Source organism: Salvelinus namaycush, chromosome 1 (assembly GCF_016432855.1).
Source record: "Salvelinus namaycush isolate Seneca chromosome 1, SaNama_1.0, whole genome shotgun sequence".
Lineage (NCBI taxonomy): Eukaryota > Metazoa > Chordata > Actinopteri > Salmoniformes > Salmonidae > Salvelinus > Salvelinus namaycush.
The window spans coordinates 52,929,080-53,034,944 of NC_052307.1; the positions used below are offsets into that span (position 1 = coordinate 52,929,080).

The 105,865-nt window shown below is 42.6% G+C and overlaps 3 protein-coding genes and 1 non-coding gene across 4 annotated transcripts; 1 reads left to right on the plus strand and 3 right to left on the minus strand.

Moving 5' to 3' along the window:
• Positions 1–825: 825 nt before the first annotated feature.
• On the minus strand, positions 826–29,006 carry LOC120045469 (DNA damage-binding protein 1). Its single transcript, XM_038990363.1, has 26 exons — positions 28,856–29,006; positions 27,694–27,842; positions 27,045–27,161; positions 26,664–26,885; positions 26,226–26,340; positions 25,885–25,982; positions 25,536–25,694; positions 22,146–22,229; positions 21,594–21,813; positions 18,962–19,037; positions 14,784–14,892; positions 12,504–12,682; positions 10,402–10,562; positions 9,424–9,531; positions 8,403–8,610; positions 8,009–8,104; positions 7,691–7,802; positions 7,095–7,218; positions 6,753–6,917; positions 6,155–6,249; positions 5,327–5,497; positions 4,784–4,893; positions 3,956–4,125; positions 2,979–3,081; positions 1,621–1,744; positions 826–1,395 (listed from the first exon to the last, which is right to left on the minus strand). The coding sequence occupies exons 1-26, from the start codon at positions 28,914–28,916 to the stop codon at positions 1,312–1,314; spliced, it is 3,420 nt and encodes a 1,139-aa protein (XP_038846291.1). The 5' UTR covers positions 28,917–29,006; the 3' UTR covers positions 826–1,311.
• On the minus strand, positions 5,704–5,839 carry LOC120057366. The gene has a single exon (XR_005477911.1). It is a non-coding gene; the product is annotated as a small nucleolar RNA SNORA5 (small nucleolar RNA).
• Positions 29,007–33,820: 4,814 nt separating the features above from the next.
• Positions 33,821–37,189, minus strand: LOC120052081 (transmembrane protein 138-like). Its single transcript, XM_038998939.1, has 4 exons — positions 37,062–37,189; positions 36,674–36,845; positions 34,308–34,383; positions 33,821–33,939 (listed from the first exon to the last, which is right to left on the minus strand). Exons 1-4 carry the CDS (start codon positions 37,187–37,189, stop codon positions 33,821–33,823), a joined length of 495 nt encoding a protein of 164 aa, XP_038854867.1.
• Positions 37,190–53,519: 16,330 nt separating this feature from the next.
• LOC120055768 (CD151 antigen-like) lies at positions 53,520–92,520 on the plus strand. Its single transcript, XM_039003722.1, has 8 exons — positions 53,520–53,730; positions 61,332–61,428; positions 71,106–71,297; positions 88,457–88,531; positions 89,435–89,539; positions 89,910–90,068; positions 91,527–91,613; positions 91,741–92,520. Exons 2-8 carry the CDS (start codon positions 61,333–61,335, stop codon positions 91,798–91,800), a joined length of 774 nt encoding a protein of 257 aa, XP_038859650.1. The 5' UTR covers positions 53,520–53,730; position 61,332; the 3' UTR covers positions 91,801–92,520.
• The last annotated feature ends 13,345 nt before the right edge of the window (positions 92,521–105,865 follow it).

Here is a 105,865-nt window from a genome sequence, read left to right on the forward strand (position 1 = left end):
ATGTGGTCCAGTTTCCTCTCGTGTCGGTAGTAGTGCTTCTCTGTTCTATAGCATCAGTTGGTTGAAGCAAGTTCAGTTGGCTGCTGGCAGCTTGGCACCACCGTCTTTGCAGATGTCATTCCAGCAAGGGTCTAGCCTACATCAGGGACCATATGGATCAAGCATCTCAGAGTAGGAGTGCTGATTTAGGGTTAGTTTTATTTTCTACCACATAAAAATATGCTATATTAAATACGGGCACAGGGCTATTCAATTCCAGTCTTTTCCCTGGCAGTTAATTGATTGACCAGTTCCCCCACCCGGTAGCCCAGGAACTCTGTCTGCAGATAACTGTCATAATAATAATTATAGCTAAGTACTTCTCATAGCCCGAGCACAGCTTATTAATGGTTCCGTTGGAACCCTGAGGTCTCCGCACACCACAATATGCACCTTAACTACAAATACGGTCTTTGCTAATAAATCTTTCACCCCTTTCTTATGCCTTGAAACAAACGTGTCCCCATAGTTAAAACTGAGTTAAGAGAAGAGTTAAACTCTAGACCATGCAAAAGTTATAGTACATTAAGTCACTGAAAGGGATTCATTTTTACATTTGTAATTTAGCAGATGCTCTTATCCAGAGCGACTTACAGTAGTGAATGCATACATTTAATAGAATGTAATTGTTGAAATATATATTTCTTTTGAAATTACACTGTGGTGTAAGACTTGACATGCTTTGAAACCCTAAAGCCAACTGAATTTAATGAATATCATCACTCAGTGGAAAGATAAGAGACCTCTGTGCACCATTCATGAAACACAAAGACCCAAACGCAGAGGTACACAGTACTAAAGCAACCTTTATTTGGAGAAACGGCAGACAAAACAGCTAATGTATCATTTTCCACCCATCCCCTCCTTCTCTTTTACTCATGTTCTCTCCAGACTTCAATCATTCCTACTTTAGTGGATCCCTTCCAAATCCACAAGTCATCTCTCCCCGTCCTTGCACTGCAGTGATCTGGCCACCCCCCTCCTCCTCCCTCTCTTCCATAACTTATGGCTTTCTGACCAGTCCCTTTGCTCGTCATCTTCGTTATGGTCGACAGCCCATTTTGTTTATCCAAGTACCTGTGAAGTATTGATGTGGCCCATCTGGGATCAGATAAAAAAAAAAAATCTATGTGTCAACTCATTTGAAGTCTGGAGGACAGTCATGCAAACACCTTTTTATTTATTTATAAGTATTTACAGAGCCCTAGCCACCCCTCCCCCGGTTCCCTCCCTCCACCCCCTCCGTAATGGCCGGGGTCTGGGTGGGAGGGGCTAGTGGATCCTTGTCAGCTCCTCCACAATCTTTATGACCTCGTCCACGGTGGCCTCGCGCTTCATGCCGCTGCCGTCGTCAATCTGAAACGCAGAAGGGGGTGTTATGTCAGCTCACTGTTCCAGCAGTTTGGATTGGCCCGCACAGCTATGGGACACATGTAGCTGAGAGGTACCTTTATTAAGTGTCACTGCAGTACAAAAAGTGTGAGCAAGCGAGTGGGTGTAAGAGAGCGAGTGAATGAGTGTGTGTATCGGTGTGAGAGCATGTATGCATGTGCTTCAGAGAGCGTGCATGTGTGTTGGTACCTGTAGCGTGCTGACCACCTCCTGCATCTTGGCGCGGCCCAGGTCCAGGAAGCTCTCGATGAGGTCCCCGTCGATGAAGCCCGTGGCCTGCTCAGTCTTACGCTCTGTATGGAAGGACCTCCAGGTGCCACCAAGTCAAGGAAGACAAATAACACACACCTACACACATACCCCTACAGCAAAGTCACTCCTCTTACAGGGAACTCTGTCCTTTTGAGGACCGGAAGCTGCATTTACTCATAGAATGTTCACTAAAATATGAGCACATGCACTGCTATCGAGATCAGATGAGTTCAGGGTGGTATGGCCACAAGCTTTTTTTTTTATACCCCATTTTCTCTCCAAATTACGATCTCTGGCTCATCGCTGCAACTCCCCAATGAGCTCGGGAGAAGCGAATGTTGAGCCATGCGTCCTCCAAAACATGACCTGCCTGGCTGCGCCACTTATCACACTGTTCGCTTAAACCGTAAGTCAGCTGCACCAATGGGTCGGAGGAAATGCCGTTCGACTGATGACCGAAGTCCGCTTGCATGTGCCGGCCCTGCCACAAGGAGTCACTAGAGCGCGACGAGCCATGGAAAGCCCCCCGGCCAAACACCCCCCCCTACCGCAGACGTCTGAGCCAATTGCGCCAACGGCTTCCGGTCACGGCCGGCTGTGACACAGCCTGGGATCGAACCTTTTGACCACTGCGCCACTCAGGACTGCCTGGTATTGTGACGCAATACTTTCCATGGCAATGTAGATTCAATTTATGTTAACCAATGTGGAATGTATTTTTTGTAATGTCAGTTGAATCAGCAAATCACAGCACATAGATGGGTAGACTTCCTGCTTTGCGCCTCGCAATGGACCCAAATCCACCCATTATGCCATCATTGACTTGTATTGGGACACCCGTTCTAGTCATTCTATTTTTATGGCAGCACATGCAGTCAGGAGTGGAGGAGGTTATTACAGTGACCGCGGTCATTTGGCTGGCCAATTACCGTTATCCAAAATTCCACGACCGTCACAACCGTATTGATTCTTCCCTGTGACTCCCCCTGTACTCAACCACCGTCCCATCTTATATGGGTGACAGGCAGTCGTGTCACATACACACGACTACGTGTCAACTTCAGGTCGTCGCTTCATTCACACGACATGGTAAAACAAAGCGTCATTCATTCATATACGGGCTAGGCATGTTATGACAATCATTACCCTTCTCACAGTCACATCAAGGTAGTACCAAGTTTTTCTACCCGTGACAGTGATGCTCACCAGTTCTGAAAAGGCACTTTCAATGTGATACACAAGGGGCAGGTTGTCATCTGCGTGAACCCCCCCCCCACACCAAAAGGAAAGGATATAAGCTGTGCTCGATCTTGCCCACGCTCTTGATGACCTTGTTGAGTCGGTTCTGCAGGTCCAGCAGCAGGCTGTACCAGCCCTCGGACAGAGAGGTCACAAGACCTAGAAATATAAGACAGATGGCTTGTCATTTATGGGAGAAAAGAGAACCGAAATGGATGAGGTATGCAGAGCCGTATGCTCGCCACTCATACCTAGTGAAGGAGAAAAGATGAAAGCTGAGAGGGAATTTGAGTGTGGCTTGTCTGACTGAGGGAAGGTGAAACAACTTTCTCTCTCCAATTTGTGCCTACCGAACATGATGTCCACGAACACAAATGTGTTGTGCAGCTTTTTGCAGGGGACTAACACATTTTCACTTCTTTAAAAAGAGCCTGTATATATTTTTGCTTCATTGCTCATTAGCAGTCAACCGGGAATGACCAGAGGTGCTTACTCAGAAAGGGCTTTCAGCAGAATTGTGAAGGTGCCTCAGTGAAATATTCGTCATTGCAGAATTCACTGAACACTCAAAGCATCATTCCCCTTTCTTTATTAACACAGCTATGAAAGAAATGGAGAAAGGAACGTGACTGATTTCGGACAGTCACTTGGAAATGACTTTCATCCCCTCTCCACTGCTCCCCACCTCTCATCCTTAAAATGGGTGCTTATGTAGTTGAGGAAAATCTGTAGAGCAGACTGCTACACTAACAGTACATAGCCTAAAAAAAGACACGAGGGCATTCGGGACCTTGAAACCAGCATCAGTACTGGCTCAGTAGGCACCAGAAAAACAACATTTTGAAACCCAAGTGCTGCTACAGAAACATGTCCAACAAGAACACAGATCTCTCTCTTGCGGTCAAAATGTTTTGTGCTGCCGCATGCTCTATGACCCTGGTGTGTATTCATTACAGCAAACAAACCTCCCTGTTTCGTCTCATTTTGGTTTCTAGTGAATACACCCATGGCGTGTGGCAGTGGGGGCCATTACCGATCATGCCGTTGACGGTGCCAAAGAGCACGGAGCCCTGCGTGGGGGTGGAGCTCTCGCCCAGGTTCTGCAGCACCAGTGACCCATGGGAGAAGACATTGACAAACTCCCCCAGGTGGAACACGCCCACCTCCTGCAGGTGTTGTCGCTCCTCGTCTGTAGTGGCCGCGCTGCCAAGGGAGAGAGAGAGGGAGAGAGCTCAACTTCTATTTTGGTTCAAATTATTTAATGCTTTGGCAATGTGTACCCATTTATTTAGTTCTAAATAAAGCTACATTTCAGAGATGGCCCAAAAAGTTTATTTTTTTATTCTAATCGTTGTACCCATTTATTTATACATTTCTGCTTTGGAAATGTGTACCCATTTATTGCACACCAATAAAGTAGCATTGCATTTATTATAATTGAGAGAAAGTGGCAGGGATAAAGCGAACGATACAGAGGCAGGCAGAAAAAGATAAATGGGAAAAGCAATAGATGTAGATGACTGGTAATGAGTAAGAAAAAACAAGCGCGTGAGGGAAGAGTTAGTGAGAAGTAAGAAAGGTACAGTGATAGAACGCAAATTTGATGACTGAAAACAAAAGAGCACAGGAGGAAGGACGAGAAGAGAGAAACGGTGGCATCAACAAACATCTGAGAGAAAGACAAAGGTCGATGGAATTCAGTGATCATGAATGATTAAGTCGACGGCTTATGGAGGACGGCGGTCAGAGTGTGAGGACATATCTAGGCCGGGCTCCATCTCATTTAGTCCTTCAGCGATTCTATGCATACTATTTATTTGGAGGTGAGAGGATTCTAGAAAGAGGTCAGATTCCACCTCACCTGTCTTTTTGACAAACAAAGAGGTTGAAGGCATTCTCCGCCCCCAGGAAGTTGTCATCGTCCAGGATCTCCACAGCACTCATCCAGTTGGGATTGAAGTCACGGGCGATCTGAGAAGAGTGACAGGGGAAAAGCAGGTGTATCACCAGCGGCTCAATTCCATTCAATAAACGTTATTAAGCCAACAGGTGCAATTATTGATAAACAATGGTTCCAACTCATCACTCATGTTTTTATTCATTGCAAGTGTTTGGTGTTGAATCATCCTCGATATAGCCCATGAGAAATGGGCTACAAGTGCGACAAAATAAAAGCATTCAAATCTATATTTTGGAGAATGCTGTATTCCAAGGGTGAAAAAACGATGAAAAAACCTGTATATGGGCAAAACCAAAACAAATCGTCATTTAGACCTTATAAGTCTGTACCCAGTCTGTTACAATTCTACACCCTCCTAATTGAAGTGTGGCACTGAGCAAATCCCCTATCCTCTTAGTGGAGAATTGGAACACTGGCAGGGCCTTTCTTAGCATAATTCCTTACCTCCTCAAAGTTGCCCTCCATGGGTTTATAGGCCAGCAGCAGTACAGACCTCATCAGGTCTCCCACCAGGATGAAGTCTCCTTTGGTCTTTAGGTAGAGTGCCATGATGTTGTTGTAGTGGTTACACTCGGTTCTCAGCTCCTTCTCAGCGGTCCACTCGTACAGACGCACCTGGGGCGGGCGCACATTGATGATGCGTTGATATTGACATACACAATTGTTGAGGAGCTTTGGAGTAACAAGGACTCGAAAGCACCAAGGTTGTTTTTGTAGGAGACATGTATATCGCGCAATTACAAGAAATACACCCGTCAATGTTCCGTCCGATTCCAACGTTCCATTTGAAAGAATACTACTGGATAAACTTAAATCAACTAAATTCTCTGTAGTTCAAGTTTATCCCTAACACTCATTCCGTATGGTTGAGAGTCCGATAACTACAGTTTCACTGTGGCAGCCATTATGGCCAGTACGGTCCATTGTAGAGGAAGCACTGAATTTGACAAGGCAGCAACAAAGTTTTCTTTTAAACAAATTTTTAAGTCAGGATTGAGAAATAAAACTTAGCCTGCGGAATGTCTCCTTTCATTTTCTTATTTTTTATGCCAAGTACCATGGGGCGAACTTTACCGTGGGGCGAAAGTAACCGACGCACTTAAATCAAATATTCCCTTAGTGATGCATTAATGGCAATGAGAGACAAAGTGAAAGTTTTAATTTAAGTGGATGTAAAAATGTCCCTCCATGTGAATATCTACAACTATAGCTTGTAAAATAGGAGCTGGCTTTAAAAAAAAATCTACTTTTCAAACCATCAAAAGTACTCACTGTGCTGTTGATGCTGGCCAGTAGTTTGCCATTGAACTCCACCATGGAGTAGACGGCTCCCTTCACCTCCTTCTCTGCAACCGTCTGCAGCTTACCTACACAGAAGAAGAGAAATAACACAGTCTGGGTCAGGGCTGGTGTTACAGTAGCCTGAAATCCAAACTGTTTCGTTTAACCATTTGTTTCACTGTGAAAGAATGGTGAAACTGAGCTTAAATGGTTTAGATTCCAGGCAATTCTTTTAAACAAATGGTGAATTGCAGCACACCAGTTTGGTTTTCAGGCTAGTGCTATAGCTCTCTGATACAGTATTCACAGCATCTGTTCACTCGGAGTCATTCATCTTCACGACAGATGATTATCGATAGGAAGGTGCTATCAGGCACTAAAGGGAGGAAGAGGCATTGAAAGGTGAGCGAGAAAGAGAAAAAAAGATGGGGGGGAAGAAAGAGAGACTGTAGAAGAAAGTGTGAGAAAGAGTGCGAGCAAAAAAACAGGAGGATATGAAAGAGGGGGGTGAGAGAACAACAGGAGAAGAATGATGGGAAAGAGTGAGCGAGAACAATGAGAATGGAAGAAAGAAAACATTTGTCCTAACCGTCAGTGTAGTGGAAGACGATTATGCGGCCTTGCTTGGGCTCCGCCTCCTCTGGGTAGACCATCGCTGTGCCAACGATAAAGTAGACCGCGGGGTCCCTGCCCAGGCGGCAGGACACCATGCTGAGGGCGTACTCACTCTGGAGGAACTGGTGGGCGTGGAGCACTGTGAGGATGAACACGTGAAAATCACGGTATTGAGGACAAATCACCACAAAAAGGTAAGATTTTTGTGTACTCCTCAAGAGTACAACCATCAGCTTACCAATCACCAGATCACATTAATTCACTTCAAATTGACAAATAGTCTCTTTAATCAAGACGGTTTTAAGGGGGAACTTACCTTCGAAGGTGTGTTGGTCGACCACCAGGAGGCTGTGCACCTCCACCTCCTCCCCGAAGGAGGTCTCGTGTGGGGAGGTGCTGCTGGGGAACAGCTTACTGGAGCTCACACTGCTAGACAGAGCCTGGGGAGAGGTAGGGAGAGGGGGAGATATGAAAACACAGACTATGAACCACCACAAGGCTAGGGGAAAAGTGTTCTTGTAAATAATATATTTTTTCTCCTTTCTATTTTTAGTCATTATGTGCAATAAACCTAGACTAAACCAAGCAATGTGCATCACTAGCATTCAAGGCATTTCCCCAACAAAAAACATAATTGAACTAAAACTGCTAAATAAAATATAGTAACTCTAGATGCTGATGCTCATATAGAGTGAAGTTTACAGATATTTCCAGACTGTTCTTTCACAAAACACACAGTTGCACTTAAGTCACGATGCATCATGAAAACCGTTGAATACGGGAAACAAGGCTCAGGGCCCATATTCAAAAGGTCTTGATCAGCCCTCCTATTCTGAGAATATTTATGAATACGCGCACAGAATAGGAGATCTTGGCAGCGGTACAGTGAAATACCAGATGGTGTGAAGCTACCTGAGTGCTAGCGCTGGGGCGCACCGCTGCAGTGGTCCCACTGGCGTCCTGCATCTCCACGCGGCTGGACAGCACCCCGAAACACTGAGACACTTCCTGGTAACAGATTCTCCTGAGAGAGGGAGGGAGCGAGAAGGGAGAATAAAGTGGAGAGATTGAAGAGGGGAGTGAGAGAGTGAGAAAGAGGAAAGAGTAAAAAGAAACAAATTAAATGTAAATAAATAAATGTGTCGGTCTTGATTTACCTGAGGGTAAATCCATTGGATAGATATACTTCTACTCTGTTTAACTATTTCTACTGGTGTTGTTCCCTCTTACCTGGGAGACTCGTAGAGTGGAACCGTGCGAATGTGGAGCTTCTGGATCTCGTCGATGGTCCCGATGGTGAGAGTGCTGTTGTTGGCCAGAGCCAGACTGTCAAAGACACAGAAACACAGGTTACAACCACACCCCAACAACAGATAAGTTGCATATTATTTCTAGCTTTGTAATCATTCATGTTCTTTCTTTAGAGTCCTTGAATGAGAAAAATAAACAACAGACTTCTTAGTCTCCTCTCCACCACTTGCACTAGTCTGAAAACAGAGGACAGGTGACAGGGGAAAAAAAGGTTTCCGTTTAAACCTGTAGAATTTGTCTCACATCAGTCTAAATGGAGAAGACCTGCTAAGGATGCCACTTTGGATTATTGAGCCGCGCGTGACTGACTAACCTGTCGGGGTAGCCCTCGGAGTTGAGCGGACACATGTAGTTGACCTCCTTGAGGTTGACATTGGAGAAGACCAGCTTGTGGTTGGAGGAGTAGATGACGGTGGGCCGGTCGGAGCAGGCAAACACGTTGGAGGTGGACAGGGAGCGGAAGGTCCTCAGCACCGTGGGCTGGGTGCCCAAAGTCACCTTCTTACGCTCGCTCAGCACGCCTGTTGGCAACACAACAGGGTCAAGGCCAACAGTTTAACAATAAGTTTGCCAACCTGCCAGGATAAAGTGCACTTTCAATTCAGTCTATTCAGGAGATAAGCGGCAATTCCAATCCAAAACCTTTTCCATTTTCAATATACACCGAGTGTCAATAACATTAGGAACACCTGCTCTTTCCATGACATACACTGACCAGGTGAATCCCTTATTAATGTCACCTGTTAAATCCACTTCAATCAGCGTACATGAAGGGGATTGAGTATTAGTGCCATTCAGACGGTGAATGGGACCGACAAAATTTCAGTGCCTTTGAATGGGGTATGGTAGTAGATGCCAGGCACACCGGTTTGAGTGTGTCAAGAACAGAAACACTGCCAGGTTTTTCACACTCAACAGTTTCCCGTGTGTATCACGAAAGGACATCCAGCCAACTTGACACAACTGTGGGAAGCATTGGAATCAACCTGGGCCAGCATCCCTGTGGAACGCTTTCCACACCTTGTAGTCCCGACCAATTGAGGCTGTTCTGAGGGCATAAGGGGCTGCAACTCAATATTAGGAAGGTGTTCCTCATGTTTTGTACACTCATTGTATTTCCAATGAAGAGTTTGACATTTTCAATACATTTTGAGAATTCTGAAACAGAATCGAACTGCAGCTGTTAAGACAATGAACAGGCCCATTTGACATATCTGAACCCAATTTGTTCTATCAATAAATGACATGATGGTGCAGTTAACCGTCTGGAATGTTTCTTCAAATGTGACTCAATCAAAAGGCAACAGCAGTATGTGTTGCTCCAGCCGCCTGACCTGTAGTCAGGTCCAGGCCGAAGTAGAAGAGCGCTCCGTCTCCCAGGGCACACAGCAGGTAGTATCCGCCCTCGAACGTCGTCATCAGGATGGAGCGAGGGATAATTTCTGTGCACACACACACACACACACAGACACGTCAAATGTGTGAAAAGCAGCAGAATTCCACTGTCAAAACAACTCTAGTATTCATCCTGAGGGGCAATTAAGAAAAGTATTGACAGCTAGGTCACACAACATCTTCCACATGGTTGTGCAACATTGCAAATGGATCTAGGATGTGTGGAACCAGCAATAGAGTGCTTCTGTCCCTTAGGATTCCCTCCCCTTTCATGGACAAGTTACACAGGCTTTGAATAGGAGGGGTTTATAAAACACATCCAAAAATGATAACAGGAGGACACAAAGAGAATGTCCAATACAGAGAAAAAAGGGAATGTGTGCCGATTTTTTTGCAGCTCCCAATCATGATATTTTTTTATAAAATGTTGATTTTACAGAAGCTTTATTAAAAGAACACATTGGGAGCAACAAAACAGAGGGCGGACATTAGGGATGGGCATTTGAAAGTATGTCTATGTTCGAGTACACTGGAAAATAAATTTGCATACTCGAGTACTCGCATGTTAGCGTGAAATGGGGGCTGCGATAACAGTTTCTCCAATTACTGTTTGTTCTGATACTTAACTAAAAACTAAACTAATATTTTCACTGACAGACTCCAAACAAACACTTTGTCAGTGCTTATATACAATTTACCTGCTAAATAGTTGCATTTATACAAATTTTGTCGATTAAGTCACACAAAACCGTATACAAAACCTTGAACCGAGTACTCGTGGCCATCCCCAGCGGAAATTAGCTTTTTCTCAAAGTAACAGACTTACCTAGCTACACAAAGGTTCAAATCAGTTGCTTCATCTATCCATCCCACCTGCACTATCCCTTTAGTACACTCGAATCTCCATCCCCTCTCACCTCCTCCGAGCATCTCCTTGTGCAGGGCGGTGAAGCAGGGCAGCTTGAGGACCCGTGCCGATATGTCCGTCCACAGGCCCACGGCGCAGAGGGGCGACTCTCCGCCCTCCCCCAGGGGCGTGATGTCTAGGCAGGCCACCTCATGCTCCATCTCCACCGTGCTGAGGGGGGACAGACAGAACAGCATGGGATTGGATAAATGTTTAATTAAATTATATATATAAAAAATATATATTTTAAATACTAAAAACTATAGTACACATTTTATTTTTACTCCTAATATGAACAACTTAACAGACGCACAAAAACAATGACTACACCTCACCTAACCAGACTGGCATGCTCACACCCCCATCCCATTATTGTTTGCCACAGAGCCTTAAATTCTCCCAATTTGTTTTTCCTCGGGCGCCTATGCCATTTCAATAAGAAATCATTGGATCTTTCCATTGTGTTAATGATGACGGATTGATTGATTTACACGTTTTTAGTATAGGTTCTCTCAAGAAGAGTGATGAAGAGAATCCTCCATGTCACTACACCCCCATATGGGATTGGATTTATGAAGTGCATTTAAAAGGTGCTCAAAGCACTTTACATTGTGTAGCCAAGATTTACTTAATTGATATTTGTTTTGCCCCAGTGGGTGTATGTGTTGGTACAGCCCACTCTCAAAAAGGCACAGCTTTTGCTACAGCTCAGCATCAACAGTCACTTAAACAGTGTTTACTGAACCAGACCACATTAGTAGAGCGTTCCATGGAGAGCAGTGTAAGACAAGCTCAGGCATGGTGATGGCCTGTAAAGCTGACTCCAACTGGGTTTAAAGTGGTGTGTGTGTATGTGTACATACAGTACATTTGGTATTCAGACCCCTTCATTTTTCCCACATTATGCTACATTACAACCTTATTCTAAAATGGATCAAATGGTTTGTTTCCCATCAATCAATCTACAAATAATACCCTATAATGACAAAGCAAAAACAGGTTTTTAGAAAATGTTGGCAAATGTATAATGTAAAATAATTTAAAAAACGGAAATATCACATTTACATAAGTATTCAGACCCTTTACTCAGGACTTTGTGGAAGCACCTTTGGCAGGGATTACAGCCTAGAGTCTTCTTGGGTATGACACCACAAGCTTGGCACACCTGTATTTGGGGAGTTTCTCCCATTCTTCTCAGCAGATCCTCTCAAGCCCTGTCAAGTTGGGTGGGGAGCGTCGCGGCACAGCTATTTTCAGGTCTCTCCAGAGATGTTCGATCTGGTTCAAGTCTGGGCTCTGGCAAGGCCACTCAAGGACATTGAGACTTGTCCCGAAGCCACTCCTGTGTTGTCTTGGCTGTGCGCTTAGGATCGTTGTCCTGTTGGAAGGTGAACCTTCGCCCCAGCCTAAGGTCCTGAGCACTCTGGAGCAGGTTTTAATCAAGGATCTCTGTACTTTTCTCCGTTCATCTTTCCCCTCGATCCTGACTAGCCTCCCAGTCCCTGCCGCTGACAAAAATCCCCACAGCATGATGCTGCCATGTGTGAATGTTCCTGATTGGCCATGTTACAGTTGACTTAAATCCACTTAAATCTATGGCAAGACCTGAACATTTTTGTCTAGCAACGATCAACAACCAATCTGACAGAGATTGAATAATTTAGAAAATATTAAAATGTTTCTCAATCCAGGCATGCAAAGCTCTTAGAGACTTACCCAGACAAACTCACAGCTGTAATCATTGGCAAAGGTGCTTCTACAAACTATTGACTCAGGGGTGTGAATTACTTTTACTTACAGTTCATTTTCAATACATTTTCAAAAAGAATATACAAAAATGTTTTTACTGTCATTATGGGGTATTGTGTGTAGATCAATTTACACACAATATCCCATAAATTATATCAATTTTAAATTCAGGCTGTAACAAAATGTGGAATAAGTCAAGTGGTATGAATACTTTCTGAAGGAACTGTGTTCGTCATTTCTTCTGTTGATTTAACTTTTATTCATACTTAAAGCTACAATTCAGTTGGCCTGGGGCTCACCGAGTCTCAGGTGGTGTTTAACAACACTGTAAATATAGTTGAACTGGATTTGAGTTGTGTGTACCTGATCTGTTTGAGTTCCCCAGAGAGGATCTGGAGATAGTAGAGGGCGCGGCCCACGGCCAGCACCACCTGGGAGGAGTTACATGCGGCCACGCTGATGTTCCGGCCCTGCGGCTCCTTCCACTCAGACACCAGGGCCTTGCTGTCCTGCATTACCAGACGCACACCGCCCGACGTGATCTGAATCACACACACACAGTACATAAATATATTGGCACCTTCGCACGATTCACTATTTTAAAACTTTTAGTGTTCACATGTGTACTTGTTTGATTTACAACTGCAAATAAAAAACAATAATAAAGATTCAAAATTCAATTTAATTTGGTTTAAGGCAAGTGATTCTTGTTTATGTGCAATTTATCTCACCTGTGGTAAGTGTCAGGTGCCCACAGGGTAAAAATTAAAATCAGTTTTGCAGAGAATTTTTTTTATATTCTGCTCCATTGAAAAAGTGCAAGGGTGTGTGTGGCACTGGTGTGTGTGTGTGTGTGTGTGTGTGCGCGTGTGTGTGGCAGATGCACATGATGGAGCAGTGACTGTCTGATGAGGAACAGGCTTACCGTAGTGAGCTAGGTTATAGGCCTACACCACGGCCTGGATAGAAGCAGTCTACAGTCTTCAGAACTGAATAACAATTGCTTTATTTGCCTCAAAATAATAGAATAAAATGTATTTTTTCATATCTCTCAAAGCTGTGATTGAGAATAGCGGAGGCTGTAGACTTTCATTCTTGTCATTTTTGAAAGCCACTAACTTTAGGACAACACCTTCGTAGGCTTGAATATTTGGGAAATAAGCTACTGTTCATAACTAACCACATCTTAAAGCTATTACGATTGGCCTAGTAGGAGGATAACCAAATGGCCAATAACCTTTCAACCTCCCATGGAGGGATTTTTACAGCCAGCATGGATCCCCAAATCCAGAAGTGCAAAGCTGATAGACATACCCAAGATTACTTACCGTAATTGCTGGACTATAAGCCGCTACTTTTTTCCCACGCTATGAACCTCGTGGTTTATACAATGACGCGGCTAATTTATGATTTTTTTTTTTTCCACAAGATTCATGCCGCCAAAAAACTGAGCTTCGTCACATAATGTGACGTAAATCGAGCGCGCTCAAACTTCCCATCACTTTGATTACGGTAGTCATTTTGTCACCCTCATCATGGCAAAGACACGGAGAAATGCATATGATGCAGCTTTCAAGTTGAAGGTGATCGATCTGGCTGTTGGAAAAGGAAATAGAGCTGCTGCACGGGAGCTTGGCCTTAATGAGTTGATGATAAGACGTTGGAAACAGCAGCGTGAGGAACTGTGCAAAAAGACAACAAACGCTTTCAGAGAAGAAAAGCAGATGGCCCGAACTAGAAAATGAGCTTGAAGACTGGGGCAACACACAGAGAGCAGACGGCCGAGGTGTTTCAACTGTGCAGATCCGACTGAAAGCCAAAACAATCGCCACCGCAATGAAGTTTGACTTTCTTGGTAGGCTACTGTTTACTGCTATTTTTTAAATTTTTGTCACAAGCCGTGTTTCGTTAAAGCCTATTTATTTTTGTTACAAGCCGTGTTTCGTTTAAAAGCCTATTTATTTTTGTTACAAACCGTGTTTCGTTTAAAGGCTGTGTAAAGTTCATTTGTTTCAATGTACCGGTAGGCACTTGCGGCTTATAGACATGTGCGGTTTATTTATGTACAAAATACATATTTTAAAAAAATTCAGTGGGTACGGCTTATATTCAGGTGCGCTTAATAGTCCAGCAATTACGGTAAATCTTTAAATCGCCAACAAAGGTGCTTCTACGAAGTAATGACTCAGGAGGGTGAATACTTACAGAAATATCTCATTTACATATTTAATTTGCCCCAAAAATGTAAGATATGTTTTCACTGTCATTATGGTGCATTGCCTATAGCTGGTTGAGAAAAACAATCAATTTTGAATTCAGGATGTAACAACAAAATGTGGAATAAGTCCAGGGGTATAAATATTTTCTGAAGGCACTGTATATGTATTGTGATTCAATACTGTGATTTTATTGCGATTCGATGTTCCAAACATATTGCTCACCATATATCTGCCGCAGAGGGATAAGAGAGCCATGAGAAACATTTGAATCAGTCATGGAAATAAATTAGTTTCGGTGTAGGTACAGCCAATTAGTGCAAAAAATATTGCAATAGTCAAAACTATACCATATATCGTCAAAAATAATATCTTAATATGTAACTATAGATTCTCTCATCACTAGTGTGTGCACGTTTGTGTATACCTGGATGAGCTGCTGGTGGGCAACGTTGCCACAGTAGAAGGTCTGCAGGTTGTCCACAAAGCCAGGCAGCTCAGTCTCCTCCACCTCTTCCCCGCTTAGCATCAGCACCCTGAGGACACACACAAACACGGAACAACTTGTATACTGAACAAAAATATAAAACGCAACATGTAAAAAGTGTTGGCACCATGTTTCATGAGGTGAAATAAAAGATCCCAGAAATATTTAATATGCACAAAAAGCTTATTTTTCCCAAATGTGCACAAATTTGTAACGTTCACCAGAGCTATTGCCAGATAATTTAATGTTAATTTCTCTACCATAAGCCGCCTCCGTAATTTTAGAAGGTCCAACCGGCCTCACAACTGCAGACTACGTGTAACGACACCTGCCCAGGACCTGCACATCTGGCTTCTTCACCTGCGGGATAGTCTGAGATGAGCCACCAGGACAGCTAATGAAACTGTGGGTTTGCGCAACCGAACAATTTCTGCACAAACTGTCAGAAACTGTCTCAGGGAAGCTGATCTGCATGTTTGTCGTCCTCACCAGGGTATTGACCTGACTGCAGTTTGGTGTCGTAACAGACTTCAGTGGGCAATGCTCACCTTCGATGGCCACTGGCTTGCTGTAGACGTGTGCTCTTCACGGATGAATCCCGGTTTCAACTGTACCAGGCAGATAGCGTGTATGGCGACATGTGGGCAAGCGGTTTGCTGATGTCAACTTTGTGAACAGAGTGCCCCATGGTGGCGGTGGGGTTATGATATGGACATGCATAAGCTACGGACAATGAACACAATTGCATTTTATCGATGGCAATTTGAATGCACAGAGATACCTTGACAAGATCCTGAGGCCCATTGTCATGCCATTCCAGGGCTTGACATTAACATTTGTTGTCACTTGTCCTTTGGACAAGTAGGACATATTTTTTTTACTTGCTGAAAAGCTGAAGTCACTTATCCCAACAACAAAAAAAGGTCCGGAACACCATTGGCCAAAAGAGTGACTGAAATAAGTGACGTACATAGGAGGGATCTGAAATAATTTTATGCGCTTGCCCATAGACAATGTTATCCTTCCCTAGCAGCCATCCAAAATAACGTAGAAAAAAGGTACAACAAAAAAGTGACTGCAACGCATTTGGCTGGCATGCCACAGGAGGGACGAAAGGAATCATGACATTGATCAAATATATTTAGTGGACTCAAATCTTTTCGAATGGCTTATTCCACTCTGGGGGAGCTGTGGCACGAAAGAGATGTGTATTAGCTTAGGCCCATCTGTGCTGAAGCTCACAGATGGCGCGAGTGACAGTCAAAGTGCATCACTGGCTGTGCGGTCTTGTGCCGAGTTGTAAATCATCAGAGCAACTCTGCTGTCCTCAACTTGATAATTATATTCCCATTTTCCCCCGTATCCTTCTCTCTTATTAGGCCTAAGCTACTATACGTGTTGTAGTAGGTTGCACATTGCTAGAATAATATGGAAAAGGGCATCGGCCAACTACCCATTTCTTTCATTAGCATTCCTCAGCTGTAGCCTAAGTTCTTTTGATTCCTCATTTGATTTCGCCATCTTGGTATTGTTTGCTCAATGTCACTTGTGGCCTAAAATATGTCATTCAAAATAAATTGTGAATGATAATAGCATAGACTCCAACTTTGATAATTATTCCCATTTTAAAAGCTGCAAGCTTTAGGACATTAAGCAGTTCATTAGAATAGCTTAGAAAATACTCAACTTTAATTTGTCTTAATGCTTTTATGTTTTTTCAGTTAGTAAGATTAGGCTTTTGGTCGTTTGGTTCGCAATGGCAAGGAAGGACGCATCAACTGTAAGGTTTGTTCAAATTTCTCATTTGATTTTTACATCTTGCTTTTGTTTCTTCTCTCTCATTATTACCTTTGGCCTCCCATGTTTTTTGGTTATTCAAAAACAGCTTAAAACTTTCTGAGATTGAATCTAACAGAGTCCTAGGCTTTCATTGTTTGATCATGAAATTGAGCATGCATTAAAGTGAAAGATTGGCTTAATAGGCCAAGTCATATTCAAATATATATTATTCTCTTGCTTTGTGTAAATATAACAATTGAAATGGGATCTAGGAAATAGGAATATATGCCATTTTCAACTTGTCCATTTGGAAATCTACATTCTGGTTGTCAGACTATTTTACTTACCCCGGACAAGCAGACAAAACTTAATGTCGAGCCCTGCATTCAACCACTGCCATCACCTCATGTTTCAGCATGGTAATGTACGGCCCCATGTCGCAAGGATCTGTACACAATTCCAGGAAGCTGAAAATGGCCTGCACACTTACCAGACATGTCACCCGTTGAACTTGTTTGGGATGATCTGAATTGACGTGTATGACAGCATGTTCCAGTTCCCGCCAATATCCAGCAACTTCGCACAGCCATTGAGTGGGACAACATTCCACAGGCCACTATCAACAGCCTGATCAACTCTATGCAAATGAGATGTGTTGCACTGCATGAGGCAAATGGTGGTCACACCAGATACTGACACATTTTTAGATCCACGTTGCTACTCTTTTTTTTTTTTAAAGGCATCTGTGACCAACAGATGCATATCTGTATTCCCAGTCATTTCAAATCCATAGATTAGGGCCTAATGAATTTATTTCAATTGACTGATTAACTTATATGAACTGTAACTCAGTAAAATCTTAGAAATTGTTGCATGTAGCATTTATATTTTTGTTTAGTGAAAATAGGCAACATACATTGCAAAAAAGGCTGGCTATCCCAAATGATTGACATGCCTGAAAGCCAATCAGATTGACTTTTCCAACCAATAAGGATGCTTGGACGCAATGCAGGGCAATGCCCTCGACACCTCAAGTTAGCAAGTGTTTAACTGTTCACATGCCGTTTCCTAACTAAGTGTTGTGTGCGTCCATTGCAATAAGTGTAGTATCATTATTATTGCTACACGTGTGTTTGAGTGTGTCTAGCATACTCAATACTGTATTAGCATTGTTTATATTATATGCATGCTATAGCTGCAATATGTTTATATCTGCAATATGTATAGCCTTGTGTTAACATTTACATTTGCATTTTAGTCATTTAGCAGACGCTCTTATCCAGAGCGACTTACAGTAGAGTGCATACATTTTACATACTGAGACAAGGATATCCCTACCGGCCAAACCCTCCCTAACCCGGACGACGCTATGTCAATTGTGCGTCGCCCCACGGACCTCCCGGTTGCGGCCGGCTGCAACAGAGCCTGGGCGCGAACCCAGAGACTCTGGTGGCGCAGCTAGCACTGCGATGCAGTGCCCTAGACCACTGCGCCACCCGGGAGTTAATTGTGTTAATGTTAATTGTGTAGTAGCTAGTACCAGTCTACAGATTCTAGAAGTTCCCAGAATGTTCCAGCTCTTTCTGTGCACCAGCACAGGCGCAGTAGCACTAGCACAGGCGCAGTAGCCCTAAATTAATATCTCAGCCAGGCCAGCTATAAAGCTCCATGGCCTTAGGCCTTCTACCTCTCGGGCCATGTATATTCTTTAATGATGTCTAGATGCTATACAATGGGATTCATTCATGTTTATATTATGCCACAGTTTGCTCATCCGCTTGTTATATTATACATGTAGATTTATCTTAGTATATTCTAATGATTGTATTGTTTCCCCTTTTAGAACCACACAAAAAATATAATAAGAAGAAGAATGGAATCATCTATGCTATGTTTGCGTGTGGTGGTGACCAAGTGTTGAGTATGGGCCTCAACATCATGTTCTGACCAGACAGCACTATAGCGGGCAGATCTTAGTGAATTAGTTTAAGTGTAATAGCAGGTGAGGAGATCCAGCTGGATGTTTTTTCATGGTCCTAGTTTTCACTGAATTTAGTGACCCAACAGTTTCATGCATTTGATCATTTCAACCTTTGTAAACTTGTCTCGTTACAATTGGTGTAAAAATCTATCCATGTCAACAATGTCTGACTCTGAAATTAAATAAATGTTTTATCTGTCTATTCTCCCTTTTGTTATAATAGGTGTCAAATCAATAACTCGTCATATAAACAAGATACTGTGGCATTAGGCAAGGCTTCACCAGACTGAACAGGGAGCGATTGTATTGTGGTCAACCGTGCAGAACCTTTCTATAAGGCCACCACTGGTTATCTCACCTTGTCTGGCCCACGAAAGACAGGACCAGCATATCGTCTGTCTCTCTCCCAGCCTCTGAGCGAAGGGGCCACAAACCTGGGAGGACAACAAAAAATATGGAGGAAAATAAACATCAAGTGTTCCACAGAACTAGAAAACAAGCAGCATTATTAGCTAGGTGGTGTTTCATTAGGGCAAAAACAGAAAATGTTGTTCCGCAACAGAAAACAAGAATGAGCTTCTTATTTGGACTACTATTGGATTAGGTCCAGGTAGTCCATCCCGGTTTTAGTCTGTTTTCTTCCATTTCGGTGCCTAGTGAACAGGACCCTGAACTAGAAAAGGAGTCAACGAGGTAGCTTGATTGATCCGTGCCCACAGTCCTGGTGGGCCACGGCAGTTTCTCAAGGTTTTCATTCTTCATCTGGGCCTCATTGATTAGCCAAGTAAACAATTTGCTTCTCATCAGCGTGTTCATGAGTATGTGGCCGATGTCTGGGACCATAAACATTTTTTTTTAAACGACAATCAAAAACAGCAATAATTAGACAGATGCAAACAATATGGAGAAAATCCCACTGAAGCCCCATTTCCATTGGCACTTTGAAGTCAACCCAGGTTGGGCTGGCCTTGGTGGGTTAGCTCAAATTGCATTTCCACTGCCTTCAGAAATTAGAAATGTCATGTTGCTAGGCAGCCAATATTGCTAGCTAGCAAGATGTTGAAGAATTTAATTCACCCTCACCATGTTGTAACTAACATTATCCCATACACCTGCCAGTGCCAGCCAGACTCAGAGCCATGTATTTAGCTTGCTGAAGTTAGCTAGGTAGCTAAACAGGCTAGCCTCTTAGAATGTAGATCTCTACCTAAATAGACATAACCAAAAGTAACTGCTATTCATGTGTAATTCCATGATTCTGACAAGCCAAAACATGGTATATTTGGACAGATGACATCTGGGATAGTATGAGGAAATTATCAGAAGATAGGAGTTACAAGCACACACAAAATACATGTTTTTGTTTGAAAATATTATTTCATTGACAAGCTATAAGAGAATTATTGATGTATCCCTAAACCTCTCCAAAGTGGCATATACCTGTAAATTAGATCATTCCAATGCGATTACATATTTGCAATTCCTAAAATTGGTATTTGTTCAGTATCATTTTTTTTGACCATATCAACCTCACTCAAACAGTGTGGTGGTGTTATGCGGTATCCAGGGTACATTCAAGTGTCCTTTCAACCCCTCAAGTGTCCGAATGTGGTAATTGCACTGTTTTTGCGCACTGGATGTGCCTAAAAGTTATTGTTTCCTATAAAAACAAAATTTCTACAACACCAACCTCTCTCAAACATTGTGGTGGTGTCGGGGGGATATACAGGGGATATCCAAGGGTTTATCATATTTTTCAAGCGCAAAGATAGTCACTCGGGGGATATTCGATGTTGCCATTTAAGTACTACAACAGATAACATTGGCAATAGGCTACATTTTTTCCTACCAACCTAAGGATTAACGTAGCTATAGCTCAAACACAGACCAAATCGAAGCTTACCCTGTAAGATGATTGCTGTTTGGTGAAAATGTTGTGTAAAATAAAATAAAAAAGTGCGGCTCTGGGCTGGTGATCAATAACAGAAGGTCACATGCAGACAAATAAGACATCCTCATGATCTGTGGAGTCCCAGCTTTCGGTGTGAATCAAAGCATACCGTGTTAATTTTGTTTATGCTTCACAACACTAACCGGAAAGTAGGTAGCAGCCACCTTGAAATCAGGTCATCGGCTCGGTCTGCCCATATATGGTAGTAAATCAGACCAAATATTTTAACAAACAGATCAATAGCCAAGATACTCAGCTTTCCGCAGACACCCTGCCTTTGCAGATAGGGGCTACCGTTCTCATACCAGACTGAATTGAATGAAAAAATATATATGATATGGGGAAGTTACATGTAAGAGGCTAGCTAGCTAGCTAGCTTAATTCCTACCTTGCTTGCCATGGCATTGGCTATTAGCTAGCTAACCAAGCAAACCAGACGGGTTTGATATGATGTAGCTAACGAGCATTCAATACGACCTGGTCAGCAAAAATTCCTGCCATCTCACGTTAGCTAGTAAGTTTCAACTGATTCGCGAGCAAATGAGTTAGCTAGCTAGCATTCTAGGGCTGAGTGTTCTTATAAACGTTTGTGTAGTACAAAAATGTATGAAGGATCCAGCTATTGTGGTAACTCGTGTCATGTCTGACTACTGCAGGACTGCTTGTCCATGGGCAAGCTAACAGCAACAAGCCCAGACAAGCTAGCTGAATGTTGTGTCAGCATCCAGCAGTGATACGCTTGGCGGTTGTAAAGTAATGGTGTCACCATCCTGGATTCTAATTGAGCTGGCACCAGTTGTGAAATTGGGCTGCGCTGGCCTGGGTTTCCCTCCACCCAGCTCGAATTTGAGAATTTCATTTAAGCCAGCTTGAATTTGGCCCTAGTGTATCAGAGGTAGAGGGACTACCATATATTTCTTATACCAATCCAACTCCTTCAGCTCTGTCTAGGGTATAAGGGCTAGGGGTCGATTGGGTATTGGTCCAGAGAGAGCAGCATCCTCCTCTTTTCCGAGGGCCTAGAAGCCCTCCTACTGACCTTTGATTCCTGGCAGGTCGATGCTGGCGTGCTCGTGGATACCAATGCCATTCCGGATGATCCTGAGGGAGCCCTCCTTAAACGCTCCGGAACAGGTGACCAGCTGTCCCTGTCCCTGTCTCTCCAGGTCCACTACACACATGTCCACGATGGGCCCCAGGTTGGTGAAGGTCTCCATCACCGCCACGTACGACCCTGAGTCATTACTGTCCACATTGAGCTGGAAGGGGAGGGGGGACAACTCTAGATAAACAACAAGTGGACTATTGATGTCCACCGCCAAGCACAGAAAAAAATTGTGAGGCATGCTTATCCTTTCTTAAACTCTTAAATTTCAAAGCTGGTTTGATTTGTACCTTTCGATTACTGAGTGATGGCCATCATCCTCTTGGTTGTCAACAAGTGCTATAAAACACTCTAACATACTCAAAAAGCACCTTGTAAAACCAGTTTCCTGGAATTGTTTTCTTCTCATTTGTCTTTGTTAAAATCAACACTTTTCCTGGGGTTACATTCATCGAGGTGTTTTCTATGTGACCAGTCCAACCTTACCTTGACCAACTGGGAGTCGCCCAGTCTGGAACCAACAAACACCACACCGTTGTCTAGGTAGGTCAAGCACTCTGCAATGGACGTCTGCAAGGGAGGAAGGGAGGGTCGCACATAGACATTACTCTTCAGTAGGGTTGTATAAAGGGATGTTTTGTTAACTAGTAAATAGCAGCCTACAGCAAGCAGTGTGTTTAAATCATTTCTAACTTGTTAACAATTTCTGATAGTTAGTTTTTGCAACTATGTGGGTTTTAGCTTGCTTGAGCCTGCTAACTGAGGCTGCTAACTGATTTTAAAACATTTCTGGTAAAGGAGTTGTTTAATCTAACAGCTTAACTAAACTCCGCAACAAAAAAACGTCCTCTCACTGTCAAGTGCGTTTATTGTCAGCAAACTTAACATGTGTAAAAATGTGTATGAACATAAGATTCACCAACGGAGACATAAACTGAACAAGTTCCACAGACATGTGACTAACAGAAATTGAATAATGTCCCTGAACAAAGGGAGGGGTCAAAATCAAAAGTCAGTATCTGGTGTGGCCACCAGCTGCATTAAGTACTGAAGTGCATCTCCTCCTCGAGGACTGCACCAGATTTGCCAGTTCTTGCTGTGAGAAGCCACAGGTGCATGTTCATTGATTGTTTATGGTTCATTGAACAAGCATGGGAAACAGTGTCTAAACCCTTTACAATGAAGATCTGGGAAGCTATTTGGATTTCTACGAATTATCTTCGAAAGACAGGGTCCTGAAAAGGGGTCGCTTCTTTTTTTGCTGAGTTTATTCATCTTTACATGTAATTGTATTTTTTTTTTTTTTTATCTTAACAGGAAAATGCCACGGGCACTATCTGATGTGTGGAGACATTCAACTGCAGCTAATGTAGAAGGAAAAGCTGTGTACATTTGCAAATTCTGTGCCAAATCATGTGTGAAGAATCCAAGAAAGATACAGAATCTGGCCAAGTGCATAAAGTTCCCTCAGTGCTCACAACCTCATACAAAAGTCCCTCCACTTCTATTCGAGATAAAAAAAATAATGAACCACACACCTTATCGATAGCAACAGCTCATGGTCCTCCTGGATTTTGTTTTGACTCAATGGAAGAACGTAGTCAGAGAAATGCTGATGAATGTCTTGCTTGAGCTGTGTATGCAACTGGTTCACCTCTGATGCTCACAGGCAATGTGTATTGGAAGAGATTTCTGAATGTTCTTCGCCCAGAAATGCTTATCTACTCATTTGCTGGATGCAGAGTTCAACTGAGTTCAAGTGATCAAGGTCAAGCAAACCATCTCTGATGGGTGGTCGAATGTTCGTGGGCAAGGAATAATAAACTACATCATGTCCACCCCTCAACCAGTATTCTACAAGAGCATACAAGGGACAACAGACACCTGTCTCTACATTGCAGGTGAGCTGAAGGCAGTCATCAATGACCTTGGACCACAGAAGGTATTTGCACTGGTGACAGACAATGCTGTGAACATGAAGGCTGCTTGGTCTAAAGTGGAGGAGTCCTACCCTCACATCACACCTATTGGCTGTGCTGCTCATGCATTGAATCTGCTCCTCAAGGACATCATGGCACTGAAAACAATGGATACAGTCTACAAGAGAGCCAAGGAAATGGTTAGGTATGTGAAGGGTAACCAAGTTATAGCAGCAATCTACCTCACCAAGCAAAGTGAGAAGAATAAGAGCACCACATTGAAACTGCCCAGCAACACCCGCTGGGGTGGTGTTGTCATCATGTTTGACAGTCTCCTGAAAGGGAAGGAAATGACCATATCACAAATGACCAAGAAATGACCATATCAGTCTGCCAATATGGACATCCCCATCAAGAGGATCCTCCTGGATTATGTATTTTGGGAGAGAGTGATAAGCAGCCTGAAACCTATAGCAGTAGCCACTGCACGGATTGAGGGAGACAATGCCATCCTGTCTGATGATCAGACTGCTTGCAGATGTAAGAGAAGAAATCTGTACTGCCCTGCCCACTTCACTGTTGCTCCAAGCAGAGGAAACTGCAGTTCTGAAATGCATCAAAAAGCACGAAGACCTCTGCCTGAAGCCCATACACGCCGCAGCGTACATGTTGGACCCCAAGTATGCTGGCAAGAGAATCCTGTCTGGTGCAGAGATCAACAAGGCCTATGGTGTCATCACTACCGTGTCTCACCACCTTGGCCTGGATGAGGGCAAGGTTCTTGGCAGCCTGGCGAAGTACACTTCCAAACAAGGGCTTTGGGATGGAGATGCAATATGGCAGTCGTGCCAACATATCCCATCAGCCACCTGGTGGAAGGGACTTTGTGGATCTGAGGCTCTTTCCCTTGTTGCCTCCATCATCCTCCAAATCCCACCAACATCAGCCGCCTCAGAGCGCAACTGGTCCTTGTTTGGGAACACACACACCAAAGCACGCAACATGCTGACCAATACAAGTGTTGAAAAATGTGAGGCTTTTTGAGCCTGACAACGAGCCATCCTCAACAAGGTTGGAAAGTGACAGTGAAGATGAGGCCTCAGAGTCTGATGTTCAAGAGGAGGACATTGAGGAGGTCCAGAGAGAAGACATGGAAGCCTGAGAGGAAGACACCCAAAGCTTTAGTTTCTAGACTATAATTTTACAGATGTTGAAAACGTTTTTTGGGTGATGCGATGGATCATTGGGAATCATTCAATATTCCCTTCTTTTGTTGTTCAGTGATATCATCCCATGTGAAAAGTCAACTCATTTAATTAAGTTAAATTCGGAACTAAATGGTTTTGTTTATATTGGAAGGATTTAATCATTTGCAATCATGTCTACTTATGATAAGGTAAAAGGTTTATGTTTCTGTCTCCATATGATATGGTAAATATATCCAAAGCAAAAAACATCTACACTTAAATGGTATTAATATTAATTTATATATATTTCCGTTAATTCCCATGGAAAGTTTCCACCTCTGAATATTCCCCAAAATGTGCAACACTACTCTTCAGCCCATCTCATATTATCAACTTACAAAAAGGGCCTGGTGTACACTCACATATTTTTTACAATACACAACTGAAGGATCATTCTGCCATTGAGACTCAGTTGTGTAATGTGAATGTCAAATAGGCAAGAAGCAGAGAAAAAGGAAAGAGAGTTCAAAAGGGACATCATTGAAAGCAAGATGAGACGACTGAGCCAGATAAAGAAGAAGAGATCAGAGGGAGACAGAAAAAGCAAGAGACATCAGAGAGAGCAAGAGAGAAGGCTTTCGATGGAGAGAAGAACAAAAGACATAAGTTGAGATGAAATGAGACCACACAAAAGAGAAAACAACCAGAAACACAGAGGGAGAGAGATCACAAGAAAGAGAGGGAGACAGCAGGCCTACTACAACACATACCTCTCCGAGCAGCTCGACGCGGAGGTCCTTGAGCACCACGGCCCCGTCCATCAGCTCCTCTTTCTCCAGCAGCAGCATAAACAGGCGGCCCTCCATGTCCCCCAGCAGGTAGCGCGAGCCGTTGGGGTCCACGCGGTTGTGACATACGATGGTGCTTTGCTGTTGGGGGGGGGGGGGGGGGGGGGGCAGAGGTGGTGTATGAGGGTAGTGTCCCTCTGTTCTATGTAAAGAGCTCTGAGCATCTGGAGAAGTGCAGCCCTCTATATCCAATTCATCATTGCTATCAAGCTGCAAGACGCTGGAAAAGAGTTGAAAGCCTCTGCATTGTGTTGATTTACGTTGATCTTACCTTGATGGTGGGAGGCGCAATGGCCAAGTATTTATCCCCGTTGTGGTAGGTGATGGATTCTTGTCCAATGATTATAGCGCCTCCAAATGGTTCTGGGACTGAAATAGACAAATACATAAACCACCACGTAAATCAACCAACAAGGGAATCACATTCAAATACGCTATAAGAAGAAGTAGAAAAAGCAGAAGAGGACCCTTGGGCGCTGCAGTTCCAGTGGAAATTATCTCTAAACACTAATCTAAGAGTTATGAACATCAGAATAAAGTAAATCTCATGAGCATTGGACCAGGGCCCCGACGATCATTGTCTAACCCTGCCTGGATATCCTCTCTCCTCACCTGGGATGACCATAGAAGCCTCAGCCTCCACGTTCTCCTGTTTCCACGGCCCCTTGTTGAACTCCTTCTCCCTCAGCGACACCTCATAGGTCTTCACATGCCGTCCCTGAGGGTCCTACAGCACACAAACACACAGAAACAAAATCAGACTGACACACTCGCAGATATTCATGCAACATTTCTGTTAACTAAAGCACACATTCCCCCTTTCACCGGGCATGCACTACTGTCTCATATACACATCCCCTCTGACTCCCCAATATTCTTTCAAACAGCATCATATTCCTACTCTTGCATTCTCTCAACTCCTCCCCAACCATCCCCTCAAAACACACCCATTTAAATGCATAGACACAACCACTCCAACATTGTAACCCTTTCATCCACCACTTCCTACCCGTCCCTCCCCCACCCTATTTTACCTGCACCCCTCCCTACCTGATAGATGAAGCAGACTGTGGGCGCCTGACAGCCGTACAGGAAGTGGACGTCGATGACCTGCAGCTCCTCCAGGCGGATGTTGAAGGCCTTGAGTTCTCGGTTCTCCCGGTCCAACGGAATCACCTTGAATAGGCCGTCGTACAGCCGCAGGCCGATCATGCGGCACTCAGGGTCTACAATGCCAATGATGCCTGTCTCCGAGGGACGCCCGATGCGGTCCTATGCAAAAATAAATAAGTTGGTCAAGTAAGAGGCGTTTCACGGCATCCTATTGTTTCAGTCTGCAGAGTATTCCTTTTGTAGTTTTGCAGAACATATACCTTGATCTCCATCAACAGCTCAAAGACACTGGCTATGCGCATATTTTGTTTTTTCTACCTGCACGTTGCCGTGGGCGCGGGTGATGATGTCGATGCTCTCGCCGTTCTGTTTGTACTCCAAGATGCAAGCGTTGTATTTGGCCGTGAGAATGAACAGCAGATCCTTGCTTTCGCCCTGCAGTCAAAACAGACAAAAAGTTCTTCTCCATTGAAGCCAGTGAAAACATACGTCCGACGTTCAATTTCGGCAGAAGTATACAACTTGTATGGCAGTTAAAGAAAGAAATCTGGGTCTTGTTAAGAGGGGCACACCGTAGTGGAACCTTTTGCAACGTAAAACATAATTCTGTGTTCTTATTGAGATCACGAGTGGCGCAGCGGTCTAAGACACTGCATCTCAGTGCTTGAGGCTTCACTACAGACACTATGGTTAAAATCCAGGCTGTATCACAACCGGCCATGATTGGGAGTCCCATAGGGCGGCGCACAATTGGCCCAGCGTCGTCTGGGTTTGGCCGGTGTAGGCCGTCATTGTAAATAAGAATTTCTTCTTAACTGACTTGCCTAGTTAAATAAAGGTTAAATAAAATATATAAATAAAAGTTCATGCAGTACCTCCTTGTTTCAAAATGTTTTCTCTCTACTGAATATGACCCAGCTTTGAAATTACTAACATGCACGCACAAACATACAGGTAGTAGACTCACCTTTGGCCTGAAGAGCTCCATGACAGCAATCTTGCCGTACATGCCCACCTCTTTGACGGGCCGGAGCCCTTCCGCTGTGACCACATAGATCTCCAGGCGTGTGTTTTTGGCTATGAGCAGATTCAGGTCCTCGGCAGAAGTAAAGTGGCCTGGGGAAGAGAGGGTGGTCTAGTCAGTCGGACTAACTTTTTCTAAGAGCTAAATTAGTAGTTATTGGAGTGCCTTCCAGCTTTCTGTATGACTAGCAGATATACATTTTTCATTTAACTAGGCAAGTCTACGCAATATTTTTATTTATTTCCCAATCTCCTTCCTGTATATTGAAAATGCTAATTTCTGGAATTCAAGTATTTGTTTTTCTATGTACTAGCAATACAACTGGCATACTTTTCTAGCTAAGCAGATAATTTTTACTCAAAATATGCACTAAGGTGACAACACTGCATAGACAGTGTGATTTTAAAATTAATAATATGGGATTTGTTAGTCAGTGTCAGAATGCCTTAAATTAAGTTATTTTTAATCACACGTGATTTTAACCTAAAAAGTAATACATTGAATAGTTTGCTAGCTGACGCCAACATATTTGCAATCAAAGAAATGCAGGCAGTTAAAGGCTAAGTAAATGTCCTTACATTCGTAACTATGCAGACTGTCCATGACTATAACATTATACATTTGCCAATTTATTATTTAGGTGGACATATTGACTGGCACTGCAGTGGGCTGCCTGCTACCTGTGTAATTTAGCAACACTGAAGCTCCAAACCTGTCTGAGATTCTTGGCCAAATGATAAACAAGAAGGTAATAGTAATCCAAACAAATTGACATCAGACAACTGAAGATAGCTAGCATTAGCTTCAAAACATCCTGGCTGCGCAGGAGCACACACTGGCTCGTGCCATTTTGTGTTCACTTGATTGACAATTGATTGCTAGCTATATAATATCAGTCGAGCGAAACCACATGTCCCATACTGTGCATGGTTAATAAACATTGAACAAAGCCTTTATCAATGGACTTGATCAACTTGCTGGCGAAACAATTTCAAGGGGCCTGCAGGTGCCTGTAGCTTGGCTTCTCGCGCGGGAGCTTAACATGCTAGTGGATGAGGTCACTACGACATGTTGGTGCGCGAGCTAACAAGAATAACATAATTACCAGTGATGCAGGCATTGACTGCCGTCGGTTTCTGCGCTGTTACCACGTAATTATAAGACATGGCGTTCAAATACAGAATAAGAACACCAGCGAAATCGTATCAGTTCTTCTCAAGTGTTGAAACCATGGATATAAATAATTAAAAAAACAAGCGGAAGTGGATTGCTAAAAACTAGATATATTTACTTTCACAGCGCCCCATGTGGCTCGAAAGTCGATTTGTCGTTGTTGGTGCATGTCATTTTATAATATGGTGCATTGTCCATCTGCATTGGACAGAAGAGGAGATTGTCATAATTTATATTATTTGGCTTACCCCTCTGTAATAGGACGTTTTTTCACATGAAATACTGTGTGTTGCAATGCTTTGCTCATCAGTGTTTTAAATTGTCAACCTCAGCAGCAGAAAGCCAAGTTACTGATGAAGAGGACTAGAGATCTTTCAGAGCCATGGCATTGTTGCTCACGGTTGATCAAGCAAAATGCCCTTGTAAGAGACACTTAATCTACTTACTGTATCAATCAAAATCGATAATGGTCAAAATGGCAGGCATTCTAGTACTGTGTGTGTGCACATGCATGCGTTTACATTTTTAAAAAATTATTTCACCTTTATTTAACGAGGTAGGCTAGTTGAGAACAAGTTCTCATTTGCAACTGCGACCTGGCCAAGATAAAGCATAGCAATTCGACACATACAACAACAGAGTTACACATGGAATAAACAAAACATACAGTCAATAATACAGTAGAACAAAATAAAACAAAAAGTCTATATACAGTGAGTGCAAATGAGGTAAGTTAAGGCAATAAATAGACCATGGTGGCGAAGTAAATACAATATAGCAATTAAACACTGGAATGGTAGATGTGCAGAAGATGAATGTGCAAGTAGAGATACTGGGGTGCAAAGGAGCAAGATAAATAAATAAATACAGTATGGGGATGAGGTAGGTAGATAGATGGGCTGTTTACAGATGGTCTATGTAGAGGTGCAGTGATCTGTGAGCTGCTCTGACAGCTGGTGCTTAAAGCTAGTGAGGGAGATATGAGCCTCCAGCTTCAGAGATTTTTGCAGTTCGTTCCAGTCATTGGCAGCAGAGAACTGGAAGGAGACCAAAGGAGGAATTGGCTTTGGGGGTGACCAGTGAGATATACCTGCTGGAGCGAGTGCTACAAGTGGGTGCTGCTATGGTGACCAGTGAGCTGAGATAAGGCGGGGCTTTACCTAGCAGAGACTTGTAGATAACCTGGAGCCAGTGGGTTTGGCGACGAGTATGAAGCGAGGGCCAACCAACGAGAGCGTACAGGTCGCAATGGTGGGTAGTGTATGGGGCTTTGGTGACAAAACGGATGGCACTGTGATAGACTGCATCCAATTTGTTGAGTAGAGTGTTGGAAGCTATTTTATAGATGACATCACCGAAGTCGAGGACCGGTAGAATGGTCAGTTTTACGAGGGTATATTTGGCAGCATGAGTGAAGGATGCTTTGTTTTGCGAAATAGGAAGCCGATTCTAGATTTAATTTTGGATTGGAGATGCTTGATGTGAGTCTGGAAGGAGAGTTTACAGTCTAACCAGACACCCAGGTATTTGTAGTTGTCCACGTATTCTAAGTCAGAGCCGTCCAGAGTAGTGATGCTGGACGGGCGAGCAGGTGCGGGCAGTGATCGATTGAATAGCATGCATTTAGTTTTACTTGCGTTTAAGAGGAGTTGGAGGCCACAGAAGGAGAGTTGTATGGCATTGAAGCTCGCCTGGAGGTTAGTTAACACAGTGTCCAAAGAGGGGCCAGAAGTATACAGAATGGTGTCGTCTGCGTAGAGGTGGATCAGAGAATCACCAGCAGCAAGAGCAACATCATTGATGTATAGAGAGAAGAGAGTCGGCCCGAGAATTGAACACTGTGGCACACCCATAGAGACTGCCAGAGGTCCGGACAACAGGCCCTCCGATTTGACACACTGAACTCTATCAGAGAAGTAGTTGGTAAACCAGGCGAGGCAATCATTTGAGAAACCAAGGTTGTCGAATCTGCCAATAAGAATGTGGTGATCGACAGAGTCGAAAGCATTGGCCAGGTCGATGAATACGGCTGCACAGTAATGTCTCTTATCGATGGCGGTTATGATATCGTTTAGGACCTTGAGCGTGGCTGAGGTGCACCCATGACCAACTCTGAAACCAGATTGCATAGCAGAGAAGGTATGGTGGGATTCGAAATGGTCGGTAATCTGTTTGTTAACTTGGCTTTCGAAGACCTTAGAAAGACAGGGTAGTATAGATATAGGTCTGTATCAGTTTGGTTCTAGAGTGTCACCCCCTTTGAAGAGGGGGACGACCGCGGCAGCGTTCCAATCTTTGGGAATCTCAGACGATACGAAAGAGAGGTTGAACAGGCTAGTAATAGGGGTTGCAACAATGGCGGCAGATAATTTTAGAAAGAGAGGGTCCAGATTGTCTAGCCCGGCTGATTTGTATGGGTCCAGATTTTGCAGCTCTTTCAGAACATCAGCTATCTGGATTTGGGTGAAGGAGAAATGGTGGGGGCATTGGCGGGTTGCTGTGGAGGGTGCCGTGCAGTTGACTGGGGTAGGGGTAGCTAGGTGGAAAGCATGGCCAGCCGTAGAGAAATGCTTATTGAAATTCTCAATTATAGTGGATTTATTGGTGGTAACAGTGTTTCCTAGCCTCAAAGCAGTGGGCAGCTGGGAGGAGGTGCTCTTATTCTCCATGGACTTTAGTGTCCCAGAACCTTTTTGAGTTAGTACTACAGGATGCAAATTTCTGTTTGAAAAAGCTAGCCTTAGCTTTTCTAACTGCCTGTGTATATTTGTTCTTAATTTCCCTGAAAAGTTGCATATCACGGGGGCTATTCGATGCTAATGCAGAACGCCACAGGATGTTTTTGTGCTGGTCAAGGGCAGACAGGTCTGGAGTGAACCAAGGACTATATCTATTCCTAGTTCAATTTTTTTTGAGTGGGGCATGCTTATTTAAGATGGTGAGGAAGGCACTTTTAAATAATAACCAGGCATGCTCTACTGACGGAATGAGGTCAATGTCATTCCAGGATACCCCGGCCAGGTTGATTAGAAAGGCCTGCTCGCAGAAGTGTTTTAGGGAGCGTTTGACAGTGATGAGGGGTGGTCGTTTGGTCGCAGACCCATTACAGATTCAGGCAATGAGGCAGTGATCGCTGAGATCTTGAATGAAAACAGCAGAGGTGTATTTGCAGGGCGAGTTAGTTAGGATGACATCTATGAGGGTGCCTGTGTTTACGGATTTGGGGTTGTACCTGGTAAGTTCATTGATAATTTGTATGAGATTGAGGGCATCAAGCTTAGATTGTAGGATGGTACGGGTGTTAAGCATGTCCCAGTTTAGGTCACCTAGTAGCACGAGCTCAGAAGATAGATGGGGGGCAATCAATTCACATATGGTATCGAGGGCACAGCTGGGGGCAGAGGGAGGTCTATTGCAAGCGGCAACAGTGAGAGACTTGTTTCTGGAAAGGTGAATTTTTAGAAGTAGAAGCTCGAATTGTTTGGGTACAGACTTGGATAGTAATACAGAACTCTGCAGAGTATCTTTGCAGTAGATTGCAACACCGCCCCCTTTGGCAGTTCTATCTTGGTGGAAAATGTTATAGTAAGGGAGTATGGGAAGAGCGGGGAGGGGACCACAAGTAGACTAGAGCCATTGGCCTCATGCGGGAAAGCATGCTGACGCGAGAGAGGGAATGCCCACTTACACAGACAGGAACCTTTACTATTTTTTCCAATTGTAAAGTGCTTGAGTAAGACATCTTGGTTTATCCACCATCCTTGCTGACACCTTCATAAACACAGGGCTTGCAGTGACATCACTGCTGTCAAAAACACTGGCTTGTGGGCTGTAGGCTAAAGACTCAATCCCTGATTAATCCCAGGTATAAAAATAGATCCCTGTCTGTGGCTCCATGAAAGCAAGCATGTGTATGGTGTATTGTTGTGTATATTTACTGTCGAGCACTATTTATGGGGTGGGTTAGGAGAGATGTTTTTTCTTCGGTAATATATAGACTCTGACGTAGGTCTTTAGTCCCCTATTCTGATAAATACTGTATCTGCACAGCATACATTCTGTTCACCCAAATTGTTTTTGGAGATTTTGCATGTGACTGTCTAACGGTTTGTCTTTTTCCATGTGTAAATCCAGTGTGTTTAGGTCAATGCAATGACTGCATAGGGTCATAACAAAAAGGTAATCTCATTCACAATGCCGAGAGCTTGTGACGTAAATTGATGTGTCACATAAATGTGTGCTTATGCTGAGTGCATGTGATATAGGATTAACATTGGAAGTATTTACTGAAAGGGATACTGAGCACAGACAGTGTGTATCAGTGTATGCACTGTCTGGGTTTTGTTTAATACATTTGTACAAAAAGCAGGAAAAAAGTAAGCATTTTAAACACATAAAACATTGTTTTTCTTTCCAGTCATCTTCACACAAAAAATCTGGCACACAAACTCTCAAATCATCCTACAAAACAACAAAGATAATAATTAAATTGATAGCTAAATGACACAGACAAATGCAGTCACAAGGTTACACAGTGTGAAAAGAAATATATACAACTTGTTGTCAATGTCACATCAAACTATGAGTTCTCAAATTTTAGCATCACAGTCATCTTGGTATAACATTCTGTCCATTAATCAAGGCCCTAAACCAGTTTGCCTCTTACAGTACATCTGGCTTGCCCTGCAAAGTGACTTGCTGTATCCAAGCAGAATCTCATTTTTCACCCTTCTTGTTAAAGTTTACCCATGTCTTCCCTCCATATAAGCCCATGCCTGTGCACTGTAGCGTCTATTTCAGCTCTGCACGTAGCAGTGTCTCTCTGTGTCCAGGGGTAATGGAGGGGCCAATTTTGGATCTGTCCATTCCAGTTTAATCTCCACACACTGCTCTTTGCTCACTGGCGGGCCCTGGCATTGGCAAAGGCGTCTCTGAGCCAAGGCGAGTCTTCATAGAGCCGAGGGTCACCCAGGTACTCTGTGGTGCGCTTGTAGAAGTAGTAGTACAACACGGACGCTGCACACAAACACACATCACCAATGAAAGACTGAAGTAATTTGGTTTTGAAACAGAAAAGACAACTATAAATCCTCTTAACCAATTAGTAGATAAAGGGAATGAAAATCAGATCCATACGGCCCCTCAAGGGTCAACTTGGTACCTACCTACTACGCTATACAAATAAAGCGTGTGAGAGCTGTGTGTGTGTTGGTGCATGTGTGTATGACTGATGTAGTACTACACACCTTCAAAAAGTATTTACCATGTAGCACTGATCTCTACCTTATTTGATTTAATGAAGGCATTCAAGATGGATTGCGTTTCAGGCCTAAAAGGTTTCCTAAAATGTGTTTCAGTAAGTGTGTGACAAAAGACAGCCTCACCTATTCTTTGGAAGACAAAAAGCACTTGGAGACCATCAGTCCACACATAGCGGTTTGATTTTAGCCAGCGTAGATTCTGCAGAGATAGACACAACCCAATGCATCATTCAGTTTGAGGGATAGCATTCTTTCACTAAAACATATAATAAACCATAAATTGATAGTAAATGATAATACACATGTAATAAACAATTCTGAGTCCTACAGAAAACTTGAAATTCCATATCCACAAAGTAAAATATCTCTCACACATATCAGGTTAGTGGCAAATGTAATTTCCCCCTGTGGATTAATAAAGTATACTCTCATCTTATTTGTGGCTAGGAGTGAATCCACTTATGACAAAAGCTCAGTCATAGTTGGTTGTCAGGGAGTTTCCTGAACATCACAGCTCAGGCTAAATCCCCCAATTGCCTGTAAGAAAGATCAGTTCCTCTACAGTACTTCTCTCAAACCTCAAATTCACTGAATGTTGATCGCCAGGCTATGAACAGATCCTATACCTTCCCACACGTGCACATTTCTATAATAACTAGAAATCAGAACTATCCCCATGAAAATAGGCAAGACACACACTCACACACACAGGCTTCACACATTTATGCGCACATGCAGTATATACATGGACCTGCATGTGTCAGAAAGTGTGTAAGCTACATTATCTCTCTCACTCACACACACACACAAAGGAAGGTCGTCAAGGACTCTAGTCAACTGAGCCACGGACTGTTCACTCTGTTACCACCTGGCAACCAGTATCGGAGCATCGGGTCTCAGAACAACAGGCAGCTACTACCACCAGGCCATCAGACTGCTGAACAGCTAAACCCAGCTGTCTACCTGCACCTTAGAGACTATTTTCACCTCAGAGATGATCTGCACTTTAGAGATTATTTGCACTGACTACCCACACATCCAACCATTGCACAAAAACATACACATTCATAAACACACACACACCCACACAAACGTCACGTTTTTACATTTGAGTCACTTAGCAGACGCTCATATCCAGAGTAACTTACAGTTAGTGATGGTGGGACAACCACATATGGTGGGATAATCACATATCTCAGTCATAGTAAATACATTTGTCCTCAATAAAGTAGCTAATCACAAAGTCGGTGCTAGTAGGGGGGGAAAAGTAAAGTACGAGTGTTACACACACACACACAGTCAACGCTGCAGTTCTATTAAATACTATTTATTCCACTGCTAGACCAAGTCCCTCACTGCCCACTTTATATTTGTAAATGCAGAGTAATAATGGACTGTTTTTACAATCTAATTTCCCCCCAACATCGGACACCCCTTAACTTCAGACACTCTCTAGCGGTTGGAGGATTAAATCACCTTGAGCTCAACATTTAAATGGACTGGAAAATAACAGTACGTTTTGCGACTAAGACATCCTTCTAGCTAGCTGACTACTGATTTTCATTGCAGTTTATGTAAGTTAAGTTTTGAGAGTTTTCAACAAAAAAAAAAAAAAAAAAAAAAAAAATTATATATATATATATATATATATATATATATATATATACACACACACACACACACACACACATTTTGTGGGACACTGTATATTGTAAAATTCTACTGCACGACACACCACACATCATTTAATATTCAACTTTTTACCAAAATTATTCATACTCATTTATATGTTATTATTAAACATAAGATTTATCTGTAAAATAAATAATGAGACATTATTTGGTTACAACACTGAAGAAGATGTTGATGAAGAACCATTTTTAAGAGTTTACAGGAGGGTGCACTGGGCTACGGAATGATAAGTTGACAGGCAAGTCATTTTTTTTTACTGGAAGGCTAGCCAACTATCTAGTAAACACCTCGGATATGAGGTTGGTGTCTCTTTTTGAACAAAATTAAAACGGATACATCTTGTAATTAAACAAAATAGTAAGGTGGACAATAACTGGGGACCATATGCTGATAATACGGGACATATTTTTTTTGCTAAACCGCTTATCAAAAAGCTGATAGTAGCAGTATTTCCACTGAAATGTCAAACATGCTAATTGCTAACCTGTTAGCTAACATTTTTACGACACCAATAATCACAAAAGATTGATGGCTTGATCACAAGATAACACTGTTGAAGGTAATATATTTCTTTAACTCTGTTGAATATGCCAATAATACGTGGTGTTACGCTATGCATACTACCTCTTGTTATTTTGACTTGACTCTTTTGGTTGTTGATATTGACTAATGTACTGCATTGTTGAGGGAGCTAGCACATAAGCATTTTGCTGCACCTTTCATACCTGCTGTAAACTGTGCATGTGACTAATAAACTTAGATTTTAATTGACACACATACATACACACACAGCGTACCATGATCCATGAGTGTAGGGAGATGCTGAGTGTCAGGTAGAGGGCAGAGAACAGCAGCAGGGCCCTGAAGCGCTCCAGCAGCAAGGACACCAGGCCCACCTGGAACACGTAGGTGTTGAACAGCATCAGCAGAATGATGATCAGGTTAAACAGGATGGCTATGTCCTGGATACTGAGAGAGAGAGAGAGAAGCTTCCATTTAGTTACAGTTACGTTAAACGAATAAAGACACATAATTGGATACACACACACACACACTGTGAAGAGGGACCAGAGTTGAGAAACACTGCTTTTTACATTGTGTCAATCCCCTTTTTCTCCCACCCTTAAATAATTAATTTACATCAGAGTCAACCCCCCGGCTCTCCCATCCTTCCCCGCGTCTTACATGAAGAGCACCAGCTGGACGACGGGCGCTGCCCTCAGCAGCTCGCTGAAGGAGTTGACGAACAGGTCAAAGGTCAACAGGCTCAGCTGGATCAGCAGCACCAGGGAGTAGTTGTTGGTCTGCAGCATCTCCGGGCCGAAGGCTGGGCGCCCGGGCTGTGTGCGGCTCCAAGGAGGATCCAAGGTGGCGCACACTCACACACACGCAGACAGGGAAACATACACACATGCAGAGGTGCCAGCTGCCGGCTTGAGCTTCTGCACGGCAGCTTGATGTGTCCAATATATGTGTTTACGTAGAGCAGATGCAGGTGCAGTGCGTTTGGTGTTCCTAATTAAGGACTATTCCACTGACTGAGGAGCTCTGTGGCCTTCTATCAGCCAGAGACAGAGAGCTCTTCAGAGAGGTCTCTGAAAATGCTATTGTTAGCTATAACATTGTTGAAAGTGGAGAGGGTCCTCTTTCCAGCCCAAAAGAATAGTTCCAGCCCACAGTAAAATCGTTGTAGCACACAGTTCCTTATGGCATGGTGTTAGCTTTGAACACCTACAGGCAAAGATGAAAGTCGCTTTCCAATAGGGTGTTCTACCCGCATCACCTTTCTACTGGCTGTAAATCCATTCCACAGCTACATTCAACAGAGACTCTGTAGTAGAGAAAAACAGAGTGAGCAGAGAGTAAACAATAATACAGTGGTAAAAATATATCTGTAATAACTTAAGCAAAATCAAATGATCCAAGGCAGAGTTTATTTTTATAAGGAGAATGGAAATCGATCCTCCTTCCCAGATGTTTTTTTTGTGGAAATGGTGTGAGAGGGAGACATATGAGAGGAATTAATAGTCTTGGTTGACCCAACTTTGTTTTTACATATTGTAGTGTTACACAAGGTCACTAGAGGGGAAAGACTGTTACATAAACAGGCAGGAGGGCAAGCAGGCAAATGCCAGGTCAGGACCTGGATTAAAAGTTGAATTTCACTGAGTGGAGAAATCTTCAGTGTCTGAACTATTCCCCTTCTTACTGACACTACCTGGTGCGTACGTCTGTTTCCCAAACATAAATACATGTACTGTACACACGCACGCACACAAAGGGTTACTCAAAATACTTGATATGACTCTGTTGCATGAACATCCAGTACAGTATCACTGATGGTCCAATCTTACGCATCTTAATCAGTCTGTTTTTTAATTTCCCAAAATATGAATACCCTAAACTTGTCTAAATGTGACATGACATGTGTGGATATACAGTCGTGGCCAAAAGTTTTGAGAATGACACAAATATTATTTTTCACAAAGTCTGCTGCCTCAGTTTGTATGATGGCAATTTGCATATACTCCAGAATGTTATGAAGAGTGATCAGATGAATTGCAATTAATTGCAAAGTGCCTCTCTGCCATGCAAATGAACTGAATCCCCCAAAAACATTTCCACTGCATTTCAGCCCTGCCACAAAAGGACCAGCTGACATCATGTCAGTGATTCTCTCGTTAACACAGGTGTGAGTGTTGACGAGGACAAGGCTGGAGATCACTCTGTCATGCTGATTGAGTTCGAATAACAGACTGGAAGCTTCAAAAGGAGGGTGGTGCTTGGAATCATTGTTCTTCCTCTGTCAATCATGGTTACCTGCAAGGAAACATGTGCCGTCATCATTGCTTTGCACAAAAAGGGCTTCACAGGCAAGGATATTGCTGCCAGTAAGATTGCACCAAAATCAACCATTTATCAGATCATCAATTACTTCAAGGAGAGCGGTTCAATTGTTGTGAAGAACGCTTCAGGGCGTCCAAGAAAGTCCAGCAAGCGCCAGGACCGTCTCCTAAAGTTGATTCAGCTGCGGGATCGGGGCCCCACCAGTACAGAGCTAGCTCAGGATTGGCAGCAGGCAGGTCTGAGTGCATCTGCACGCACAGTAAGGCCAAGACTTTTGGAGGATGGCCTGGTGTGAAGAAGGGCAGCAAAGAAGCCACTTCTCTCCAGGAAAAACATCAGGGACAGACTGATATTTTGCAAAAGGTACAGGGATTGGACTGCTGAGGACTGTGGTAAAGTTATTTTCTCTGATAAACCCCTTTCCGATTGTTTGGGGCATCCGGAAAAAAGCTTGTCCGGAGAAGACAAGGTGAGCGCTACCATCAGTCCTGTGTCATGCCAACAGTAAAGCATCCTGAGACCATTCATGTGTGGGGTTGCTTCTCAGCCAAGGGAGTGGGCTTACTCACAATTTTGCCTAAGATCACAGCCATGAATAAACCATGGTACCAACACATCCTCCAAGAGCAACTTCTCCCAACCACCCAGGAACAGTTTGGCGACGAACAATGCCTTTTCCAGCATGATGGAGCACCTTGCCATAAGGCAAAAGTGATAACTAAGTGGCTTGGAGAACAAAACATCGATATTTTGGGTCCATGGCCAGGAAACTCCCCAGACCTTAATCCCATTGAGAACTGGTGGTCAATCCTCAAGAGGCAGGTGGACAAACAAACCCCCACAAATTTTGACAAACTCCAAGCATTGATTATGCAAGAATGGGCTGCCATCAGTCAGGATGTGGCCCAGAAGTTAATTGACAGCATGCCAGGGCGGATTGCAGAGGTCTTGAAAAAGAAGGGTCAACACTGCAAATATTGACTCTTTGCATCAACTTCATGTAATTGTCAATAAAAACACTTATGAAATGCTTGTAATTATACTTCAGTATTCCATAGTAACATCTGACAAAAATATCTAAAGACACTGAAGCAGCAAACTTTGTGGAAATTAATATTTGTGTCATTCTCAGAACTTTTGGCCACGACTGTAGAGCTATAAGGCCGTGTCTAGACTTGACAATTCATACAGCTTTAGTATTCTGATCATAGCGTTCTGATCGCGTAATTCCGAACGGGTCACGCACCTACACCTACATTTAAAATGTGTCTACCGTGTCCACAGTGTGTCTGGATTCCTATGTTCAAATGCCAGTATGCATTCTACAAATGATTTGGCGCTACGCTCAAAATATCCCACGGCTGACAAGATACAAATAACAAGAACTGGGATCATATTTGGGTCTAAATTATGTTGTCTTTCCATAGGTGTGTACAATACTTTAGGTGTGCCTGATTTGGCTTGCCCGGCACAATAGTACCCATGGGATAGTTCTAACAGCGCAAACCCTCCCCAGCCGACACGCCAATGACACCAGGTGAGCTAAACCAAGCGCAACGAAAGTAACTGTTTTATTTTTATTTTTTTAAACAATTGACCCAGGTCTGACTGGCACTGTCTGTGTCCAAACTAAGATCACTTCTTAACAGGGTTGGTTTAGGCCCTGTATACTGTAATTTAATTAGTTAAAAGTAAACTGGCCCAACTCGACACAATTAACAAGACCTGACCTTTGCACCTTGTAAAAGTCACTTGTCTGGTCTGAGTGGCACAATGGTAACCTCACCGCTACTGTCACCTGCTGGGAGTGTTTCACAAACGGGACAGGGTTGTGACTGGATAAGCCTTTGTGTTATGCTGCCCCATGCCATGCTCACAGAAGTAAGGCCCTGTCCAATACGGACACTTGGGACATTTAAGGGATTAAACTATTCACTCGCTCAGTCATGCTGTAACCGGTCATTTCTGTAACCAGTCATGACCATAGCCAGTCATTGCCATGCAGTCTAGCGTATTTCCACCATAGGAACTGGAGTTATGGCCTTGAGTGTTGACTTTGACTTAGAGTGCTTAATGCCTAAATTGGACGCCCCAATGAAGGGGAGAAGTAGTTCAGAAGTGGGATCTTTCTTTAAGATAGATGATTAGGCAATTCTTACACCTTTCTCCTGAAGTGTGCACTCCTGCACTCTTCCCCACACATTGAAAATAATTGGATTGTTGTAGCTAGATTGGTTTTCCCCACTATATTTCTTACATTAGTTTCCTTTCAAATCCATTAACGAAAGTGATCAAGTGCTGAAGATCATTGGGACTCAGAGATGGTCTGCTTTATACTATAGCATGGCCTACTGGATTAAGACCATTGACCTACTGTAACCTAGGCCTTTCCAGCTGCAAGAGCAGAGAAGCATATACATAACCATGACCCCATTAACCTATACATGTGTTTACCCTTTAACAACCCCTTCTGTTAGAAGGAGCAACATAACAATGATATTGATGTTGACTTATGACCTCTTACTTTACATAGTCATGACATTCAGTACAATGATACCTACAGTAGTGGTATTTAACTAGGATTTATGCTGTAGTCTTACATTCACTCTGCTTGGGAATCAAATAATGACCAAACTGGGCTATTATATGATCTGAGTCCTATCCATCACAGATTGACAGCTTGGCATGAATTGTGATTTAAAATTGGTATGTTGGTGGCAGCGGTGGGATCAAGTTGTGCGGTGGATTTTTGGAGCGAAAAAGTACCAGTATATTCACAAACCATACTTAATAAAAATATAAATACAACATGTAAATTGTTGGTCCCATGTTTCATGAGCTGAAATTTAAGATCATAGACATTTTCCATACGCACAAAAACCTTATTTCTCTCAGATGTTGTGCACAAATTTGTTTACATCCCTGTGAGTGAGCATTTCTCCTTTACCAAGATAATCCATCCACCTGAGGTGTGGCATATCAAGAAGCTGATTAAACAGCAATATCATTACACAGGTGCACCTTGTGCTGGGGGGGGAAATAAAAGGCCACTTTAGAATGTGCAGTTTTGTCATACAACCCAATGCCACAGATGTCTCACGTTCTGAGGGAGCGTGCAATTGGCATGCTGACTGCAGGAATGTCCACTAGAGCTGTTGCCAGATAATTGAAAATGTATTTCTCCACCATAAGCTGCCTCCAACGTTGTTTAAGAGAATCTGGCAGGACGTCCAACCTGCCTCACAATCGCAGACCACGTGTATGGCATCGTGTGGGTGAGTGATTTGCTGATGTCAACGTTGTGAACAGATTGCCCTCCATGGTGGCGGTGGGGTTATGGTATGGGCAGGCATAAGCTACGGACAATGAACACATTTGTATTTTATCGACCGCATTTTGAATGCACAGAGAATCCACAGCCATCACCTCATGTTTCAGCATGATAAAGCACACCCTATGTTGCAAGGACCTGTACCCAGGTCTTCCATGGCCTACATACTCACCAGACATGTCACCCATTGAGCATACAGTGCATTCGGAAAGTATTCAGACCCCTTGACTTTTCCCACAGCTATTTTCAGGTCTCTCCGGAGATGTTAGATCGGGTTCTGGCTGGGCCACTCAAGGACATTCAGAGACTTGTCCCGAAGTCACTCCTGCGTTGTCTTGGTTGTGTGCTTAGGGTTGTTGTCCTATTGGAAGGTGAACCTTCGCTCCAGTCTGAAGTCCTGAGCGCTCTGGGGCAGGTTTTCATCAAGGATCTTTCTGTACTTTGCTCCGTTCATCTTTCCCTCGATCCTGACTAGTCTCCCAGTCCCTGCTGCTGAAAAACATCCCCACAGCATGATGCTGCCACCACCATGCTTCACCGTAGGGATGGTGCCAGGTTTCCTCCAGACGTGACGCTTGGCATTCAGGCCAAAGAGTTCAATTTTGGTTTCATCAGACCAGAGAATCTTGTTTCTCATGGTCTGAGAGTCCTTTAGGTGCCCTTTGGCAAACTCCAAGCAGGCTGTCATGTGGCTTTTACTGAGGAGTGGCTTCTGTCTGGCCACTCTACCATAAATGCCTGATTGGTGGAGTGCTGCAGAGATGGTTGTCCTTCTGGAAGGTTCTCCCATCTCCACAGAGGAACTCTAGAGCTCTGTCAGAGTGACCATTGGGTTCTTGATCACCTCCCTGACCAAGGCCCTTCTTCCCTGATTGCTCAGTTTGGCCAGACGGCCAGCTCTAGGAAGAGTCTTGGCGATTCCATACTTCTTCCATTTAAGAATGATGGAGGCTACTGTGTTTTTGGGGACCTACAATGCTGCAGGATTTTTTTGGTACCCTTCCCCAGATCTGTCCCCAGATCTGTGCCACACAATCCTGTCTCGGATCACTACGGACAATTCCTCCGACCTCATGGCTTGGTTTTTGCTCTGGCATGCACTGTCAACTGTGGGACCTTATATAGACAGGTGTGTGCCTTTCCAAATCATGTGCAATCAATTGAGACTCCAATTAAGTTGTAGAAACAGCTCAAGGATGATCAGTGGAAACAGAATGCACCGGAACTCAATTTCGAGTCTCATAGCAAAGGGTCTGAATGCTTATGTAAATAAGATATGTTTATTTTTTTTATTCGCAAAAAGTTCTAAAAACCTGTTTTAGAAAAAGGGAAGGGGTCTGAATACTTTCCAAATGCACTGTATTTGGGATGCTCTCCATCGACATGTATGACAGTTCTAGTTCCCGCCAATTTCCAGCAACTTTGCACAGCCATTGAAGAGGAGTGGGGTAACATTCCACAGGCCACAATCAACAGCCTGATCAACTGTATGCGAAGGGGATGTGTCGCGCTGCATGAGGCAAATGGTGGTCACACCAGATACTGACTGGTTTTGTAATCCATGCCCCTAAGGTATCTGTGACCAACAGATGCATATCTGTATTCCCAGTCATGTGAAATCCATAGATTGAGGCCTAATTTATTTATTTCAATTGACTGATTTCCTTATATGAACTGTAACTCAGTAAAATCTTTGAAATTGTTGCATGTAGCGTTTATATTTTTTGTTCAGTAGAATAAGCCATTTCAGCATGGTATACCATGTCTATGACTTCACTCTACAATTGCCACGAAGGCTTCATGACCACTAACCCTATCGCCTCGATCAGATGACAGCGTCATTGCATCAATGCTGCGTGAAATAAGTATTTCAAAAAAATTGTAATCCAACAATTTTACTGGATATGTATGCAACAAAAGTTCGACATTCACCTTTGCTACTATTTCTGTCAAGTCTATGCATACAATTTGATGCGTATGTTGGAAATATCCGACGTATGCACCACACAGAACACAGACCTCCACAATGCAATGCTGCAAGAGCAAACACAGCGTTCTATTGGAAATAAATGTACTTCTGCTGTACCAAAACGCAATGACGCTGTCGGTCTGATCAAGGCGTATCTGTTTGTCTGTCAATTAGTCATCATCAGCCCTGCCCCTGTATTTTGCGCAGTGAAGTAACATGCCTGGATTTTAACCTTTATTTGTAGATTTTCATCAAACTGTCCGCTATTCTTTTCAGACAATTGCTTTCATTTTGTGGTGTAATTCTCATTTCTGGATAAGGCTTAAAATTCAGGATAAAATGTTGCTATGTCACATGATTGCATAAAACACAGGGCCCTAGTCATGTTATCCTTGGCCAGTCAAAGGCTGTGTTTACACAGGCAGCCCAATTCTGATATTTTTCCCAATTAGTGCCAAAATATCTAATCTGATGGGTCAAAAGACCAATTAAGTAGCAAAAGATCACAATTAGGCTGCCTGTGTAAACACAGCCTAATTGGTCTTTTGACCAAACACAGATCTTTTTCAGAGCTGATCGGATTCGTCAAAAGACCAATTAGTGAATAAAATATCAGAATTGGGCTGCTTGTATAAACGCAGAGATGTCTGTTGAGTAGACAGGCACAGTGTCCACTGTCTCCGTCTCATTGACTGATACAATAAACCAATTATGGAGTGTTGTAGCTATTGCAGCTTGTGACAAAGCCAGGTAGACTACTATAGTCCTTACACTTGTTGTGATGGCATTCTGTGAGGCTCCACATGGACTCTAATGACCTGAGAAGCAAGTGACATATTTATAGCCTCACACTGCGGCAGGTGTAAGGTGGATTAGGACTAGTTTCACACACTGAAGACTCTAGGCCAAGCCTTGCTGGGCCGATACACAAACTGTTGCTATAGTCGTAACCTAGTAAACTTACTCACAGAAGCACTTGAACAGTGACATAGCCTAAATTCCAATAAACTGTGCCCAATAATAACAATAATAGGCTACACTTTGTATCACCATTATAATTTGATACACAGAAAATTTGTCATAAGACAAAGATTGTAATTACATTTTCTATGTATTGTTTTAAATGTATTTTCCCGGCTGATTGGACAATGAACGATTAGAATGTCACATAGCAACTCTCATTCAAACACTTGACTGTAAGCAGGGAGCCAAAAGCTGCTGGTTACAAGCCTAAAAACAAGCCATGTAAGGTTTACTATTGTCATTGTGCTGTTAAATTATGTATATGTATACTGAACAAAAATATAAATGCAACAATTTCAAAGATTTAATGAGTTACAGTTCATATAAGGAAATAAGTCACCAGAAAAATGTATTAGGCCCTAATCTATGGATTCCCCTCCCCCCTGAGACAATCCCACAGGTGAAGAAGCTAGATATGTAGGTCCTGGGCTGGCATGGTAACACGTGGTCTGCAGTTGTGAGTTTGGTTGGAAGTACTGCCAGATTCTCTAAAACGATGTCAGAGGCAATGGTGGAGAAATTAACATTCAATTATCTGGCAACAACACTGATGGACATTCCTGCAGTCAGCATGTCAATTGCACGCTCCCTCAAAACTTGAGACATTTGGGGCATTGTGTTGTGTGACTAAACGGTACTTTTTAAAGTGGCCTTTATTGCCCCCCCCCCCCCCCAGTACAAGGTGCACCTGTGTAATGATATTGCTGTTTAATCAGCTTCTTGATATGCCACATCTGTCAGGTGAATGGATTATCTTGGCAAAGGAGAAATGCTCACTAACAGGGATGTAATCAAATTTGTGTATAACACTTTTGAGAAATAAGCTTCTTGTGCATATTGAAAATGTCTGGGATTTTTTTATTTCAGCTCATGGGAACAACACTTAACATGTTGCGTTCATATTTTTGTTCAGTGTAGTATATTTAAGTTAGTTAGGCCTACAACCTTATATTGACATTGTACCCTACTCCCGTGTTTTCAAAGCCTTAGATTGTTAGTGCGATAATCTCTTTAAGAAGCAACCTGACAGCTTGTTGTCTACACAAAGTGGTGAGCAGTAGCGTCAAGTAAAATTGAGGATATCCTGAAAACCACAATATTGAAATTAAAACACATGATAAAATATAGTTAGTACCTGAAATGTCCCTTTTTGAGATGAAGATTTTTCTATCTGGCGTCTACCCGCGCGTAATTCTCTCCAAATTATGCACGCTCTCTTGACCATACACAACACAGCAGTAACACAGACCATTGGCACATACCCAACCTGCGCGTCTCCCATGGTGACAGGTTTTTTCCGCGCTACATCCCTAATAGAAGGGCGCAATTTTTGTACAATGAAACAAACCTCTGCGGTCTTTTTCTATTGCAAACAAATTGCGCTCCAAATGTAATAGGCAAACACCCGAGAAGACCCTCTTCAACGAATCTTCTGCGTTGCAATATGAACATCTTGGCTATTATCATTTAATAGATCAAAATTAAAGTAAGATAAACAAAAGGGTATCTTCATGGGGGTTTCAAATGTGATTTGGTATTTTAAGGTCTGTTTGAAAATATCTAAAACTTCATATCCTTACATTTCAAATGATGCTGACAGTAACTTTGCCTTTAGCCGGCTATACACAAGATTACGGTAATGTATTACATGAAACCAACCCAAAGGTGAACCATTGCCATCTAGTGGCAATACAACGTTTAGACTTGACTATGATTAGGCTTTGCTCAGTACATTTAGCATTTAAGGATACTCAAATGTGCTTAAAAAAGATTGATGCACATAGGCAATATGTTATCCCATTTCAAGTCAGTCTAATTTTACAATACAACAGTTAATATATCTCTTTTGAAATGAAATGAACATGAAGCATAATATGGGATGTCAGCCTAATGAAATAAATTGTTGGATACATTTTTCTGCCTACTATAAGTTTAAGAAACATTGCCTTGTGCCTTGGAATTCCGTTACCAAAAACCATGTCTTTAGGATATGTTTTAATTTCTCTCCCTCATGATGAAGGAGGATAATAAAAGTTCAAAACTGTAACTAGGTGACTCAGGAACATTCACTATCTTCTTGGTAAGCAACTCGTGTAGATTTGACCTTGTATTTTAGGTTATTGTCCTTCTGAAAGGTGAATTAATCTCCCAGTGTCTGATGGAAAGCCGACTGAACCAGTTTTTCCTCTAGGATTTTGCCTGTGATTAACTCCATTACGTTAATTTTATATCCTGAAAAACTCCCCAGTCCTTAACGAATGCAAGCATACCCATAACATAATGCAGCTACCAGTAGGCTTGAAAATATGGAGAGTGGTGTTGTACTGGATTTTCCCCACTTTGCATTCAGGACAAAAGTTAATTGTTTTGCCACATTTTTTGCAGTATTAATTTAGTGCCTTGTTGCAAACAGGATGCATGTTTTGGAATATTTGTATTCTGTACATGTATCCTTCATTTCACTCTTTCATTTATGTTAGTATGGTGGAGTAACTACAATGTTGTTGATCCATCTTCAGTTTTCTATCACAGCCATTAAACTAGCTCAGGTGGATCCTGTTTCCATTGATCATCCTTGAGCTGTTTCTACAACTTGATTGCAGTCCACCTATGGTAAATTCAATTGACTGGACATGATTTGGAAAGGCATACAACTGTCTATTAAAAGGTCCCACAGTTGACAGTGCATGTCAGAGCAAAAACCAAGCCTTGAGGTCGAAAGTTTTGTCCGTAGAGCTCCGAGACAGGATTGTGTCAAGGCACAGATCTGGGGAAGAGTACCAAAAAATGTCTGCAGCATTGAAAGTCCCCAAGAACACAGTGGCTTCAATCATTCTTAAATAGAAGTTTGGAACCACCAAGACTCTTACTAGAGCTGGCCGCCTGGCCAAACTGCGCAATCGGGGGAGAAGGGCCTTGGTCAGGGAGGTGACCAAGAACCTGATGGTTACTCTGACAGACCTCCAGAGTTCCTCTGTGGAGATGGGAGAACCTTCCAGAAGGACAACCATCTGTTCAGCACTCCACCAATCAGGCCTTTATGGTAAAGTGGCCAGACGGAAGCCACTCCTCAGTAAAAGGCATATGAGATCAGATCATGAGAAACAAGATTCTCTGGTCTGATGAAACCAAGATTGAACTCTTTGGCCTGAATGCCAAGCGCCACGTCTGGAGGAAACCTGGCACCATCCCTATGTTGAAGCATGGTGGTGGCAGCATCATGCTGTGGGGATGTTTTTCAGCGACAGGGACTGGGAGACAGTCAGGATCGAGGGAAAGATGAACGGAGCAAAGTACAGAAAGATCCTTGATGAAAACCTGCTCCAGAGCGCTCAGGACCTCAGACTGGGGCAAAGATTTACCTTCCAACAGGACAACGACCCTAAGCACACAGCCAAGACAACGCAGGAGTGGCTTCGGGGCAAGTCTCTGAATACCCTTGAGTGGCCCAGCCAGAGCCCGGACTTGAACCAGATCAAACATCTCTGGAGAGACCTGAAAAGCTGTGCAGCGACTCTCACCATCCAATCTGACAGAGCTTGAGAGGATCTGCAGAGAAGAATGGAAGATACTCCCCAAATACAGGTGTGCCAAGCTTGTAGTGTGATACCCAAGAGGACTCAAGGCTGTAATCACTGCCAAACATGCTTCAACAAAGTACTGAGTAAAGGATCTAAATAATTATGGAAATGTAATATAATTTAAAAACAATTTTTATATACATTTGCAAAAAAAATGGTTTTGCTTGGTGATTATGGGGTATTGCCTGTAGATTGAGGGGGAAAAAAACATTTTAATCAATTTTAGAATAAGGCTGTAACGTAACAAAATGTGGAAAAGGTCAAGGGGTCTGAATACTTTCTGAATGCACTGTATTTAGCAATCTTATGGCTAGTTAGCAGTCTTATGGCTTGGGAACAGAAGCTGTCTCGGAGCATGTTGGTCCAAGTGCCGATGCCCTGGTACTGTTCACCGGACGGTAGCAGAGTGAACAGTCTATGAATTGGGTTGCTAGCGTCTTTGGCAATCGTTCGGTCCTTCCTCTGACACCGGCTGATATAGAGGTCCTGGATGACAGGGAGCTCGGCCCCAGTGATGTACTGGATGTCCGCATCACCCTCTGTAGCACTTTACAGCCAAGGGTGGTGCATTTTCAATACCAAGCTGTGATGCAGCCAGTCAACATGCTCTTGATGGTGTAGCTGTCAAACTTTTTGATATTCCGAGGGCCCATGTCAAATCTTTTAAGCCTCCTGATGGTGAAGAGGAGTTGATTGGCCCTCTTCACGACTGGACAATGTTAAGTCCTTAGTAATGTGGACGCCAAAAAACTTGAAGCTCTCGGCCCGCTCGACTACAGCCCTGTGGATGTGGGCATGCTCTCCCCTCTTTCTACTGTAGTCCACGATCAGCTACTTGGTCTTACTGACGTTGAGGGAGAGGCTGTTGTCATGGAACCACACAGCCAAGTCTCTGACCTCATCCCTGTAGGCTCTCATCGCGGTCGGTGCTCAGGCCTACCACTGTCGTGTCGTCAGAAAACTTGATGATGGTGTTGGACTCATGCGTGGCCATGCAGTCGTGGTTGAATAGGGAGTACAGGAGAGGACTGAGCACACACCCTTGAGGGGCCCCCATGTTGAGGGTGAGATGTTGCCTATACTCACTACCTGGTCCGTCCAGTCAGGAAGTCCAGGATCCAGTTACAGAGGGAGGTATTCAGTCCCAGGGTCCCTAGGTTGGTGATGAGCTTGGAGGGGACTATGGTGTTAAATACTGAGCGGTAGTCAATGAACAGCATTATCACATAGTTATTTCCCCTCTTGTCAAGGTGGGAGAGGACAGTGTGAAGTGCAATTAAGATTGTGTCATCTGGGGATCTGTTGAGACGGTATGCGAATTGGTGAGGGTCCAGGGTGTCTGGGATGAAGGAGAGATTTTACAATTCTGTGAAGACATTTGCCAACTGGTCTGCACATGCTTTGAAAACTGGAATTTCATCTGCCCCGGCAGCCATGCGAGTGTTAACCGGTTGAAAAGTATTACTCACTTTGGCCACAGTGAATGAAATCACACAGTCATCCTGAACTCAGGGGCTTTCACACAACACTGTGTTGTATTCCTTGTATCGAGCATAAAAGGCATTTAGCTTGTTTAAGATTTCTGCACAGTTCTAAACAGCTCCCTCTGCAACTGGATCCTAGACTTCCCGATGGGCCGCCCCCAGGTGGTAAGGGTAGGTAACAACACATCTGCCACGCTGATCCTCAACACAGGGGCCCCTCAGGGGTGCATGCCCAGTCCTCTCCTGTACTCCCTGTTCACTCATGACTGCACGGCCAGGCACAACTCAAAAACTATCATTAAGTTTGCTGATGACACAACAGTGGTAGGCCTGATCACCCACAACGATGAGACAGCCTATAGGGAGGTCAGAGACCTAGCCGTGTGGTGCCAGGACAACAACCTCTCCATCAACGTGATCAAGACAAAGGAGATGATTGTGGACTACAGGAAAATGAGGACCGAGCACGCCCCCATTCTCATCAACGGGGCTGTTGTGGAGCAGGTTGAGAGCTTCAAGTTCCTTGGCGTCCACATCACCAACAAACTATCATGGTCCAAACACACCAAGACAGTCGTGAAGAGGGCACGACAAAGCCTATTCCCCCTCAGGAGACTGAAAAAATTTGTCTTGGGTCCTCAGATCCTCAAAAAGTTATACAGCTGCACCATCGAGATCATCGTGACTGGTTGCATCACTGCCTGGTATGGCAACTGCTCGGCCTCCGACCGCAAGGCACTACAGAGGGTAGTGCATACGGCCCAGTACATCACCAGGGCCAAGCTTCCTGCCATTCAGGACCTCTATACCAGGCGGTGTCAGAGGAAGGCCCTAAAAATCGTCAAAGACTCCATCCACCCTAGTCATAGATTGTTCTCTCTGCTACCGCACAGCAAGTGGTACCGGAGCCCCAAGTCTAGGTCCAAGAGGCTTCTAAACAGCTTCTACCCCCAAGCCATAAGACTCCTGAACAGCTAATCAAATGGCTCCCCAGACTATTTGTACCCCCCCCCCCCCCCCGGCAACCTCCCATTACACTGCTGCTACACTGCTGCTACTCTCTGTTATTATCTATGCATAGCCACTTTGACTACCCTACCTGCATGTACGTAATTATCTCAAATACCTCGACACCGGTGCCCCCACACATTGACACATTGACTCTGTACCGGTACCCCCTGTATATAGCCCCGCTATTGTTATTTACTGCTGCTCTTTATTTATCTGTTTTTCTTATTACTTTAAAAAATATATATATTTTGGTGTTTTCTTAAAACTGCATCATTGGTTAAGGGCTTGTAAGTAAGCATTTCACTGTAAGGTCTACCTACACCTGTTGTATTCGGTGCATGTGACAAATAACATTTGATTTGCATCACTGGTCATCTCACGGCCGGGTTTCTCTTTGTAATCCATTATCGTCTGCAAGCTCTGCTACATACGACGACCGTCGGAGAGGGTGTAGTAGGATTCCACCTTCCTCCTATATTGTCATTTTGCATGTTTGATGTTGATGGTCGTAGTGGGCCTTTTTGTATGCGTCCATGTCTGTGTCTCGTTTCTTGTAAACGGTAGCTCTAGCGTTTAACTCAGCGTGGATATTGATGTGGTAAACTCCTCAATGCTATCGGAGGAATCCTGGAACATACCCCAGTCTGTATCGGCAAAACAGTCTTGTAGCCTCGCGTCTGCTTCATTGGACCACTTCCGTATTTAGCGCATCACTGCAGAGAATGAAATCATGGTCAGATTTGCTGAAGGGAGGAGGAGGGATGGCATTTCTGTTGGTAGAATAAAAGTGGTCTTGAGTTTTAGCGCCCCTAGTGGAGCAGGAGACATGTTGTTAAAAGTGAGGTAGAACAGTTTTAAGACTCCCTGCATTAAAGTCTCAGCCCACCAGAAATGCTGCTTCTGGGTGAGCCATTTCTTGTTTGTTTATGGTCCCACATAGTTTGTTGAGTGTCAAAGTGGTGTTGGCTTGTGGAGGGATGCTTTAATTTAACTATGAAAGTCAGTTAATTACAAATTCTTATTTACAATTACGGCCTACCCCAGCCAAACCCGGACGACGCTGGGCCAATTGTGCGCTGCCCTATGGGACTCCCAATCACGGCCGTATGTGACTTTGATGTGCAAACTTGTGAAACATAGACCTCTATAATTGGTTCAGATTTGGTCCGAACCAGACCAACCAAATGTGGTCATATTTGGGGGCAGAGCTCATTAAAATAATAGCCAGTGTGTAGAATAATACCCAAGAATGCAAAGCAGGATATTGCATATTTATATTTTTGTGTAGCTATTTAGGATGCATCTCCATGAAGAAAATGGTATTCATAATGATGCATTTCTGGGTACAAATCAGGGACCCATGATGAAATTCAGTTTCCGCAATTCTGTTACGTGGTGTAAATCCACTTCACTAACTGTAGTTAAATGGTCACTGGTCACCCCCAAAGCCAATTCCTCCTTTGGTCGTCTTTCCTTCCAGTTCTCTGCTGCCAATGACTGGAACGAACTGCAAAAATCTCTGAAGCTGGAAACACTTATCTCCTTCACTAGCTTTAAGCACCAGCTGTCAGAGCAGCTCACAGATTTCTGTACCTGTACATAGCCCATCTATAATTTAGCCCAAACAACTACTCCTTCCCCTACTGTATTTATTTATTTATGTATTTTGCTCCTTTGCACCCCATTATTTATATTTCTACTTTGCACATTCTTCCACTGCAAATCTACCATTCCAGTGTTTTACTTGCTATATTGTATTTACCTCGCCACCATGGCCTTTTTTTGCCTTTACCTCCCTTATCTCACCTCATTTGCTCACATTGTATATAGACTTATTTTTCTACTGTATTATTGACTATGTTTTGTTTATTCCATGTGTAACTCTGTGTTGTTGTATGTGTCGAATTGCTATGCTTTATCTTGGCCAGGTCGCAGTTGCAAATGAGAACTTGTTCTCAACTAGCCTAGCTGGTTAAATAAAAAATAAAATTTAAAAAATAAGCAAAATAGAGTCAATGTGTCATGTCATGGCCAGCTGACACCCTTGAATCTTAATTCAGAGAAGATATATAACAACAATTTCGGGAAACGTGGACACAGAATGCAGGGAGGTTTTATTTTAACTCTGTTAACAAACTTTGCATCTACACAGTTCTTTCAGTAAATGTGTTATGAAAAATGTCCAGTGTAAATGATTAAAAGTAGTCCTTGTGCATAGAGTTGTAGCCTATGGTTTGTTAAACTTTGAAACAAATAGTTTTTGTTTGACATATCTTCAAGTGAAAAATCTGACTCTCAGTGCACATCCGTGTCCATGGAATTGCCCAGCAGCAACCAGGAACAGAACTGTTCTATTGCGCCACAGGGTAGGAAAAAATCAAAGTGATTGGGTGGAGTCAACACGACCTACTTACTGTACAGTCATAGACCCCAGCGGACTAACTACTCATTAGTTTAGCATTTTACGCTTACCCCTCTCTGGTTTGGACTATCGAAGGACTCCCTGAAAAATAGAGTTCGGAATGAAAACGAACAAAAACTAGTTTTAAACATCTATATCTATTATTTTGGATACATCAACGCCTTGCTACTTGTAACACAGCAGCAGGTAGGTAGCTTGTTACTTTGTAGCTAACACATTAGCGTGTTCGACAGCAAACATGTTACAATTCACAGAAACGTTTTGGATTCTAAGGCAACATATTTCATTATTTATTGTTTTAGTGATACCAAGCAGGGTTAACATGTCAATTTGAACGTTTTACTGCGGGAAAAGTATTGTTGTCTAGCTAGCATGTAGGCTATGTTAGCTCACAGGAACACAGCAATTATATTTTCTTTGTGAATCGGACATATGCAGTCAGCTGCTGAGATTAGGTATGCCAAATATTCGTTAGAATAGGGTAACTGAACTAGATTCAGCCGCGGGACGATTTTTTTATTGAGCAGATGGTCAGGGGCCGGAACATAATTACAAATAATTCGTAGACTGCAAATTGAACGCAAGAAGCCCAAACAAATATAATATTTGACTAAAACAAACATTTCTAATCGTTATGAAATTTGTATACGGTCACATACAGTGCCTTACAAAAATATTCAGACCCTTTGCAATTCTTTACATTTTATTGTGTTACAAAGTGGGATTTAAAATATATAATTGTTTTTTCTTTGGGGGGGGAGTAAATACACAATTCACAACGAAAATATAGTCGTCGCATAAGTATTCAATCCCTTTGTTTAGGCAATCTTAAATTAGTTCTGGAGTTAAGTGTGGTTTAACAAATCACAAGGTATGTGGACTCTGTGTAAAATAATAGGGGTTGACATTCTTTTTTTAATGACTAACTCTTGCTCTGTCCCGTACATACAACATATGTAAGGTCCCTCAATCAATTATTGAATTTCAAGCATACATTAAACTACAAAGACCAGGGAGCTTTTTGAAAGCCTCATGAAGAAGGGCAGTGATTGGTAGATTGATAATAATAACGAATCAGACATTAAATATCTCGTTAAGCATGGTTACGTTTTTAATATTAATTATGCTGTGGATTATATATTAAACCACCCAGACACATCAAAGATAGTCGTCCTTCTGAACTGAGCTGCAATCAGGAATGAAACTGCTCAGCGATGTATGGTACCCTGACCTAAATAACAGAGTGAAAAGAAGAATACCAATATTCCAAAACCTGCATTATGTATGGAACAAGGCGCTAAAGCGTCTTGTATGCAACAAGACACTAAAGTAATACTGCAAAAAAAGACTTATGTTTGGGGCAAATCCAACACATCACTGAGTAACTGCCTCCTTATTTTCAAGCATGGTGGTGGCTGCATCATGGTATGAGTATGCTTGACATTGGCAAATACTGGGGGAGAGGGATTCCCTTTTCAGCAGGACAATAGCCTACAACACAAGGCCAAATCTACACTGGAGTTGCTTACCAAGAACACAGTGAATGTTCCTGAGTGGTCAAGTTAGTTTTGACTTAAATCTGCTGGAAAATCAATCATATCAAGCTTTATGTATATAGCACATTTCAGACATGATAACAATGCAATGCGCTTCACAGGAAAAAACTATAAAAATACAAACAGAAATAACAGAGGATAAAAAAGAAAATAATAAAAATTGAAACACTAAAAAAGCTGAAGCTAAAAATATGTTTTAAGATCTCTTTTAAAAATGTCCAAAGTTTCAGCCCTCAGGTTCTTTTTCAGAGTCAGGGGGCATAGCATCTAAAGGCTGCCTCACCATGCATCTTGTGCCTAGGCTTTGGGATAGTTAAAAGGCCAGTTACAGAGGACCTGAGGGACCTACTGAGTACATAACTCCAAATCTTGTCTGATATGTAATGGGGTGCACAATCGTGGATTGATTTAAAAACCAATAGAAGAATCTTAAAATTAATTCTAAAACTCACAGGAAGCCAGTGCAGAGACTTTAAAACCGGTGTAATGTGTGCTCTCACTCTGGTCTTGTTCAGTACCCATGCTGCAGCATTCTGTATGTTTTTCAGTTGACCAATTTATTTCTTGGATATACCAGATGTGAGAGCATTACAGTAGTCAAGCCTGCTTGTAATAAAAGCAATGATGAGTTTCTCTGTATCAGCCTGAGATAGAAACAGACACACCTTGGCAATGTTTCTCATGTGGTAAAAAGCTATTTTGGTTACATTCCTAATGTGTGATTCAAAATTGAGTTCAGAATCTAAAATGACACCTAGGTTTTTTACCTGGTGTTTTATCTTTATTGCCTGTGAATTAAAATGCGGCCAGTTTCTCTCTCTGTGCTTTGGCTCCAATATTAAGCACTTTGGTTTTGTCTTGATTTAGCTGAAGGAAGTTGTGAGCCATCTAAGTATTTAAATCACTAATATAGTCTAATTTATCTGTGGAGCTAAAATCCTCTGGTGACACAGAAATGTAAAGTTGTGTATCGTCTGTGTAGTGAAAATCAATGCCGTGCTTTCTGCTGCCAAGGGGTAACACATAAACCGAACAGTAAAATATAGCAAGACTTAAAAATATTGCTGTCTAGCCATGATCCCTAACATCTTGACAGAGATTGAAGAATTTTGAAAAGAATAATGGGCAAATATTGCACAATCCAGGTGTGCAAAACTTCTAGATTTACCGAAGAAGACTCACAACTGTAATCGATGCCAAAGGTGTTTCTAACATGTAGTGACTCAGGGAGCTGAATACTTATGCAACCACTATATTTTAGTTTTTTAATTTCTATTGATCAAAAATAACAATGAAATGCATTTTAATCCCACTTTGTAACACAATGAAATGTGAAGAAATCCAAAGGGTCTGAATATTTGGGGCTCCCGAGTGGCGCAGCGGTTTAAGGCACTGCATCTCGGTGCTAGAGGCGTCACGACAGACCTTGGTTAGATTCCAGGCTGTATCACAACTGGCTGTGATTAGGAGTCCCATAGCGCGGGGCGCACAATTGGCCAGGCATCGTCCGGGTTAGGGTTTCGCCGGGGTAGGCCGTCATTGTAAATAAGAATTTGTTCCTAGTTGACTTGCCTAGTTAAATTAAGGTTAAATAAAAATGAATAATTTTGCAAGGCACTGTATATCTCTATGTGTGGTAATACTTTGGAACAGATTTCCAAAATTAAAATCCATTGGAACTGATTTGCTGTATGAGAACTTGGGGGGCCAGTTAAAATCCCCTGCCGGTCCGCCAGTTGGGGAACACTGCTTTAGAACATTGTTTATATTCCAACTTATTTTTGTTAGTTCTTTATGTCATGTAGCCTATTTTGTATGACAGTTTGCATGTCATTCAAAAGATCTAATTATAATTAATGGAGTTTCAATTAGGTATTTCAATTGAGTTCTCTACAACCCCATCAAAATAAATGTGTCTGGAATTGTTGACAAACTATTGTACACTGCAATAAATATGGTGCCAGTCATTTGCACAATACCCCATGTATTAATTATTGTTTTTATTTCTCATTAATCTAATTAATAATAGTTTGACTAAACACAGGCCTATAGCCAATATAAAAGTATACAAATGACAAAAGAAACCATATTCCTTCAAGTACTAAACATGCCCTGAACTGAAAGGGTTCAAAGCATTCAAATACTTTAATGATCTGTCATGCACCGGAGACAAGTCAGTGACTACTCATTGGTTATGAGCCTATTTCAGACAGGTGTGGTGTGTCTGGAGTATGTCTGGTTGTCAGCGGTCTTGTATTGAGCGGTAGGCGATTCCATTAAGGTTTAAGGAAAAAGGTGATTTCAGTGTTCAAAATGTGAACATTTGCAAAGCTGTCATCAAGGCAAAGAGGGGCTACTTTGAAGAATCTCAAATAAAAAATATATTTTGATTAGTTTAACACTTTTTTTTGGTTACAACATGATTCCATATGTGTTATTTTATAGTTTTGATGTCTTCACTATTATTCTACAATGTAGAAAATAGTACAAATTAAGATAAACCCTTGAATGAGTAGGTGTGTCCAAACTTTTGACCGGTACTGTATTTTTTCAAAGTGTTGAACCCTGTGTATTGAAAGAGCCTTTATGATTTTGTATCTCAGATTTGGGATTTAAGTTTGACCTCTTTAGTGCGTTGTGCTCCTCCTTTGCACACAGTTAACTTTACTCAGTGGCTCTGTTTATGTACATAATACAATGATGAGTTCCTGTCAAAGGTTTGTTTGAATTTAATTGACAGGGACACTAAAGGGACCCACCCTAACAGATGGTGAACAGACACCGGGCAGGTTCAGTCGACAGACCCCCACACAAATATAGGCCTACACACACTGTAAAACCATGAATGCTTGATGAAGTAACCTACATTGTCTACTAATGCCAAATGTAAGCATGGTGAACTTAATGAGTTGCTGCATATGGACTTCTCTATATGAGATGCCAGAAAAGTTATTCCATAAGAAATAGCTTTGGCTACTGTACGTATAGCATAATAAGATAATGTTATAGATATTACCTTTTATGACATGAATCCAAATATATTATTTGTCGCATTAATCAAATATGCACTCTCACAGTATACGACGGTAACGGTCAGATCATGCAGCATGAGAACGCATGATACTGCTGTGATCACTGTTCTAGTGAATAAAAGCCCATTCAAACAGTTCAGTAGAGCACAAAGCAAATACGTCTTTCCACAGCTGTTGCTTGCTATGTAACCTCTACCCCAGGCTGGCCGGCCAAGTTGACTTGCAGTGTTACAGTAGGCTAGAGGAGGCTGTCTTGCATTTTGTATTAATGCAATTGTGTGTGTGTATGTGCGCGGGCGGCGCATGAGCAGTGTAGAGAAGGCAGTGAAATTACAGTAGAGAAGGCTCTTATATTAGTGTTACAGAAAGCTTAGACTAGTACACTCTGGTACGGCATGTGTGTGGGAGAGAGAGAAGGCTGGCAGAAGGAGGAGGAGAGGGCAGGTCTGGACTTGACTGTTGAGTTCAAGGCGCTGCAAGGTCAATCCGACATCTCCTTTGGCCGTGCATGATACGGCCTAGCCAGAAGTCAGGGCATTCATACTTCTTGCGCTTCGCAGAGCGGTTGTGAAGGAAGTTGTCATGAAGGTGAGTTTGTGTTTATACAGGACCATGTGTGAATTAAATGGCTCAGACACAAGACGTATGTGGCTGGGACTCCAGGCGATCAGGTGTTAGAAAGGGAAAGCCAGCCACGTCGTGGACTCTAACGCCTCGCTCCCGGTTAAGAGAAACACCTTCTTCGCCCCGCTTCGAAGAAACAAGTTATTTTTTTCATTTCACTATTTTGTGTATGTCCGTTACATGAAATCCAAATAAAAATCAATTTAAATTACAGGTTGTAATGCAACAAAATAGGAAAAACACCAAGGGGGATGAATACTTTTGCAAGGCACTGTAAAAAGTGGTGGTGTACGGACTGTAGTTGATCCTTACATATCACCCCCCACGGTTCGGTATGCATGTGAACCGCAAATCAATTGCAAAGTTTAACCATCATCGTGTGAAATACAGTTTTACTGCCGCTGTTACTTTTTAAAGTAGTAATTCCCTAAATCTCGATGCAGCGTTGCAGTGAAAAGATAAAGATAAGAGATGCGTGTTGTGTTTTGCTCTGAAGGTTGATTTGATTATTTTTTTTAAGCAGTTGCGTGTACTGTTCACGTGAACGGGGCATGTCGAATCCCAACGAATCAATCCTGGATGCTCGCGTTGCAAAGAAGAAAAAAGAGCAGTGACAGCCATGGCTAGCAGAGGAGCTGAAGAACTGGAAAAGCCTCTCTCTTCATTTAAGTCATGTATGGGAGCATTTTGGCTTCACTGTCAAATATGATGACGGAAGAAGGGTGGTGGACAACACCATTACTGTGTGTAGGCATTGTGCCACAAGAAAGCCGTATGATCATGGAAATACATCGAGCATGGCCACACATTTAAAGCGTCATCACCCTGGTGTGTCAGTGACGGGAGCCAACTCAGCCAAGACACAACAACTTCTCCCCGCGGCATTTAAGCAGCCCTTTGCTGCAGAATCAGACTGGACAAAAGCCATCACCAAATCTAATGGGATGTTTATCGCTGCAGACATGAGGTCATACTCTGTTGTGGAAAGTGAAGGGTTTATAAATATGGTGAAAGTGCTTGAGCCACGCTACGAAGTCCCCTCACCACAGACGGGTGGACCTCCAGGGCAACGGAAAGCTACGTGACTGCTCACTACACCACAGAGGAGTGGGAGATGCGAAGTCCGGTGCTACAGACACGCCCCCTTTATGAGAGTCACACAGTGACAAATCTGTCGCAGGTACTGCTCGGAGCAGTAGCAGAGTGGAAGCTAGATAGGCCCAATAGCAATATCCCAATCACCACAGATAATGCCAAGAACCAAGTAAATGCAGTGATAGAAGCTGGACTGGGGCCAGAGATAGCTTGCTTTGCATATATGATCAATTTAGCATCCCAAAGGGGAATCTCAGTGAACCAGATGGACCGCCTCCTTGGGAGAATCAGGAAGGTGGTTTCCTTTTTCCACTGACACACAACAGCTGCTCATGTGCTTAAGACCAAGCAAGAAATGCTACAGCTACCGACCCACAAGCTCATACACAATGTCACAACAAGATGGAACTCCACTTATGACATGTTGGAGCGCTATCTTGAGCAGCAGGCAGCTGTATACTCTGCACTGACAGACGAGACCCTGAAAAAATAAAAATAAAGACCGTCACCTTGTCTGACAATGACGTGAAAGTGGCAGAGGAGGTCCTCCAGGTGCTCAAACCCCTCAAAACGGTTACAACCCTATTGAGCACTGAAACTGCACCATCTGTGTCCATGATCCTACCTCTGAAAACAAGGATTCTACAATCCATGGCCCCAAGTGAGGAAGACGGCACCATCACTAAAGATGTCAAGGCTGCCATTAGAGAGGAACTGAACCCCAGATACCCCCCAAATGTACAGGACTACCTTCATAGATCTACTGCACTGGATCCAAGGTTCAAGTCCCTGTCTCACCTAGACCCTGCCCTACACCGGAGGACATACAGTGATCTTACCACTGAGATTGTGGCCACTGAAGAGGTTAAAAAATATATACAAAAATAAGAGTGAATTACTTAAATAATAAATATACTGCAGTCTAATCTTAGTCTATGACATTTGCTATTAGAATCATCCATTTTTTATTTGAAATAATAATAATGTTTTTTATTAAATGTTATTGCCACAATTATAGTTCTATGAAAAATAATTTGAAGTTATAAGCTCAAGTCTGCTTTGCTTTCATTTTTTTATTCACTATTGTTCAAAGGAAGAAGGTATCATGCCTGACTTTTAAGATTTTTTTTAAACATTGAAAAGTTCCTTGCTTTAAGTGTTCTTTAAGTAATAAATGGAAAGCAAAGTTATATTTGTCTCCCTTCTTTTTTTTTTTTTGCTGATCCGAAAAAATTATCCGATCTGTGACTCAACTGTGATACGATCCGAACCGTGAGTTTTGTGATCAGTTGCACCACTAGTAAAAAGCATGTTAAACATCCTTCCTCCAATAAAGTTTTTATTTGAGACTTGCCAGAACAATCTGTGATAGCAAAAATAGGCTTATTCTGTGTCTGGGAAACTGGCCCTAAAAGAAACAACAACAGATTAAGGTTAACTATTTGAACCTTTCAAACCCACCTCTCTCTTTCTCCTGCAGCATGGGGGCACCAGCGACAGCGTACGACGAGAAGAAGGAAACATGCGGGACCGTCTGTCTGAAGTATCTCCTATTCACATTCAACTTCCTCTTCTGGGTGAGTCTGTCTCCCTGCATGTGACTTTCATGCTGGGAGGACAACCCCTCTGAGAAATATGTTTTTTTGTATCTTTCTGGTGTCCACAGACCAACACAACACCACCAGGCATTCCATCCCACATTCACTGGGAAGCACACAATTGTGCTTCCCAGTGAATGTGTTTGTGTATATTTCATTCACATCGAGTGTATAGCCGCCCATCTCCTCTGCTCCCTTCTTAGTGAATGAATGACCCTGCATTACAAGGATATCAGTAGCTGTGTAAGTGATTGAGTTGGCACAGGGACACATTTTTTTTGGTGCAGTGCTGCAACATCTGCTGATGTACAAGTGTAAATGTAGTATACGGTCGATTTAACCGCTTTTCATCATATTCAAACTGTGGATGGTGATGTATTTTGTAAGTTGATAAGGCCTGTAATGTTGTGTTTAATGAAGAATACACACCAAATACTGCCATCTTCATTAACATCATGGGAACTATTCCACAGTATTTAATACTGCATAAGAATGAATGCCTATAAGAATTGAAGGTGACAGTGGTTTATTTGTTTGCCACTGTAGGTGGTGGGCTGTAGCAAGCTATCTGCTTTAGTTTTCGAGATGATCGATCTATGTCAAGGGAGGAAGTGTTTTTTACATATTTGTAGGGCTTACCCCATTTAGTCGGCTGGTCATTTGTTTGGTCGATAGGCTGTTGGCAGTAGTGGACTGATCCATTGTGGAGGCCGTGGGGATGGCATAGTCCATCAGTCCGAGACGTGCTACTGAAATTGTACAGTTGAAGTCGGAAGTTTACGTACACTTAGGTTGGAGTCATTAAAATTAATTTTTCAACCACGCCACTAATTTTGTTGTTCACAAACTATAGTTTTGGCAAGTCGGTTAGGACATCTACTTTGTGCATGACACAAGTAATTTTTCCAACAATTGTTTACAGACAGTGAATTATAAGTGAAATAATCTATCACAATTCCAGGCTTTAGAAGCTTCTGATAGGCTAATTGATATCATTTGAGTCATTTGGAGGTATACCTGTGGATGTATTTCAAGGCCTACCTTCAAACTCAGTGCCTCTTTGCTTGACATCATGGGAAAATCAAAAGAAATCAGCCAAGACCTCAGAAAAAAAATTCTAGACCTCCACAAGTCTGGTTCATCCTTGGGAGCAATTTCCAAACGCCTGAAGGTACCAAGTTCCTCTGTACAAACAATAGTACGCAAGTATAAACACCATGGGACCACGCAGCCGTCATACCGCTCAGGAAGGAGAAGCGTTCTGTCTCCTAGAGATGAACGTACTTTGGTGCGAAAAGTGCAAATCAATCCCAGAACAACAGCAAAGGACCTTGTGAAGATGCTGGAGGAAACGGGTACAAAAGTATCTATATCCACGGTAAAACGAGTCCTATATCGACATTACCTGAAAGGCCGCTCAGCAAGGAAGAAGCCACTGCTCCAAAACCGCCATAAAAAAGCCAGACTCCGGTATGCAACTGCACATGGGGACAAAGATCGTACTTTTTGGAGAAATGTCTGGTCTGATGAAACAGAAATAGAACTGTTTGGCCATAATGCCCATTGTTATGTTTGGAGGAAAAAGGGAGATGCTTGCAAGCCGAAGAACACCATTCCAACCGTGAAGCACGGGGGTGGCATCATTTTGTTGTGGGGGTGCTTTGCTGCAGGAGGGACTGGTGCACTTCACAAAATAGATGGCATCATGAGGTAGGAAAATTATGTAGATATACTGAAACAACATCTCAAGACATCAGTCAGGAAGTTCAAGCTTGGTTGCAAATGGGTCCTCCAAATGGACAATGACCCCAAGCATACTTCCAAAGTTGTGGAAGGCTACCCAAAAACGTTTGACCCAAGTTAAACAATTTAAAGGCAATGCTACCAAATACTAATTGAGTTTATGTAAACTTCTGACCCACTGGGAATATGATGAAATAAATAAAAGCTGAAATAAATCATTCTCTCTACTATTATTCTGACATTTCACATTCTTAAAATAAAGTGGTGATCCTAACTGACCTAAGACAGGACATTTTTACGAGTATTAAATGTCAGGAATTGTGAAACTGAATTTAAATGTATTTGGCTAAGGTGTATGTAAACTTATGACTTCAACTGTATATGGTTATATTACGTTAAGAACAATGGTGCAACACCAATAAAAATACTATGTTTTTATAACAAATGCACTTTCCCATGTTGGATAGTGGTCGCTGTCCGCAATTCAGGAACACATCAGTCCGCTGTTGAATTGCCGTCTTTTCCTAGACCATGTTGCGTTGTGCATAATAGCAAAGTTAACCAGCATATTGGTGTTGAGAACAATGCAGCGGAGGCAGCAGCAGAATGAGGAGATGAGAAAACAGCCCTTGCCTTATTGTCTAAGAAAAGTGAGGAGAGAGGAAACCAACTTAATTAGGTCTATAATCAATAGCCTAAATGTTAAATGTGGCTGGCTTTATCAACAATATATCTACAGAAATAAGACATCCTGCTTCTGTTGCTTGTTTGAGTGTTTGTTTAATAGCCTACTGATTCCGTGAGCACCAAGCCTCACGCAATGATGTCAAATAAAGAATTTCACAAATTTTTCTTCTTTGTTTTACTGTAATAAAGGATTTACACTTTTTTGATTTGTTTACAATGTTCCAAATTGTCAGAAAAATCATATGTTTACTAATGCTCTTTTTTCTTGATCTCGTTGTTATTATTATTATTAGAGATGAATAAACATTGGCACTGCATCGCAGTTAGCACTGCGATGCAGTGCCCTAGACCACTGCGCCACCCGGGAGGCCCAACTGTAGCTTATTCTGAGTGGAATTGTTACTCTACGGCCATGTAAAAATTACTGACATGTCAGATTCGGACGGGACTAAAAATGACAGATGAGGCCTCCCGGGTGGCGCAGTGGTCTAGGGCACTGCATCGCAGTGCTAACTGCGCCACCAGAGTCTCTGGGTTCGCGCCCAGGCTCTGTCGCAGCCGGCCGCGACCGGGAGGTCCGTGGGGCGACGCACAATTGGCATAGCGTCGTCCGGGTTAGGGAGGGTTTGGCCGGTAGGGATATCCTTGTCTCATCGCGCTCCAGCGACTCCTGTGGCGGGCCGGGCGCAGTGCGCGCTAACCAAGGGGGCCAGGTACACGGTGTTTCCTCCGACACATTGGTGCGGCTGGCTTCCGGGTTGGAGGCGCGCTGTGTTAAGAAGCAGTGCGGCTTGGTTGGGTTGTGCTTCGGAGGACGCATGGCTTTCAACCTTCGTCTCTCCCGAGCCCGTACGGGAGTTGTAGCGATGAGACAAGATAGTAATTACTAGCGATTGGATACCACGAACATTGGGGAGAAAATGGGATAAAAAAAAAAAAAAAGAATAAGCTACAGTTATTCTAGTCCCGTACGAATCAACATCCCTGTGTTTTCAGAGAAATGTCTGTGTTTGACAGGTGTTGCTCACGGTTTGCGCAAGAAAACAACAGATTCGGCAAATTGAACTGTGCTGTGCATAAGCTATATATGAATGGCCTATATGTAGCCTATCAATTCTCAAAGTGAATGCTTTTGTTTGTTTTTTGTGCGCATCAATTAAATATTAGCAAATGCATCAGTAAAAAATATTGAGCCTATTTAATGCAACCCTTGCTGTTAATAGATCGTTAAGCAGCATACAACTGACCTAAACATTTGGAAATGATAAGTAAACTTTCTCATCCACGACCTAAAAACAATCAAATCAATTGCTGGTTGGACTCCCTCTAGTCATTTGTGTGTCTTAATTATATAGTTAAGGAGTGTGCTTAAAGCATCAGACAAGCTCAGTGAATATAGTTGATTTGATTAAAACACATAGGAGGTGTCAATATATGGAAAAATACACGTTTAAAAAGGTTGTCTAATCGATTGGCAGATGAGTACTGAACTGTAAACCAATCAAACATTGTGTACTATCCATGGTACTATCTCTGCTGATAATGTCTGCCAATCACGTTATCCGTGCTCGAGAGATATCTTCCGCCGACAAACTTCTCAGATAAAGTATTTTTTATTTATTTGTAATCTAACTATTTAGTTATAGAAAGAGGATACTATCAATGCAAGCTGTAAAATTACTCGCAACTTAGAATGCAGCCACCGTAGTAATGTAGCTATCTTGCTCGTTAGATAGCTAGTTACAACAAGTAGATATGTTGCTAGCTAGCAGGAGCAGATACAGTGCCTTCAGAAAGTATTCACACCCCTTGACTTAAATTTTTTGAATACCCCATCATGTCAGTGGAATTATGTTTTTAGAAAATCAAATCTGAATGAGTGATGGTACAGAATGGCATAGGCAAGATGCAGTAGATGGTATCGAGTACAGTATATACATATACATTATATTAAGTGGCATTGTTTAAAGTGGCTAGTGATACATTTTTGATCAATTTCCATCAAAAGAAATGTTACAAATTTAATAAAAATGAAAAGCTGAAATGTCTTTTAGTCAATAAATATTCAACCCCTTTGTTATGGCATGCCTAAATAAGTTCAGGAATAAACATTTGCTTAACAAGTCACATAATACGTTGCATGGACTCACTCTTGTGTGCATTAATAGTGTTTAACATGATTTGGAATGACTACCTCATCTCTGTACCCCACACATACAATTATCTGTAAGGTCGATCAGTGAATTTCAAACACAAATTCAACCACGAAGACCAGGGAGGTTTTCCAATTCCTCGCAAAGAAGGGCACCTATTGGTAGATGGGTTAAAAAAATCTGACATTGAATATTCCTTTGAGCATGGTAAAGTTTTTTTATTTTATTGAATCCAAAACATACAATATACTTGCAGTGAAGCCACTCAAGAACTACAACAACTAGCATGGTAAAGTTATTAATTACACTTTGGAAAGTGTGTCAATACACCCAGTCACTAGAAAGATACAGGAGTCTTTACTAACTCAGTTGCCGGTGAGGAAGGAAACCACTCAGGGATTTCACCATGAGCCCAACGGTGACTTTAAAACAGTTACAGTGTTTTAATGGCTGTGATAGGAGAACTGACGATGGATAAACAAATTTGTAGTTACTCCACAATACTAACCTAATTGACAGAGTGGAAAGAAGGAAGCCTCTACAGGATAAAATATTCTAAAACATGCATCTTGTTTGCAACAAGGCACTAATGTAATACTGCAAAAAATGTGGCAAAGCAATTCACTTTTTGTCCTGAATACAAAGAGTAATGTTTGGGGCAAATAGAATATAACACATTACAGAGTACCACTTTCCATATTTTCAAGCATAGTGGTGGCTGCATCATGTTATGGTTGTAATCATTAATTAAGGACTGGGACATTTTTCAGTATAAAAAATAAACGGAATGGAGCTAAGCACAGGAAAAATCCTAGAGGAAAACCTGGTTGTCTGCTTTCCGCCAGACACTGGGAGATTAATTCACCCTTCAGCAGGACAATAACCTTAAAATACAAGGCCAAATCTACACTGGAGTTGCTTACCAAGAAGATGGTGAATGTTCCTGAGTGGCTGAGTTACAGTTTTGACTTAAATCAGATTGAAAATCTATGGCTAGACTTAAAAATGGTTGTCTAGCAATGATCAACAACCAATTTGACAGATCTTGAAGAATTTTCAAAAGAATAATGAGCAAATATTGCACAATCCAGTTGTGCAAAGCTCTTCAAGACATACCCAGAAAGACTCACAGCTGTAATCGCCAAAGGTGATTCTAACATGTCTTGATTCAGGGGTGTGAATACTTATGTAAATGAGATTTCCATATTTAATTTTCAATAAATTTGTTAAGATTTCTAAAATCATGTTTTTTTTTTAAAAATTCAGGCTGGAAAACCAAATGTGGAATAAATCAAGGTGTATGAATACTTTCTGAAGGTACTGGGGCTTTATCACTAGCTAGCATGTCATTCAGGGACAAGGGCCGTTTCAGCTATCAGTTTGTTCCAAGTAATAATTTAAGACTAAAGAAATCTGTAGGACAAGTAGTGTAAAGCTAATACAGTCATCAAGGCAGGACCGTCTAATTTCATTCATACTGACAAATAAGAAATGCCACATTATCCCTGTCAATAGTTGGAGTAGGATAATTTCAGGATGTTCATTTTCTAACTCACAAACTACATTCCTTTGCTATTATGGTTTATTGTATTCCTTCTTGTCTCACTTTTTTCTCACATAATCTATTCAGCTCTCCTGTGTCCTGTTCTGTACTTTACTATTTATATTTTTGACAACTTTTACTTCACTACATTCCTAAAGAAAATGATTTACTTTTTACTCCATACATTTTCCCTGACATTGAAAAGTACTCATTACATTTTGAATGCTTAGCAGGCCAGAACAATTGTAAAATCCATGCACTTATCAAGAAAACATCCCTACTGCCTCTGATCTGGTGGACTCCCTTAAAGATATATTCTCCTTAATGCAACCGCTGTGTCAGATTTCAAAAAAGCTTTACAGCGAAAGCACACCATGGAATGATCTGAGTACAGCGCTCAGCCACCAAAACAAGCCATACAGATACCCGCCATGTTGTGGAGTCAACAGAAGTCAGAAATAGTATTATAAATATTCATTTACCTTTGATCTTCATCGGAATGCACTCCCAGGAAACACAGTTCCACAATAAATGTTTGTTCGATAAAGTCCATAATTTATGTCCAAATACCTCCTTTTTGTTCGCACGTTTAGTTCACAAATCCAAATTCACAAGGCGCAGGCACTTATTCCAGACGAAAAGTCAAAACAGTTCCATTACAGTTCGTAGAAACATGTCAAACGATGTATAGAATCAATCTTTAGGATGTTTTTATCATAAATCTTCCAACCGGACAATTCCTTTGTCTTTAGAAATGAAAGGGAACGCAGCTCGCTCTCACTGCTGCGCGCGTGACTTAACTCGTGGCATTCTGCCAGACCCCTTAGTCAAACAGCTCTTATTCGCTCCCCCTTCACAGTAGAAGCCTGAAACAAGGTACTAAAGACTGTTGACATCTAGTGGAAGCCTTAGGAAGTGCAATCGGACCAAATTTACACTATCTTGGATAGGCAATTACTTAAATCTACAAACCTCAGATTTCCCACTTCCTGGTTGGATTTCTCCTCAGGTTTTTGCCTGCCATATGAGTTCTGTTATACTCACAGACATCATTCAAACAGTTTTAGAAACTTCAGAGTTTTCTATCCAAATCTACTAATAATATGCATATCTTAGCTTCTGGGCGTGAGTAGCAGGCAGGGCACCTTATTCATCCAAGCTACTCAATACTGTCCCCCAGCCATAAGAAGTTAACACACATGCTTCGGTTGTCGTTTGTAAATGATGTTGGAGTGTGCCCCTGGCTATCTGTAAATAATAAAAACAAGAAAATGGTGCTGTCTGGTTTGCTTAATATAAGGAATTTGAAATGATTTATACTTTTTACTTTTGATACTTAAGTATACATAAAACCTAACACTGTTAGACTTTTACTCAAGTCATACTTAAGTCATTTTCTGTTAAGGTATCTTTACTTTTACTTAAGTATAACTATTGAGTACTTTTCCCACCACTGATTCTAGCATGCAGTACCCCTTCACTTTTTCCACATTTTGTTATATTACAGCCTTATTCTAAAATGGATTAAACAACATTTTGCCCATCAATCTACATACAATACCCCAGCAAAAACAGGTTTTTAGATATTTTTGCAAATGTATAAAAATAAAAAAAACTGATCACATTTATGTAAGTATTGAGACCCTTTACTCAGTACTTTGTTGAAGCACCTTTGGCAGCGATTACAGCCTTCTTGGGTATGACGCTACAAGCTTGGCACACCTGTATTTGGGGAGTTCCTCACATTCTTCTCTGCAGATCCTCTCAAGCTCTCAGGTTGGATGGGGAGCGTCGCTGCACAGCTATTTTCAGGTCTCCAGAGATGTTCGATCGGGTTCAAGTCTGGGTTCTGGCTGTGCCACTCAAGGACATTCAGAAACTTGTCCACTCCTGTGTTGTCTTGGCTGTGTGCTTAGGGTCGTTGTCCTGTTTGAAGGTGATCCTTCGTCCCATTCTGAGGTCCTGAGTGCTCTGGATCTCTCTACTTTGCTCCGTTCATCTTTCCCTTGATCCTGACTGTCTCCCAGTCCATGCTGCTGAAAAACATCCCTACAGCATGGTGCTGCCATGGTGCTGCCACCATGCTTCAGCATAGGAATGGTGCCAGGTTTTCTCCAGACGTGATGCTTGGCATTCAGGCCAAAGAGTTCAATCTTGGTTTCATCAGACCAGAGAATCTTGTTTCTCATGATCTGATCTCATATGCCTTTTACTGAGAAGGGGCTTCCATCTGGCCACTCTATAAAGGCCTGATTGCTGGAGTGCTGCAGAGATGGTTCTCCCATCTCCTTGACCAAGGCCCTTCTCCCCAGATTGCTCAGTTTGGCCGGACGGCCAGCTCTGGGACGATTCTTGGTGGTTCCAAACTTCTTCCATTTAACAATGATGGAGGCCACTGTGTTCTTAGGGACCTTCAATGCTGCAGAAATGTTTTGGTACCCTTCCCCAGTTCTATGCCTCGACACAATCCTGTCTCTGAGCTCTACGGACAATTCCTTTGACTTCATAGCTTGGTTTTTGCTCAGATATGCGCTGTCAACTGTGGGATCTTATATCGACAGGTGTGTGCCTTTTCACAATCATGTCCAATCAATTGAATTTACCCCAGGTGGACTCCAATCAAGTTGTAGAATCATCTCAAGGATGATCAATGGAAACAGGATGCACCTGAGCTCAATTTTGAGTAATATCAAAGGGTCTGAATACTTATGTAAATAAGGTACATTTTGAAAAACCTGTTTTCGCTTCGTCATTATGGGTTATAGTGTGTAGATTGAGGAAAACATTTATTTTGATCAATTTTAGAATAAGGCTGTAACATAACAAAATGTGGAAAAAGTTAAGGGGTCTGAATAATTTCCGAATGCTCTGTATATCTTTCTATCTACATGCATTTATTTGGGTTTCTATGCTAATTATTTGATTGCATGTTTATTTAAGCCTGCAGCTAGTTCTTTGTTCTTTATTGAATTCACGGACAGAGATTGCTAATGAAACACTAGCTTCCTGAGCAGGCACATTGACATTTACAGTATTAGTTGGCTTGGCTAGTCAACTGTAACATTGGCGAGCTTTCAATAGTTAACTCTCCATATGATCAAGACCATTCATATTGCATGCTGCATATTTCAAGTGCACTCGAAAACCGATATCTTATTTCAGTCTTTGGGAGCTAACGTTAGATCCTCTTAACACACTGAAAGCAGATCAGAGGCTGTGTTTCCATCTTAGAAGCAGGCCATTGGCTGCCTTCATCAAGAGGGGTATGTGCAGGAGTTCTAATTGGTTCCAAGTTTAGCAGTTTGCAAGTTTTCCTGAAGACTTTTGAGATTATACTTTTTCAAATGTACTTTTTTGGAAGAATTGAAGGTGACAACAAATTTTACAGTAATCATAAGAATATTTCATTGTCGTATACAAAAAATCAGCTCCTCCCTCGACGTAGATCGAGCAACTTCACTGTTTTCGGTGTCAGCCCACTACCTACTAGCCTATGTGTCTAATTCTTCCTCTGTACTTTGTCCTCCCAGCTGGCAGGGGGCGTGGTGATGGCGGTGGGCATCTGGACGCTGGTGGAGAAGAGCGACTACATCAGCCTGCTCTCCTCCGCGACCTACGCCGCCTCCGCTTATATCCTAATCCTTGCCGGGGCCATCGTCATGGTGACGGGAGTGTTGGGCTGCTGCGCCACCTTCAAGGAGCAGAGGAGGCTGCTGAGAGTGGTAAGTGTTGACCCTTAATTATGCACAGACGTTTGCATGAACACGCGTTCACTCACACACACACACGGGTGACACAAGTGGAAACTCTGTCCCAACCAGGACGCAAACTCCCAATCCTCCACACCGTAACACAACATGAAACTTTATTTGCCACGTGCACAGGATACAACGGGTGTAAAACATTAGTCAAATTCATTCTTACCTTGAGAGCTCTTTCCCAACAATGTAGTGATAATAATATAGATCATATATATATATATTTTTTTTTTTTCCCCCCCACCTTTATTTAACCAGGTAGTCCAGTTGAGAACAAGTTCTCGTTTACAGCTGCGACCTGGCCTAGATAAAGCAAAGTAGTGCGACACAAACAACAACACAGAGTTACATATAGAAAAAACAAACGTACAGTCAATAACACAATAGGGGGGGGGAAAGTCTATATACAGTGTGTGCAAACGGCATGAGGAGGTAAGGCAATAAATAGGCCATAGTTGCGAAGTAATTACAATTTAGAAATTTAACACTGGAGTGATAGATGTGCACATGATGATGTGCAAGTAGAAATACTGGTGTGCAAAAGAGCAAAAACGAAATAAGAACAATATGGGGATGAGGTAGGTAGATTGGATGTGCTATTTACAGCTGCAGCGATTGGTTAGCTGCTCAGATAGTTGATGTTTAAAGTTAGTGAGGGAGATAAATCTCCAACTTCAGCGATTTTTGCAATTCGTTCCAGTCATTGGTAGCAGAGAACTGGAAGGAAAGGCGGCCAAAAGAGGTGTTGGCTTTGGGGATGACCAGTGAGATATACCTGCCGGAGCGCGTGCTACGGGTGGGTGTTGTTATCGTGACCAGTGAGCTGAGATAAGGCGGAGCTTTACCTAGCAAAGACTTATAGATGACCTGGAGCCAGTGGGTCTGGCGACGAATATCTAGCGAGGGCCAGCCGACGAGAGCATACAGGTCGCAGTGGTGGGTGGTGTATGGGGCTTTGGTGACAAAACAGATGGCACTGTGATAGACTGCATCCAGTTTGCTGAGTAGAGTGTTGGAGGCTATTTTGTAAATGACATCGCCGAAGTCGAGGATTGGTAGGATAGTCAGTTTTACGAGGGTATGTTTGGCGACGTGAGTGAAGGAGGCTTTGTTGCGAAATAGGAAGCCAATTCTAGATTTAATTTTGGATTGGAGATGCTTAATGTGAGTCTGGAAGGAGAGTTTACAGTCTAACCCGATACCTAGGTATTTGTAGTTGTCGACATATTCTAAGTCAGAACCGTCCAGAGTAGTGATGCTAGTCGGGCAGGCGGGTGTGGGCAGTGATCGGTTGAAAAGCATGCATTTAGTTTTTACTAGCGTTTACGAGCAGTTGGAGGCCACGGAAGGAGTGTTGTATGGCATTGAAGCTCGTTTGGAGGTTTGTTATCACAATGTCCAAAGAAGGGCCAGAATGGTGTCGTCTGCATAGAGGTGGATCAGGGAGTCACCCGCAGCAAGAGCGACATCGTTGATATATACAGAGAAAAGAGTCGGCCCGAGAATTGAACCCTGTGGTACCCCCATAGAGACTGCCAGAGGTCCGGACAACAGGCCCTCCGATTTGACACACTGAACTCTATCTGAGAAGTAGTTGGTGAACCAGGCGAGGCAATCATTTGAGAAACCAAGGCTGTTGAGTCTGCCGATGAGGATGTGGTGATTGACAGAGTCGAAAGCCTTGGCCAGGTCGATGAAGACTGCTGCACAGTATTGTCTTTTATCGATGGTGGTTATGATATCGTTTAGGACCTTGAGCGTGGCTGAGGTGCACCCATGACCAGCTCGGAAACCGGATTGCACAGCGGAGAAGGTACGGTGGGATTCGAAATGGTCAGTGATCTGTTTATTAACTTGGCTTTCGAAGACTTTAGAAAGGCAGGGCAGGATGGATATAGGTCTGTAACAGTTTGGGTCATGAGTGTCACTCTCTTTGAAGAGTGGATGACCGCGGCAGCTTTCCAATCTTTAGGGATCTCGGGCGATACGAAAGAGAGGTTGAACAGACTGGTAATAGGGGTTGCAACAATGGCGGCGGATAATTTTAGAAAGAGAGGGTCCAGATTGTCTAGCCCAGCTGATTTGTACGGGCCAGGTTTTGCAGCTCTTTCAGAACATATGCTATCTGGATTTGGGTGAAGGAGAAGCTGGGGAGGCTTGGGCAAGTAGCTTCGGGGGTGCGGAGCTGCTGGCCGGGGTTGGGGTAGCCAGGAGGAAAGCATGGCCAGCCGTAGAGAAATGCTTATTGAAATTCTCGATTATCGTGGATTTATCGGTGGTGACAATGTTTCCTAGCCTCAGTGCAGTTGGCAGCTGGGAGGAGGTGCTCTTATTCTCCATGGACTTTACAGTGTCCCAAAACTTTTTGGAGTTAGAGCTACAGGATGCAAATTTCTGTTTGAAACAGCTAGCCTTTGCTTTCCTGACTGACTGCGTGTATTGGTTCCTGACTTCCCTGAAAAGTTGCATATCGCGAGGACTATTCGATGCACAGGATGTTTTTGTGCTGGTCGAGGGCAGTCAGGTCTGGAGTGAACCAAGGGCTATATCTATTCTTAGTTCTACATTTTTTGAAAGGGGCATGCTTATTCAAGATGGTGAGGAAATTACTTTTAAAGAACGACCCGTCATCCTCTACCGACGGGATGAGGTCAATATCCTTCCAGGATACCCGGGCCAGGTCGATTAGAAAGGCCTGCTCGCAAAAGTGTTTTAGGGAGCGTGTGACAGTGATGAGGGGTGGCCGTTTGACCGCGGATCCATAGCATATGCAGGCAATGAGGCAGTGATCGCTGAGATCCTGATTGAAAACAGCAGAGGTGTATTTGGAGGGCAAGTTGGTCAGGATAATATCTATGAGGGTGCCCATGTTTACGGATTTAGGGTTGTACGTGGTGGGTTCCTTGATAATTAGTGTGAGATTTAAAATAATCAAATATAATTAAAAAAACACAAGTAAGATATAAGTTGAAGAAACACAAGAATGCTAGTGTATATAGATGTCAGAGCCAGTACCTTTATTCAATATGCAGGGATACTGGGGTGGTTGAGGTAGGTTTATACATAAAAGTGACTGGTAGTAGGATATACATGGAAACAGGTCTGAAAAGTGACTGGTAACAGGAATATATAAATACTTATGGTAATATACTAATGGTATTATATACATGTAAACTGGAGTGATAGTGACCAGTAGCAAGATATGGTAAATACTAATGGTTATGGAAATCAATAATCTATGAACAGCTGTGTAATGGTAGTAATACATCTCATCAATAATAATTTTAGCAGCAGCGTAGCTGTGAGGGGGTGTGTGCATGTGGGTGTAAGTGTGTGGCGTCAGTAATGGGTGTTTTGAGTAAGAGTGACAGGGAAGGTGTGTGTGTGTCTGAGTGGGTAGAGACCTGTGGATGGGCATAGTCAGTGTGGATAAGCTGTGGGAGAGGGAGAGCAGTAGCTGTTAGCCATTTTAAGTCTTGTGGCCAGGGGATAGAAGCTGTATACTAGTCTGTTGGTCTGTGCCTTGATGCACTGGTACTGCCTGCCGGATGGGAGCTTGGAGAACAGTCCATGTCTCAGGTGGCTGGAGTCTTTGGCAATTTTCCGGGCCTTTCTCAGACACCACCCGGCATGTACATCCTGGATGACTGGGAGCTCACCCCCAGCGATGCGATGGGTTGTCCGCACCACCCTCTGGCACTGCCTTGCCTTCTCCATGACTGTATTGGTGTGAGTGGACCATGTTAAGTCCTCAGTGATGTGGACACAGAGGAACTTGAAGCTCTTGACTGTCTCCGCTGCGGCCCTGTGGATGGGGGATGTACACACCCACGGTTTTCTGTATTCCATGATCAGCCCCTTGGTCTTGCTGACGTTGAGAGAGAGGTATCCGATCTCCTCCTTGTAGGCTGTCTCATCGCCGATGATGATCAGGCCTACCACCATCGTGTCGTCAGCAAACTTGATGATGGAGTTGTGTGTGGCCATACAGTCGTGGGTAAACAGGGAGTACAGGAGGGGGCTAAGCACACAGCCCAGGGCAGCCCCAGGTTGAGGGTCAGCATGGTAGAGGTGTTGTTAGCTACTCTCACCACATGTGGTTGGCCCGTCAGGAAGTCCAGGATCCAGTTGCGGAGGGAGGTGTTCAGTCCCAGGGTCCCGAACTTGTTGACGAGCTTGGAGGGCACTATGGTGTTGAACATTGATTGAGCTGTAGTCGATGAACAGCATTATCACATAGGTATTCCTTTTGTCCAGGTGGGAGAGGGCAGTGTGGAGTGTAATTGAGACTACATCTTCTGTAGATGAGCGGTATGCAAATTGGAGTGGGTTGTCTGGGATGATGGAGTTGATGTGTGCCACAGAAGGAAAGCGAGCTCTCAGAAGGAGATCACAGAAGGAGAGAGCTCATAGGAGAGCACAGAAGGAGAGAGAGAGAGCTCATAGGAGAGCACAGAATGAGAGAGAGAGCGCTCATAGAAGGAGAGTACAGAAGTAGAGAGAGAGAGAGCTCATAGGAGAGCACAGAATGAGAGAGAGCTCATAGGAGAGCACAGAATGAGAGAGAGCTCATAGGAGAGCACAGAAGGAGAGAGCTCATAGGAGAGCACAGAAGGAGAGGGCTCACAGGAGAGCACAGAAGGGGAGAGAGAGGGCTCACAGAAGGAGAGCACAGAAGTGGAGAGAGAGCTCACAGAAGGAGAGCATAGAAGGGGAGAGAGCGCTCACAGAAGGTGAGCACAGAAGGGGGGAGAGAGAGCGCTCACAGAAGGTGAGCACAGAAGGGGAGGGAGAGCGCTCACAGAAGGTGAGCACAGAAGGGGAGAGAGAGTGCTCACAGAAGGTGAGCACAGAAGGGGAGAGAGAGCGCTCACAGAAGGGGGGCACAGAATGGGAAAGAGAGCGCTCACATAAGGAGGGGTCTGGTATGAGCACAGTCCATTCTTCTGGGCAGAATTGACAGGGAGGTGGCACAGAGAGTGGAGGGAAACTGTTTTCCTTCCAAACAGACAAAATTTATACCACTGGCTGACTCAGAAAACCCCAGAGGCAATGAACGGAGAAACTGACCTCATACTCTGACTGGCCAGAGCCCTACAAGGCTGTCATAGACAGAGCAGAACTGTGCTGGAAGCAGAGGCAAACTTAAAGGGGTAGTGCACCCAAATTAGATAATTTGTTGTTTTCCTCACCTTAGAAGTAATTCAATGTGAATGGGTTATGAATGACCGTCATTCACAATAACACTTTCATTACTATCCTGTGGTGGCCATAGAAAATATTCACATTGATTACTCTAAAGCAATAGGTGGTAAGGTGCCCTTGTCTCAGAATGACAAGAATACCCTGAATACTTTTTTTTTCTTTTAGACATGGTGCAAATGAGGTCTAGATCAATGCCTGCTGACAACATGTTGCCAAATAATTTTAGGTCGGTGAGGAACAGAACTAGGTCAACAGAGCCTGTGTGGTGCGTCTGGTTTCTCAAAATTTGAATTCAAGTGATATCTAGGTATTCACATAGGACAATTGTTTTCCATATCAAGTCGAACATGGAATTTTGAGGAAACCAATACTAACACCTCAATGACTTTAGTTATTTAGTAATAATAAGATCTCTATCCAGTCCTTACCCTGACCTTTTGAGCGTTATATTCCTTAGTGAAGGTACAAGGGAGGAGTAGTTGAAACGGCCTAATTCAGTATTATTCATTCACATTGGGTAAGGTTTCTCAAACGATTTTGTTATCAGCTCCTGTTCTAGATGGGCCTCTACTCTATGTCCACGTTTGATCCCAAACATATGCTGTGGCTTTTGTGTGTTTGAGTGTTGGAATGCAGAGCGCATCCCAAGGAGTTACGATTAGGCCGATGAATCATGCTGAAGGAATGAACTTGTCAGGAGGGAGGGAGGGGAGAGATGGTTAGGAAGGAAAAGAGAGAAGAGGGGTGTGAGTCTGTGTGTGAGTCTGTGTGCGTGCGAGTAACTTAACCATGTTCCATAAGGGCGAGACGACTGTCAAATCGGTCTTCTACCTCCGATGTCTTGCCTCTCAGCAGCTATGTCACAGCGGTGTGTGTGTGTCTGTGTCTCTCTCTCTCTCTCTCTCTGTGTGCGTGTTAGGGTTGGGAGATGTCAATCTTTGTCCTATCGTGATTATGTACCAATAAAACATTGTGATATACAATGCTATCGCCCCGTATTGGCCAACCCCCCCCCCCCCCCCCAAATGTATTTATTTATTTATATTTTAAAGTTTAAAAAAAAAAAAAAAAATATTCAGTTGGGCTACAGTGAGGAAATCGAATGGAACTGGACGAATCTTGATGGAATATGTTGTTGAAAACCTGGGCATTGGCTAAGTGCAGGCATATATTTTCTAATATTGCTTTCTGGTGGAGGTGTGTCCCCATAGAGCGCGTGTATGTGTGGTGTGCTGTGATGGAGTATTGACTGTCTGATGAGGAATAGGGCAATCTTACCGTAGTTATGTGGGCTGGATAGAATCAATCTACCACAGAGCCAGATCTACAGTATACAGTTGAAGTCGGACGTTTACATACACCTTAGCCAAATACATTTAAACTCAGTTTTTCACAATTCCTGACATTTAACCCTAGTAAAAATTCCCTGTCTTAGGTCAGTTACGATCACCACTTTATTTTAAGAATGTGAAATGTCAGAATAATAGTAGAGAGAATGATTTATTTCAGCTTTTATTTATTTCATCAAATTCCCAGTGGGTCAGAAGTTTACATACAATCATTTAGTATTTGGTAGCATTGCCTTTAAATTGTTTAACTTGGGTCAAACGTTTAGGGTAGCCTTCCACAAACTTCCCACAATAAGTTGGGTGAATTTTGGCCCATTCCTCCTGACAGAGCTGGTGTAACTGAGTCAGGTTTGTAGGCCTTCTTGCTCGCACACGCTTTTTCAGTTCTGCCCACAAACTTTCTATAGGATTGTGGTCAGGGCTTTGTTATGCCGACTCCAATACCTTGACTTTGTTGTCCTTAAGCCATTTTGCCACAACTTTGGAAGTATGTTTGGGGTCATTGTCCATTTGGAAGACCCATTTGCGACCAAGCTTGAACTTCCTGACTGATGTCTTGAGATGTTGCTTTAATATATCCACATAATTTTCCTACCTCATGATGCCATCTATTTTGTGAAGTGCACCAGTCCCTCCTGCAGCAAAGCACCCCCACAACATGATGCTGCCACCCCCGTGCTTCACGGTTGGGGGGGTGTTCTTCGGCTTGCAAGCATCCCCCTTTTTCCTCCAAACATAACAGTTCTATTTTTGTTTCATCAGACCAGAGGATATTTCTCCAAAAAGTATGATATTTGTCCCCATGTGCAGTTGCAAACCGTAGTCTGGCTTTTTTTTTATGGCGGTTTTGGAGCAGTGGCTTCTTCCTTGCTGAGCGGCCTTTCAGGTTATGTCGATATAAGACGAATTTTACTGTGGATATAGATACTTTTGTACCTGTTTCCTCCAGCATCTTCACAAGGTTCTTTGATGTTGTTCTGGGATTGATTTTCACTTTTCGCACCAAAGTACGTTCATCTCTAGGAGACAGAACGCGTCTCCTTCCTGAGTGGTATGACGGCTGCATGGTCCCATGGTGTTTATACTTACGTACTATTGTTTGTACAGATGAACGTGGTACCTTCAGGCTTTTGGAAATTACTCCCAATGATGAAACAGACTTGTGGAGGTCCACAATTTTTTTTGAGGTCTTGGCTGATTTCTTTTGATTTTTCCCATGTCGTCAAGCAAAGAGGCACTGAGTTTGAAGGTAGGCCTTGAAATACATCCACAGGTACACCTCCAATTGACTCTAATTATGTCAATTAGCCTACCAGAAGCTTCTAAAGCCATGACATCATTTTCTGTAATTTTCCAAGCTGTTTAAAGGCACAGTCAACTTAGTGTATGTCAACTTCTGACCCACTGGAATTGTGATACAGTGAATTATAAGTGAAATCTGTCTGTAAACAATTGTTGGGAAAATGACTTGTGTCATGCACAAAGTAGATGTCCTAACCGACTTGCCAAAACTATAGTTTGTTAACAAGAAATTTGTGGAGTGGTTGAAAAACGAGTTGATGACTCTAACCTAAGTGTATGTAAACGTCCGACTTCAACTGTATATATGACTGGTCTACCGTCTTCAGAACTGGTTAATAATTTCTTTATTTGCCTCATAAAAAATAATAATAATATTGTTTTCAAAAAGAAAAGAGAACCACATTTCTGGGATCTTTTATTTCTACTCATGAAACATGGGGCCAACACTTTACGTTGCGTTTATAGATTTTTTTCAGTGTATAAAATGTATGGCTCTCCTATTCTCACTATTTTGCCCACTCCCATTCAAGGCTAGAACTACCTATTTTTTCTAGTGTTTCTAATGCTTCGATAACGATACTCCATTATTTACTGCAGGGCGCCAGTCAAGTTCAAATAAGCCAAACCATCGTCTGTCATATCACGATGTCGTCACCATCGACGATGATTGACAGCCTATTCATTAGCCTACGCTATCGTAATATCGCCCAACCCTAGTGTGTGTCTTCAACACCATTGTGGCCACATCAACAAGCATTGATCATTCTACTTCCTCACCATTCAAGCTCAGAGCCACTTTGAGAAAAGACAAAGACCAACTCCACTTAACACCAAAGATCAGCGGTGAGCCAGGAGAATTGGGTCAAGGTTTTCCCCGATTTTTATCTCCCTGTCTGTCTAATGCTAAAGGAACTTGGCGGTGAATGCAGACCTGCCCATGCCCTACCTCTGATGTGTCTGCTCAAATCAGATAGGAGATTTAACTCTAATCTAACTCTGGCCTCCTGTGCTCAGCCCCCTCCTGTACTCCCTGTTCACCCATGACTGTGTGGCCATGCACGCCTCAAACTCAATCATCAAGTTTGCAGACGACACAACAGTAGTGGGCTTGATTACCAACAACGACGAGACAGCCTACATGGAGGAGGTGAGGGCACTCGGGGGGGGGGGGGGGGTGTCGGGAAAACAACCTCTCACTCAACGTCAACAAAACAAAGGAGATGATCGTGGACTTCAGGAAACAGCAGAGGCAGCACCCCCCTATCCACATCGACGGGACAACATCTCGGACAAACTAAAATGATCCACCCACACAGACAGTGTGGTGAAGAAGGCAGAGACCCGAGGACAGTCAGGCGGTCACTCAGACCTGTGGACAAACAGACCCAAACAGGCCCGTGCTGGTTTGGATCTGAGAGACCCGTTCAGATCCGAAAAGTAGAAAGAGCAAGAAAGAAACCAACTTCGCGCTGCCAGCAGAATCAAGAAACAAGCGATAGGGTATTGAGCAAATTATCCACAGTTACGTGTCCTTAAAAACTGCCTGTAAGAAATTCCCCAAAAACGATTTGTTGTGTTTTGATATGTAGTATATTCAAAACTTTATGGCCTGTTTTATTGGTTTTTACTTTCCTAAAACAATAATTATCCACCTTACGGTTCAGCTGAAATTGAGCACTGAATGCATCAGGGCATTGTATGCATGGTGTCTACTGGCCTAGTCGTCCACTGTATGATATTTATATTAGAAAAGTAAATATAAAGGAAGAGAAGCTTAGGCCTATAGCCCAAGGGGCTGAGAGAAAGATAGAGATATGCCTGCGGCATGTTCCTGACAACGACATGGATTCTTTTTCCTGCCGTTACACTGAGTGTACAAAACATTAAGGACACCTGCTTTTTCCATGACATGGACTGACCAGGAGAATCCAGATGAAAGCTTAAGTGCCTTTGGATGGGGTATGGTAATAGGTGCCAGATGCACCAGTCGGTGTCAAGAACTGCAAAGCTGCTGGGTTTATCACGCTCAACAGTTCCTCGTGTGTATCAAGAATGGTCCACCACCCAAAGGACGTTCAGCCAACTTGACACAACTGTAGGAAGCATTAGAGTCAACATGGGCTAGCTTTCGACAGCTTGTAGAGTCGATGTCCCAACGAATTGAAGCTGTTCTGAGGGCAGAGGGGGGAGGTGCTCCTAATGTTTGGTATACTCAGTGTATATGCATACAGAAGGAGGCTAATTCGTGAATTTTCGGTCAGAATATTGTTATAAAGATGAGCATTTATATTGTTAGATTATATGCATAGGCATCCACTATGATATTAATAATACAAAAATAAATATAAAGGAAGAGAAGTTTAGGCCTATAGCCCTAGAGACCGAGAGAAAGGTGGAGATATGCCGGAGGCATGTTCCTGACAACGACATGGATTTCTTTATCCTTGTCAAATAAGCTACTTCTGCTATACAGATATACAGTGCATTCGGAAAGTATTCAGACCCTTTCACCTTTTCCCCCCAAAAAATTACGTTACAGCCTTATTCTAAAATTGATTAAAATGTTCGTTTTTTTGCTCATCAATCGACACACAATACCTCATAATGACAAAGCAAAATCCATTTTTTTTTGTGCAAATGTAATAAAATAAGCTCACATTTACATAAGTATTCAGACCCTTTACTCAGTTCTTTGTTGAAGGAACTTTGGCTTAGATTAGAGCCTTGAATCTTGGGACGCTACAAGCTTGGCACACCTGTGTTTGGGGAGTTTCTCCCATTTAGTCTCTGCAGATCCTCTCAAGCTCTGTCAGGTTAGATGGGGAGCGTCGCTGCACAGCTATTTTCAGGTCTCTCCAAAGATGTTAGATCGGGTTCAAGTCCGGGCTCTGGCTGGGCAACTCAAGGACACTCAGAGACTTGTCCCGAAGCCACTCCTGTGTTGTCTTGACCGTGTGCTTAGGGTTGTTGTCCTGTTGGAAGGTGAGTCTTTGCCCCAGTCTGAGGTCCTGAGCGCTCTGGAGCAGGTTTTCATCAAGGATCTCTCTACTTTGCTCCGTTCATATTTTCCTTGATCTTGACTAGTCGATCCTGACTGTCTCCCAGTCCCTGCCGCTGAAAAACATCCCATGCTGCCACCACCATGCTTCACCGTAGGGATGGTGGAAGGTTCCCTCCAGACGTGATGCTTGGCATTCAGGCCAAAGATTTCAGTCCTGGTTTCATCAGATCTTGTTTCTCATGGTCTGAGAGTCCTTTAGGTGCCTTTTGGCAAACTCCAAGCGGGCTGTCATGTGACTTTTTTACTGATGAGTGTCTTCCGTTTGGCGACTACCATAAAGGCCTGATCGTTGGAGTGCTACAGAGATGGTTGAGATGCTGAGAGAACTCTGGAGCTCTGTCAGAGTGTACCATAACAAAATCTGGGAACAAACGGGTCTGAATAATTTTCGAATGCACTGTATATGCATACAGAAGGAAGCTATTTCTTACATTTTCTATCGGAATATTTTATAAAGATGAGCATTATATTGTTAGATTAAAGGAGTAACTCTGGTAGGCATAAAACATTCTTTCTCAAGTTCAACTGTTGAAGTCAGTTGGAGCGCTGGTTCACACTGCCTTCATAGGCCTGCAGTAATAATAGCCTTACCACACATAACCTTCACAAAAGTTTCTTACTTTTGGTATTACCCTAATTAAGGAAAATTGTTGTTTATAGGGAAAATAAGAACAGGTTATTATATTTCAGCATTAAATCATTTTTAATTTCGCCATCTTTGGTTTTTCCTTTTCATTACAGTGAGAACTTAACTAGAGGTCGACCGATTAATCGGAATGGCCGATTTTAATTAGGGCCGATTTCAAGTTTTCATAACAATCGGTAATCAGCATTTTTGGACACCGAGTATGGTCGATTACATTGCACTCCACGAGGAGACTGCGTGGCAGGCTGACTACCTGTTACGCGAGTGCAGCAAGGAGCCTAGGTAAGTTGCTAGCTAGCATTAAACTTATCTTATAAAAAAACAATCAATCTTATCATAATCACTAGTTAACTACACATGGTTGATGATATTACTAGTTTATCTAGCTTGTCCTGCGTTGCATATAATCAATGCAGTGCCTGTTAATTTATCATCGAATCACAGCCTACTTTGCCAAACGGGTGATGTACCTAACCATAAACATCAATGCCTTTCTTTAAAATCAATATACAAGTATATATATTTTTAAACCTGCATATTTAGGTAATATTGCCTGCTAACATGAAATTGTGTCACTTCTCTTGCGTTCTGTGCAAGCTGAGTCAGGGTATATGCAGCAGTTTGGGCTGCCTGGCTCGTTGCGAACTGTGTGAAGACCATTTCTTCCTCACAAAATTAAAACAGTTTCACACCGTAATTAATTTTCCAGAATTGTACATAATTATGACATAACATTGAAGGTTGTGCAATGTAACAGCAATTTTTTGACTTAGGGATGCCACCCGTTAGATAAAATACAGAATGGTTCCATATTTCACTGAAAGAATAAACGTTTTGTTTTCGATATGATCGTTTCCGGATTTGACCATGTTAATGACCGAAGGCTCATATTTCTGTGTGTTATTATATTATGATTAAGTCTATGATTTGATATTTGATAGAGCAGTCTGACTGACCAGTGGTAGGCAGCAGCAGGCTCGTAAGCATTCATTCAAACAGCACTTTCCTGCATTTGCCAGCAGCTTTTCGCTGTGCTTCAAGCATTGCGCTGTTTATAACTTCAAGCCTATCAACTCCCGAGATTAGGTTGGCAATACTAAAGTGCCTATAAGAACATCCAATAGTCAAAGGTCTATGAAATACAAATGCTATAGAGAGAAGTAGTCGTATAATTCCTATAATAACTACAACCTAAAACTTCTTACCTGGGAATATTGAAGACTCGTGTTAAAAGGATCCACCAGCTTTCATATGTTCTCATGTTCTGAACAAGGAACTTAAACGTTAGCTTTTTTACATGGCACATATTGGACTTTTACTTTCTTCTCCATCACTTTGTGTTTGCATTATTTAAACCAAATTGAACATGTTTCATTATTTATTTGAGGCTAAATTGATTTTATTGATGTATTATATTAAGTTAAAATAAGTGTTCATTCAGTATTGTTGTAATTGTCATTATTACAAATATATATATATATATATATATATATAAATCGGCCGATTAATCGGTATCGGCTTTTTTTGGTCTTCCAATAATCGGTATCGGTGTTGAAAAATCATAATCGGTCGACCTCTAAACTTAATTTGGCCTAAGGAAATGGCTCAAGAATGAAATATAACAATTGTTGCATATTTAAAGATTTGGCCTATATTGCAGCAATTAAACAAAGGTGAGTGCCTATAGGCCTACCCCACAAATAACAACAATAGGCTAATTATATTTATTTTACAACTGGCCTACTTTTAATGTATCTTTTTATAAATACAGAGCACAAAATTGAAAAGACAGTTCAAACTTAATTTAGCCATCGAAAATGTCTCGACAAAATAAAACAAATCACTTTTTGCATATTTAAAGAACAGCTTTAGATTCATAAATAGGCCTACAATAATATTAATACAAATAATAATAGTAATAATAATAATGATATCGAATAATAATGACAAATGACAATGAATACGAAAATAAAAAAAAGTTATAAAATTGCATATAAGATGAATAGCGAGTTGCACACAGTCTATTTGGCCGCGCCAACGTTCTTCTCATCTTTTTCCACTACAACATTAAAACTTGTCCCTCACGGGGGACACTCCACTTGTCGGCTTCTTTTCACTATACTCTTTCTCCTCTATCTTTCATTTTACTTCAGTGAAAAAGGCATCCATCTTCACAATCAATAGTAGCCTAGGCCAAGGCTCCTTTCACTTGCGCGCTCTCTCTACTCAGCACCAGGGGCACATGAGGTGAGCAGCTGGAACCAGTTTCAGCCGGACATAAGCTATACGTTTTATTGAGTTGCAATTGGCTGACATAACAAGCTCGCACAGTTCTCATCACCTCACACATTAAATTAACAGAGGACGGGTCCAACCGGGTCCAGTCGGTCAATACTTTTGAATTGCACATACCCGAGAGCCGTTGCAATTATATCAGACCCGACCCAGGTCTGAAACAAAAGTCAGAATTCAAGACCCGCACCCGCTCGGCTCCTTGGTCGAATCATGGAATTTTGGGTCTTTTGGACCTGTGAAGACCTCTAATATGACCCCAAGCTAATACCAAAAATGTTCATACTTTAGCAATGTTAACTTTTTTTGCAAATTACAAGTGGCAAATTCATTATTAGCCGTATCGGCCTGTATTGCATAAAAAACATTGTATAAAGAAGATGAGCAAATCCATGATTTAGTTTTTATTCAAAGTTTCCAGATGCACAACAATAGATCATCAAACCGCCACCGCCCACATCTCAACATCCTAGTATTTCTGACTAGGAAATGTTCTGTGCTAGCAGTAACATTAGTCTTCCCGTCCTATTTATGTTGTGCAATGTGGCAGTCATTCTCCTGTCCTTTGCATAGGTTCGGTTATCAGGCCTAGGCTTCTTCTTGGCATCCCCTGGTCTGATGTTAGCCGGCTCTTTGGAGGTCTGTGGTGTAGATGTAGTTATTTTGTCTTAAATGCATATGCCCTTTGACTTCTGGACCGAAAGAAACCATATTTGGTTAAATATTCATTGAATCAAGGAACCTCAATACCTTCCTTACGATAAGTTTCCATTGGAATTTTGCCTTGAGTGAGAAATAGTTTTGTTGCATTCAGAACTGAACTCCATTCAAACCTCCATTCAGAACTCCAGGTTAGGGAGACATTTTGAGGTCTGCGTGGCTGATCTGTGGTGGTTATAATTCAACACTGCCAGCAATGAGGATAGAAGGCCAAACATTTAGCAGTTGCATAGCCAACATGGAAATGTGATTCTGGAATAAATAAAAAACAGATTCAAAATTGAATCCCCTCTGGAGTACTACAGAGATCACCTCTATACACATCAACACTTGCTATTCATGGGTTGCATGTTTGTCTCGATAAACGTTCTGTTAAAAACTCATGCCTGACTGAACGTTCTAGTCAATGCAGATATTTAAAAAAGAGGAAAATAATTTAGTATGAGAACCCTTTGTCATCATTGTGATGTCGCCAGATTGTCTGTAGATGCAGTTTTTTGTTTTATTTAACCTTTATTTAACCAGGAGAAGCCCGTTGAGACCCAGTCTCTTTTTCAAGGGAGACCTGGCCAAGAAGGCAGCAACAATCAATACATTACAGAATTAAAACATACAACAACATGATCCAGCCTCTGTAACAGAGTCGCCCATCAATATTTTAAATTCATTCATAACATTCATAACATATCTAGATGAAGCATGGATTGTAGATTATTCCATGCGTCTGGTGCACAAGAAGAGAAGGCAGTCTTGCCTAATACTGTGTATGTCCTGGGGACTTTAAGTAGGGTAACTTTAACTAGCTAACGTTACCATTGCTAGCTATTTTTGACAAACAAAGTTGTTTCCTATTAATTATTTACCTTCTTTAGCAATGTCATCATATTTTCAGGCCACTATAGCTAACTAGTGTAATTAGCCCCACTTGACTTTCAGGCACCACTATAGCTGAGGCTAAATATAAATGCTGAAGCTAGCTAAATACATTGCATGGGCCGAAATTGACCTATGAAGATGATATAATTTGTCAACATAATTACACCACAGACTGCATAGCGAATTCATGTGGCAAAAGTAGGCTAGCAAAGTAGGCTAGATTCTACAATGTTCTACAATGTGTCAAAACGTGTCAAAAATCTATAACCTAGCACTCAACGTGTAAAAAATATCTACCCTAACACTTTGTTGGAACATAGTACAATTAACGTTAGATGACCAGCTCAATATCTACACTGAGTATACCAAACATTAGGAAGACCTTCCTAACATTGAGTTGCAGGGGGGGCTACACACACACATGTTTGATACACACAGGAAATTGTTGATTGTGATTTTTGATACACACAGGAAATTGTTGATTGTGATTTTTGATACACACAGGAAATTGTTGCTTGTGAAAAACTCAGCAGCGTTGCAGTTCTTGACACAGACTGGTGCGCCTGGCACCTACTACCATACCCCATTCAAAGGCACTTAAATCTTTTGTCCTTGGTTAAACTTTTTTTCTCCATCCGCTCCGTAGCTAATGTCATCCATGCTTGTTGGCCTTGACCTGGGGTCTAAAGATATCATGTAATCTTGAAATCATTTTATTCTCTAATCCTTGCCACTTTATTATGGCCATTTTAGAGCTATTTGAATGAACAATACTTAAATATTGTACCTTTTTTAAAGGGGATTTTGGGAACAAATACACGCCCATGCAGGCAAAGGACTGTTCACACATACTCACACACTCCTTTACGTAGTAACTCTGTGCACTTCCAACCCAATAACAGATGTTTCCCATGATTCTAACCATAGCTTGGACCCAGAGGGGTTGTGATAACTTTATGCCTTTTCATAACTGATTTTGTATATTCTCCTTACCAACTTCTTAAACTTAGCTAACCCTTATCATCAAAGAGGAAACAGCCAGTTGTCAAAGGAATACTTCGGGATTTTGGCAATGAAGTTGAACTCGTGGATACAATTTGTGCAGTATGTCTCTGCATCCAGTATGAAGGAAGCTAGTTCGTTTCGGGAGCCAATGCTAACTAGCGTTAAGGCAATGACTGGAAGTCTAAGGTAACAGCTACCATGCTAGCTGTTACCATCCATTGATTTCCAGTCATTGCGCAATACATGTTACCATTGACTTCCAGTCATTGTGCTAACGCTAGTTAGCAGTTACGCTAATACTAGTTAGTAACTTCAAACTGCACGCAGAGACATAAAAATTGTACCCACGAGTTCATCTGGCTTTGGCTCTTCATTGCCAAAATCCTGAAGGATCCTTTTAAGGGCAGCATACTGTTTGTACAGCTCCATTGACATCTCACCACATAATCAATACGCCACAAATTAAAACTATGATTGGCAAACATTCTTAGTCCATTTTTCTCAAAACAACAACAGTGACCCCACAACCACCAATCGACTGCTCTGATATATTTAACTCCAGCTCATCTAAATTGGATTTGCCTGTTTTAACTGTGAAGTCCATAGACCGAGGTCCAGGGGATATCCATTTCAACCTAATCCCCTACCTTTCATTGTCTCCCCACAGTACTTTGTCTTGCTGCTGTGTATCTTCCTGCTGGAGATCCTCGCCGGTGTCCTGGCCTACATCTATTACCAGCAGGTAATGAATGACTTGACTCACCACCTGATTCCATCGCCAGTAACACTATCTATACCCAGAGCCTGACCAGAGACAGAAGAGTGTATGTTTGTAAAAACTGAAACCACAACAAGGGAAGGTTCACGGATAATGTCCCAGTCTCTCTCTTTCTCCATTGTTGCTTTTCTCTCTCTCTCTCCCGCTCTGCTTTCCCATGCCTGCCACCTCTTGTTGTAGCATTTCTGTAGTGTGATGATATCACTACGATGTGATTCCCACTACTCTCCTTGTTACTACTATATACCCCTGCTGTGTAGACGTTTGACCTGCAGGAATGTTATCTTACCAGCTTGGTGTGTTTCATTTGAACTCTCTGTGTAATTGTCTGCTCATGTTCCTTTGGCCTTTCACCCTGTTTTCATCTCACTGCTGCAGTGTTTCCCACGCTGTCAACAGGTCAAATAAAAACCTATTCTATTTCTCTCCCCCCTCCCTCCCCTGTTCATTTATTCCCTTTATCTCTCCTTAACGTTCTGACTTGGCTCTACATGCTGTGGTTGTCATAGAAACTGTGAACCAGCTAGATGTAGGCCTATGCTCTTACCCGAGTGCCAAAGTTTTGCGCTACGGTTATAAATGAATGAAAATCTACTTCCTCTTACCTTTATGTATATCATTTCCTCTTTCCTCAAGAGGAGTTCTTTCTGTAATTACAGTTTTAGCTGTTCTAGCCCTTTTGATACAATGGATCATTCTATTAAATCAACAATGAGATGCATTACATTCCTTCAAGTGTTATTCTACTGACAGAAGATTCAGTCTTCTGTTTCTATAGTCTGCTGGGTAGCTGTGTTGTAGTCTGACCAACGTCATGTTTACTGTGTCCGTTCTCTCATATCCCCTGTGTCGTGTCTTCCTCTGCAGCTCAATGAGGAGCTGAAACAGAACCTGCGGGAGACCATGGTGCAGAAGTACAAGCAGCCAGAGCAGGAGCACGTCACCAAAGCAGTGGACAAGCTGCAGCACGAGGTAAGACAAGACAAGACAACATAAGCAGACTTGAGGAGTTTGGTTAGAGGTTTTTGGAAATATTAATGTGGGAATTTGTCGATTTTCTCCAATGTGAATTAATAATCAACTTGTTTACGTTCATTGTATCTACTGTTATTTACACTGGCACAGTTGTGTTTTCATTATGCATGGTTACAGTATGTTATAGCCATACATGTAACTCGTCATTATGCAACTTATTTGAAAGATGGCCCATTGTTTTGTATAAGGATTTGGTTCATGAACTGAATATCATTCAGCTTGTCTTCTGAAACAACTGCAAGGCATTTGGAAAAACATCCACCACCCTGTTGTGAAATGCCCTCTCCTCCTCTCTCTTTTCCGCCAGTTTAAGTGCTGTGGCAGCAACAGCTCATCGGACTGGGGCGAGAGCGTGTGGATCCGCACCAGTGAGGCAGATGGCAGGCTGGTGCCGGATAGCTGCTGTAAGACCCAGACTCTGAACTGCGGCCGCAGGGACCACCCATCAAACATCTACAAGGTGGAGGTGAGTGTCAGATACAGAGAGCAGCCAGTGTTGTTGAGTGTTAGTGTGCTTGCAATGCTTAGTGCAAATTCTGCTTGAGTTCAGGTTTGTGAATCAAGATCATAGCTGTGGGAAGTAGTTTGGGGGTGGGTGTGCTGCAATTCCTTTCTTATTCCTTATATTAAGCAAACCAGACGGCACGATTTCCTACTTTTTTTTAAATTTACAGATAGACACGGGCACACTTCAACACTTAGACAATCATTTACTAACGAAGCATTTGTGTTTAGTGAGTCCGCCAGATCAGAGGCAGTACAGATGACCAGGGATGTTCTCTTGATAAGTGCGTGAATTGGACCATTTTCCTGTCTCGCTAAGCATTCGAAATGTAACACGTACTTTTGGGTGTCAGGGAAAATGTATGGCTAAAAAGTACATTATTTTCTTTAGTTGTGAAAATATAAATAGTAAAGTACAGATACCCCAAAAAACTACTTAAGTAGTACTTTAAAGTATTTTTTACTTAAGTACTTTACAGCACTGTAATCTGATAATACATGTGGAATATAAAAAATACTTGCCTGATGTTTTCCAATTTCTTGAAATACTTTGCAAATGCAATTTATTTCTATTTGTAAACTGAAATGGTCTATTCATTCCTTTTAAATTTTAGTAGATGCTCTCATCCAGAGCAACTTACAGTAGTGAGTGCATACATTTTCATACTTTTTCGTACTGGTCACCCATGGGAATCGAACCCACAATCCTAGTGTTGCAAGCGCCATGCTCTACCAACTGAGCCACATCATCATAAACCACTTGATGTCACAATGTGCTCATTTACTGTATTGTGCATTGTTTTTCTTCATGGTGATGGAAAGTCTACAGGTACAAACCTAGATGACCAGCCTATGTACAATACAGTAATGTACATTAAGTGGTTTGTAAGGATGGTAAATTACTGCTGCACAAAACGTGGTTGTTTTCCATGTTATTTGATCAAGAAATACAAATATTTTATTTGATGTGGATGTTTGATGTCTTTGGCCATAACTTTGCACCTTTTGATGTAAATGTTTGAGGGCAGGATTTTGTTCTTTCTAGATTCCATTAGAATGACAATTGCAGGGAAAGGGACATGGCAACAATTATTACAAGTCCAACTATTGAATCCTGCAAGATACTGTTCTTAATTATACAACTACCTTTTTTGACAAAGTGGAGATGCTGAAAATATGTTTTTGCCCACGCTTCAGACGTCTATATCGGTCCACTAATACTAATAAAGGCCCAGTGCACTACTTTAGTAAAAAATATATCTTTTTGTATTATTCATATCTTTTTTTAAGTTCAGATTTTTCAGGGGGTGCTCCATCCCCCTCAGCTCCCCTACTTCCCGCGTCTATGATCAAGATTGAAAGTCATCTTGAAAGTCTCTCTCACACACACAATGTGGTCCTATCTTTCCTCTCTCTCCAGGGGGGTTGTATCACTAAACTGGAGAACTTCATTTTGGACCACCTGAAGATCATTGGAGCGGTGGGCGTGGGCATCGCCTGTGTACAGGTGAGCAAAAATAAGCAATTTCACTGTTTACAGCACAAAGATAACCCACCATTAACATCCTTGCCCTGGTCTCTCGAAATTCAGGGGTAATGGTAGAAGTCTCTCTCTCTCCCTCTCTCTCCCTCAGATTGTGGGGATGGTGTTTACTTGCTGTCTATATCGGAGTTTGAAGGCAGAGCCGTACTGAGAGTAGAACACGAAGAGAAGGAAAGGGGAGGGGTCTAGTCTCTGCCACCCAGTGTCATCATATCCCAGCGACCCCGTTTAGTCATGGGGTCTACCACTGTGCCATGCAAACAGAAGAGGACGATATGTGTAAGGGTCTAAGATGCACTTAGGATAGTGTTTCTTAATCCATTCCCTGGGACCCTTTTGGTTCTAGCCTAGCACTAACTCCTCTGATTCAACAGGGGTTGTATTGGGCTAGAATTCCTAGGGGGTCCCAACTTGGAATGGATAATCAGATTATTTTCAAGATATTACATGCTATTTGATCTACAATGCTCTATATTTTGATAGTCTGCAACAACAGAGCAGTTGGTATATACTAGTGTGATGTAAAGATCAGTGGACCAAAATGGCCCGTGCATGAGAACAGCTCGTCTTAACATTGCAATAATCATGACTGTGGCTTAATGAGCGAGATCTGACCTCTGGGGCCAATTACCACGGCAACACATTTTCTTTATACATCAAGTAGCTATTTATACATTTACACACGTCTTTTACACGGTTTCTCTCAACTTTTTAATTGTTAGTTTATTTTAAAAAATGTTTATCTTTTAATACAAGGGATTTCTCCACTTATGCCAAAGTTGTCGTCAACACTGACTTTGTGTAAAATCGTATCAAACTGACTACTCCTGCAAGCCTTTTTCATGTATACTGAACAAAAATATAAATGCAATAATTTAAAAGATTTTTCTGAGTTACAGTTCATAAAAGGAAATCAGTGAATTTAAATACATTCATCAGGCCCTATTCTATGGATTTCACATGACTGGGCAGGTGTGCAGCCATGGGTGGCCCTGGGAAGGCATAGGCCCACCCACTTGTGAGCCAGGCCCACTCACTGGGGAGCCAGACCCAGCCAATCAGAATGAGTTTTTCCCCACAAAAGGCTTTATTACAGACAGAAATACTCCAACACCCCTCCCCCTCAGACGATCCCACAGGTGAAGAAGCCAGATGCGGAGGTCCTCGGCTGTCGTGGTTACACGTGGTCTGTGGTTGTGAGGCCTGTAGGACGTACTGCCAAATTCTCGAAAACAATGTTGGAGGCGGCTTATGGTAGAGAAATTAACATTAAATTATCTGGCAACAGCTCTTGTGGACATTCCTGCAGTCAGCATGCCAATTGCACGCTCACTCAAAACTTGAGAGAACTGTGGCATTGTTTTGTGTGACAAACCGGCACACTTTAGCATTTTATTGTCCCCAACACAAGGTGCACCTGTGTAATTATCATGCTAATAAGCTTATTGATAATCCTTCCACCTGATAGGTATGGCATATCTTAGCAAAGGAGAAATGCTCACAAACAGGGATGTAAACAAAGTTGTGCACAACATTTCAGAGAAATAAACTTTTTGAGCGTATGGAAAATTTCTGGGGTCTTTTATTTCAGCTCATGAAACACGGGACCAACACTTTACATATTGCGTTTATATTTTTGCTTAGTATATATTCTGATTGTGTGCCTTTTTTGTAGATTTTTTTTTAAAGGATGACGTTTTGCTTTTATTCAAACCATAAATGTTATTTTGTGTATTTAACAGACCAGTAGGATGACTTGATTATATGTAAAATGTGCCTCAAAGACGCAAAAAACTAATAAAACTGCTGTATTGCTGTGTCAGTGTTCTACTATACATGGAGGTATTTAGCTGAAATAAACACAATTAAACCTGTTTTACTATGTTTTCTGGTAAATTCACAAGGTGTAGGTAGCTATGGTATATCATATGAACTGTCAAAAAGTATTATTTTTTTAAAATATATACACTGCTCAAAAAAATAAAGGGAACACTTAAACAACACAATGTAACTCCAAGTAAATCACACTTCTGTGAAATCAAACTGTCCACTTAGGAAGCAACACTGATTGACAATAAATTTCACATGCTGTTGTGCAAATGGAATAGACAAAAGGTGGAAATTATAGGCAATTAGCAAGACACCCCCAATAAAGGAGGGATTCTGCAGGTGGTGACCACAGACCACTTCTCAGTTCCTATGCTTCCTGGCTGATGTTTTGGTCACTTTTGAATGCTGGCGGTGCTCTCACTCTAGTGGTAGCATGAGACGGAGTCTACAACCCACACAAGTGGCTCAGGTAGTGCAGCTCATCCAGGATGGCACATCAATGCGAGCTGTGGCAAGAAGGTTTGCTGTGTCTGTCAGCGTAGTGTCCAGAGCATGGAGGCGCTACCAGGAGACAGGCCAGTACATCAGGAGACGTGGAGGAGGCCGTAGGAGGGCAACAACCCAGCAGCAGGACCGCTACCTCCGCCTTTGAGCAGGAGGAGCACTGCCAGAGCCCTGCAAAATGACCTCCAGCAGGCCACAAATGTGCATGTGTCAGCATATGGTCTCACAAGGGCTCTGAGGATCTCATCTCGGTACCTAATGGCAGTCAGGCTACCTCTGGCGAGCACATGGAGGGCTGTGCAGCCCCACAAAGAAATGCCACCCCACACCATGACTGACCCACCGCCAAACCGGTCATGCTGGAGGATGTTGCAGGCAGCAGAAAGTTCTCCACGGCGTCTCCAGACTCTGTCACGTCTGTCACGTGCTCATGTGCTCAGTGTGAACCTGCTTTCATCTGTGAAGAGCACAGGGCGCCAGTGGCGAATTTGCCAATCTTGGTGTTCTCTGGCAAATGCCAAACGTCCTGCACGGTGTTGGGCTGTAAGCACAACCCCCACCTGTGGACGTCGGGCCCTCATACCACCCTCATGGAGTCTGTTTCTGACCGTTTGAGCAGACACATGCACATTTGTGGCCTGCTGGAGGTCATTTTGCAGGGCTCTGGCAGTGCTCCTCCTTGCACAAAGGCGGAGGTAGCGGTCCTGCTGCTGGGTTGTTGCCCTCCTACGGCCTCCTCCACGTCTCCTGATGTACTGGCCTGTCTCCTGGTAGCGCCTCCATGCTCTGGACACTACGCTGACAGACACAGCAAACCTTCTTGCCACAGCTCGCATTGATGTGCCATCCTGGATGAGCTGCACTACCTGAGCCACTTATGTGGGTTGTAGACTCCGTCTCATGCTACCACTAGAGTGAAAGCACCGCCAGCATTCAAAAGTGACCAAAACATCAGCCAGGAAGCATAGGAACTGAGAAGTGGTCTGTGGTCACCCCCTGCAGAACCACTCCTTTATTGGGGGTGTCTTGCTAATTGCCTATAATTTCCACCTTTGGTCTATTCCATTTGCACAACAGCATGTGAAATTTATTGTCAATCAGTGTTGCTTCCTCAGTGGACAGTTTGATTTCACAGAAGTGTGATTGACTTGGAGTTACATTGTGTTGTTTAAGTGTTCCCTTTATTTTTTTGAGCAGTGTATATATATATATATATATAGGTAGGAGCTACCGAATGTCATTTTAGGTGAGTTTGGACATTGACAAGCGAATGTGAACGAGAGACATTGTGCAAATAAACAGTACTGACTCAGGAGCAATGGCAGCTGTACAGATAACCCATCCAACGGGCTTTGACTTCTCAAACACAGCAGAAAGCCATCACCTTATTAAGTCAGATAACGTGACCCCTAAGTTTAACTAAGTGGCAGAATTCTTCATTTTTTATGCAGAAAAAAAGGTACAACTCATAAGAATTATCTTGCTTCATTTTGTAAACGCAGATCTAAAATGCTCATTGTAATTTCTGCTCAGCATCAGACAAATTTTGTGCTTCAGTTGCAGTTCTACACTTGGATGAGAATTGACGAAGGGGCATTCTATCAGCAGACAGCGCTATGGCTGCGCTCTGTCTAGCCAGCCTACTTTTCTCTGTTAAAATGCAAGATTAACTTTAAGAAAAACATTAGGGAAAGTAGCTGGCCACATTATTTATATGATAAACAAAAATATGCAAAAAAACCTTGCTTTTTTATTGCAAGCTCATTTAGCCTACTTGTGTGGCTGCTAGCCAAATAGCGTTGCACTTCTGTTGTAATCTGATGAAAATTAAGCTATTTTCTGCCAAATGTGTTGCACTAATGTATTTTATGTTAAGGAAAACTATAGTTGCACGTCCCTGATCACTCTATTGAAGCAAAAAAACACTAGACTGTTAATATAAAACAGGACCCCTGTCAATACACAGCTGGACTCACCTGCTCCCGCTTTCTCCAGTTGTTATACTTACAAACAGTCGTGACTGACTGAACTGTTCCGGGGAACTATGGTAAACTTCATAATGTGACCAGTGAATTGAAGGACTTAATCTGCTTTATCTTCTAACATATTGCACAAGTTGACTGCATGTATTTACTTAAAAAGTAGCTACAAATATTACATGTATAATTTTTTTTGTTAAAAAAAATGTTTTGACGGTATTGATTAACCATCCTGTGGCGATTTCCAAATACCCCTGTATACGGTATACCGCCTAAGCCTAGTATGCGATGTTACAATGATAAGTTGACAAAATTTGTATTTATTAGTCTTTTTTTATAAAAACAATATTGGGGGAGCATACCCCCAGACCCCCCTAGGCATAGCAGCCTTCTTTTAGTTGAACAACCTGCCCAAATATCAATAAGCTCATGTACTGTAACTGCATTGTGTTTGTGTATTATTTGGCATTTAGGCCATGTCCCTCTTGTCTCCTCTGACAAGAGGAGAACTGACATGAAAACGTACGTTGAGATGATGGCTGTATTACAAGATGTTGACTTTTAAACACAGCCTGGGGGTCTCTGTAATGAACTCAGCAGCAGCCCAAAAAGCAATCACTCTTTCCAAACACCAGGAGGCAGCACTTGCCAGATAATTATCCTGGTACGCACAGTTTTATTCTCTTGCTTTGTCCCTTGTGACGCAAAATCTGACGAAAACAACTGGAAAGAGGCCTCTAAATCTTAAATAAGAATCCTGTAGGTGAACAAGGATTTCCCCTGTTGAACATGCCAAATAACCTACCACCTGGGTAATATGACAAAGCATTAAAGGCCAAATTACACCTCCTGAACTAATGTCCAGAAAAAGAACAACATCCATCCATTATAGCAAACGACTAGCAATCCAAAGGTTGTGTGTTTCGGGCCTCCCGGGTGGCGCAGTGGTCTAGGGCACTGCATCGCAGTGCTAACTGCGCCACCAGAGTCTCTGGGTTCGCGCCCAGGCTCTGTCGCAGCCGGCCGCGACCGGGAGGTCCGTGGGGCGACGCACAATTGGCATAGCGTCGTCCGGGTTAGGGAGGGTTTGGCCGGTAGGGATATCCTTGTCTCATCGCGCTCCAGCGACTCCTGTGGCGGGCCGGGCGCAGTGCGCGCTAACCAAGGGGGCCAGGTACACGGTGTTTCCTCCGACACATTGGTGCGGCTGGCTTCCGGGTTGGAGGCGCGCTGTGTTAAGAAGCAGTGCGGCTTGGTTGGGTTGTGCTTCAGAGGACGCATGGCTTTCGACCTTCGTCTCTCCCGAGCCCGTACGGGAGTTGTAGCGATGAGACAAGATAGTAATTACTAGCGATTGGATACCACGAAAATTGGGGAGAAAAAGGGATAAAATTAAAAAAAAAAAAAAAAAAAGTTGTGTGTTTCGAGTCGCATTGGGGACGACTGTAACATTTTAGCTAACCCTTCCCCTAAGCCTTATTCTAACCTTAACCCAATTCACCTAACCTGCTACATAAATGAGCAGTGGTAAATAACAATAGTGGGGCTATATACAGGGGGTGTCGGTACAATGTGCGGGGGCACCGGTGTTGAGGTAATTATGTACATGTAGGTAGAGTTATTAAAGTGACTATGCATAGATAATAACAGAGAGTAGCAGCAGCATAGAAGAGGGGGGAGGCAATGCAAATAGTCATACTAAATCAGTGGTATTCAAAGATTGAGTTGAGTTGAGTTGCGACCCCTAGTTGGGTCAGGGGGGAACTGCAGTGGGGTCACCTCCCCCACAAAATAAACAAATCTGTAAATTGTTTTTGGAACAAAAAATGAACAGTACAGATTACTGTATGGGACAAGATACAAACGTTTTTATTAAGAAAGATCATTTGGAGAAAAAAATGTATTGAGCAAAAGTATTTATTGGTTTATTTTGATAAGAGATTGAAAGAGATTCAAATTTGGTTATTTGTTGATGTTAAAATCGAAATTTACACATTTGAAGGTTGTGTCATTCGATTTGGGGTGAGGTCGCAAGTAATTCTTGAGGAAAAAATGGGTTCCCCAGAAATTCTGGTGGAAGAAATTTGGTCCCTGCTAAAAAAGTTTGTATTACACTGTACTTCAAATCAAACTATTTGTCACATGCGCCGAATACAACAAGTGTAGACTTTACCGTGAAATGCTTACTTACAAGCCCTTAACCAACAGTGCAGTTCAAGAAGAGTTAAGAAAATAATGGAGGGAACAGATTAACACACCAAATCGTACGAATTGCCCTGAGACTGTGAGTCACCTGCTTTCTTTCCTCCTCTTGCCTGGTAGCACAATGTTTGGTTAAGACATTATGACTAAACACAGAAATTGGTGACAAACACAATTCTACAGTATGGAAACTAAACTGGCATCTGGAGGGATGCTGGTCCCTGATCCCAGGTACGAAACACTGTTGTTTTGCCTATGAGCAAGGCACTTAAACCCAAAATGCTCTCCATCCAGGGGAGATGCACTGCGACTGATCCTGTGGCTCTCAAACTGTGTCTCTGGTTGTCTGTCTGTCTAGGGGTGTTGGGGGGGAAAGGAAGAAGACAATTGTCCATTCGATTCTATCTATGATTATATTGCCATACTGCAGTTTCTCTGGATGAAAGCCATACTAATAAAATATCTCCCTTTCTCTGGCTTAGGCCTACTAAGCCCCACTGCCAGTAGAATGCTGGTTACTTGTCCAATACTTTGAAACCCTAAATCAAGCACCATCCGCATGCTAGCAACGCCATGCATGACAAATCGCAAATATTTCCTCTACACAGAAGCATACAGTACCTCACTGAGCAGTTGTACAGTAATTTGCACCCACCACGCCATACAGCGTATCTCGACCTATAGGTCCAATGTGCTTGGAATTTTTTTGGGGTGGGGCTCCCTTTCTATACTCCTCACCTTTGACCCTTATCGGAAGGTGTTTTTGTTTCTGTGGCGACAGGCGGTGAAACAAACAGTGGTCGATAACATGCTCGTATAACTTGTCCTGGGGTTGTTGTCAGGTGTTGGTAACGGGGACGGAGACTCTGTGTCCCCACAGGCATTCCCCCTCAGGATCACTCACCAGGAAGGTGGTGGGGGTTCTTGGGTTCTGGTGTGCAAGAGGGTCGACTCAGAAGTGTGTGTCACCTAAGCACATCTTCCATCTTATTCCAAATTTCTGAAAGCGTTGTATTTTTGTTTTTTTAAATATATATCTTCACGAAAAGACCATTATGAAAAATCTGGCCATGTGTTAATTTATTTAGGATTCATGGAGTTAAAGCCTACTGTTTAAGATACAGTATGTTTGCATAATTCAGTCAGTACTTGTGTATGGTAATCTTATGCCCTGTAGATGGCAGCCTTCAGTCTATAAAATGGGGGGAGAAAAGGATGATTTTGTTTTGGCTGTCGAGAGCTACATACTTGAAATTGAAATTAATTGAAATATCTAGCGTGAAGAAAATCAATTTCAACCTTAGTCTACATATCTGCAAGGCTCAGCCTGTCTAGCCTCATAAACTACATTAGCATTGTACACATACATTCACCCAAAGAGACATTGCCACTGCTATTAATAAACACACACACAGGCCTATGTACAAATGTGTTTATTATACAGAGACACACTATCATCATAAAAAGGTAGAAATGTCCATACATGTTATTCAGAACACACACTCACATACACTCAATGTCCTATACTTAAAAACATACCAAATGCATTCACACACACAAACTTAAATCAGTAACACGTAAACACAGACACACACTAACATACTCTCAATGTCCTATACTTAAAAACATACCAAATGCATTCACACACACAAACTTAAATCACTAACACATAAACACTAAAACAATGCCAGTAAGGGGTCCACTGCAGCAAGTGGATGATGAACATGAGACCGGGGGATAGGATAAGCTTCATTATCCCTGAAAGAAGATACATCAATTATCAGTTTCCTTCCACTCCGTTTGGCCCAACTTCAATTGACTGCCTCAACATTAGGCCTACGTATTATATTTTGGCTATTTTTACACTGTTCTTAAGGGTGCTGTGAAGTGCTGACTTCACATTTTCCCGCTGATTATGTAACTCATTTGCATGTCACCAATTGGAGAGTTTGAGCCATGATGGCAGCCCTCAAGCTCCCTGCAGATTAATGCCAAAAAACTGCTATTTTATTTATTTATTTATTTACCTTTATTTAACTAGGCAAGTCAGTTAAGAACAAATTCTTATTTTCAATGACGGCCTTGTTCAGGGGCAGAACGACAGATAAAGAGTATAGGGTGACATAAGAGGTATTTCTGTCTGCTGTGCCCTTGCCGAATGTGGCATAACCCTTATTTCACTGATGTATATGATATTTAATTATATTGTAACATTTTATGATTTTATATTTTGCTCATGAGTGTGGTGTGGTCCTTTCTGTGCAATGAGGTAATTTCTGGACAATATTTGTGTCCATTTCAGAGATTTGCAAGAGCACCCTCAGAGGCAATAATAGTTCTGTATAGTATTTTTAATGAAGCCTTCATACGATGTACTTAAAGATGCGACTCACTTTATTTGAATTTACGGACCATTTATTTTGAGAACTTCATCTGTCACTGTGTAATATTTCAGATGTGTTTTTTTTGCCCTGGGTAGCTGAGAGCTGACGACAGTGCCTCCCCTGTGTCATTGAGGGAGAAAGCGGAGGGGAGAGCGGGAAAGCTGCTGGGGCAGAACACGTCCGCTTCTATTTGTCACCGCCGACACCCATAGCCGGCTGTCACAGACGCCTTGCGTCCGCCCGCTCTGCTTGCTGCTCTGCCCGAACGGACGCTATACCAAGGGCTTCTGGGACCCCGCACCTCCACCATTGTGCATCTGCCACACAGAACACGGGTCGGGCCGCCTGTTGCCCACTCGTCACCCTGGGAGGGTAAGGCTCAGCAGTCGGCACCATGAACCCCCAACCCTAACCCCCTCCCCCCTTTTCACACATATATGCCCACAATCCACATGGGCATGGTACATGGGCACAAAGAGCGTGGTGAGGGTAAATGAGGAAAGGAGGGAGGAGGGGGTTGGAGGGGGTTAGAGGTTAATGTAGTCAAGCAGGGCAGGCTGGCAAAGGAGGGATGGCCGGCTGGCAGGAGGGAGGGGCGAGCCCGCCCGCCTGCCTGCCTGCCTCCCTCCCCCTTAGGCCAGTTCCTCCCCTTCCACATGAGTCACTCCCCAACACACAGGTCATTGGCTCCCTCAACATTGTAATGAATGAATTCCAAAGCATGCTGAATTAAACTGCAATCACAAGATGGGCCTGTGATGTCTTAGTCAAGCTGTCTCTTGCATTAAGGTTATATAATTGAGGCAGTGGGAGATAGAGGGCGACCGGGCTGTGTGTAGGGTAGGCCTATAGACTAGCTCGATTTCTCTCGGTTTATGGTTACGCCCCGATATTGGCATGCCCATTGGAGGGTTTCAAAGAACAAGCTCGGAGGAGGCAGGAAGCAACTTAAATGGGATATTAGTGTTGATAATTTCATTGTTTCATTCAAGAAGTCATCAAGTTTTTTCTAGATAGTAGTGTGTATATTAAATGTGTGATATTATTAAATGTTAACAGACCATCATTTGAGTGGAGCCGCAGACTGCATTTGAAAGATGAGAGGGCAATTTTCTGTAAAAAAAACAAACATTGGAAACTCATTAGATTTGAAAGGACAATCTACAATCAAACCCCTAAACTGTTCCATGGTCTGATTTCATCCTATTGTAACTGGAAGGAATGGCAAGCTAGAGAAATGCTGGTATTTTTGTGTGCATCTAGACATACTCCAAACAACAGATTAGACAACGGAGCAGTACGGTTAGTGTCAATTTCATATAAATACAGTGGCTTGTGAAAGTGTTCACCCCCCTTGGCATTTTTCCTATTTTGTTGCCTTACAACCTGGAATTAAAATAGATTTTTTTGGGGGGGGGTTGTATCATTTGATCTACACAACATGCCTACCACTTTGAATATTTTTTATTGTGATTTGAGAGTGCATACTTATTCACCCCCCCAAAGTCAATACTTTGTAGAGCCACCTTTTGCAGCAATTACAGCTGCAAGTCTCTTAGGGTATGTCTCTATAAGCTTGGCACATCTAGCCACTGGGATTTTTGCCCGTTCTTCAAGGCAAAACTGCTCCAGCTCCTTCAAGTTGGATGGGTTCCACTGGTGTACAGCAAGTCATACCACAGATTCTCAATTGGATTGAGGTCTGGGCTTTGACTAGGCCATTCCAAGACATTTAAATGTTTCCTGTTAAACCACTCGAGTGTTGCTTTAGCAGTATGCTTAGAGTCATTGTCCTGCTGGAAGGTGAACCTCCGTCTCGTTCTCAAATCTCTGGAAGACCAAAACAGGTTTCCCTCAAGAATTTCGCTGTATTTGGCGCCATCCATCATTCCTTCGATTCTGACTAGTTTCCCAGTCCCTGCCGATGGAAAAACATCCCCACAGCATGATGCTGCCACCACCATGCTTCACTGTGGGGATGGGGTTCTCGGGGTGATGAGAGGTGTTGGGTTTGTGCCAGACATAGTGTTTTCCTTGATGGCCAAAAAGCTCAATTTTAGTCTCATCTGACCAGAGTACCTTCTTCCATATGTTTGGGGAGTCTCCCACATGCCTTTTTGCGAACACCAAATGTGTTTGCTTATTTTTTTCTTTAAGCTATGGCTTTTTTCTGGCCACTCTTCCGTAAAGCCCAGCTCTGTGGAGTGTCCGGCTTAAAGTGGTCCTATGGACAGATACTCCAATCTCCGCTGTGGAGCTTTGCAGCTCCTTCAGGGTCATCTTTGGTCTCTTTGTTGCCTCTCTGATTAATGTCCTCCTTACCTGGTCCGTGAGTTTTGGTGGGCGGCCCTATCTTGGCAAGTTTGTTGTGGTGCCATATTCTTTCCATGTTTTAATAATGGATTTAATGGTGCTCCGTGGGATGTTCAAAGTTTCAGATTTTTTTTTATAACTCAACCCTGATATGTTCTTCTCCACAACTTTGTCCCTGACCTGTTTGGAGAGCTCCTTGGTCTTCATGGTGCCACTTGCTTAGTGGTGCCCCTTGTTTAGTGGTGTTGCAGACTCTGGGCCTTTCAGAACAGGTGTATATGTACTGAGATCATGTGACACTTAGATTGCCCACAGGTGGACTTTATTTAACTAATTATGTGACTTCTGAAGGTATTTGGTTGCACCAGATCTTATTTAGGGGCTTCATAGCAAAGGGGGTGAATACATATGCACGCACCACTTTTCAGTTAAAACATTTTTAAACAAGTTATTTTTTTTATTTCACTTCACCAATTTGGACTATTTTGTGTATGTCCATTACATGAAATCCAAATAAAAATCCATTTAAATTACAGGTTGTAATGCAACAAAATAGGAAAAACACCAAAGGGGGATGAATACTTTTGCAAGGCACTGTACATGATATTCATTAGATAACATCAACTCAATAGTGATGACGAGATATGTTAGATAGACCACAAACCATTTATCGCGTGCTTATGTCCCCAGCTTGGTTGCTGTGGTCGGGAGTCTGTCTGCAGTGAATGCAAGGCCCATGTTGACTTGTGCAGATGTGTTGTTGTTTGTTCCCTCTGTCGCGTTCCCTGCTGGGGGGCTGGAAGCTGCCACTGCTCTGACTGCTATCAGCATAGACGGAGAGGAGTAGTGTGTGTGCGCCTGGGCGGGTGGGCGTGCATGTGTGTGTGAGAATATAATATAATACAACTTTATTATCCAATGTGTGTATGAGGGGGTCTGAGTTAGTTTAGTGTTCCACGTTTGTAATGTGATTTTTGGACCAGATGCACTATGGAAACACGACCACAGTTCCCCCAGATTTCATTTCACTCATGTGGCCTCCATCACTCTTTTAAACAACCGCTCTGTTTCCAAAACAGACATACCCTTCTGTCGTTTTGGAGACCTATTTCAAAATGGAGGGAGGGAGGGAATGCCTGTTGTGAATGCCTATTTTTGTTCTTGAATAAGACAATTACTCTAGTAGAGTGAGCGTACTGTGATATCAATCAGTCAATGATGAAACGCACTCAAAGAAAAGAACGCAAAGAAAGACACACAGCATACACTGGCTGTGCCCGGGGGCAACATGTTTGTCCTTGGCATACATCGATCCACACGTCTGGCTCATTATGAGAATTCATCAGGCATTCTTTGAGTGTGCCCTTCAGGGTCCTGAGGGGAACACCCTCTCTGTTAATTTGCGTCTATGTAATTGATCAATTAAATGAAACTAATTGTAACGTTGTGTCAATTGCTGTGCGTATGCAGAAGGGGAATGATCTTATAATTTTTTTAGGTGATTAGGATATTTTCTAACTCTTGGGCATTTAAGGTACAGTATTTCATAGAGGAATCAAATCCTTACTTGAAATATGCACCAATTGACATTTGATGTATTACCATATTCAAGTTGGGAGTGAATGAGCTGATTTTCAAGTTAGATTTTGACCCCCAGTGATATTGTAGAGACTGCCTCTATTAATATCAAAGTCTTCTCACAGGCTATCTTACATTCTGGGTTGATTAGTCTTTGTATTTTTTTTTCTTCATATTCAGACAATAAATGCGATTTTCAACTAGCATTGGAAATATTAATTTGGTACCAAACGGAAGTGAACGGACTGAAACAGGGAGGGATTACGTGTCAAAGCACTTTTCCATTGCATGCGCTTTTACAATTAATACTACCCTGGTGATGAAGGATCTGTTGGCCTGCTGTGTTGGTTTGTTCCAGAACAGTCTTATGGAATCAGCCCCTGGCGTCTCCCTGGAGAAGCCAAATTAGATGGCTGTAATTTTGAAGAATTGGAAGAGAGCAGGCACTAATGATATCTATTCAGCTGTTATTTTTTTCCTAGCCTGGGCTTTCAAATGTAGGTCAGGCTGATTTCATACAGGAGTCAGCCTTGCAAAACAAAATCGCTCTGGCCGACAATATGGAAACGCCAGACATGTGAGGGCTGACTCTGATGGAGCAGCCTGACTGCCCTCCTTTCGTCCGTCCCCAGCTCAGTGAACTCTATCTCCATCCATCGCTTAGTGTTGTGCATCCTATCTGCACTGACAGTATAACTGCCTAGCCGGACACATGACTCACGTCATAACGGTTTTATGGCTAATTCAGTGGGAGATATTTAGATGCATTAGCATTGTGCTATGCCGGTGCAATACTGCAATGTTGTTGTTCACGTGTGACTGATCGGGATTCGAACCTGGGTCTCCTGCTTGTCACAATACTGTGTTAGCCCACTTAGCTCGGTACGTTTTTTATTTATTGGCCCCGGAAACCACATGTATCCGATCTGTTTTTCAAGGGGGTGTGGTTCAACCAATACATTCCTCTCACTGAAAAACATTGAATTGGCTGCGTTTTTTTATGTGTCATTTCCGTTTTAGGGGCCCTTGCCCTGTTGGCAGCTTAACTTTTAAGCAGGGCCGCAGACTATTCCATGAACACCCCTGTCAGGGTCAGTAAAATACATTTGGCTTGTAGGCATTGTTTAGTCCCCAAAATACAGATATTACATCATCGTCGTGCAAAGTACAAGGGATGACTCTGAACGCCCTTGCTTTGTGGATAAACTGATGTTTGTACATTTGCTTTTAGGGAATAGACAGCCAGAGGTAGAGGTTAGTATATTTTTTTACTTTGAATGTGTTGTGGGAGTGCACATTTTTTCCTGAAACTGAGGTGAAGTATCCCAGAAAAATGACGGGCTGTGATTAATAGCTTGTCATGTTGATTCTAGGGCATGTGGTATATTTGTTAGTCGTTCTAGGGCATATCATGTACAATATGGTT

Coding starts and splice junctions, on each gene's coding strand:
- LOC120045469 (XM_038990363.1), bottom strand. CDS start 28,916: ATGTCTTATAATTACGTGGTAACAGCGCAGAAACCGACGGCAGTCAAT. Junction 26,341..26,663: donor CAGTCTGCTTCATCTATCAG/GTAGGGAGGGGT, acceptor TGTGTGCTGTAG/GACCCTCAGGGACGGCATGT. Junction 21,814..22,145: donor GCGACTCCCAGTTGGTCAAG/GTAAGGTTGGAC, acceptor CTCCCCTTCCAG/CTCAATGTGGACAGTAATGA.
- LOC120052081 (XM_038998939.1), bottom strand. CDS start 37,189: ATGCTGCAGACCAACAACTACTCCCTGGTGCTGCTGATCCAGCTGAGC. Junction 36,846..37,061: donor GTCCAGCTGGTGCTCTTCAT/GTAAGACGCGGG, acceptor TCTCTCTCTCAG/TATCCAGGACATAGCCATCC. Junction 33,940..34,307: donor TTTTGTCTTCCAAAGAATAG/GTGAGGCTGTCT, acceptor GTTTGTGTGCAG/CGTCCGTGTTGTACTACTAC.
- LOC120055768 (XM_039003722.1), top strand. CDS start 61,333: ATGGGGGCACCAGCGACAGCGTACGACGAGAAGAAGGAAACATGCGGG. Junction 61,429..71,105: donor CATTCAACTTCCTCTTCTGG/GTGAGTCTGTCT, acceptor TTGTCCTCCCAG/CTGGCAGGGGGCGTGGTGAT. Junction 71,298..88,456: donor AGAGGAGGCTGCTGAGAGTG/GTAAGTGTTGAC, acceptor GTCTCCCCACAG/TACTTTGTCTTGCTGCTGTG.